This window comes from Brachyistius frenatus, unplaced genomic scaffold, assembly GCF_029030835.1.
Source record: "Brachyistius frenatus isolate BFR_SWC_R1_liver_20210118 unplaced genomic scaffold, ASM2903083v1 Contig_402, whole genome shotgun sequence".
Classification (NCBI taxonomy): Eukaryota; Metazoa; Chordata; class Actinopteri; family Embiotocidae; genus Brachyistius; species Brachyistius frenatus.
In genome coordinates this window covers 62,049-187,500 of record NW_027211001.1, presented here as the reverse complement: position 1 = coordinate 187,500, position 125,452 = coordinate 62,049, and the positions used below count along the sequence as shown (strand labels likewise).

The window sequence follows — 125,452 nt, the reverse complement described above, 5'->3', positions numbered from 1 at the left end:
TAGATAGATAGATAGATAGATAGATAGATAGATAGATAGATAGATAGATAGATAGATAGATAGATAGATAGATAGATAGATAGATAGATAGATAGATAGATAGATAGATAGATAGATAGATAGATAGATAGATAGATAGATAGATAGATAGATAGATAGATAGATAGATAGATAGATAGATAGATAGATAGATAGATAGATAGATAGATAGATAGATAGATAGATAGATAGATAGATAGATAGATAGATAGATAGATAGATAGATAGATAGATAGATAGATAGATAGATAGATAGATAGATAGATAGATAGATAGATAGATAGATAGATAGATAGATAGATAGATAGATAGATAGATAGATAGATAGATAGATAGATAGATAGATAGATAGATAGATAGATAGATAGATAGATAGATAGATAGATAGATAGATAGATAGATAGATAGATAGATAGATAGATAGATAGATAGATAGATAGATAGATAGATAGATAGATAGATAGATAGATAGATAGATAGATAGATAGATAGATAGATAGATAGATAGATAGATAGATAGATAGATAGATAGATAGATAGATAGATAGATAGATAGATAGATAGATAGATAGATAGATAGATAGATAGATAGATAGATAGATAGATAGATAGATAGATAGATAGATAGATAGATAGATAGATAGATAGATAGATAGATAGATAGATAGATAGATAGATAGATAGATAGATAGATAGATAGATAGATAGATAGATAGATAGATAGATAGATAGATAGATAGATAGATAGATAGATAGATAGATAGATAGATAGATAGATAGATAGATAGATAGATAGATAGATAGATAGATAGATAGATAGATAGATAGATAGATAGATAGATAGATAGATAGATAGATAGATAGATAGATAGATAGATAGATAGATAGATAGATAGATAGATAGATAGATAGATAGATAGATAGATAGATAGATAGATAGATAGATAGATAGATAGATAGATAGATAGATAGATAGATAGATAGATAGATAGATAGATAGATAGATAGATAGATAGATAGATAGATAGATAGATAGATAGATAGATAGATAGATAGATAGATAGATAGATAGATAGATAGATAGATAGATAGATAGATAGATAGATAGATAGATAGATAGATAGATAGATAGATAGATAGATAGATAGATAGATAGATAGATAGATAGATAGATAGATAGATAGATAGATAGATAGATAGATAGATAGATAGATAGATAGATAGATAGATAGATAGATAGATAGATAGATAGATAGATAGATAGATAGATAGATAGATAGATAGATAGATAGATAGATAGATAGATAGATAGATAGATAGATAGATAGATAGATAGATAGATAGATAGATAGATAGATAGATAGATAGATAGATAGATAGATAGAGGTAGAGAGGGATGGATGGATGGAGTTTGAGGAACTGTTCTTTTTGAACTGTGCTTCAGGCTGATTAACTGTCGTGTGTTTGTGCTGCGGTCGGTCTGATGTGTGTACGACTGTAAACTGACACCAGCAGCTGGAAGCTACAGATTGAAGTATCCTTCACATTTAAAAGATGTTTGTCACAATTCATCCACTTTACAAACATTATAAATAAACATCTGCAGCACTAATGCACAGTATAGTTTCAACATGTATTAGAACACTCAACTTTGTAAAAGTTAAAGACCTCAGTGTCTCTCTTTATATTTTAAATAATATCTTTAAAACAAATTAATTTACTGAAGGCCACAACATTTTTTCAAATTAAATTGCCATAACAAAACGGGAAAAGCAGAAATGCTGAGACTCAAAGAGACAAACAGAGTCAAAGCACGAAGAACAACAACAGTAGGAGGGGCATGAACACAGCTAGATGTGTGGATAACATGGTCCAACCAGGATCCACCGTTACTGTTTATTGGGACTGAACAGGACACACTCTCCTCGCGGGACCTTGGACTGTCCGGCTCACGGTGGAGCTCCGCCCTCCTAATGACATCATCATAAAGTCAGCTGATGGTGCAAATAATGCCTGCAAGAAGTGTCAGGTTGTTGAGAGAAGAACCAACTTGTGGTTTGATGTTCTGACTTCAGCCTTTTTTCTGAATGTGAACAAAACAACCTTCTGTTACACTCTGAGTATCAGATGAGTTACTAACACATCCATTCTCACATCCTCAATAAACTCACACTTTCTAAGACATTTGATGGAGGTGAAGCTTTCAAGGGCAGCTGAAGAGATGAAAATACAAAACAGAAAAATAAATGCACTGTGCAGAACTTCAGATTATTACACTGCATAATCAAGGAGCTTCTAAACTCTGGACTTTCAAAGAACAATTAAGGACAGAGAAACAGTGACATCTTCAGACTTTTACAGCTTATCTAGCACCTTTAAACAAAATCATTTCAAACAATTCAGCAAATCAATTACATGAAATCCAGTGATTTAGGAATAAACTGGAAAGAAAATCTGAATCAGAAAAAATGTAAAAGTGAAATAACAGAAGATATTTTTTCAGTGAGCTCCACAGCTAACCACAGCTAACCACAGCTAACCACGCTAACCACAGCTAACCACAGCTAACCACAGCTAACCACAGCTAACCACAGCGCACCAGTCCCCTGCAGGCTGCTGCCAGGTGTAAAAGCCACCAGTGTTTATGAGTTCATTTGAATTTCATGAATATTAATAATTTAATTTCTGATTCGTGCTCATTGTTCATAGTTATGAAAAATATATTGACAGAAAAGTTAACGTACAATTAATGTTAACAATTGACGCTCCCTTTAAATTTGTGATTAAATGACGCCGTGACAGCAGCAGGTGACAAACAAAGAGCTGACGTGATCTACTGGACCACAATCTGAGCATCCCAGTAGCCTCTGAAGCTGCAGCCTTGTTATCTGGGACACAAAGTCCATGCCCCTAGTTCATAACATGCTCATCTCACGCCCAGACCTAGATAATGTGCTATTCTGTGCTAGGCTATGTTTACAATAATACAACATATATGTATGCCATATCATATTACTTATATATCAAGTCGTATTATCAACTATTAACCCTAAGGTGCAGACAAAAGGCTGTGTTTGTGAATGAGAGTGATACTGCTGGGCCAAACCAAAAGGTCACAGGGGGGGGGTCTGTGACCTTTGGGGTCACATACTGTTGTTCTTTGAGTCATAAACATGAACAGACTGTCTGGAGGACTCCAGGGTGTGAAGGAAGACAACCACCACCTCCACCAACCAACAAAGGACACCTCAATACACATGACTTTTTGGTGTCTGGACTATAAGAAGACGGTCAGGGAGAGTCAGGAGTCAGACTTCGTGAACTGACACATACTCTGTTGCGGTCAGGGAAACATAGTCTGGACCCAGAGCTCTGTAAACTGATTATTCTGGTGCTGTTAAATAAATATCTTGAAGCCTGACATCTTCTCCTATTGCCTCATTAAAGAACACGCAGGACTGGGGGCTGACACATGTTGGCTTTGTACTAGCAGGAGTCCGAGTCCAACAATAACAACCCTGATGACATCAATAACACTGTAGTTTGTCCTCTATATGTATACGTACCATACTCAGCACACTGAGGTACCAGCTGTTGGTGCAATCTAACTCCCTGTAATGCACCCTGCTGGTCAGTACTGTATAAAGGCTACAGTACCACATAACTGCAGCCGTCATGGCCCTCCCATTGTTTTTCATTTGCTTCAATCATCTGTTCAATAAATAAGTGATCTCAGTTCGTCCACCTATCAGAGCAGGAGCTCCCATGAAACAAAGGTTTTAACCACAGATGTATTTCACACATCTTTGCTGACTTTAAAAACCTGCAGAAAAAGTGAGATGAACCGCTGAGACGCCTTTCACAAAACACACAAGTTGTTTTTTCTTGTATTTTCACACAGTCACAGAACGGGTTCAATAGTGTGTGTGTGTGTGTGTGTGTGTGTGTGTGTGTGTGTGTGTGTGTGTGTGTGTGTGTGTGTGTGTGTGTGTGTGTGTGTGTGTGTGTGTGTGTGTGTGTGTGTGTGTGTGTGTGTGTGTGTAAACCTTTAATTACAAAAGACATCCAATGTGTCTCATGGCTTTGCTAAGAATGCTGGTTCTGTTTCCGTCCACTAGAGGGTGTCAAATCTAAGCATAGATCCTGCTGCCATGCAAGATGTATGTTTCTGTACAGGCTATAATATACTGTATGTTTTCATCTCTAGGAAAAGTGAATTTGATTTACAAAATATGCCACGCTGTCATCATTCAGATTCACCCAGAGGGTATTCCAGCTGTTCATTTTTTTTTTGTCAGACTACTTTTAGACTAACCCTGTGTTTCAAGTGTAATCTGTGTTAAGATGTCAAATTTTCAAAAGCATTAATAGAATAGGCCTATTTTTAAACAAACTTTAATGCATGTCTCAGTCGTATAAGTACGATAATACATATGAAAATTTCAAAAAAAATATTTTACAATAACATACTAGAGGTAAATAAAAAATAATACATATATATATATATATAATAAATAAAAAGTTCAGCGGTTCAGACAATTAAAAAGTTTATACATTGAGAGTATTTCGGGCTTTTGGGTTGTTAGGGTGTTGAATAGTTTGTGTTTTTTGTAACATTTGATATATAAAAAAATCTGAATAGAAGTTTTCTGTTAGAAAATGATCAAAAGATTGATGATGTGGTTCTTCATTTTCTTCGGCCAGCTGACATCATTAAAGCCAAAAAGTACATCTTTGTACGGCGAAAGAAAAAATAACAGAAATGTTCCAATAAATATAACATTGATATACCCAAATATAACCGTATCAGGACCGATCCGGATCTCGTAATTATGAGTCAAGATATCAGTTTCTGTGGCTGCGGGACTTTCTATGTGCTTTTATTTTTGTTTTCAGCTTTTTGCATGATTACAGCCACTCAAAGTCCACTTTACTCACAAAGAACTACTTTCTTATCCGACTTCTAACCACTTTAAGTTTGATAGCGGAGCTTGTGAATAAGCGGTTTACAGAGTCGCCATCTTGCCCCCCTCCCCACCTCCAACATCATCTCGGGACATTTAAAGCATATAGTAGTAAATATCATGTTAAATGACGTCATATAAACCATACGTAATACAACACACATGTTACTTTCATGTTCAACGTTACCCAGAATGCATTTGGATCATGTTTTTAATGGAAACTACAGTCTTTCTCAGGATGTGGAGATTTGGATATACTTTGCATTTATTATTCAAAATATCTTTAACAGTGACAAAAACATGTGTTATTGTTTGTGTTAATTTCTTAGATAATACGTCTAAGCAGGTCTCAAAGCGTCGTTAGACGGACTAACCCGCGCGGCGGAAGGAAGGTGTTCGGCGGCCTCCGCGGCCTGCAGCCTATAAACCCGGACCCGGAACTACCTGTCAGCATTGTTTGGGTCGGCGGTGCGGCACGAGGACCTGCCGGCAGCGGTGACGTCACAGCTGATCTGTAATCTAAAACTGCTCCGTTTCCACCAGCAGGTGAAGCAGGTGAAGCAGGTGAACGTGTGGCGGATCAACGCGGAAGGAGACGCGGTGGAGGAGGTCGTTCGTCGGCTGTCCTGTCGGACCGGACGACGGAGGAAACAACGGAGGGTGTTTTTTATTTCTCACGGATGAGATTGACGCTCACCGGGGAGACATCTGTGTTTCCAGCAGGACAGAGACGTCTGGTGGACAGGAAGAGGACACAGGAAACGGACCAACGTCTTCAGATAAACAACAACAAACAACCCTGTGTTGACATTTGTGCTGCATCCTTCAGACGTGTGAAGCTAACGCTGACGAGCTCGCGGATGTTTGCTGGATTTCCACCGGCTGCCTCTCCGACCGGTTAACCGACCGGCTGCCTCTCCGACCGGTTAACCGACCGGCTGCCTCTCCGACCGGTTAACCGACCGGCTGTCTCTCCGACCGGTTAACCGACCGGCTGCCTCTCCGACCGGTTAACCGACCGGCTGTCTCTCCGACCGGTTAACCGACGGCCGGTGGTTCGTGGCATGTTTGCAGGGACTCAGGATGGGCAGCAGCTGTGAGCTCCGTGCGGCCGCTGGGTTCGGTCACTGTCGGGCTAACAGATAGCTCGGTGTCTGCAGCTACTCCAGTCTTTGGTGGTCATGTCCACCCGGCTCGGCATCATGTAGACTGTCCCTCGGAACCGGTTCGGAGACTGGGGACGCACTCTGTGTTAGTGGACTGCAGCTATCCAACTGGGTCACAGACCGACAGCTCAGGATTGTTGGGAGCCATGCTCCGACCCGTCTGCTCTGTGTGACAACACAAACATCCTGACCCGCTCGGAGGGCACGTGAATGCATCATGTCCTGGCTGCATCTCTTATTTATGCAACAAGGCACCGAGCAGCCTGTCAAGACCTAATCCTGCAGACTGAGAGGCATCGGGACCAATTGGGTTCTTGTTTTTTATAAAGAGGACAGCAGCATTTAAAGGCTGTCCATCACCTGGACCAGCAGCTGTCCATCACCTGGACCAGCAGCTGTCCATCACTATGGAGACGGTGGGAGACTTTGAGTACAGCAGGAAAGACCTGGTTGGACACGGAGCCTTTGCTGTGGTGTTCAAAGGAAGACACAGGAAGGTAAATACACGGCCTGCAATCACCCCCCCCCCTCAGCTTCATTTATAAATCTGGGTCAGTCAGTGGAGAAAGCACTGGTGCTGCAGCATATGTGGGCCGTCACAGTTAATATTTCTACTCTTATGTGACAGCACATCTGTATCCTAACTGATGTAATGCATCGTCATGCACCGGCAGGTGGTTTCAGGGTCGTTTCATCAGCCTGAGGTCAGTTATATAAGTGTGTTTGTGTCGTTTAGTTCATTGATGAAACGGATGAGTCAGGTAGTGAATGATTTGCTGACGTACTGAGGTGGGAGGGAAGAGGATGATGGGGTGCAGTGTTTTTCCTCAGCCATTTTTAAGGATACAAGCCCTCCTTATGCAAGAGCTGCACAGGGTTCCCTCTCACCGAGGCCCGGAGACACTTAGATTCACAATGTAGGGCTCAGACATGGAGTTAAATCCTTTACATTTGACCCGGTTGTGGTTTTTCTATCACAGAAGGAGGACAGGACGGAGGGGGGGGGTTGGTGTTGTACATGTGACAGAGATGCAGGAGATGACATCATGTTTATCCCGTTGCTGCTGGTGTGAAACAGACAGTCCTTAATTCCTCAATGAGAGCTGCCTGAGAGCATCCGGCCGGCCCGGGCCGGGCCCAGAGAGTCCATAGACAGCTCAGAGCCTCAAACTGAAATTAATGGAGAGACCTACAAACTATCACCTGCTCATCACTGGAAACTCTGTGTGTGTGTGTGTGTGTGTGTGTGTGTGTGTGTGTGTGTGTGTGTGTGTGTGTGTGTGTGTGTGTGTGTGTGTGTGTGTGTGTGTGTGTGTGTGTGTGTGTGTGTGTGTGTGTAGCCCTCCACTGCTCACATGCCTCCCTGTCATGTTAAAACAGAGCATGCATGTGATCTGTGTATTTTCAGTTTAAGGCCTATTTAAAGGATCGGACTGGAAGGTTACAGCTGATGGACTGCAGCAGTGTTGCATGCTACATCTTTAATATGCAGTTATACAACGGCTCTTCACACACAACATCGTCAGCTAATTTGTTTTGCCATAATGTTTGACTTTAAGTAATTTACTAAAATGCAACAAATGTCAAATAAGATGTAATTTTATGTCCAATCACTTCTACTGTGTGTCCCAAAAATCTGTTTTCATACATTACAGTCTGTAAAAACATATTTAACTTTACGACTTTGGGAAAGACGAGTTTCAGCAGTGACGTTCTGGTCGTTCTCATTTTCCAGTGACTGCAACATGTTCAGTGTGAATAACCCGGGACAAAATAAGTTCTGTCCCAACTGAAAGTTTAAGGCTGTTGAAGCCCGACGTCCTGCTCAGCTTCATAGTCAGACACCATCAGTTCAAACATGCTGATTGGTCACAACGCCTGAACACTTCTTCAATCTGGTTTAAAGTTCCTCTCCAGTGAAAGTTTTGAACTCGTGGTGTTGTTTTTTTATCTGCTTAAAGACGACCATTTGTGTTGTGGACCTGCAGTGAGAGTCTGACGGTGTAAAAACAGATTCCGGGCTTCATACATCAAAACCTGCCAAAGTTTAGAGTTACATCTCAGTCACATTAAAGCAACGAGGACATTATTTTGCGTGAAATAACTTGTGTGTCACCGTGGTGAACAAAAACCAGTTGTTAAGGTTCAATTTAATACCAGGAGAGGAACTTTACATACTTTTATTTAGATATGTGATAGTGAAATATGCTGATACAGACATGTTAAACACATAGAAATCAGATGTTGGTTGTTGACATGGTTATCTTGTCCCATGATCACATGACTGCAAATATGAAGCACTTTGTGAAATAAGAATGATTGAGGTCATAACGATGAAGTACAGAATAGATTATCTCCAGATAAGAGAAAAGTTTGGTTCTTTGTGCTGACCTTCATGTTTGAAGGTGTGTTTGGTCCCAGAAACAAATCTTTCCACACGTACAGGTTAAAAATAATGTGAAATAATGAGATAAACTAAATGAATTTGTGTCGGGCACATCATCAGATCTCATATTTTCAACCTACTTTCTTAAAATAAAAATGTGAGCGACTGAATCAGATGGAAAGATGTACATCCACTCTAACATGTTTTGAGCACACTACACAATACCTGATCTTTTTAAATGACCTTAATCTATGCTCGTCCCTCTGTTGCTTACACGTCTATAATCAGCTGTGATTCATAAGTGAGATCAGGCGTTATTGTGGAAAATGACAGCATGCTGCTGTCCTTTGCAGCGTGACTCTGTTACTGCTGACTCAGCATTATGTGACACAAGACGTCACCTTCTCCACCTGCAGATAACAATTATATTCATGAGCTGTTTGGTCTTTGAAAAGTCCGAAAATGTAAAAAAATGTTGAGCATGTTTCCCAAACAACCGAGCTGCTAACTCAAATGTCTCGTTGTGTCCCGATCAATCATGGATGGACAGAAAATATTCACATTTAAGAAGTGTGTAATCTCATTCAATAAAAAATGACTCCCGATGATGCCTTGAACAGAGAAACAGCTGATTAGTGCTCTGTCGGTCATCCGATTGATGAATTGAGTAATTTGCTGCAGCTCTCTCCTCCGGCATCCCTCGACGGGGCAGCGGGCCACGGTTTGTTCCTCCTGGGTGAGCGTAGTCACACTCGGCTGGGCAGGCTGTCTGTGAGCCGGGATGCATGCAGCTCAGTTGGCTGTGTATTGCTGCGTATTAAACACACACACGGACTCCTGTCACACATCAGTGTCACCAGTGTGCTGGATCCTCTGGCAGGCTGCACCGCGGACCAGGAACATCTCCTATTAACCTACATTCACATGGAAAGCACGTCTTTTTGCCCACAGAGTGGACTTCCTCGGCTTCCTGTCTGTCTTGAGCGTGCATATTTCATTGGTTCATGCTGTCAGTGTGTTTTTTTTTCTTCTTCTCAAGAGCCCAGAAACAGTCCGGTTCTGTCCGGGGTTTTTTCCGTGTGCTCAGCTGGGTGTTTGTGTGTGCAGCACATGTCCTGAGAGCCTTGGAGTCTTTTTATACTCGCTCCAGGAGCTCATCTGGAAACATAATCTCAGACCGGGGGGAGAAAATAGGTCCCTCTCCTCTCTATTAGCGTGAGTAGGCTGGCGCTGGTTCTAGTTGTCATCTGAGTGCCTCGTCATTCAGCGGGTCACTCAGCGCACCGGGCCGTCGGGAACCCGAGTGACCCGGTGTCATTGGGGCGGATAAACTTTCCTCCGTCCTTTTCGCCAGCTCTTCTCAGAGATGTCGACAATGCAGTTTAGTTTTAAATCTATATTCTGTTTGGTTTAATTTTAATGTCACATTGTGCACAAGTATCACTACAGTAGGATCAAAATCTTATTTTATGATATTGATTTGCATCATTTCTCTGGTTTCAGCTCCTCTAGTGGGAGTGAGCATGATGAAGCTTTCTGTTTGAATGTGAACATGTCACCTGGGAACATGATTATTAAACTGCAGCCCAGTTCCAAACAAAGACCACCTCTGCTAACATGAGCTCATACTGAAAACACCACATATACCAGTTCACTGAACACGAGATGAGACCAGGATGTGGGTGGGCAGCTCACCATGTCTCCTGAGAGAAAGCAGCCTGTCTGCTCTCCTTGAACTGACTGCAGCCCCTCCAGTGGCGGTTGAATGTCAGCGGAGAAAATGAAGTAAAGCAGCACCTTCACAGGAAATAGATGGAGTCTGATTCAGAAAGCTTTTACAGGAACATCCTGATTTAATTGTCATGTAATGTGTTCTCTTGTTGTGCAGAAGACAGATTGGGAGGTGGCCATTAAGAGCATTAATAAGAAGAACCTGTCCAAGTCCCAGATCCTTCTTGGCAAAGAAATCAAAATCCTGAAGGTAAGTATGCGACTTGATGGCCTCCAGCTGATCCTCTCAGTGTACTTAAAGAATGATGAGACGTTGTGAATCAGAGACGAGCCCCGATGTCCCTGATAGAAATATCAATGACAGCGATCCCGTTAACCTTCCTGCTAACGCCTCTTGTTTTTCTGCTGCTTTTCACGCAGGAGCTGCAGCATGAAAACATCGTGGCGCTTTACGATGTCCAGGTAAGACGTGAATCTTTTTCTAGGATTGTACTTTGTGTCTCTGGCTGTTGTTTGCTGTCTGGTTCTTGTGGTGTTCGACAGGACGACCCCGTCTATCGATCAGTGTTAGAAAAACTTCATCCACAAATCTCTTGCCTCTGCCAGGAGGATCAATACAGCTCTTTGGTTGGTGCTTTAAATCTATCGCTGAGTAAGAATACCTTGTGTCTGATTCAGGGTCAAACTACATCCCATGTTTCATCAGCTGTGCAGCTTCTACACACCTGCTCAGTCCAGATGTTCAACCTGGCTGTGCAGCAGCAGCAGTTGGACCCCTTGAAGTGTTAAATTGTCCATCAATAAAAGCTTTGTGAGCGCAGTGACCCCCCCCCCCCCAAAAAAAAAAAAAAATAAAAAAAAAATCCACAACACCACAGCAGTAGTTCATCACTTTATTTTAGATTTGGGGCCAATATCAGGAAGTGAAAAACATCTTGTTCTGATGCCTCAGCAGATATTCTTCATATTTATACTACATATAAAGTATATATAAACACACATTGTTTGCAATAATCCCTCAAGTGTGGCTATCAGACACCCAGGCATCATTTTCTGCTTTATATTTTGTAAACACATTTTATTTTTAATATCAGCCAACGTATAGGCTGATACCGACATGTGAGTGGCAGGTCGTTATGGGCTGATTGATTGCCATGTTTGATGGGCTCTGATTGGAGCAGAGCAGCAGTCTGGTAAACATCAGCTGTCTGGATGTTTTCTCCTCAACGGGTATCCGAGTTGTTTCGATCAATTTAGAAAACATCAGATATGGTCTGCTCTACTTGTAGCGTGCCAGATGTTTGCCTTCATATTCATACATAGAGTAAGGATGTGTATATATATCAGTTATTACTTTCATTGTGTGCTGCAGGAAGTTGGTCTGGGTTATTACACACAGATGAAGTTCTTTGAAGCTGATTTCAAGCAGAACAGCTGGTGGTTAAAATACAGGAAGTTTCATCTCTGCAGGCATCGACAGGACGGCTGAACTCATCTCAGCTCAGCTGGACGGATTTAAGAAGATTCACAGGTTTTATTTACAGAAAGAGAAACATCAACGTTACAGTGGATACGGTGCAGCCGTTAACTGCTGTTTATATTCACTAACTCTGAGTCTAGCATACTGACACACAGTACTCCATCAGTTCTCTGTAATACTCTGTCAGTACTTTGTAAATACTTCGTCAGTACTCCGCCAGTACTCCATCAGTTCTCTGTAAGTACTCCGTCAGTGCTCTTTAATTCTCCATCAGTTCTCTGTAATACTCCATCAGTTCTCTGTAATACTCCATCAGTGCTCTGTCAGTGCTCTGTAATACTCTGTCAGTGCTCTGTCAGTACTCTGTCAGTACTCTGTCAGTACTCTGTCAGTAGTCTGTCAGTGCTCTGTCAGTACTCTGTCAGTAGTCTGTCAGTACTCCGTTGGTTCTCTTTAATACTCTGTCAGTACTCCGTCAGTAGTTGCTGGTGTTCGGAGGTTTCCACACAGCGATGCTCCTTCCTGACTCCTGGTGGGCGTTGTGAGAGGTTGTGAGAGGTTCTGACTGTTTATGCGGTGGCTCTCATCCACACAGCTTAAACACATGTTTGTAGGCTTTTAAATAAAACCTGTACAGCACAGAGAATCTTTGAATAGCTGCTACCATGAATACATGATTGGATTTACATCGTCTCTTATAGCGAGAAAATAGCAGCTATTAATAATCTGAATAAGTGTCTTTTTTAAATTGCTCTTGGCTTCAGTTACAGAAGTCCATCACAGTAAATATGTCCTCATGTCCAGAACAGCAGCGTGGATGTGAGGCAGCTTCCAGTGAGGCGAGAAGAAGAGAGCGAGGCAGAAGCATGTGAAGTGATGATGAAGCACTTCCCACATGGTAGCGCTACTTCCTGTGTTTGCGTAAGCCTCCCTCTGGGACCCGGCCGATCGGCCCGGCTACCCTTCCCCTCCTCCACTCCTCCATCGGCCCGGCTGATGCAAGAACCTCTTCCACAAGCAAACGGCTGCAGAGCCCCGGCTGCAGAGCCAGGAGGCAGGAGGCAGGAGGCAGGAGGCAGCATCCAGCAGGACAGGAAACTTCAGGCAGTGACGAGACGTAAAGCCACATCCTGGATGTTATAATGGTTATCATAAGAACGGTTTCATGAGCTCCATGTTTAATAACATCAACGGTTGTGAATGCTGCATTGAGGTCAGGAGGATAAGAGAAAAAATAACCTTTAAGAAGATGCTTATTTAAGCAATATTACACTCAAGGGTGCGTTTTAACGTCAGTATTGGTACGACAGTTCACTGGTGGGTGTAAGCATCACTGAAGAGCCAGTCATCACGTTAAAACACACCCTCCAGTGTAATATAGAGATCATACAACATTATACAGCCAACTACATAAAATATATAATCTACATGTGTTCATACTGTGGAACAATTCATTCAAATTATAAAACTTTTTGTTAGTGCGATCTCCGTTTCCATGGCAACACATGGAGTATGACTAACAACTGGAAAAACAATCAGTCGTGTCAGTAGACTCTTATGTAACGTACTCCATGTTTACTACTCCAGGAAGTAGTCGGACCCTTAGCAACCACCCTAGCAACAGAGAGGATTTCTAGTCTCCAACTGAATAAATACAGAACATAGAAACACTAAACTGATCAGCTAGCTCAGTCTGGTTGGAACAAAGATATCTGATGAACAAAGATATCTGGTGAACACCGATATCTGATGAACAAAGATATCTGAAGGACAAAGATATCTGGTGAACAAAGATATCTGATGATGAACAAAGATATCTGGTGAACAAAGATATCTGATGAACAAAGATATCTGATGAACAAAGATATCTGATGAACAAAGATATCCATGTTCTCATGTGTTTTTAACATTTTAGCTCCGTGTCATGTGTTCAAACCAAACCGGTCCAGCTAGCCTCCACTAGGACTGTAAGTGTGTGACTATCCGTGGTGTTACGGTACGGGTGCTCGGAGCGACCAAAAAGGACCAAAAGAGACCCGACTTCACCAAATGGGTCATTTAATAGAACTATAACAAGTAGAAACTACATTATATTACATATTATATGAAACTCAGTTCTAATTCTATGTTCCCATTGAGGAGGTGGAGGGATATTTGTAGTGATGAGCAGGATGTGATGTCATGATGATATGTTCCAGATGTTCAGTTGACCAATCAGATCTCTGGGGCGGAGCTACTGGTTGAATAATGTTAGTTATTTCTACACCTAACAAAACCTGAGTTAACTGGCTTTATAAGAAAAGCTGGACTGAATCAGGCCGTGATTTGTTTAAGGTGATGCAGATTGTAATGAACCTATATGACGTCCTGCCACTGGAAGGAAACTGAACTGAGTTTCCAAATAGTTTATGTTATCATGCTGAAACGGACCGTTTAAATTAACAATTTGACATTTGCTTTTTTTTTTTTTTGGGGGGGGGGGGGGGGGCTGAGAGATAGATTAATGTCACTGTTATATTTCTTCATTCAATCACCAAAAACGAGGGAAACGGTGAGCCGGCTCCACTCAGACACTGTAACAAAACCCGCCTGCCAGCACGTCTGAAGCTCACTGACTGAAAGGTAATAGATCAGCTGATCTACAGCTGATTCACTGTTTACTGCTCGTTGGCTGCAGGAAGAAGCTTCATGTTGGAAAGAAAAGCATTGATCTTTTGTCCGACTCTGAAGGACAGCGAGTTCGTGTGAATCTTCCTTTAATGCATAAAGACACAAATAAAAGCCTCGTCATCAGGGTTGTATTATATCTGTAATCTATTGAAGCTGTTTTGATGTTTATTAGACTCCAGGTTGATTATTTGCTCTGAATGCTTTTGTTGGTCAACTTTTACATCAACACTCTGTACTCTGGGACAAATGATGCAGAGAAATGTAGGAATCAGCAGTGGACTTCGTGTTGGTCCTGTCGGCCAACCTTCAGCGGAGGAGCATTGCGACAGAGAGCCTGCTGCTGTGTTTGTCTCCAGGCTTTTTCAGTCCCACTTGGTCGGTTGTGTGGTTTGATTCGGTGGTTCGTCTCTCGTCTGCTTCCCGTCACCGCTGCCTCTTTTGTCTGTGACGCTCGCTGAGCTGAGCACACTGTCGCTGTGTCTCCTCCTCCCAGCTGCCTCCTCTCCCCTCCCGGCAGCGTTGGGCTGTGTTGGTAGTCAGTGTTATGGTGTCCATTTCCTGTGTTGGTGACTATCAATAGAGTCTGGGTGTTGCAGCCTTTGGTAACACGGCTGACATTTTTATTTTCCTCTTTGACCGTTTCTGGGTTTTTATTCGTTCGTTGTACGTAGCTCACTTTATCATTCTTCTTGCTTCTGGCTGCATCCCAGCTTCATCAGCTGTTGTTGTTGGAAGCACGTGTTGTATGAATGGCTTCACCGAACAGAACAGGAAGTGTAACCGGAGCTCTCTTGTGCAACTGTAGAGTCACGCTGGAGCCTGCAGCGTGCATCACTGCCTGCTGCTGTCACTTTTAGACGTTTCCTGTGTAGATAACTGGCCATTAAACATATCCAACATTTGAACAGACATGAAACTCTGTTTTTATTCAGAAAAAGTGAGTAGTGAAATTTAAGACCCAGATTTACCAGAAGTCAGCCGGCATTCAGATGTGATGATGGTGACCCACAGACCTGGTCCTCCTGACCTGTGTACTGTAGACGCCTTCGGTGGTTCCTGATGGACCCGCTGACAGGTGACGATCTCTGAGTGATAGGAGCCTCATTAAAGGTGGTGATGGTGACCTTCAGATAAGCACAGCGCTGCAGTGGTTCACATCTGATTCAAATATTACTAAACATAAATAATACTGCAGCATAGTCCTGTTTGGACATAAACATAATTCTACTTTTTTTTCTTTTTTTTCCTTGATTTATTATGATAAAGTACAGTTATAATTTAGATCTTGTAGGCTCTGGTCACACCCGTCACCTCACATCCAACACATACAGAACATTTATAGCCCAACTAGTAGTCCTGGTCAGTAATATCTCAACAAATTTAAGATGATAACTTGGTACAGACGTTCTCATGAATGTGCCCTCGGAATGAGTTGTAATTAATTTGATCCCCTGACCTCATCTAAAGCCATGATCAGGACTAAATGTCATCACAATGTCATGACCAACCACCTGTAACCCTCACAGAAAAATCATGAGTTTTCCATGTTTTCCCGATGGGATGCATGTGATCACAAGTATGACGCATGTTTACCACATGTTGCAACCACAGACTGGATAGAAAAGAGTTCGTAGCTTCAGGTCTGAAAAATGAGGCAGAAGTGTCTTCAGCTGCAATACCAGCGAGTGCCACTAGAGGTCGGCTCCAAAAAGCCTCCGGCTCCATAGACTCCCATTCAACTTCTCTCATCAAATCCAAAGTGAATAAAATGTGTCCATCAGTTCTCTCGGTGTTGTTAGCTAAAGTCACTCCTTCTTCTTAGTTTTCTGGAGGTCCATCTGAAAATAATCCCTCATTCATTAGAAAAGAAGATTCAAGAAGACCTGTTTTTGGGGGCGTGTCTGTTTGATTGACAGGCCTGTGGTGCAGTCAGGTTACAGCTATCGGTGGGTGGGACGTAGCATCGTCAGGTTTCCGATCAGATCGGTCAGATCCACCGCTGGCTCCTCCCCCAGCTCGTCCAAATATGGTCACTTTCTGCTCCAAAAATATGTGGAAAACTTTTCACATGGGAATCTACATGGACTTCTCACATTACACCATGAAATGTTCCAAAACCAAATGTTTCCCATACAGGTTTCACATGTGCACAATCACGTGTCATGTGCTCACATGTGATCACAAGTTTTTGCACATGGCTTTTCTGTGAGGGAAAACTAATCTCATCCTGTCAGTCAGAATTTTCACAGATTTGTTATTTATAATGATTAAATGTCCAAGTGAAGTTTACTGTTTCCCTGTAGACATCAGCTGTGAAATGTCCTGCCTTCATAACATGTCTCTTTCGTAACAGCGATAGCCACACATGAGGCATCATTCATATATAAAGAATATCAGCCATTATATCAATATGGGAATATTTGGACTCCCTCATACTGATATCTGTGTCGGGCCTTTCCACAGTAGCTGGCTGTGTTTGTGTCTATAGCAGCACCATATAGACTAACACCATTGTGCTGCTCTGAATAAACACGGAGCAGAAGTGCTTATGTCCCTTTGTATGTTTGATTTGGGTTCACAATGAAGGTGTTCATTCACCCTGCCACTCTCCTGCCATACTACTTCAGCACTTCTCCTGTTAGAGCTGAATGCTCAAAAGGAAACGGTCAGAAAAGATTTTCACTCGACGTAGACTTTCAAATCTGTCCTGTTGAATGGAGCTGGACTTCAAACAAAAGGCAAAATAGTAATGATAATCAGTGTCGCTGTGCATTGACTGAAGACTGCAGGACTGGATGTGGGAGTCGGTGCAGCCCTGCCATGCGCTGTAGTTTGGGCTGCTGGGTGTAAGCCGGCTGCTTTTAGTGACGGCCTGAAGCCTCCAGCTGAGCCGTCCTTCTTCATGGAGCTGTTGCTGTTAAGCAAGTTGCAGCCGTGAGGGAGACGGCTCTAATTATACGGTGTCCCGTGTCAGGGCTCCCCTCCAGCACTGATGCTGCACAGCACACAGTCACAATCTTGACCCACTGCAAAGTATGTTTTCACAGGTTTCTGTTTAGATTCTTTGTGAACCGGCGACACCAACAGGAGCTGATCCAAAAATCACAAACATTACATTCGTGTGAGGTATAAATTCCCTCCGACCGACCGTCTCCCTTTAAATCCTCATCAGTCAGCTCACACTGCTGATACTAAGGCTGCTGGGACTTCTTATATTCAGCATTTACAGTTGGTAAGGTTACTTTCAACTCTCACACACGCTCCACTAAAGGTCCACATACCAGCCTTTTCTGGGTTTTCCTACCATAGCTCTTGGCTGTCAGCAGTCTTGGGAAGACACTCTGTGACTACGATGCAAATTTAAGGACAGTGAGATGTGGTTGAAAGCTAGTAAGTATGTGAAATGTTCCCAGGAGTCATAACGTAAGTAGATGAAATAATCCAAAAACGTCATTTTGATTTTAATTAAAGTTTTTGACGGGACACAGTTATTTGAGAAATTTATTTTCAACTCGAGGCGCCTTTGGATCGTCTTCTAGATCGCTTTGTGATCTCCACCAGCATATTAACTTCTTCTGGAGCTTTTAGCTGCATCTCATGGTCTTCATCAGCTAGTTACAGTCATGTCTGTCCACTGAGGAAGATGATGGTGATGATGCAGCTGAAAGCTTCAGAGAGTAGATGTTTAAAGGAAGGGGCACTTTGAAGGTGATGTACAGTATGAAGCATAATTCACTCTTATCAACCATAGAAAAAAAAGATCCATAGAGAGTGTGGTGAGCAGGAACGTTGGTGGAAAGGTAAACAGGAAGAGAGGAAGGAGGTTTGTTTATGAAGTGTTCTGGTTTGTGAGCCAATCTTCACAAAGGCCGACGCTGCTGCTAAAGAACATTGTGTTCTGGGCTGGAGAGGGGCCCCATCCTTGTGTGTGTGTGTGTGTGCGCGTCCTAATTACACGAGGTAGTGAGGCGGACCACCATGAGGAGGATTAAAGAGAAAAAGACTGATGTTAAATGTTCCTGGATAGTTTGTTGGGGTATTTTTGACAACCTATTGTCTACATTCCTTTCCAGAGCTTTGCTTTCCAGACATTTAATTTAGAAGAATAAAACTGTTGCTGCTCACTGAGGCGCATGCACGCACACAAAACATGTGTGTGTGTGTGTGTGCGTGCAACATGCTTGCAAACACACATGATTTTCAGCACACACACTCTTACATAATTCCACAGCGGCCTTTAGTAAATGTTAAATACGTTTCCTGTGTTGTTCCTTTCTGTGAAACGTAGTTGTTGTTGTTGTCTGTCGACCTGTTGTCAGTGTGAGATGAACTCAGCCACACAACCACGACTGTCATCAGCAAATTACACAGATCGCACAATAACACACCAACAGTCAACAAGTGCTGGCGACCTTTTGTCCTCGCCACATAACCGCTGTGTTCCTCTGCTGTGACTGACAGCCGTTAACCATTACAGACTTTACTAACACTCCGGATCACGCTGCCCCCCCCCCCCCCCGCTCCCACCGGTACATACACACACACACACTCCACCCCCTTCACTTGGGCCGCCCCCCATCCCCCCAGGTTGTTGCATATCGCTGCACTCCTGGAGTTGGAGTGTGACACAATAACAGAGCAGCTCACCGACTCGCTTGTTTTGGTTCTCGCTGACTTTCTGCAGTTCAGAGAATGTTTTCAGTGCTTGTGTGTGTCGTGTTGTCAGTTTTTGAGATCCCGGGATGATAAACTCCTCCGAGCCCTCCGGGTGGATTTGGTTGCTTGTGAAAGAGCTTCTGAATGTTACATGAGTGCTGATGACAGAGAGGCTATTTATACCGCTGTTGTTTTGGAATATTTCGTGCTGGAAGGGAGTGTTTTGGAGCTCCGCCCTCACGTGGCCATCGACGTCCAGAGTCCACCGTTTGCTCGGCCCGTGTGTGAACAGTAGCCGTTAGGAAAACATTTGTTCACGCAAACAGTCGGAGCGGACACGCAACAAAGACACCCCACACTGAACCGACACGCCACGCCACGGTGACACGCCGAACCAACACCCCACACCAAACCGCCATGCCACGCAACAAAGACACGCCACACCGAACCGACACACCACGCCACGGTGACACGCCGAACCGCCACGCCACACCGACACAACATGCAGCAAAGACACACCACACCGAACTGCCACGCCACACCGACACAACATGCAGCAAAGACACACCACACCGAGTCACACCGCCACGCCACGCAACAAAGACACACCACACTGAACTGAAACTCCACACCGACACGACGCGCAACAAAGACACCCCACACCGAACCGACACGCCATGCCACGGTGACACGCCGAACCAACACCCCACACCGAACCGCCACGACACGCAACAAAGACACCCCACACTGAACCGACAAACCACGCCACGGTGACACGCCGAACCGCCACACCACACCGAACCGCCACGCCACACCGACACAACACGCAGCAAAGACACACCATACCGAACTGAAACGACACGCTATGCCACGGTGACACGCCGAACCAACACCCCGCACCGAACCGCCACGACACGCAACAAAGACACGCCACACCGAACCAACCCGCCACACCAACACACCACACCGACACGACACGCAACAAAGACACCCCACACTGAACCGACACGCCACGGTGACACGCTGAACCGACACCCCACACCGAACCACCACGCCACACCGCCACGACACGCAATAAAGACACGCCACACCGAACCGACACGCAACAAAGACACGCCACACCGAACCGACACGCCACACCGCCACGACACGCAACAAAGACACGCCACACCGAACCAACACGCCACACCGCCACAACATGCAACAAAGACACGCCACACCAAACCGACACGCCACACCGAACTGACACGCCACACTGAGCCGACACGCCACATCGAACCGACACACCACACCATCACGACACGCAACAAAGACACCCCACACCGAACCGCCACGCCACGGTGACACGCCGAACCGACACCCCACCACGACATGCAACAAAGACACGCCACACCGAACCGACACTCCACACCGAACCGACACCCAACACCGAACCGACACGCCACCACGACATGCAACAAAGACACGCCACACCGAACCGACACTCCACACCGAACCGACACGCCACCACGACATGCAACAAAGACACGCCACACCGACACTCCACACCGAACCGACACCCAACACCGAACCGACACACCACAATGAACCGACACCGAACCGACACCCAACACCGAACCGACACCCTACACCGAACCGACACTCCACACCGAACCGACACTCCACACCGAACCGACACCCAACACCGACACGACACACCGAACCTTTTCTCAGAAGTCACCTGACTCCTGGCGACCTGCTGACCTCTCCAGCTTGTGACGTAAGAATATTGTTTTTCTGTGACGCCGGCTGTCTGTCCTGACATCCGCATCAGTGTGTGTGTGTGGTTTGCGATGGGACGGTAGATGTTTTCAGACCAAACAGTTGTCAGGACTTTCTTCAGAGGAACTTCCCCTCAGAGAGTTTCCTCCAGAACTAAACAGGTTCTGAGAACGTTTTCTGTTTGTCTTCACACCTCCAACAGTTAGATTAAAACAGAGGAGATTAAAAAAAAAAAGTCCCACAAAACAGAGTAACAGGAACTTGAAAGGTTCTAAATTGTGAACTGTGAAATGGTTCCTGCGGTTACGTAGCATATCGGTTCCCCCGGCCTCATGGTGACCCCCCCCCCCTCCAGATTGCACTGCAGAATATATCCTCATTATGTAATCCCTCCCAAACCCCCTCCACCACCACCACACATACAGTCAGAGACCGGTGGCCCCTCCCCCACCACCAGCTGCCCCAGCTGGAGGAGTAACTGTATGGGGTTGGAAGAACTGAGCTACTTACAAACCGCATGAACAGGCCCATGAGGCTGGGGTCAAAGGTCAGCTGACTCCATTATGTCACAGTGCTGCAGCCAGCTATAAGGCTGCAGGAATGGGTTGAAGGCCGTGAGAGAGTCTGGACCACTTTCTGTTGTTGTGGTAAATATCTGTGTATTGTTTACCCTAAACAGTATTTTATTTAACCTTTGGTAGATTTTAATGAAGAGTTTTGCATTTACACCACTTTACACCACCCAGCATATGTTGGAGGATATAAGGCCAGAACTTCCAGATCGATATTAATTATTTTGCAAGTTTGATACTTACTATTAAATACTACAGTACTATGGCAGCTTTGCAGGATTATTCAGATGAATTATATACAACTCTGTTTCTGAAAAAGTTGGGACGCTGTGTAAACTGTAAATAAAAACACTTCGCAAAAGTCATTAACCCATATTTAATTACAAATAGACCAAAGACAACATATCAAGTGTTGAAATGGAGAAACTTTTATTGCTTTATGAAAAATATGGTGCTTATTTTGAATTTGATGTCAGCAACACACCTCAAAATAGTTGAGACAGGGTCAAGAAAAGACTGGAAAAGTTGTGGAAAGCTGATAAAAACAAACACCCGGAAAACTGTCCTGAGGTCTGATGGATCACAATCTGAGATTCTGTTTGGAAATCATGGACGCTGCATCCTCCAGGTTAAAGAGGAGAGGGACCATCCAGCTTGTTATCAGCTCAGTTCTAAAGCCAGCATGGTACAGGATGCATTAGTGCACATGGCATGGGTAGCTTGAACATCTGGAAGGAAGCATTAATGCTGAATGATACAGTGGGTACGGAAAGTATTCAGACCCCTTTAAATTTTTCACTCTTTGTTTCATTGCAGCCATTTGCTAAAATCAAAAAAGTTCATTTTATTTCTCATTAATGTACACTCAGCACCCCATCTTGACAGGAAAAAAACAGAAATGTAGAAATTTGTGTAAATTTATTAAAAAAGAAAACCTGAAATATCACATGGTCATAAGTATTCAGACCCTTTGCTCAGTATTGAGTAGAAGCACCCTTTTGAGCTCGTACAGCCATGAGTCTTCTTGGGAATGATGCAACAAGCTTTTCACACCTGGATTTGGGGATCCTCTGCCATTCTTCCTTGCAGATCCTCTCCAGTTCCGTCACGTTGGATGGTGAACGTTGGTGGACAGCCATTTTCAGGTCTCTCCAGAGATGCTCAATTGGGTTTAGGTCAGGGCTCTGGCTGGGCCAGTCAAGAATGGTCACAGAGTTGTTCCGAAGCCACTCCTTTGTTATTTTAGCTGTGTGCTTCGGGTCATTGTCTTGTTGGAAGGTGAACCTTCGGCCCAGTCTGAGGTCCAGAGCACTCTGGAAGAGGTTTTCTTCCAGGATATCTCTGTACTTGGCCGCATTCATCTTTCCTTCAATTGCAACCGGTCGTCCTGTCCCTGCAGCTGAAAAACACCCCCATAGCATGATGCTGCCACCACCATGTTTCACTGTTGGGATTGTATTGGGCAGGTGATGAGCAGTGCCTGGTTTTCTCCACACATACCGCTTAGAATTAACGCCAAAAAGTTCAATCTTGGTCTCATCAGACCAGAGAATCTTATTTCTCATAGTCTGGGAGTCCTTCATGTGTTTTTTGTCAAACTCTATGAGGGCTTTCATATGTCTTGCACTGAGGAGAGGCTTCCGTCGGGCCACTCTGCCATAAAGCCCCGACTGGTGGAGGGCTGCAGTGATAGTTGACTTTGTGGAACTTTCTCCCATCTCCCTACTGCATCTCTGGAGCTCAGCCACAGTGATCTTTGGGTTCTTCTTTACCTCTCTCACCAAGGCTCTTCTCCCACGATTGCTCAGTTTGGCTGGACGGCCAGGTCTAGGAAGAGTTCTGGTCGTCCCAAACTTCTTCCATTTAAGGATTATGGAGGCCACTGTGCTCTTAGGAACCTTGAGTGCTGCAGAAATTATTTTGTAACCTTGGCCAGATCTGTGCCTTGCCACAATTCTGTCTCTGAGCTCCTTGGACAGTTCCTTCGACCTCATGATTCTCATTTGCTCTGACATGCACTGTGAGCTGTAAGGTCTTATATAGACAGGTGTGTGCCTTTCCTAATCAAGTCCAATCAGTTTAATTAAACACAGCTGGACTCCAATGAAGGAGTAGAACCATCTCAAGGAGGATCAGAAGAAATGGACAGCATGTGAGTTAAATATGAGTGTCACAGCAAAGGGTCTGAATACTTATGACCATGTGATATTTCAGTTTTTCTTTTTTAATAAATTTGCACAAATTTCTACATTTCTGTTTTTTTCTGTCAAGATGGGGTGCTGAGTGTACATTAATGAGAAATAAAATGAACTTTTTTGATTTTAGCAAATGGCTGCAATGAAACAAAGAGTGAAAAATTTAAAGGGGTCTGAATACTTTCCGTATCCACTGTATATTCAGGTTTTGGAGCAACATATGCTGCCATCCAGACAACGTCTCTTTCAGGGAAGGTCTTGTTTATTTCAGCAGAACAACGTCCAACCACATTCTGCACGTATTCCAACAGCATGGTTCTCTAGTAGAAGAGTCCGCTGATAAACTGGCCTCCTGCAGTTCAGACCTGTCAATCATTGAAAACATCTGGAGCAAAAATCTTGGTGCGCTCCTCATGCTGTGATCCAGCTTCGCTGTTTCAGGAAAATATGATTAAAATAACATATCCTCAAACGTTATGAGTTTACACTCATTACTTTTCAAATCCCAACCTTCCTTATGCTTCTGTTGCTGGCATTTCAGTATCTCTACAGTGTTTTCCGCAGACTTTGTGTTATTTCCCTGTAACGTGGAGTTAACTCCCTCTAAGATAGAAGTGATAAAAATATCTATTCAGAAAAAGCCGTGGTCGTCATTAATAGGAAGTTGTGGTGTTGTGTACTTTGGATCTGATCCAGGGTGTGTTTTGTGTGCTGGCGCTGACAGCTGCTGCAGGATAAAAGACTTCTCCAACTGATTGTGTGTCTCTTCTCTTCCAGGAAACACCCAACTCTGTTTTCCTGGTCATGGAGGTGAGTACAGGAACGTGACTGTCAGTATACTCGTCTCGTGTTGTTTCTCGTGTTGAGAAAAATGTGTTGTCAGTGCAGTAGTACTCCAGGCCTTCATTAGAGTACTGGTTCACCCCCAGCACCGGCTCTCAGCATGTGGTCTTCCCCTGATGTAGACTTCAACTGCTGTCCTGCTGCCAGGCCTCTCTCTGTCTCCTCATTGTGTCCAAATGTTCTCCACTTTCTGTACTCGTTGCGCAACCTTCTCAGCTGGCTGCAGGGTAGAAAACAAACCATGACTGCACCTCAAGTTACTCCCTAAAAATACGCCCCTCTGTTTTCTAGGAATCACATTCCCTGGAAGCTTCTGCTTCCAGTCTTCTTTTGGTCAAAGCTTCGACAGCTCTGCAGCACATGCCAGCAGTTCTGAGTAGGACGAGGTTACAGTCATCTGGGGGTGTAGACACTGTTTGTGCATGATGTTGTTTTCAGAGTGAAAACGGGTGAAGACACGACAAGCAGCTGGTTGTTAGATAAATGACTTTTCACAGATATATTTCAGATATCAGGAGTTGCCATGTCCTTCCTGCAGGAGGAAGCATGGACCTCACTCTGGCTGAACCGGTGCTGAAGCCTCATGTTTTGCTTAGCTGAAAAAAGGCTTGTCTTACTTAAACATTGGTGGAAGTATCAAATAAAAGTGGTATAAAAAGATGAGCGTGCTGAGCAGGGTGTAATTCCAGAAAAAGAGTCCCGTGAACCTCTGAACACGGAAGAAAAAACCTCAGTTCAGGTGTCGGACCAGCGAGTGCCTGAAACAGAGATGTTCAGTGCAGCAGTTAGTCATACAGACACAGACGTTTGAATCGGGCTCAGATACTTCCTGTTAAACTATAAGCAACCAAACAGAGGGGGCAACAGGTTCAAATTCTTAAAGTGGATCGATGCCTCCGCCGTCACTGACAAATCCAGAATCTCTGAACGTATAAATACTTTACATGTCAGTGGTTTCACTGAAACTACACCACTGAAAGGCCGTTCTCTGTTTGTGACATGGAGGCTTTAAGTTTCCACATCACATTTAGGAAGTTGTAAATCCAGGATTGGCGTCCAAACTAGTTATTAAATTATGTTGCAGGCTGGAGAGAAGCTTTCCACTTTGAGCAGAACAGTTTAAAAACAGCCTTTTAATGTCAAATATCATCGTGTCCAGGGAAGGTCAAACGTCCAAGAAAAGGAACAACAGTGTTCAGTGGACAGAGATTAGAAATGTTGAAAATCTATAGATAGTGGACACATGATGTGAATCATATGCTGTGGTGTTCACAGTCACATCTTAACCCAACTAAACACCTAGGGGACATTTTGTCTTGGAGCAAAGTCAGCCTCCGTTTGTTTTCTAAGGGACACGAGTGAGATCCCAGGAAACACCTGGTGCCGCTACAGGTCGGCTCCAAAAAGCCTCCGGCTCCATAGACTCCCATTCAACTTCTCTCATCAAATCCAAAGTGAATAAAATGTGTCCATCAGTTATCTCGGTGTTGTTAGCTAAAGTCACTCCTTCTTCTTAGTTTTCTGGAGGTCCATCTGAAAATAATCCCTCATTCATTAGAAAAGAAGATTCAAGAAGACCTGTTTTTGGGGGCGTGTCTGTTTGATTGACAGGCCTGTGGTACAGTCAGGTTACAGCTATCGGTGGGCGGGACGTAGTATCGTCAGGTTTCCGATCAGATCGGTCAGATCCACCGCTGGCTCCGCCCCCAGCTCGTCCAAATATGGTCACTTCCTGCTCCGAACTAGCAAAGATGGCGACGGACAGAATCTGAACTGGAGGATTCATAACGTTCACAAACCAACGATGACATCACTGATGGACGATGACATCACTGATGGATGATGGTTGAACTGACAACAAGAAGGCGATGCAGTGATCGGTCAACACAATCATTGGTGTGGCTTCACTTTTTGTATGTCTCCTGCCTCCTTAACATCTGAGGGTGACTATGTGGAGGATTGGAACGCTGACTGGCCTGCAGCAGTGGGTCAAAGACGTGATGTCACAGGGTTTGTTGACGTCTTCACTTTTAGACAGAGCATCAAACCACTGAAGAAGGTCATATCAGAGATCAGAGAACAGGAACTCACTGTTACCTCGTGTTGCTCTTCGTCTGATAACCGTACAGGAAGCTCTGTATAAGATCCCTGTTCCATCATGCTTCTTACACACAAACCACACATCATGCACAGACGCACTAGAACACATGCACAACACCAACATGTTGTATTTACTGCTGATGGTGACTGTTTGTCTCCCCACACATAGTACTGTAACGGAGGGGATCTGGCTGACTATCTGCAAGGTAAGCATCACACTAATCTGTCTGCCTCTCTCACACACACACACACACACACACACACACAGACAGACAGAGACACAGATTATTGTTCATCAACACAAAAGTTGTTAATGCTGCAGAGGAGGAAGAGCCATGTGACTGCAGTCACTATGAGTGTAGGCAGAGGAGAGGGTGCAGTCATCATCTGGAGTAATGGAAGCTTGTATCTTGTTGGGAAGTGAAGGAATGTGTGTGTGTGTGTGTGTGTGTGTGTGTGTGTGTGCGTGCTTTCTATGTGGGGGGGAATGAGTGTGTGTGGGAATCACTGCAGCTCTGTACAAAGCCTCCCCGCCCCCTTTCCGGCAGCACACTGTTCATGTCATTGTGATGGTTTCTAATAAAAGGTCAGCATTTCAGGCCGTAGAGTAGCAAGTCAGATTAAGATGCTGTGATTCACACGGGACATTCAAAGCGAGGTTTAGACTAATTTCCATGACTCAGATACTAAACAGTAAACATGCGGGAACATCACAAATCAAGCCAGAGACCAACTCATCCAGTTTCAGCCAGTAGTTCGGTGTTACCGCCGGGGTGTAGTCCTCCTTATGTTGTCAGTGACGACAGACGGGATCTGAGGCTGCAAGCAAGAAAAACAGAATGTCAAGTTTCATGTTTATGTTTTTGCAGTTTAGACGACAGAGATTCCTGTTTGAGTCGGCAGTCTGGGAAAAGACAAAACGTCCAACACGTGGAGCAGATGAACTAAAATATAACAAGTTACTTTCATCCTGATGCATATCAATGCTTTTTAATTATCTTCGCCTGAAGGAACTTTCATGAGCTTTAAAATAAAAACACATTTGTGAACTGAGGAGGATCTCTGGAGCTCTTACAGCTAAATCACATGTGGTGACTCGGATGAAAACCTTCATTGAAGAGTTTTTGGTGAGATCTGATAAACACACTCTGCCAATATGTTTTTCAGTGCACATTAATGTAACATACATGTCAGGTGTCCATAAAGAGGTGAAAGCTCCCCTGGACACTCAGTGTTGTTGCAGTAGCCGCGAATACAGTTCCAGCTTCACAGTTCAAATCAGGCCGAGTGGCAGCTGGCCAAAACCTCTCTTAGATAACCACACGTGTTTACACTCAGCTACATAAAGCACTGATTGTGTTACTGGAGCTGCGTTCTTATCGCTGTACCTTTGCATGCTGTAACTGCCCCACATGTCTACTGTAGCAGTGGGATCAGACCCTCCGGGGGTCCGGGAGCCTCTGCTTGAGTAACAGCAGTAGTTGTGAAATGAAGGCTGAGGGTCCTAGAGCCCTGGGCAGCGTTGTGTTGGCCTCTGTGTTGCTGTGAACACTGCGTAGGTAACAACCTTCCTAATTATACAAGAGGATCTCTCTCGTGAATGATTCAACTACTTGCACAACTTTTCCATGTTACAAGTTGGTCCGCTGTGGTGGGCAAAGAGCAGCTCACCCCCCAAATCCCAGATTAATGTCGATAAGCTTCCTGGTTTGATGTATGCCTGCACTGTAATCACAATGGCCTGATAGAGAGGCAGAGAACGAGTGAGAGAGAGAGCGAGAGAGAGAGAGGAATCCTCTTAGTCTCACATCGGATTAGATTTATTTCACTACCACGGGGAGGAGGACCTTCACTGTTTACCCCAGGATTATTACTGTAACATGCTAATTATTAGCTTTGATCAAGTGAGGCTAGAGAGCACTTTTTGGGGAATGATCTGTACTTGTGATGTCAAAGCAGCTGCAGTGCAAAAAAACGGTCTTTACTCTGCAGCCTGAGTTCAGACCAATTACACTCATTAAGGTGCTTCATTAATGGCAGGAAGCACCTGAATGCGATCAATAAGACACATATCTGGGGACACAATGGACAAGAAGAGGTCTCTTTATATCTTAATGAGCATCAGCATCCTCAGCAGCATTTTAAACATCAGTCCTCTGTGTCTCTTCCTCTTGTCCAGCTAAGGGGACGCTGAGAGAGGACACGCTGCGTGTCTTCCTGATGCAGATCGCGGCCGCCATGCGCATCCTCAACAGCAAAGGGATCATCCACCGCGACCTCAAGCCGCAGAACATCCTGCTGTCGTACTTGGGTCGCAAGAAGTCTAACATCAGCGGCATCCGCATCAAAATAGGTAACAGAAGAAGAAACCACTTGTTGGTTTCTGTCGGTGTGGAGCACATGACTGCTGATGGATTATTGTTATTTTGTCATGACTATATCATACAATACAGTAGGATTTCATTTACCAGTGTCTGGCGAAAAGAGAATAATCTGTATATTACTTCTAAAAGTAATGTGCCCTGCTGTCGCTCTGACTTTTGAAGGTCCTGGGAGGTGATTTTATTTGCCCATCAGAAGAATATCTACTTTGCTGTTCACACTCTTGTAATTAAAATATCCTGCCACCTCTGGAGGTGTTCTCCACCTCCATCTCAGCGTTGGGTTATTGTTCCCAGTGTTTGTCTCCTAGGCGTTCTCCACTAACCCAACAACAGTGGTTTGTGTCAGCAGTAATAACGACACCTTTCATGCTTGTGTCCTGCAGCTGACTTCGGCTTTGCACGGTACCTCCAGAGCAACATGATGGCAGCCACGCTATGTGGGTCACCCATGTACATGGTCAGTGGGTTTTACTCTACATGTTCTGTGTGTGTCTCCAGTTTCAGCTTTTAAACAAATGCCCGCCTGCTCTTTCAGCAGCTTGTTATATAACTCTCCCTGTTGTGGCTCTTTTCCGGTGACCTCTCGACCTCTCCTCCTCTCTCAGGCCCCAGAGGTCATCATGTCCCAGAACTACGATGCCAAGGCTGACCTGTGGAGCATTGGGACAGTCATCTACCAGTGTCTGGTCGGCAAGCCACCGTTCCAGGTGAGTTAACGCACAATAAATTGATAACAAACAGGTGTGTTGATGCGTCTGTCAGCGCATCTCATTTTTAATATTCATATTTTCAGGCCAACAGTCCCCAAGACCTGAGGATGTTTTATGAGAAGAACAAGAATCTTCAGCCCATGTAAGTCCTCCACCTTAAAACAGTCCCTTCAGGAAATAATAATAATAATTAACGCAACTTCAAGCAAACGCCACAATATTTGTGGGAGCTTGCAATTTTTTTTTGTGCTGAAAATATTAATGACATAAAATAAAAATTTTCAAACAAAACTCACTTTGTTAACAAAAATAACGCCTCATTTACAATCAGAAAGACTCTGCTCCTGTTTTAATATAATAGTTTTCTCCACACGTCCAGTTGTCAGAGACGTCTCTTTGTTTGTTTCATCCAGCAGGTCTATGTGTTGAATGAACATGAATTAAACAGCATCTAAAGCTCTTATTTTGAAAGGCTGATGCAGTCCTTGTTTCTATATTCCAGTCACAGACGGTCTGTTCTGGAAACATACGCAGCTTTTAGGACCTTTTATCGCCACGGTTTTCTAAGTTTAATAAATACATAAAAAAGATCAGAACTAAAATATTTCTGTGAAGTGCAGCAGGATTATTATCACAGGAAGTGATTACAGATTTATTATTTTATTAGGTAGTAATTAAAAAAAAAAAAACATTTTTCTTTCTCAATTTGACATTTTTTCTAATTCCTGCAATTTTAAAAAGTCAGTTAAACCTCCACAAATTACATTGACATTTTTGAGAAAATCTGCCCCAAAATCAAACATTTCTGATCCCATTTTTAATTTTTTTTTTTTTATTGTACTCTATTAATCCCCGAGTGGAAATTCTTGCTACAGCAGCATCCCGAGGGGAGCTGCTGCAACAGGCTGCCACGACCGCGGCGCCAACTAACCTGAGGTGCATGTTTTTGGGTTTCTTACCCAGCATCCCGAGGGAGACTTCACCACAACTTGGTGACCTTTTGCTGGGGCTGCTGCAGAGGAACCAGAAGGACCGGATGGATTTCGGTGAGTGCTGACAGTAAAGTAACAGGAAACAATAACTGGATTGCGTGTTGGTATTTGTTAAAACCGTCTCTCTCTGCAGACACGTTTTTCAGCCATCCTTTCCTGGAGCCTTCGTCCACCATTAAGAAATGTAAGAATGTCCTCAGCAGCAGTATTTGTGTTTGTGTTGGTCCCACCTGAAGCAGGACTAACTGTGTCCGTCCCCCTCAGCGTGTCCGGTGCCGGTCCCCAGCGCCTCCAACGCTGTGACGGACAGTTCCTGCGGCAGCTCGCCGTGCATCCGCTACAACTCTCCTCCTGTGAGTCTGATGTGATATTATGAAGCCTCATTCAGAGGGGATTACACTCTCACTGCTGGGAGCTGATCAAATATTAACCACGCCTCCTATTGGGTCTGTTCACTGCTTCTAGTACAAACACTACCCGGATGTCTAAACCTGCTGTCCAAAAATGGAAAACCAACAGAGCCTTCATAAATAAGAGTAAATTGAGTCTCCTCCGACAGCAGCGGTGGGAATGCAGAGCAGTCAGTTACCAGGATGTCAGAGCTCTCTGGAACAATGTGATTACATTAGTCTGACAGTCAGCACTGCCTGGAAGCTTAAAGTGCATCATTCAGGAGACACACTACAACTCAATCCTCTTCTCCTTCTCTCTTCTTTCTCTCCTCCTCCTTCTCTCCTTCTCTCCTCCTCTCCTTCTCTCCTCCTCATCCTCTCATCCTCCTTCTCCTCCTCCTCCTCTCCGTCTGTGAACACTCAGTCTCTCCCAGACATGCAGACTCTAGCAGAAGACGGCCTGTCGTCTCCTCCCCTCGGCCCGCCCAACTTCCTGCAGCTGTCCAAGGAGTCTGCCGGGAGCACGAGCAGTAAGAACTCCTCCTGTGACACTGATGACTTCGTCCTGGTGCCTCACATCGCTACCGACAGCTGTAAGCAGCAACAGTCACTCTCACACCTCCACTTTCTACTCCTGGAGCTCAGGAGCTGTGCTCCAATGTCTCCGAGCAGATGACTGTTTCTATGGAGAGCGTAGGGCTGAGCAGTGTCAATGAATTTATTTCTATATCAGCTGATACTGAGGTCTGCTGTGTCACACGGTCTCACACGGTGCCAGACAGCAGCTGCTACGCAAACTCAGAGCCACAGACTCTCAGCAGCAACCCACATTAGCTCTGCTGCTAAGGTGTCCTCCTCATGTAGCTCTCAACGTAACGGCTTGAACTCACCACCAAACAAACAGTCAGAGAGGAAAAGAGCACTGCTAGTATGGATCTGTAGACGTCAACTGATCAGCTGCGTGCGGCACATTAAAGTGCATGCAGACATGCAGGTGACCATCCAGCCTTCCTCTCTAGCAGCAGGAACAACAGACCGTCACATGCAGCCACGGCTGCTTCACTGTCTTTCACTGGCTGCAGTGTAACTGTAATACAAATAATACAAATGTGATGTGAAGAGATGGCTGACTGGGTTTCACCTTCAGGTTAAGACTCCTGTGGTTCAGGTAAACATGACCAACAATCATACAAGCTGCAACCGGAATGAATTAAGTAAACAAAAGTAGATAAAGGTCTTTAATCTTGAGTGTTAAACCTCCTCAAACCCACTCGGTGAAATGTTCAGACAGCTCAGGACTCGTGTCAGACTCAGTCTCAGTTTGGATTTTAAGTGTTGAGCTCTGAACATTAATCTGCTGTGACTAATTCACCAAAACAACAGCAGGGTGTCTTTATCTAATGCTGCTGTGTGTGAGCGTGTGTGTATGTGTGTGTGAGAGAGAGAGTGTGTGTGTAGAGGGAATCTATTTATTTTTATCACACTCATACTGTACATGTGTCACATACAGTACATTCGTAGAGTGCCAGACTGTCTGGGAACTATTATGTAGAGCAATAAATGAGCGACCTACAGCAGGTCACCTCCCCACAGTTACTGTTTCCATGTGTCCACACTTGGACAGCTGTGGAGGGAAAATTTTCAAAATAAAAGTGTGTTTTGTGCAGAGAAAAAAAAATATATTAAAAGATGAGTTATTTAGAGTAAATATGTGAAGGGAGAGTCGTATCAATAAACCTCATATAGGACGTTTACATGATCTTCAGTAGCTCAGAGGACATCGTTTAAATTCTGACTTTTGCTCACAGACATAAACATGTTCATCTCCACACACGAACATGTTCTAACATCTGCTCTGCAGGAGCACGCAGACACACACACACACACACACACACACGCAGACACACACACACACACACACACTGTCACCAAATCTGCAGATAGTAAATTAGACAGCTGCGAACCATCTATGCTGTAACCGTAGACAACGGGCCACAAACAATAGACACACACACACACACACACACACACTGGTAAAACAAACCCTCATGCACCGCACCTGCTGCAACACACACACACACGCACGCTTACACACACGCGCACACATACACACACACACACACAGCCTCACACGCACACTCTCACACACAGCCACACACTCACATCCACACTCACACACACTCTCTCACTCTCACACACACACACAGCCTCACACGCACACACACAGCCACACACTCACATACACTCACACTCACTCACTCACTCACTCACACACTCACACACACACACTCACTCTCTCTCTCACACGCACACACACACACACTCACTCTCTCTCTCACACGCACACGCACACACAGCCACCTGCTCGCCCTCCGCTACAATAATGAAAAGGAGACAGAAACAGGAGCAGCAGTGGGAGTGTCAGCTGGTATTTAAAGAGGCATTTAACCAGCTGATAATTCTGATTTATACATCATCCTTTCTTTTCTTTCCTCCTCCTCAGACGACCAGCCGATGGGAGGAGTCCGCCGGACGTCCAGCGAGTTCCTCATGTGTGGAGGGTGAGTTCGAGGCTCCTCACATATTCAACGCCAATCCTAAAGAACTCTGAAAGAAAAGAGTTGGAAGCAAAGAAATTAATTTGAGAGATAAAATAAAACTGATTCTAGGAACAATAAATCGAGAATTAAAGGAAAAGCTGACATTTAGTGAAATATGCTTATCAGCTTGCTATGAGTGTTAGCTTCCCATAAAGACTGGGAATGGGGGAGAGAGGGGAGGGGGACTCTGTCCACCTGTCCCTCTGAAGCTCCCTAATTAACCTGTCGGCTCTCATTTGTTTAACCTGTATAAAACACAGCAGGGTGTGGTGTCCTGGGGGAATGTGTCAGACTGTTCACAAATGGTACAGAACATAAATCTTCAGTTAGTCTGGTGTTTCCCACCGGATGAGCGCGTTTGGGGGGGGGGGGGGTCTGTGCATGCAGAGACTCGTACAGTGTAGACGGGGAGAGTGTAAAACGCTACCATTCACATGCAGATCAGGAGGTGGATGCTTCAGTTTACCGATTGTTCCCTAAACGCCTCACGAGCTCGGCAGCTGCCCAGAGAAGTTTCTTGTCTCCACACATGCAGCTCATGTTTCAAATCCAACATGATGTAGTTTGAAATAAGGTTTTGTAATGTGTTGAAACTGAGTGATTGAATCTACCTGGGCAGGTGTTCATTCTTGACGCCTCATTCTAAGATCCCCCGCTAGCAGGACTAGGTGGCGCCGTGCTAGTGGCAGCCTGTTACAGCAGCTCCCCCCCTCCAGTGTGTTTGAAGTATTTTTCTTTCTTTCTTCTCTCTTCTGAGTTGTTTTTTTTTCTTCACGTGTGTTAAGGGACGGTCAGACAATGGACTGTAACTTTTCCTCTTTTCTGGTGGCTCTTCTCTGTGAACGAGAGGTGGTGTAATCCCGACCACGTGTGTGAAGGAACGTTTCTGTAGCCCGGACATTGAACTTCTAGCCGTGGGGATGCGTCCTTATTATTTGCCGAGGGAGTTCACGTCCGCCATTGTTATCGCTGTGGACGTTCCTCCATCAGCTGACATAGAGACAGCAGTGGACACCATCCACTCCACTGTGTCCAAACTGCAGACTCAGCATCCCGGTGCATTTTTGTTAGTTACTGGAGACTTTAACCAGTCTGGATAAAGTCCTGCCAACTTTTCACCAGTATGTTAACTGCCCCACTCAGAACAATAAAACTCTGGACTTACTGTATGCTAATGCCATGGATGCATACAGTACTACTGCCCTTCCCCCCCTTGGTAGATCAGACCACAACCTGGTCCTGCTGACTCCCAAGTATGTTCCTCTGGTGCAGAGGCAGCCTGTGACCACCAGGACTGTGAGGAGGTGGACACAGGAGGCTAAATACGCCCTGCAGGACTGCTTTGAGTCCACAGACTGGGACGTGCTGTGTGGACCACATGGGGAGGACATCAACAGCAGGACAGACTGTATCACAGAATACATCAAATTCTGTGAACACACCACCGTACCATCCCGGACTGTACACTGCTTCCCCAACAACAAGCCGTGGATCACCAGTGACCTGAAGGTGCTTCTTAATAAGAAGAAAGCAGCCTTCAGGTCTGGGGACAGGGAGGAGCTCAGGAGAGTGCAGCGCCACCTGAAGGAGAAGATGAGGGAGTGCAAGGACTCCTACAGGAGGAAGCTGGAGGCCAAACTCCAGCAGAACAACGTGAGGAGGTGATGACCGGTATGAAGGAGATTACTGGGTTCAAGGGGAGAGAGAGACAACCAGGGGGAACCTGGAGAGGAACAACCAGGGGGAACCTGGAGAGGAACAACCAGGGGGAACCTGGAGAGGAACAACCAGGGGGAACCTGGAGAGGACCAATGAGCTAAACTGTTTCTTCAACAGGTTTAGTTCACCACCCTCATCTGTCTCCTCCACACCTCACACCTCTGCTGCCTCCCCCCCCCCCGTCCCACCTGGTGAGCTGCATGGACATAGAGCCCTCAACTTCAAAGGGCTCTTCCTCCATTGACGCCATGACCCCTCTCCCCTCCCTCCCCTCTCTGTGACGACTGGCCAGGTTAGGAGACAGCTGGAGAGACTCCACCAGCGCAAGGCTGCAGGACCTGATGGCATCAGCCCTGGGGTCCTGAAGACCTGCGCCATCCAGCTGGCTGAGGTCCTACAACACCTCTTCAACCTGAGCCTGAAACAGGAGGAAGTCCCGGTACTGTGGAAGACGTCCTGTCTGGTCCCAGTCCCTAAGAAGACGACTCCATCTGGCCTCAACGACTACCGACCGGTTGCCCTCACATCTCATGTGATGAAGGTGCTGGAGAGGCTGGTCTTGGCCCACCTCAGGCCGCTGGTGAAATCTTCTCTGGACCCTCTACAATTTGCGTACCAGCCTCGTGTGGGAGTGGACGATGACATCATCTACCTGCTGCAACGAGCTCAGTCTCACCTGGATGGAACCGGTGACTCTGTGAGGATCACTTTCTTTGATTTCTCCAGTGCATTCAACACCATCCAACCACTGCTGCTGAGTGAGAAGCTGCGGGTGGTGGGGGGGTGGTGGGGGTGGACACGTCCACCGTCTCCTGGATCAATGACTACCTGACAGGCAGACCACAGTTTGTCCGTCTGGGCAGTGTGCTGTCTGATACGGTGGTCAGTGGTACTGGAGCTCCACAGGGAACTGTTCTGTCTCCTTCCTGTTCACCTTATACACCACTGACTTCCAGAACAACTCAGAGTCCTGCCATCTGCAGAAGTTCTCTGATGACTCTGCAGTGGTCGGGTGTATAAGGGATGGACGGGAGGAGGAGTCAGTGGTCGGTGTATAAGGGATGGGCGGGAGGAGGAGTACAGGGCAGTAGTGGAGGACTTTGTGGAGTGGGCTGGTAGAAATCACCTCCTCCTGAATGTGGCCAAGACCAGAGAGATGGTGGTCGACTTCAGGAGGAAGACGACGGCTCCACAACCGCTGAGAGTTCTGGGAGAGGAGGTGGACATGGTTGAGGAGTACAAGTACCTGGGTGTCTCCATCGACAACAGACTGAACTGGAAGACCAACATCGACGCTGTCTACAAGAAGGTGATGAGTCGACTCTTTTTCTTGAGGAAACTTCGATCCTTCAATGTGTGCAGCAAGATGTTGGAGATGTTCTACCAGTCTGTTGTGGCCAGTGCTTTGTACTTCACTGTGGTCTGCTGGGGGAGCAGCATTGGAGCCGGTGACACCAACAGACTTAACAAGCTGGTTAAGAAGGCCGGCTCCATCATCGGCTACAAACTGGACAGCCTGGAAAAGGTGGTGGAGAGGAGGACGCTGAACAAACTATTATCCATATTGGATAATCCTGTCCACCCTCTCCACCACCTGCTGCAGGGACAGAGGAGGACGTTCTCCAAAAGACTCCTCCAGCTGCTGTCACAAGGACAGATACAGGAGATCATTCCTGATGCAGGAGATCATTCCTGATACAGGAGATCATTCCTGATACAGGAGATCATTCCTGCCCACTGCAATAAGACTGTACAATAACTCACCTCCTGGCAAAATCCATCACACAACAATAACACTGTTGTCTGTGTTTCTTGTTTGTTTAAATATAAAAAAAATTATATATATAGTGTATATACTGTGCATTTTTATATTTAATATTTTTTACTGTTATTTTATTTTTTTCCTGTATCTATAAATGCTGCTGTAGCGAAAACATTTCCCCTTGGGGATTAATAAAGTAACTACCTACCTACCTTATTGAAGTGAGTGAGTTGTAAGCTGTGGTTGAATCAGGTGTGTTTCCTGGAACCTGCAGCTCAGTGCCCCTCAACGGTTAACTTTTCCTGGCTGTGATTAACGTGCTGAGTGAGCAAACATTACTAGATTTACTGCGTTAATCTCCCAGAGAGCATCATCAGGGTGTGAGCAGGCCTCTGTGAAGGCTGCACATACTGTTGTGATGTGAATGTGGCTCGTGGAGTCTGAACCGTCAGGGCTGTGGGAGCGTGGCGTGATGCTGAGTCAGCATCCGTTTCACACACGGCCTTCACTTCACATGCCTGTGAAGCTCATATTACCCTCCCGACATGTCTTTGTGTCAGCGAGGCTCTCTTCGTGTCACTATTTCTGGTTTGAAAAACAAACCTCCTTTCAGCTTTACGCTAAATAGCACACACGCCATGTCCGTCGGTCACGAGTCCAACACTCCTCCAGATCTGCATGATTAGCGAGTTACAGTCAGACTGTGAGCCAACCAACAGGGTGGAGCTAAAACCAGCTGCTGACCCACAGAGGGCTGCTGGAGGAGAAGAGCCTCACAGTCATCACTGCAGTTTAAACTGTTGGTATCCCAGAGCTCATCCTCCTCTGAACTCCAACTACCTACATCTCATCATGGAGGCTGTGGTTCTTAATACACAGGTACAACGGAAAAAAAACAATGCTCCAGTTTTGCTCTATGAAACATGAATCGTCAGATGATCTTGTTTGACCTTGTTCATGTTATATTATATGAAGGATGAAACTCCTGTTTGATGCTCAGTAGCAACACTTCACATGAACAGAGTATCCAGTGTCTGGGAGGCGTTCAGGTCCCTGTCTCTGTCTCTGTCCCCGTCCCTGTCTCCGTCTTGCTCTCTGTCCCCGTCCCTGTCTCCATCTCTCTGACTGCTGATTCACTCCCTCCGTCTGTCTCTGTCTTTCCTCTCCACCACACCTATCACTCTTTCATAAATTAGTGAACCATTGACATTGAAGAGTTCATTTCTTCTTCCTTCATTACAGCAGTCGTTTTTACTATTTAGTCCAAGCGTCTCTCGGTGAGCTCCTCAATCACAGCCCTGTTTATTCCTCAGGTTGGAGTGGAGGGAGGAGAGGGAGGGTGGAGGAGGGAGACTATCACTGCAAACAAAGTCAGATAAGAAAAGGGACAAGAGAGACAAAGGAAGTAAATGGAGCAGGAGGAGCAGACGTGGCCTGATCCCATCCCCCTCTGCTTGGTGAAACCAGGTCAGCAGAGAGCCACGGAGCCTCTCTCCTCTTTTCAGCCTCAGCTCTTGTTAAAAAGCAGCTGTTCACTGACCTACAAATGTTTATTTCTCTCTTTTCATTGAGGGAACAACAGCACACAGCGTCCTTCTCCTCATTAGATGGAATCGATAAAGCTTTTAGCAGCCTGGAGGACACTCAGCCGCCTCCTCCTGGGTTTCTGAGATGAGTTCTCCATCAGTGTTCCTGTGTGGTCGGGTTTACATCTCAGAATTGCAGAAATCCCACAAAGCATCTGCTCTCTGGTTCTTTGTCTGGACTCGTCTTTGGCTCACGTGTCCTCCTCCTCCTTCTCCTCCTCCCCCCAGCCTTCACATCATTACATAATACTGGTTTCCAACTGGTGCTGCTGTCTCCACCCCTCCTGCTGTTTTCTACCTCCTGTATGTAGGGACAGCCCTCTGCGGGTGACTGGTCATGACTTTATGTTCAGAACATTTTGTCTCCTCTGGAATAACAAAAGAATGCAAATGAGCTGAATCTCTCTGCACTTCCCCTGCTGCTCTGCTCAACACACAGGCCATTGGCTGCCCCCTTCCTGTTGCTCCACCCCCACATGAAGCTGATTGGTCTTCCCTCTGTGTTTACATGGAGGCCTGGCCCACTTCATTTTGTTTTCACCCAGTGGCTCTGCCCCTCACGATCAACCAGGCTAAACTTTAGTTTCACAACCTGCCTCCACACTGCAGTCAACAAAGAACTGGAGGCTGCAGACAGTTTTCTTGTTTTAGATCTTCACATTTCAGTCATTATGGGAGCGGAGAAGCGAGAAGACGTCCTGCAGCAGCAGCTTGGAGCGGCCTGGCTAACTGCCCTCTTCTCCCCGTTCTTCCCCTCCAGGCAGCCCCAGCCCACCCCGGGTCAGACCCCCATGGTGTCCCCACGGGCCGAGACCACCCCCATCCCTGTGCCCACCCAGGTCCGCAACTACCAGCGCATCAAGCAGAACCTCTCCAGCAGCCCGACCACGACGCTCTACGGCTCCCCCAGGTAAGAGCTCTGAGTGGAGGAAGCCGTCCTCCTACTGGCTGAGAATCTCACTACTGAATTACACATTTTGTAATTAATGCTCAACTTTAACGTGACGAGCTGAGATTTCATCAGCCATAAAGTTTCAGTGAAATTACATCAGCTGAGTGTTCGTGGCCTCCTCCTCCAGTGGTTGATGGGTGGAGCTTTTGAATGTGAAGACACAGTTGGGGGTCATTGGAATAGAGCCGGGTGGCACCTTGTTTCACAGGAAGATTATCTCTGTGGTTCCTGTTCAGAGTGGGTTGTCACCGGCTGCATTGTGTTACTAACGTCTTCATCATGAGCAGGTGGTCTGCTCATTAAATTAATCGATCTGAAGATTAGAACCTGGATAATGTTTGGCAGTTGAGTTGAATTCTATGGGCACCGACGGGTGGGAGATCTTCAGAGTGGGACAGCTGAGCCTCCCTGTGGATACCAGGCATGAAGTCTGAAGCAGGGTGATTCATGGGGAGCACTTTGATCGAACATTTGGAGGTGCACAGATCACCAAGGAGTTGTGACTTTCTTCCTTCAAAATTTTACGAATCCATCAGTTTACCTGAATGATGTCTGAATATTCATCTCAAGTTAAAAAGACTGTTACCTTAATTTTACATTTGTTTTATTTTGAAGGGACAACTTAAAGGCACCCCGTGTGGATGTCGACCCATCTGTATCACTATAGAGTGACATGATGCGTAGTGCTGCAGCGGTTTGTGGTGTTCATGCGTCAAGAAACTGAACTGTACCACCATAAGCAGGGAGGAAGACCACTAGTTAGCAGACTGGAATGGAAATGTGCCAGATTTATATTTAACATATTTTTTTTTTTAAATCGATAGTGAACAGTGAGATTTGGTGAGAAATGCTGAGTGCAGATGTAACTTGTGTCAGGACCACGTAGGATTCACAGACCTCGCAGGATGTCGGGTGTCTCTGTGATTACCTACAAAACACTGCTTCTCTGCAAATGTAACCGTTTTTTATGTTAAATTTGTGATCTGCATTACAACTGCTCCCACACATGCTCTGGATGTGTGACTCAGACGTGCTCGCAGCTGTAACTGGTTGTTTCAGCAGCCAGACGAGTTTTTACTGACCGGCAGAACTGGAGGAGAAATTCGTCCCCAGGGAGGGCGCAGCTGAAAACCTGAATCCTTAACGAAGCCAAATGTCGTATTGATTTATTTATTTTAGCATTCGACTCTTCGGATTCGTTCAGTTTTGAATAATCTTTACAAACTGAAAGATTGTGGGGAGTCTCGGTGCATCCTTTAACTGTGATTTATGTTTGGTAGGTCGGGCACAGTGAGGCGCTCCAACACCAGTCCGATGGGGTTTCCCAAGGTGGGCTCAGGGTCTCCCAGCGCCGCAGACGTCCCTCAGACGGTGGGCCGGCGCCTCTCCACAGGCAGCTCCCGGCCCTACTCCCCCTCGCCTCTCGGTAAGGACTTGTCTCCGTGCACGGCAGCCTTTTAATGACACGAAGTGGACATCTCTGACAGTGAAACCTGTGTGTGTCTGTGTTTGCAGTGGGCACCATCCCCGAGCAGCTGGGTCACTGCTGCTGTCACCTGCAGAACCAGGAGCCCCGCAGCCGCAGCTCCTCGGGAGGTCAGTTCACAGGAAGGGCTGCCCTCTGCACCGCCTCACTCACCTATCACACATCTACCTGTCAGCTCGGCCACTTCCATAAGATTCATCATCGGGGGTCCTGAGAGGAATGTTGAGACATCCAACATAAGATGAACGTGTCAGAGCAGGAGGGTTTTAGATGTACTGACACAAAGAAGACACGTGTGGGTTTTATTTATGAAATAAGTTTAATTGAACACTGACAGGAAAAAACATCTTCACCAAAATGCCAGACTAAAAATCCACACTGGATAATATTTTAGTTTTTGTCATTTACATAAAGAAGAACTGTCTTCTTGCGCCGAGTCTCTCCTCTGAGTCATGACTATTTTTGACTGAGTGTGAGTCGGCATGAGTCAAGGCCTTTTTAAAAGTCTCTGATGCTGCTGTTATATTCACACTGCGGACGTCTTACAACTTCTGCCTTGTTTGTGTCGAGAGGTTTGTTGTCATGGTGACCGTGTTTTAAGTCAGGAGGTCAGTCACACACAGACAGACAGCCGGGTTTCATGACCAACGCAGAGAGTCTGGGAGGTTTCAGGTCTATTTTTATTTTGCTGATCGGTAGAAACAGAATGAAGCAGAGCTCATGAACGTGTACCATCACTGCAGGCTTCATTTCTGTCTGCAGAACAAAATGTCGAGCCAAAGAGAGACAAATGAGACATGTAGTTTGGTGACCTGCCAGAAGTCTGTGATGTATAAATCTGTAAACTTGTAGAATTAATACTAATTCCAGTTTTTTTTTTAAATTTTTTTTAAATTTTTTTAAATATGGAAGGCTAATATCTTGAGATGATTGTAATCTAGTCCCTCCACCTCCTCCAGGTTCCCCCGTCCCGTCCTCTCAGCTCCTGGGAGCTCGGCTCCAGAGCGCCCCCACGCTGACCGAGGTCTACCAGACCAGGCAGAAGCTCCACAAGCAGCTGTCCGACCCCGTGCAGTCTTCGTCCTCCTCCTCCTGCAGTCACTCCCCTCAGCTCGGCCGACCCGCCAACCTCGGCTCCTCCCCCACCAAGCTGCTTGGCTCCTCCCCTCGCACGTCTGACTGGCTGCAGAAGTGCCCGCTGCCCACCATCATCGGGTCGCCCACCAAGGTGGGAGCAGTTATCAGCAAGTGTGTTTAATATCAAATCAGCTTAAATATCAGCTGTTCAAAGTTCTCCTCATTCAATGGTTTCCTTTCAGACCATTTCAGCACCGTTCAAGATCCCCAAAACTCAGGCGTCCTGCAACCTGATGGCGCTGGCCGACAGCCCGCTGCCCGCCAAGACGGTGGCGGACGCCCGGGACATCTGCGCCCACCACTGCAGCCCGTACCTCGCTGGACGGGCTGCTGCCCCGGAGGCCAGCCGCACCTTCGGCAGGTAAGAAAAAAACCCGACACATCCTCAGCCTGTTTTACAGTTTCAACAACCATCTCCACCGTAACTGGTGTTAGACTGGTAAATACATGTCCAGTCATCAGGATCCACATCTGACATGATGTTTACATGCATACGTTGATCAGTAGTATACATGGTAGCTCGATAACCTGCGTGCATTGGGAGGTGTGAACTCTGTCAGAGTGATGTCATGTTGATGATGATGGAGTGAAGGCGTGTCCGCCGTCGCACGCCTGCTGACGTTATGCGTGTTTCCCTCTCAGGTCCGTCAGCACGGGTCGTCTGTCTGAGCAGCCAATCAGAATCACTCTGGGTGGACAGCCCTATCAGGGCAGCACAGACAGCCTGAACACGGAGCGGCCCATGGACACAGGTACACAGCATCACTGCTGTCCTGCCCACACAGGACATACCTGCTTTAATTATACACTACGTATTTATTCAGTGTATGACAGAAGTAAATGAGTGAACGTCTCCTCCCCCCACAGCCCCTCCAGGTCCCAGTGGGCTGGCTCAGGGTGGCTCAGTGAGTCCCCGTACTGTCCTCTTCACTGTGGGGTCGCCGCCCAACAGTAGCACTCCTCCCACCTGCAGCCACCTGGGCACCCGACCGCGCACCACGTCAGGTGAGGAGGCTGCCGTGCAGGTAGACCAGCTGCGAGCTCTTCCTCCTGAAGGTGTTCCTCAACATCCGTCTCTGCTCTGTCCGTCTCTAAGTGGGGTCCAACAGCTCGGCCGGCTCCCTGTGCTCCACCAGCGGTCGGGTCTACGTCGGGTCTCCTCCCGGCATGGCCATGGGCTCCTCACCTCCGGGAGGTTTTGGGGGCGGGCAGATGGTCCTCGGGGCCGAGGGGGCTCCCAGCAGCCTGCGCTACGTCCCCTATGGGACGTCTCCACCTAGCCTGGAGGGGTTCATCACCTTCGAAGCCCCCGAGCTGCCGGAGGAGACGCTGATGGAGGTGAGAGCGCTGACGTGGTTCTCGTCTCTGTTTCCCATCACTGATTTATTCCTTTTTCCGCTCCTTCCTCATTTAAATGTAATCTCTCTGCTTCTCGGCTCAGCGGGAGCACACGGACACCCTGATGCACCTTCGCATGATGCTTTCATTCACCGACTGCGTCCTGGAGATGGCAGCAGTCCGAGCCGGGGGGGTGGAGCTCGGCGTGTCGGCCGCCTCCCTCTACCCCCCCCAGGACAGCGTGGTGGTGGACCAGATCAGCCAGCTCAGCAAAGAGTGGGGGTGAGGAGACGGAGACGGGCTGATTATCTCATGATAATGATAAAATCCTGTTTGTTGTGTGCTGCTGCTGCAGTGCTCCAGAATCTCCACTTGTCTCATGAACTGTGGTTGTGCTGCCCCCTACAGGCAGGTGGAGCAGCTGGTGCTCTACATGAAGGCAGCTCAGCTCCTGGCCTCCTCCCTCCATCTGGCCAAGGCTCAGATTAAATCTGCCAAACTCAATCCTTCCACGGCCGTCAAACAGGGTGAGGACTCGTCCGTCTCCCTTTATATGACTCAGACTGTCCAACGAGCTTCATCAGCAGGAGGAAGACTTCTGTGAAACCTGTGTCTGTTTACTGTTTGTTTACTTGATAAAAGTCTCCCTGTCTTCCCTCAGTGGTGAAGAGTCTGAATGACCGCTACAAAAGCTGCATCTCCCTCTGCCGGCGGCTCACCGACAAACTCAACCACTTCTTCTCCGATAAGCAGCGATTTGTGGATGAGATCAACAGCGTCACGGCGGAGAAGCTCATCTACAACCACGCCGTGGAGATGGTGAGTCTCACAGCATCTTCCAAGGATCACATCTCAGTCAGTATCATGCAGATATGGTGGGTGCTGGTCTGCCTCCTGATGGTGTGTGTGTGTGTGTGTGTGTGTGTGTGTGTGTGTGTGTGTGTGTGTGTGTGTGTGTGTGTGTGTGTGTGTCAGGTTCAGTCTGCAGCTCTGGATGAGATGTTCAAGCAAACGGAGGACATCGCCTACCGCTACAGCAAAGCTGCCATGCTGCTGGACGGTCTGTCCAAGATCCTGCAGGACCCCACGGACATCGAGAACGTGGTGAAATGTGAGTACACACTGAGACGCACACAGGCTCTCGCACATCTGTGCTGAAGCGGCACACTCAAATCATTTAAGGGAACTTTCTACTTTTCTTTTGGGTAAAAAGCAAAATTCCAGACGTGCACGAGTCAAACATACAAACATACGGTGTGACACGGATAAACACTTTAATGACTTAATAATTCTCCAGCATCAAGCTGCAGTGCATGAGACAGTGGAGCATCATGTATGTAGTATTATCTCATTCATCCCACGCACTGCTAAAGATTATACAGCAGGACAGAGTGAAATCTGTCATTTTACTCTAATTTTTCAGAATAAAAGTTCCATAATTTGACAGGAAAACTTGGCATTTAGAACAATTTGGGGGCTTCATTTGTGCCTCATGACCACCATCAGTCTCCAGCCTCCAAACCAGCAGGCCGGTGGTCTGATGAATGAACTTGACTTATCTAACAGTCTGTTTTGAATGACTTCTGTTAACACGCTGGTGTTCTCTGTGTTCCCTGCAGATAAAGCCAGTGTGGACCGCAGGATCTCCGCTCTGTGCTACTGTACTGTCACGCTGTATGAGTAGCATCACACACACACACACACACACACACACACACACACACACACACACACACAGAGGGACCACGTCCTCAGACTGTTGACTACCATCCCTCCATCCTGTAGCAGTTCAAGCACTTTTTTTGGTTCGGTTACATCTGTATTTATCAGTTTGTTTTACTGGCTGCATCAAACTGTGACTGATGCACAAATTTACAACCAAAGATGACAAAGGATCCAGAAACAGGAAGCTGATGGTGGATGTGGACAAAGTGCCCTGTGAGGTGCAGTTTCTACGTGGTGGTGGTGGAACACCATCGGATCAACACATATTCTGGATATCTTTTGTTTGGATTCACAGGATGATGAGACGCTGCTGTGGGCTTCAAACGGACTCCAGCTCCACATGAAGCAGTTCTTCTTTTTAAAATCCATCAGCGGATATATTTTCTCTGTGTTTGAGTTGTTCTTGTTCTTATTTATTGGTTTGGATGAACATGGAGTCTCCTGCCAGTCTTGAAAACCTTGAGTATTGGAGCGGAAGGACACGGGAGAATATAGCAAGAGGCTGATTCACTGTAACAGGTCCAGGCGACCCGGACGTCCACATTAAACACAAACTCCTGTTACAGAAAGCAGACGGCCGCAAGAGCAAAGGAACCTGTACATTTGTAACTGCTTTGTTTTTATTTCTCTTGTGTTGTTAGCTCAAGCACTTTATTGTGGATTGAGAGGAGACAGACGTGTGAAGGTAGAAATGTGAAGGCAGGAGGGCGACGGTTTTCGAATCACTCCTGCTTCCACCCTCAAAACACACCCGCTCTGTGCACATGATCAACAAGTCTGCAGAGGTGCATACATTTCCCATAAGGCAGTGCAGCCGGGGGCACTGTGCTGTCAGGCTGCAGCTCCACTTTTTGAGGCCAGGACATCACAGATTGACTATATGTGTGACAGAACCTCTGACCACCAGTTCACTGATCTAAAGTCGTACAGTTGAAGAGACATGCCTCGGGTTCTACACAAAACTATCAGTTTACTTGAACCTTTTTAAAGTCTTGAGATTTACCTGACTGGAGCATGAAAGATGTGGAGTTTCCAAGAAATGTGCATTTTCCATGCATAGAGGCTCTTAATTACAGGGAAATGCACTCAAGTCATCCCCCAGTCTGACTTCTTTCTTTAATCTCTTGGAGGTTTTTTAACTTTCTGGAAGTGTTTCGTTAAATCGGTGGAATATCCCTTTAATTCCAGATGCACTAGTTGTGTCTAGCATGCGATAAAATAAACTGCAATGTGAATGCAGCCATTTTAAGGCCTCTGTGCTCTCTTAGGATCTCATACATCATACTGCTACTTACAAAAATACTCCGTTTCATCAGTTCCATAAGAAATAAATGTCCTCGCAGCTCTGGTTGGCTCACATCAATTTGCAAGAAGTTGAATTGATAGGAAAGCAGGACTTGCAGTGACTTGTTGATCATGCTGCTGCAGGACGGAGGGGTGGAGGTGGATTCAGGGTGAAAGAGGCTCGGATACTCCGAAGAAACGCAGACGTTGAGTCTGGACAAGCAGCCCGCCGCCACCGCAGCGCTGAACAGCCAATCAGGGCTCCACTTCAAACCCCTGACAAAGTGAAACTGAACGGTCAAAATACTTGACAAGTTACCTTAATAATAAGTTTTATTTTACAAAAAAAAAAAAAACTACAGCTTTTTATTTCCATCAGAATCTGTAGCTAATTTTTTTTAAACAAAACTTGATGTTTGCAAACTTGTATATATTTGAATGTGGTGCATGTGATGATTCCTTTCCCCTATTTTGGGAGGTGTGTGTGTGTGTGTGTGTGTGTGTGTGTGTGTGTGTGTGTGTGTGTGTGTGTGTGTGTGTGTGTGTGTGTGTGTGTGTGTGTGTGTGTGAGAGATGGCAGTTTGAGGGGTGTGGGTGTTGCTGTCAGACACCTGCCTGTCAGTCTAAGAGCACAAATCTTTATATGTAGATAGATGAATTTGTATTGATTTTATTCATGTCTGCCAAGGGTTTGATAAGGAAAACCTATTTTGGCACAACAGGAGTGTGCCAAAGACTATAATAAAACTCGTGGCAGCTCCAAACCTTTCCAGAGAGTTCTTTCTACCAGGACTGTTCGTTGTCCAGATCACATTTTATTCCTTTATTATTGTTTGGTCCCTCCGAAACGTTGAGAAACAAGTTGTCAGATTTCATACTCGTGTCCACGAACCTTGTGAGACTTAATTTGTCACAATCTGCACTGCCCCAGCGTCCACCCATCCCCCCCCCCCCGTCTGCTGTGCTCCCAACAGTGTATGTACTGTATGTATGAGTGTATATATACACGTGCACTTGCCAGGTTTGCATTAAGGCCAGTAGTATCCAGTTAAGGAGGTGCCTTCTTGTGAAAGCAGGCCTACTCCTCTGTACAGGTGTGAATACATTCTTTCTGTGTACAAATGTGTATAAAAGCATTCGCAGGTGGTCTCTGGGACTGTTCCTCTCATGTACTGTTCTTTTTTCTAGACATATCTGGGTTTCAGTTTTCCCTCCTTGCCCTTGACATGAGCACTCTGAACCACATGAAGCCTTTTACTGCACACAGAGTGAAGAGGGACAAATAAAGCTGATGGAAACCCGCCTGAAATTTTGCCCTGTAACTGAAGATGGACTGTTTTAGATAACGCATGGGTACTGAGTCTGCATTTTACCCCGTAGAACCTCTAGAGCGTTGAATGTATGTACCCTGTTGTTGTGCGCCTCTCCAGCTTTGATCTGAATGCATTTTGAAGATACCGCCGTCAGTCACGACCCTGAAGATGCAACACTTTCCAAGCACCGATTTTTCAAAGGGAAATGTTAATGTTATAGTTGTGTCTCTCACTGAGGGGTGTCTCTCTGTTCTTTATGGAACTCAAATATGGTCTTTGTTATTAAAAAGAGAAAGAAATAGAGCTGTGTGGCTGTGCTTTGTTTTGTCATACATTTTTGAGCAGATTCCCCAGATGATGAGTTTGGATGAAAAGATCTCAACTGTAAAAGTTAATATACGATGATATGAAATCTGTCCAGAGCTAGACGGGCTCATATAGAAGGTATGTTGGCATTTTTCCAGAATTTTTTTTATTTGTCCTGCAAGCTTTCAGGGATCCAAAGTATGTTATGAAGCAATGACTCCTGCAAAGTAACAACACGTCTTGATTACAGATGAAGTGCTCTACCAGTTACATCACGTATACATTCAACAACCTGCTTTTACAATTAGTGGCTTCAGATATTCCTAAAAACAATTGATTTTTGTGCCCTTTCTTTCCATGCTTCTAACATAATTATCTGGAACCCACGTTTGTACAGCCAACTTCGTTTACCAGTCAGATTTTTTTCAGCAGGCGTTGTCTGCAGCTGATAAAGTGAAATGAATGAATCATTTTAGTGGTGTTCCACTTCTTTGTGCAGTATTTGTCACGAGGAAACGGCCTGTGGGTGGCGCTGTGCGTCTGCTGGGGTTTCCTGTTTGGAAAATAATTATTGCACTATGTAGGTTAAACCCCACTGGCTCTTGGTGTCACCTTAATAATTCACAGTCTCCTGTTATTCAAGCTGTCAGTGGTGCATGTGTTGTCTGTCCGCTGATGGAACACCTGCAGTTATTTGACTAGTTGACAGTTCACTGGCAGAACATCCACTTTTCTATCTTTACAACCACAAACCAAAAACAACCAAAACTTCTGCAATTCAGGGTGAAGTCCAGGTCACACCCGGACCGCTGGCAGGCCTGTGAACCGGCTCCTTTAACTGCAGCCTGCCTTGTTCTTGTTGTTGTTGGTGTTGTTGTTGTTGAGGAGGACGGCCCCTCGGTTGACTGTGCGTTGTGCTGATTGGTGCTTTCCTTGATTGACACATCTAAGGGACCAATCGATGGCGCCGTCACTGCTGGGCTGTGGCTAACAGCAAAACATTATAACTTTGTAAACTGATTCGTTAGCAGCTGTTAACAGAGCGGAAGAGGAGCTTTGAAAGGTAAAACTTATTTATTATATACATACAAAGCGCTTTATTAACACTACACAGCTTTGAGCACGAGCACATCTGGTTCAAAGGGTGTACAGCTACGTTGTACCGCTGTTAGCAAACAAGCTAAGTCAAACTGATCCGCGAGTTATTTCAGTGTTCAGAGTGAAACAGCTGATCGATAGAACACCTGCTGGGAGAACACGTGACCACGGGTTTTATTAGTGTTGAGAGTGAAACAGCTGATCGATAGAACACCTGCTGGGAGAACACGTGACCACGGGTTTTATTAGTGTTGAGAGTGAAACAGCTGATCGATAGAACACCTGCTGGGAGAACACGTGACCACGGGTTTTATTAGTGTTGAGAGTGAAACAGCTGATCGATAGAACACCTGCTGGGAGAACACGTGACCACGGGTTTTATTAGTGTTCAGAGTGAAACAGCTGATCGATAGAACACCTGCTGGGAGAACACGTGACCACGGGTTTTCTCAGTGCTCAGAGGGCTTGATGTTGTCTTCGTGCCTCTCCAGGGAGGATGTCCCGCGAACAGCTGGTGGTGGAGCGGGTCCGGAAGGCCTTCCAGACGGGGAGGAGCAGACCTCTGGAGCACCGCGTCCTCCAGCTGACCGGCCTGCTGCGCTTCGTGTCCGAGAGACGGACGGAGATCACGGAGGCGGCGAAGAGAGACCTGGGCAAGGTGGGTGGAAATCATAGTTCTTACTAACACAAGAATCTGGAGGATCTCAATGAACACACATATTTTTACTTCTGTAGTCAGACAAACCAAATCAAACTATTCCTCAAATATAGAAAGGGCGGCACGGTGGTGCAGTGGTTAGCACTGTCACCTCACAGCAAAAAGGTTCCTGGTTCGAATCCGGTCCTGGGCCTTTCTGTGCGGAGTTTGCATGTTCTCCCTGTGCTTGCGTGGGTTCTCTCCAGGTTCTCCGGCTTCCTCCCATCATCCAAAAACATGCACCTCAGGTCAGGTTACCTGGCGCAGCGCTAGTGGCAGCCTGCTGCAGCATCTCCCCCCTGAGAGCCCCCCTGCTGTAGTGAAGACATTTCCCCTCGGGGATTAATAAAGTGTATAAAATCAAAAATCACCTTTGCTCATCAGTTAACTGAGAGAACAACCTGTGTTCAACCTGAATAATCTACAGTTTTATTAGAAAGTTCATCAGCGAACCAGGAAATGGAACTGAGGACACAGAACATTACACATCTCTATGATGCTCGTGGTTTTGTATTTGTTTCTAAAGTTGCTGATCCAGTTGGCTTCGTTGCAGTATTTCCATCAAATACTGCCAGTAAACACGTCTAAAGCACGACCACAAACCCCGACAGGCAAGCCTGCATGAGATCAGCTTCCAGCTGTGCACCATAGAGCGGGACGACATGTCACTAGAACAGAAGAGAATCTCAGTGTTTTATCAACTTTAATGAAATGTCTTTCAGAAGAACACTATTGCACCTGTGCAGCATTTCTTTGACAGATTTAAACAGGTTGAGATACAAATTTAGAGCGTTGAGCTGTTTGGAAGAAGAGCGTGCTTCAAATATCCATCACTGAAATCCTCCAAATAGGTTATTATTGATGAGATTGTGGTTCTCCTGTTCCTTCAAGAAGACGTACGGTGACAATGATACTGTAAACTAAAGCAGGAGCAGATCGTCTACATCATGACGGCACCACATTGTGTGTTTTGTTCTTCATTATGAGGACTAATGTCACAGACAGCGCTCGTGTCTGTGTGAGAGTGTGAAACAGTTGAATTATTAGTGGATTATGTTATGTACTGATGAGTAGAAATGACCCGTGAGGAACAGTGTGGATGTGCTGCAGGGAGCCGGACCGCTTTGACCTCTGAACAAACTGATGGTCGACACACGGTAACGTGTTCGCTGTAAATACCATTTATTTCCATGATGCAGCACATGATTAAACTCTGAAGCACATTTACAATCACGGTGATTAATGTGCTTCTGCTGAACAAATCAATATAGAAGTCGTATGTAAACTATGACTCGTATATCAACACACAACCAATGATCATGGTTTTGTTTTTTTGTGCTTTCAGAGCGAACATGGGACGGAGCTGTTTGAGACTCTGGGCCTGGAGGGAGAGATCAAACTGGCCGTGGAGAAGCTGGCGGAGTGGGCGGCTCCCCGGCCGGTGGAGAAGAACCTGCTCACCATCTCAGACGAGGTGTACGTGCAGCCGGAGCCTCTGGGAGTGGTGCTCATCATCGGGGCCTGGAACTACCCCTGGGCCGTCACGCTGCAGCCGCTGGTCGCTGCTATCGCTGCAGGTGCCGTATGGACACATCTATTGATGCACTCGTGTGTGTTTCGGGCACAGCCGGTGGCGGAGCAGCACAGACTTATTTTATTTTCACACAGTCACACAGAGACACTTCCATCACAGAGGAAGGAGGCATTTTAAAGCAATAGTTGAGCATTTAATATACTTCACCAGTTTCTTGCTGAGAGTTATGAACATTGATAACTTGAAATAAAAACGTATCTCAGCTTAACATACTAGAAAAGGAGGAAACCACCGAGCTCCACTGAGCGGAAACAAAATCTGCTCAGACCTGAGATCGTCCGGCACAGTAACATCATAAAAAAAGAAATAAACCATGGTGATTTTTTTTTTATACTTTGACGGCTGAAACAAACAAAACATAATGTGTGAATTAGTAAGTTTTGCAGGTCTCGACCGAGCCATTATAAGACTGCTGGGTTGACCTGTTCATTATTTTATTCACGCATTCTGCACACATCAATAATATGATTTTATAGATTCCTACATGAGAAGAATCTGAAAGAAGTGGCCTGGTTTATTATGTTGGTTTTTTTTCTATAAGTTTCATGAAGTGAACATTTATTGTCGGACTACAGTGTTCTTGGAAAAGCATTTTATTTCCTACATTTCTTTTCATCTGCGACAGCTGGACTCCAGACGACCTGTTTTTATTGGTTGTACAGGTGTGCCAAACTTTTTCCCTTAGTCGCACCAGCTCACTCACATTTTGTAACTTTATTTGTCAGTTGCGATGAACGTTGGCTATTTAAATATCTGAAGGTTTAAACAATGTCCTGTTTCATCCTCTACAGCTGGTGACAAATATCTGAGATTTATTTCACTGCAATCAAAATAATCCTAAACTCTACTTTCCTTCAAAAACTGTGTAATTTAGTTTTTAATCACAAAATGCGGGTCATGATATACGAGTTCATCTACAGTCCCAGTGTCTCCTGCTCAACCAGCTCTGACCTGATCACGTCCATCTAGCAGCTGCACAGCCGCTGCCTCGCTCTTCCTCTTCCTCTTCCTCTTCCTCTCCCTCACACTCACACACTTGCACTCACAAACACTAATGAAACTTTGTTGTTAACTTACATTTGGACTTTAGATAATAAAAGGCACCATAACGCTGAAGTGTGTGTTGCTTCACTTCTGTCAAACAATGCTGCGTTCAGGGACGGTCAGACATCGTGGTTATGATATTTGGTCTGAGCTACATTTCAGGTGTGACCAGTGAAAATGTTTCGTTACGTGACAGATATTTGACGTGATTTCCACTGTGCCGCCACGGTGTCTGTCTTCTATCTGTCAGGTAATGCAGCGGTGATAAAACCGTCTGAGATCAGCTCTCACTCCGCCCGGGTCATGGAGGAACTCCTCTCTCAGTATCTGGACGAGGTGAGCCTCCTGCCGCGTTGCATTATGACGTGTTTACACGTCTCTGTGCATGCAGGGAGTGTTAATGATGATGCGCTCCCTGTAGGATCTGTACCCGGTGGTGACCGGCGGCGTGTCGGAGACCCAGGAGCTGCTGAAGCAGAGATTCGACCACATCTTCTACACCGGCAGCAGCACGGTGGGCAAGCTGGTGATGGAGGCCGCAGCCCGCCACCTCACCCCGGTGACCCTGGAGCTGGGCGGCAAGAGCCCCTGCTACATCGACAAGGACTGCGACATCACTGTAGCATGTCGGTCAGTCTCGTGTGTAAAAATAGCAGAAAAATGAACTCCGCTGAAACGTCAAGAAAACAAACCGACACACAGCAGAGGTCCTGGCTGAGTTTCAAAACTTCCCTCTTTCTCCAAATCCAGTCGCATCACGTGGGGGAAGTTTGTCAACTGTGGTCAGACGTGCATCGCTCCGGACTACATCCTGTGTGAACCCTGCATCCAGAACATGGTGCTGGAAGAAATCAAGAAGAGCATCAAGGTTGGTCTGAAATCCAAAAAACACATCTTTTATTTATTTATATTTATATATATATATATATATATATATATATATAGCTGGAGATGCTGATCGAGTATATATGATATATACTCGATCAGTATCTCCAGCAGGTGACAACAAGCAGGTGAAAGCTGGAGAACTCGTGCTGCATCGCCACAGTTCTGCTGGTTTGGACCGAATGTTTTCAGCTCAGAGTCTCCGAAGGTCCCGGTGGAACTCGGTGTTGACAGTCTGACTCTGGGGGACGAACTCACGGTGACACAAAGAAAACATCTCGCCCCGCTCATCTCCTCGTTGCTTCTGACTTTCTGAAGCATTTCAAAGGTCTCCATAGTCCAGTATGACTCAACATTAATGTGTACGCTCTGCTAGAATTCACTGTGTCATCATAAATGAGTGAAACTCAGGTGCTGATGGAGATCAACTGAACTGCTGTGTAACAGGAACGCTCTCTGAACTGTTAGACCGACCTTCCTATTTCCATTTATGAATCCCAGTAAATGCTATTCAGTCGAACACCATGAGAAAGTTATTAGGACAAAGCTTCCATAACTTTTCTTTCTCGAGGTCTCTTATTGTGATCGAATCTCTCGTCGTGTGACACTTTGCAGGAGTTTTACACCGATAATCCGAAGACCTTCGAGGACTACGGACGCATCGTCAACCAGCGCCACTTCAAGAGGGTGATGGCGCTGATGGAGGGCAGCACGGTGGCTGTGGGTGGAGATGCGGATGAATCCCAGTGTTACATCGGTACGTGGTGTGTTGGAGCCGGCAGTCCGACACTCCCGAATGGGCCTTCATCTTCCGGGTCGGCTGTGGTTGAGTCTTTTAGAGGATGGAGTCACAACCTGTGAGCTTGAAATGTGTCTCTGAACAGGTTGTACTTTTCATGTTGTTGGTGGAGTCTGACTGGATCACTCGGTGGTCAGTTGGTGACCAGCAGGATGATGAGCCAACATGTCAGCGAGTGTATCAGTGACGTCCTCAGACCGGCTGAGCTGAAGGAAACACGTTAACAACACAGCTGCAAGACATCCAACCAGTTATTCAATGTACCGTCTGTCTGTGAAGGTTCTCCGTCATCAGGTCACTATATTTCAATGGGTTTTTTGCAGACAACTGAATTTTCTTGAGGACGGTGTTTTTAGGAGTCTTTCTGCTCTGAGGTTAAACATCTCGAAGCAGCAGATACCACTTAGAAAGGCTTCACTTACTTTTCCCACCAGCGCTGGAAACCTTTAACGAGGTTTCAATGAAGACACGAAACATTCAGATGCTTTATTACCTTCAGCTCAGTGTGTGTGTGTGTGTGTGTGTGTGTACTTGTGTGTATTTGTTTCACTGTTTATCTGAAAACATGATGGAGGCAGCCGTCAGTGGTCCAGGTGTCCCAGTCCCTCCCACCTCCCCCTCTCCAGGAGAGAGTGAACACAGTATAACCCCCCGTGTCCTTCCTGAAGGAGCCTCCAGGGGGCGTCCTGGTCACCTCAGCCGGCTCTTCCATTCAACCTTCTTTAACTGTATATCCAACAGTTTAATGAGGTCATGTCTCGTCTCCTTCAGCTCCCACGGTGTTGAAGGATGTGACCGGTGACTCCAACGTGATGCAGGAGGAGATCTTCGGCCCTCTGCTGCCCATCATCACTGTGACCGGTGTGGACGAGGCCATCCGCTTCATCAACGAGAGAGAGAAGCCGCTGGTGGTCTACGTCTTCTCTCACAACAACAAGGTGCAGCGGCTGTTTATTTCCTGTTTCTGGGGTTTAAACTCTGGATGATCTGGGCTCTGTTTGACTTCCCGTCTCTCCTCCTGGTTGACCAACAGCTGATTAAAAGAGTGATAGCCGAGACGTCCAGTGGAGCTCTGCTGGCCAACGACTGTTTGGTCCATTTTACCGTCAGCGCTCTCCCCTTCGGAGGAGTCGGTGAGTGTTTCTCTGTCGTCTCACCAGCTGGTGGTTCTGACTCTGTGGTTCTGACGGACCTCTTCCTCCTCAGGTAACAGCGGGATGGGCTGCTACCACAGCCGCCACGGCTTCGACCGGCTCAGCCACCTGCGCAGCTGCCTGATCAAGCAGCTGAAGATGGAGGGCATTAACAGCATGCGGTACCCCCCCCACACCGCCAAGAAACTGGGCTGGGCTCGCTTCTTCCTGCTCAAGCAGGTCAATGTGGGCCGGCTGCGCCGCATGGCGCTGCTGGCTGCCGCGGTCGGCCTGGCGGCGTTTGTGGTTCAGGTAAAGAAACTCAACTTTACCGGTCCGGTCCAAACAGGGAGACCAGGTTTGGTTGTGTTGTCAGAGATGTTGTGGTTCTGAAGTTTCCTGAAAGGAAATTAGTGACAATCGTGTTTATTGATAAATGATCTTTGAAGGAGATTCATTAACAGAATTACTGCATTCAAATCTTATTATTGGACACTGAACTCTCCGTGTTTCTTTCCTCTCTGATTATTATTAGTATTATTTTTACAGTTACGCTTTAGAAGCTGAATCTCCGTGTCCCAGTACCAAATGACAAAATACATAACCAGCACCACCATCATTTCTTTTTACATGCAGGGGAGAGTTTGAAAAAAGCTAAATGAACTTTACTGGAACTCTCTTGTGTCACATGACTTAAAACGTGTGAGCAACAATATGAAAGTCTTGGAGGGAAAATGTCTCTCCGTGTTAGTGATCAGTTCAACATAACTTCTCTACGTGTTCACAGCTCTCATGAAGCGGCTCACTGGATGATAATGTTTAGTCTTCAGTTCCCCACCATGCAACAAACAGTATCACAGGATTCATTTACATTTTTCTAAGTACTTCAACTGAATATTCAATAAATGCTGGATATTTTTTATTTTTTATTTCCAGCCACAGAAGCATCACAGTTTGTGATATTCTGTTACAGATTTTCAGCTACTTCAGCTTCTTTAGAGGTTGAATGAGACGCAGCCTCCATCAGAGGTCTGGAGAGGAAGATCAGCGTCTGGGGCACTTTTCTTTATGACAATATGTGCCTGCAACATATTCATCTAAATACCTATCTTTTCTTTCTGTTTTTAAAGAACCAGTTACTTAAAGGGTAACATCCTTGCAACAGCGCCCCCTGTAGTCACGTTCTGTAGGTGTAAACGCCTGTAAATGTAGTCTGTGCTCGTCCATCAATTTAACTTCACATTCTTCTGGTTAAAACTGCGTCACCAGATTGTGACTGACACGTTTTTTTTAAGTCTGTTTAATGTCTGATGTAGAAGTTATTATTTTCTGTTACAGAGCCATAACATGCTCAGTATGTTCACGTGTTTGACCCTAACGCCACCTTCAGTCTTATTGCCCAACAAAGCCACGTGTTGGCCGACAGCTGTCAGATGTCAGTAATGATTTGTCTTCCAGAAGCAGATGTTGTTCTGGAATTTCTGATTGTCTGTTAATGATTGACGCTCCAGATGAAATCATGTTAAAACTAAAGTGGAGTCGTGTTGGGAGCAGGATAGGAAACGAGTGACGGGACCGCGTTCACCTTCACACCGGTTCTGTTTCTGATTCATGTTTTTCAACCCGTGGATTATTTGTGTTGTGGCTGTTTACAACTTTGTAAATAATAACACGCATGTTCCCAAGATAATTGGCTCCGTGCCCCCCACCCCCACCCCACATACCCACCGTCCCACAGGCCCGTCCCCTCACACAACAATGGCTTTGTCTCCTGCACACAATGTTTGGTGTTGTGCAGGAAATCTATCCACATAAAGCCCCCTCATCTACCCTCCCTTCAATTACCCAGCATGCTTCACTCTCCATGTCTAAATGGCCTCCTTTGTTTGGGTCCACCCCACCACCTTTGTTGACATCCACCCTTGTTGTGCTCCTGTGAACGGCTCCTATCTGCCATCTCTGTTCAAACAGCCTCCTGTCTCCTGTTTCTTGCAGAGGTTCCTGCGGTGAGGCTGAGCAGCAGAGACCTGGGGGGGGGCTGAACTTTGACCCTCAGCTGGTGCAGGTGATGGTGGGACCGCCTCGCAGCGAACGTCCTACAGTGAAACATTTACCTTCACTGGTCCATATTGTCCCATTCATGTAGATAGTTTTACTCATTTAAAAATGTTTTTTCAACTAATTTTTTTTTTAGGCTGCTGTTGAAGTTTTAATCATTTTACATCCATTTTATAGAAATGTCTTTTGTAAAAATCTATAAATATTCTATAAATTCACATTATACAAATCTCAGAATGTAACTGCTTTAACATGGTGATCCATCATTGCATATTCTGTCTGACTTTAATGGTGCCGGTTCTTTATAACGTTTCATTGTCGTCCAAACTGTCTGCAATTAAACGTCAAGAAAAAAGTTCACAATACATAAATCATTGGGTGACTTTTGATCTTTGTTGTTTGCCTCGTATAAAGTTGATTATTTATTTACTCATGAGCATGTTATTGAGATCCCAAGGTTCATGTAATTTATGATGCTGTGACTGATTGGATGTTATGAAGAGACATGAAGTCAAAAATTAGTTCAACTCGGCTGTAAAGAAGAAACAAACAGGAGCAGGCAGATGATGATGATGATGACGTCATGAAGTAGCCCAGTGTTTGGAGGCGGTCTGAACAACGCTGCAGGTCACAGCCAGTAAACTGATCCCGGAGCAGCGGGAGCGCTGAGCGGTGCACAGAGAGCCTGGTGGCCGGTCGGTGAGTCGGAACCGCTGCGGGATCAGATCAGCGATTCGGATAATATTGGATCCAGAACCTGCTGGATGTGTTTTTGAGCCGAGCTCCTCCGGACTGTGGTGAGTTTTTAATACGTCTACATTCATTTACATCCATTCAATGAACAAAGGTCGCAGGTTAAATATAAAATACACATTTACAGCTTCCAGCAGCCGCTGTGTTTTCTGAATGATCACTTTTAACATCATGTCTCCAAATTAAGATATCGGCTTGAAGAGCTGTTTAATCTCCGGTAAACAGATGTTTCTATTGGTTAAGGCACGCGCCAATGTGAGCTTTATATGGACTTCTTTATCTGTAAAACAAGACTTCATAAGATTAAAAAAAAAACAACAACAACTAGTTAAAAGCCAGTTATTTTGTCTACAGGCTGCTGGACATGAACCGAGCAAAGGGAGAAAACAAGGAGTGGAAATAAGAGTCATTAATTCAGATGATATTTAAATCACGTTTTAGGACACAGTATTCCCCTTTCGTTTCGTCAGTTTATGTTTTATCAGGCAACACGGTCTCACTCCGTTCACCTGTTTAATGGCAGCTGTCCTGAACTTTAAATGAAAAGTTTAAAATTGCACAAAAAAACACGCTTCCTTCAGTTTTCAGTCCAACAGAACCTCGAACCAGTTTGTGTTGTCTGTGTGAAATCTGACCGTGTTGATTTGAAATGTTTTCTTCTCGGGTTTTAAAGCTTTTGCTTGGGACGGTCTCGCTGAGAGATGAGGTTGATTTTTGCAGATGAAGTATATGATTGAAGGGGATGATGGATTGTGCGTGTCGGGGGTGCAGGTGTGTGCAGGTGTGTGCATGGAGAGGCAGGCGGTGCAGCGGGCCAGAGAGGCCTTCCTCAGCGGCAGGACTCGGCCGCTGGAGTTCAGGCTGCAGCAGCTTCACGCCCTGCAGACGATGCTCACGGAGAAGGAGACGGAGATCTCCACTGCCCTCAAACAGGACATCAACAGGGTGAGTGGTCACAGGACACACGTGGAGAAGCTCTTTCCATGCTTTCTCCTGAACTGACAGGTGTGCTGGGTTCCTCACAGAGCCAGTACGACACGCCGCTCCTGGAGCTCATCGGCATCGAGAATGAGATCAAACTGGCCGTGGAGAAGCTGGCGGAGTGGGCGGCTCCCCGGCCGGTGGAGAAGAACCTGCTCACCATCTCAGACGAGGTGTACGTGCAGCCGGAGCCTCTGGGAGTGGTGCTCATCATCGGGGCCTGGAACTACCCCTGGGCCCTCACCCTGCTGCCGCTGGTCGGAGCCATCGCTGCAGGTAGGCAGCCTTCCTGTCTCCAGTCGCTCAAAACATCTTCATCCACATCCCCTGCTTCAGTCCCACCGGCAGTGACGCAAAGCCTCTGCACGGCCACACATGATTAGTTATCAGACCTCAGGTCAGCTGTAGATAAACACAAGACGTCCATGTATTCATCAAAAAGGTGTAGTCAAAAACTATCATTCTTGTTCAATTCTGCGGTTCCTTCAGCTCTGTGGAGTTTTCTTATATGTTTCCGCTCATTGTTTAGATTTTTCTGTTTGGGTTCACTTCAACCACCTTCATCAGTGGAGCATCCTGATGCTCATTTTAGGTTAAAAAAAAAAAGCTTTAATAAAAAGCTGCTGTACATTAACCTCTCAGCAGTTGGACATGTTGGAGCCTCACACTCCCTCAGGAGTTAGTGGAGGACAAACCGAACAGTGTCTCTGTTCCAGTCACTAATGACTTCCAGATAAACATCTTCAGGAATGTGGTCTAATGATCAGAATAAATGTTGGATAATTAATGTGCCATTTCTTAGCTAACTCAACTCATGGGGACAGAATGTGTTTCTACATCATCATAACCTTTATTCAGATTAATGTAACATTAGGGTAAAAAAACAATCCCATTTTATTCTGAAGTTTGTTGCTTCTGCTTCTGAACAGTTTTTGGCTCCTGAGTGAATTTCAGATCGACCTGTCCTCTAAGTTGACAACAGAAAGGACGTTATATCAGACAATTTAAGGGATTTATGTGAAGAGATTATTGCGCATGTTCACTCTCTTCTGAGTACGTAATATAATTTGTATTTAAGGTGTAATTAGATATATTGAGATATTTACATATTCTTTCATGGATCCATGGTTACAGCTGCAGAGACAGTTAGAGTTACCCTTTGCTGAGTTTGAACTAAAATCACTTAATGATTCCTTCTTAAACGAAAAATACACATTTTGATTTACTGATTGATTTATTGCAGGTTTTTTTGGTCTTTAAAGAGCAGGTTTACATTTTTGAGTTGATTTATTATATAGACTTTAGTACCGGACCTCTTCAGTCTGCCTTCCACTTTGAATACTGCTCTCTCTCTCTTTATGAGCTACTACAAATCTCAGTAAATATGCATGTAGGTGAAACTTCCCAGCTTTGAGAAGACTCGTTGGAGAAACTGTTGAGACTTCATCTGGCTGCCCCCCCATCTCTGCATTCTCGTCCTCCTACTGCTCCGCTCTGCGTCACTCGCTGATCTCATCCCATTCACACAAACCTGTGTTCTCTCCTCTGCAGGCGACGCAGCTGTGGTGAAGCCGTCGGAGCTCAGCGAGTACTCGTCCCTCCTCCTCCGGGCGCTGCTGCCTCGCTATCTGGACAAGGTCTGAACACCGGCTGCTATTGTTGGTGGAATCACGTTGTACCGTTGAAGCCTCGCACCAACACGGTGCATCACAGATGCTTCTGACTTCCATCATCCTCAGTGTGTCGGGAATGCGCCTCATTTTCAAGCATGCTTGATATTTTTGGCAGTTGTCCCGTGTTTCTTTTATACCTGTAGGGACAGAGAGATCAAATAATGAACGTTGTTCTGTTTATTTCCAGGATCTGTACCCGGTGGTGACCGGCGGCGTGTCGGAGGCCCAGGAGCTGCTGCGGCTCCGCTTCGACCACATCTTCTACACCGGCAGCAGCACGGTGGGCAAGCTGGTGATGGAGGCCGCAGCCCGCCACCTCACCCCGGTGACCCTGGAGCTGGGCGGCAAGAGCCCCTGCTACATCGACAAGGACTGCGACATCAGGGTCGCCTGCCGGTAAACATCACTTCTCCGAACTGAATGGCAGGCTGCAGCTGTGAGGATGTGTAACCATGGCGATGGGCGGCAGCAGATTTACCTGCTGTAGCTGCTACGCCTGCAGCATGCAGCAAATCATCACTACATATGATGATTTATGAAATACTGACGCAAATGATCCTTTAGGAATTAAATTATATTGGTTCTATGGGTTGCAGGTTTTCAGTTAATTTTATAAGCCAAAGAACTGGACTTTCCTCCACTTTACTCAGTTTTCAAAAGTGTTCCATTGTTTTAAGATAGATTTCCTACATTAGCAGCAGTCATCAGCTTTCATTCATTTCAGAATGGGACAAAAAAAATGATAGAGGAGAAATAAAACCTGCTTCAGAATTTGTAGCCATTATTTTTTTACACTTTAGTTTGTTAGCTCTCATTTAGAAGACAGCTGCTGAACACTGACCTTTTTTTTTTGTTAGCTAATGATTCCGGTTTTCAGACGTCTGAGTGCCACTGAACGCGTCACCAGTCCATGTTAATGTGAGAATAACCGCTCTGCCTGGAAAGCAGACAAATCACAAGAACAGGAAACAATGCAAATGTGTTCACGTTTGCAGCTTCATCACCCCGTTGTGAACGGCTTCGAACCGTTCTGAATCCAAATAGACAAAGTTTACATTGTTTGAAAGCACAAAGCCTCCCAGTTCAACCGCTAAAAAACATTTTAAGACTCCAACAACAGCAGTGTGCACACCTTTTCTATCAACTACACAGGAAAACACTGTGCTGCACACGGTCTTCTCTGTAAGAGTCCAACACACAAAACCTTTCCAGGTTTTGAGTCTTTTTTCTTACAGAAGTGGAGATTGTTCAGGGACCAACACAAACCTTCAGCTGTGGTTGGATTTGCTGGTTGTGGTTTTTGCTTTGTGTTCGTAAATGTACCTGCATGTGATGTCTTTCAAGCCTGTAAACTCTGGAACATTGAAGTGTAAATGAACACGGTGTAAATTGTGTGTGCAGTCGCATCACCTGGGGAAAGTTCGTGAACTGCGGCCAGACGTGCATCGCTCCGGACTACATCCTGTGTGAACCCTGCATCCAGGGCCGGGTGGTGGAGTGCGTCCGGCAAACTCTCCTGGTAACAGTTCACCTCACCTGACATCACGTACGCACAGTGCCGAGCTTTTATCGACACCTTTTTCACGCAGGAATTTTACGGCGCCGATCCCAAATGCTCGCCTGACTACGGCCGCATAGTCAACCAGCGTCACTTCAACAGAGTCGTGGGTCTGATGGAGGGATACACGCCGGTGGTGGGAGGACAGAGCGACTCCTCGCTGCGCTACATCGGTAGGAAGATCCTCCTCGTTCATGGGGATCATGGTTTGTATTTCTGTTTAATGCCCGCCCATGTTGCCCTTAAAGCCCCGACGGTGCTGAAGGACGTGCCGCCCCACTCCAGGCTGATGCAGGAGGAGATCTTCGGCCCTCTGCTGCCCATCGTGACTGTGAGTGACATGGACGACGCCATCCACTTCATCAACGAGAGAGAGAAGCCGCTGGCGCTCTACATCTTCTGTTCCGACAAGAAGGTGAGCTGCGGCTGCAGGAGACGTCCTGGAGCAGCTTTTAATGTGTCCAGCTCTTCTTCACGTGTTATCTCGGTTTGCCCCCCCACCCCTTCCTCCTCCTCCTCCTCCTCCAAGGCGATAAAGAGGATGATTGAAGAGACCACGAGTGGAGGAGTCACAGTCAACGATGTGATGATGCACTACACACTCAGCTCTCTGCCGTTTGGTGGTGTTGGTAAGAATGCTTTAAACTCTTATTGTGTGAAGTGTATAATCATCATCACTTGCTCTTTTCTAAGTTTGATGGAATTATTTTGGGTGTTTGACTGTTGAGTCGAACAGAACAAGCTAATCAATAATGCCAGTAATGCTGTTGGAGCTGTTTGCACTTAGTTTCCATCTTGGTGACATTGATGCAACCAGTCGCTGCGTAAAGGCCCCCGAAATGGACAACGGTATTGGCAGCATACGAGATCGATACATGTTATTTTTGGACAGAGGAAACACGTTCAGTAATGGCACTAAATGGCTTTTGGTGGGAAACAATAGCAGATTGTTGCGATGTGATTCCTGTTTACTGTTTAGAAATTCATTTAAGTCCAGACGGTCAGTCTTCGTACAGACGGTCAGTCTTCGTCCTGACGTTCAGTCTTCGTACAGACGGTCAGTCTTCGTCCTGACGTTCAGTCTTCGTCCTGACGGTCAGTCTCCGTCCTGACGGTCAGTCTCCGTACAGACGGTCAGTCTCCGTCCTGACGTTCAGTCTTCGTACAGACGGTCAGTCTTCGTCCTGACGGTCAGTCTTCGTACAGACGTTCAGTCTTCGTACAGACGGTCAGTCTTCGTCCTGACGGTCAGTCTCCGTCCTGACGGTCAGTCTCCGTACAGACGTTCAGTTTTCGTACAGACGGTCAGTCTTCGTCCTGACGGTCAGTCTTTGTCCAGATGTTCGTCCTGTCAACATGTTTTTTTTTTCGGAGGTTGTTGCTCTCGTTCACCCTCCTGTCCTCATATTTATCGACAGGAATTATAATTATATGCGCATCACATGTTAAGCGTCAAATCTCTTCTCGTAGCAGCATTAATTGTTGCTGCCGCAAAGAATTGTGGGACAGCGTTGTCTCCTATCTGGTGTATCCTCCGGTAAAGGAGATGAGAAAAGAAGCACTGAAGCTCCTTTCCTCAGCATTTGAAGAATTCAAACAGCTCTTACTATGGCTGACACGTATGTACTTCCAGGTCACGTCACTCACTGAGGAACGTTCCTCAGCAAAGTTGACTAGTCGAACGCAGCTTTTATTTTGGTCCGGACCATCATCAGCTGCAGCCTGCTTTTTTTCTTTGTGAAGTTTACATTTCAAAGTCTTCGTTCGGATGTGGATGTCTGACATCCCACATTTTGTGGTGTTTTTTCTTACATGAACCATGTGAGAAGCATCCTGACGTTCACCTGTGTCGCCCCTCCAGGTCAGAGCGGTATGGGCCGCTACCACGGCAAACACACCTTCGACCAGCTGAGCCACCAGAGGGCGTGTCTGGTCCGCTCGCTGGGCATGGAGAGCGTCAACCTGGCCCGGTACCCTCCTCAGAACCGGCGGCGGGCGCAGCGGGTGCGGATGGCCCTGAAGTCGCCTCTGATCGACATGTCCAAGAGGACGCTGGTGTGGGCCGTCATCGCCACCGTCATCGGCTGCGGCCTCTTCATCACCCTGCTGGTCATCCTGCTCATCGCTGCAGGCCTCAACTGCACCTGCTGGTACTGGAGAGGCTTCTACAACTAGAGACAGTCCAACTCTAACTTCCTGTACAAAGACCAAACTAAGTGCCTGCTGCAATGATCTTCGTGTCCACAACACACATTAAATCCTGTTTCATATTCAGATGTTTTAAAGATAAAGAGGAAGATAACCTTTATTAGATAGATATAGATAACTTTATTTGCTGTCTTATTTTGTATCGGATGTCCTTCGGTGAGAGTTAAACACTCCTCCCTCATCCTTCTTTTTTAAAAGTTAACATTTACATTTTTAGGAAAACATTAGTGTATTTTGCTTTTGTTCCAAAATTAAAAGATTTGTTCATACAGTATATGATGATTTCACATTTTATTTCAGCACTGAAAACAAAGTTTAAAGATCCTTTTTTTTTCCAAGCAATGTTTAACTTGAATGGATTCCTTCATGGATATTATGAACTGTTATCTAGTCAAATCTGGGGACAAATACACAGAATATCTTTAATAACTTGCACTAAATACGACTCTTCTGCCTCCTGACTTTTACAGTCTATCACTGTTATGGCCACCAGAGGTCACTATTTGTATTTAATTCACTTCATTAAGCTGACTGTGATTAATTAGATGATGAATCATTTGCTTCAATGTTTGTGAACCCTTTGATATTTCTGCATCAATATGACCTGAAACATCATCAGATCTTCACACAAGTCCTCAAAGTAGATTAAAAAACAAACAATGAATTAACTGAGACCAAAATATTACACTTAGTCTTTTATTTATTGAGAAAAATATACAAATATTTCATATCTGAGTGGCAAGTCTTTAAGATTATTAGCTAATTTGAAGGTGAAATCAGAGTCGGGTGTTTTCAATTAGCGGAATGATCATCAGGTGTTTTTTGTTTTATTCCAAGGAAGATGCATCAGACTCTGGGCTGCTTGTGTTTGTGGAAGTGAGTCGGAGTTTGTACAAATGAACCAGCGTTACTCTCCACAGGAGAGGACAACAACAGTCAGCATGTCATGTAATATTCCACAAGAAAGGCTTCTCACACTGCTTCATGTTGATGTTCATGAGTCCACCATCAGGAGAACACAGTTTGATAAAGATCACATGACCAACCAGAGGGCTGTTAGATAAATGTTTTGTGGATGGATGCGACCAAAGAGAACAAGAAACGTGTCAGGATCATATTTACGTTTGCATTGTTATCGTGTCTGAATAAACAGCTTAAAGTGATGCAGTCAAATTCAAAACTCTGGCAATAAATCCTCCTTTAACACTTTCAACACAAACTAAACTTCATGAAGTGAGTGTTTACTGCAGGACTCTGGAAAGGTTTAAACTACACTACACACTAGTACATACAATCATTGCTGCATTGTAATGTGTTTTTGTGGTCATGTGTGTTACACCTATCACATGTCTGAACAAAGAGTTCAGGGTTTGTCTGGGAAGTGAAGCTGCATGTGGATGCAGATGTCTCTTGGTGATATGACGTGTTTCTGTCCAAGTCGTTGGCTCTGCAGCCGCACTACAATGGAGGCATACTGTGAGTAGCCGCCAGGTGGCGGCAGAGAGCTGTGGTAGTGCACAGAGAGCTGACAACACTACAGTCAATTCATGTTTATCTTTATTGGCTTTTATATGAAGTTATAAAGCTGCTCCATCACTTTCATCTTTTCAGGGTTGATTCTCTTACTTCTCTACGAATCAGACAAGAGAAGAGAGAAGGTGATAAAAATGCTGATATTCATCTGAGTCATGTTCAGTTTTTATGATGCCGTCAAAGCGCGTGCTCTGGAGCAGCAGTAAAGGATGCAGAGGGATCTGTAGGCCATCAGGCAACAGTGTCATCCACCTCCATTATATGTTAAAGGCTACTGTAGGCTGTGATATTTTATTGTACATGTGATGAGTGTGGATTCCTGTCAGGAGGAGCTCTGTAGCCACCGAGTTGGTTTCTCTGCTGCTTTCTTTGTTTTCTTATCTCATGTTGAGTGCTTGTCTTCATTTGATTTCCTGGACCATTTAAATAGCTGCCCTTCTTGATTATTAATTTATATTTATATATCTTGTGTGTGTGTGTGTGTGTGTATATATATATCTTGTCTGATATATATGTTTTTTTTCTCCCTTAATAATAAAAACCTTCATTTAAAAACGGCATTTTGTGTTTACTTGTGTTATCTTTGACTAATATTTAAATGTGTTTGATGATCTGAAACATTTAAGTGTGACAGATATGCACAAAAAAAAAAGAAATCATGAAGGGGGCAAACACTTTTTCACACCACTGTATGTATCATATTTATGATAGATAGATATATATATATATGATATATATATATATTTTATTCTACAGTAGCAGTCAAAGGTTTGGACACACCTTCTCATTCAATGTTTTTTCTTAATTTTTATTTTTTTCTACATGGTAGATTTATATTGAAGACATCCAAACTATGAAGGAACACATGGAATTATGTGGTAAACAAAAAAATGCTCAACAAACCAGAATGTTTTATATTTTAGATTCTTCCACCTTTTTCCTGGAATGGTTTTCCAACAGTCTTGAAGGAGTTCCCAGAGGTGCTGAGCTCTCGTTGGCTGCTTTGCCTTCACTCTGCGGTCCAACTCATCCCAGAGCGTCTCATTGGGTTTAGGTCGGTGATGGTGGAGGCCAGGTCATCTGACGCAGCACTCATCACTCTCCTTCTTGGTCAAACAGCCCTTCCACAGCCTGGAGGTGTGTTTGGGGTCGTCGACCTGTTGAAACACAAATGCTGGTCCCACTAAGCTCAAACCAGATGGGATGGCATGTCGCTGCAGAATGCTGTGGGAGCCATGCTGGTTAATATGACTTGAATTCTGAATAAATCACCAACAGTGTCACCAGTAACCCCCCCCCCCACACACACACACCATCACACCTCCTCCTCCATGCTTCATGGTGGGAACCACATGTAGAAACCATCCGCTCAGCTTTTCTGTGTCTTACAAAGACACGGTGGGAGGAACCAAAAATCTCAGATCTGGACTCCTCAGACCAAAGTCCAGATTTCCACTGGTTTAATGTCCATTCCTTGTGTTTCTTGGCCCAATCAAATCTCTTCTTCTTCTTCTTCCTCAGTAGCAGCTTCTTTGCAGCAATTGGACCCTGAAGGCCTGATTCACGCAGTCTCCTCTGAACAGTTGATGTTGAGATGTGTCTGCTACTTGAACTCTGTGAAGCATTTATGAGGGATCTAATCTGAGGTGCTGTTAATTTGCGGTTTCTGAGGCTGGTAACTCTAATGAATTTATCCTCAGCAGCAGAGGTAACTCTTGGTCTTCCTGTCCTGGGCGGTCCTCATGAGAGACAGTTTCATCAGAGCGTTTGATGGTTTTCGCGACTGCACTTGAGGATACATTCAAAGTTCTCTAAATGTTCTGGATTGACTGACCTTCCTGTCTTAAAGTAATGACGGACTGTCGTTTCTCTTTACTTGGTTGAGTGTTTCTTACCACAATATGACAGAACTGTAGTCCAATAGGCCGATTCACTGTAGAGAGCTGTGCACCAACCCTGCCTCTGCACAACACAACTGATGCTCTCAAACACATTAAGAAGGCAAGAAATTCCACAAATGAACTCTTGACAAGGCTCACCTGTTAACTGAAAACTATTCCAGGTGAACACCTCATGGAGCTGATTGAAAGAATCCCAACAGTGTGCAAAGCTGTTATCAAAGCAAAAGGTGGTTACTTTGAAGAATGTAAAATATAGGTAGGTAGGTAGGTAGGTAGGTATATACTTTATTAATCCCAGAGGGGAAATTTTTTCGCCACAGCAGCATACATACAGGAGCAATAATAGAAACAATAGAATAAAATAATAATAGAATAGAATAATATAATAGAAAAGCAATAAAATAAAATAGCAGTAAATAGCAGTAAAAAATATAAATATAAAATATAAAATGCACAGTATATACAGTATATATACACAGTACATTATATATCTATATATATTATATACAACAAACCAATAAACACAGCCAACATATATATATATATATATATATATACATATACATACAGTACAGTATATATCTATATATATTATATACAAGCAACCAAGAAACACAGTCAACAGTGTTATTGTTGTGTGATGGATTTTGCCAGAGGTGAGTTATTGTACAGTCTTATTGCGGTCGGCAGGAATGATCTCCTGTATCTGGAATGATCTCCTGTATCTGGAATGATCTCCTGTATCAGGAATGATCTCCTGTATCAGGAATGATCTCCTGTATCTGGAATGATCTCCTGTATCTGGAATGATCTCCTGTATCAGGAATGATCTCCTGTATCAGGAACCATCTCCTGTATCTGGAATGATCTCCTGTATCTGGAAGGATCTCCTGTATCTGGAATGATCTCCTGTATCTGGAATGATCTCCTGTATCAGGAATGATCTCCTGTATCTGGAATGATCTCCTGTATCTGGAATGATCTCCTGTATCAGGAATGATCTCCTGTATCTGGAATGATCTCCTGTATCTGGAATGATCTCCTGTATCAGGAATGATCTCCTGTATCTGGAATGATCTCCTGTATCTGGAATGATCTCCTGTATCAGGAATGATCTCCTGTATCAGGAATGATCTCCTGTATCAGGAACCATCTCCTGTATCTGGAAGGATCTCCTGTATCTGGAATGATCTCCTGTATCTGGAATGATCTCCTGTATCAGGAATGATCTCCTGTATCTGGAATGATCTCCTGTATCTGGAAGGATCTCCTGTATCTGGAATGATCTCCTGTATCTGGAATGATCTCATGTATCTCCTGAATGATCTCCTGTATCTGGAATGATCTCCTGTATCTGGAATGATCTCCTGTATCAGGAATGATCTCCTGTATCTGGAATGATCTCCTGTATCTGGAATGATCTCCTGTATCAGGAATGATCTCCTGTATCTGGAATGATCTCCTGTATCTGGAATGATCTCCTGTATCAGGAATGATCTCCTGTATCAGGAATGATCTCCTGTATCTGGAATGATCTCCTGTATCTGGAATGATCTCCTGTATCTGGAATGATCTCCTGTATCTGCAATGATCTCCTGTATCAGGAATGATCTCCTGTATCTGGAATGATCTCCTGTATCTGGAATGATCTCCTGTATCAGGAATGATCTCCTGTATCTGGAATGATCTCCTGTATCTGGAATGATCTCCAGTATCAGGAATGATCTCCTGTATCTGGAATGATCTCATGTATCTGGAATGATCTCCTGTATCAGGAATGATCTCCTGTATCTGGAATGATCTCCTGTATCAGGAATGATCTCCTGTATCTGGAATGATCTCCTGTATCAGGAATGATCTCCTGTATCTGGAATGATCTCCTGTATCAGGAACCATCTCCTGTATCTGGAAGGATCTCCTGTATCTGGAATGATCTCCTGTATCTGGAATGATCTCCTGTATCTGGAATGATCTCATGTATCTGGAATGATCTCCTGTATCTGGAATGATCTCCTGTATCTGGAATGATCTCCTGTATCTGGAATGATCTCCTGTATCTGGAATGATCTCCTGTATCAGGAATGATCTCCTGTATCTGGAATGATCTCCTGTATCTGGAATGATCTCCTGTATCTGGAATGATCTCCTGTATCAGGAATGATCTCCTGTATCTGGAATGATCTCCTGTATTTGGAATGATCTCCTGTATCTGGAATGATCTCCTGTATCTGGAATGATCTCCTGTATCAGGAATGATCTCCTGTATCTGGAATGATCTCCTGTATCTGGAATGATCTCCTGTATCAGGAATGATCTCCTGTATCTGGAATGATCTCCTGTATCTGGAATGATCTCCTGTATCTGGAATGATCTCCTGTATCAGGAATGATCTCCTGTATCTGGAATGATCTCCTGTATCAGGAATGATCTCCTGTATCTGGAATGATCTCCTGTATCAGGAATGATCTCCTGTATCTGGAATGATCTCCTGTATCAGGAATGATCTCCTGTATCTGGAATGATCTCCTGTATCAGGAATGATCTCCTGTATCTGGAATGATCTCCTGTATCAGGAATGATCTCCTGGAATGATCTCCTGTATCAGGAATGATCTCCTGTATCAGGAATGATCTCCTGTATCAGGAATGATCTCCTGTATCTGGAATGATCTCCTGTATTTGGAATGATCTCCTGTATCTGGAATGATCTCCTGTATCAGGAATGATCTCCTGTATCAGGAATGATCTCCTGTATCCTTTTTTTAAAGGACCCATTAGCATGAGGATGCCCTGCTCCTGTCAGACGCTCCGCTAAGCTCCGCACTGACAGCTTTATCACTTAATAGCTCCACAGATTCAGGCTTCTGCTTATAAACCTAAGAAAAGGAAACTGCCGTCCTCGTTCCTCCCGTCGTTTAGTTAATAAAGTCTGGACACGACACAAGTTCATGACTTTCACAGGAAACCACTTTAGTTTCGAGTTGTTCTGCTGCCGGTGACTTTACTGGTTTGGTCAGGGAAGATTTTCTACCACAGAATGACTTTAATAAATCTGAGGCTCTTCTAGTCAGGACTCTGATCCAGGAGAGATTCAGGAACTCTGATCCAGGAAAGGACAGAAACCCTGATCTCAGCGAGGAGGTGTGGTCCACCCCGTTGCTAGGTGACGCATCCTTTTAAACGATGTGATTGGTTGATTGAAAAAAATGCCCTCTTGGTGATAAAGGGACAGAATGGACAGTGACCTCCAGTGGAAGTTAAATGAAGTGCAGCAAACATCTTCTTCACTTTCATGTGTTGTTGGTGGGAGAAGAGACGTCTCTGATCCTCCACAAACATCCTGCAGACAATCTGGACACGTTCCTCAACCTCATTCAGTCTCAACTATATGTCTCTGAGCTCGCTGGACGTCAGCAGTTTTCTGCTCTGATGAAGAAACTCTTCTTCCTCTTAAAGTCTTCCTCTCTGATCCGCCCCCTTTATCTCATTCGGAGCTCTGTGAACATGTTTATGAAGAACTTTTATCTTTACAAGGATCTACTCTCAACTTCTTGGAAAACGTCTCAAGAATTTTCCTATAATTTCTAATCCGAGGACTCGTTGTGAAGACGGTCTGGTGAATTCCTGCCAACAGGAAGCTGCTGCTCCACATTTCACCTCTGGAGGCTGAAATCGAAGCCGTCAGTGCTTCGTATGTTTGTCCAGCAGTGATTCATTCCTCCCTGACTTCACCTGCTCCAATCAACTCTGTCTCACTTCATTAGTGTCAACAGGAGCTGGACTCAGATCAGCTGTCAGAGACCTGAGAGCTGGCAGAACGCCACAGGTTGTGGAATGTCCCTTTAATGTGCCGTCCCTCTGTTTGACTCTCCAACCTCTGGTCACCTGCATCGGGACCGTTGGTCCCTGAAGAGGACGTCCATCAGAACCGTAAGTCCCTGCAGAGGACGTCCATCAGGACCGTTAGTCCCTGCACAGGACATCCATCAGGACCGTTAGTCCCTGCACAGGACATCCATCAGGACCATTAGTCACTACAGCGGACGTCCATCAAGACCGTTAGTCCATGCAGAGGACGTCCTGCTGTCAGACTGAAGACAAACTGTCTGCTCACCCATTTAAATATGAACTGATTTCTCTCATCTTGGATTTCTTCCAGATATTTGAACATTTATTGAAAAAGAACCAGGTGAGAAGATTAAAGGGAAAAATCCCTCCGTCCATCATCCCTCCGTCCATCATCCCTCCGTCCAACATCCCTCCGTCCATCTTCCCTCCGTCCATCATCCCTCCGTCCAACATCCCTCCGTCCATCATCCCTCCGTCCATCATCCCTCCGTCCATCTTCCCTCCGTCCATCTTCCCTCCGTCCATCATCCCTCCGTCCATCATCCCTCCGTCCATCTTCCCTCCGTCCATCTTCCCTCCGTCCATCATCCCTCCGTCCAACATCCCTCCGTCCATCATCCCTCCGTCCATCATCCCTCCGTCCATCTTCCCTCCGTCCAACATCCCTCCGTCCATCATCCCTCCGTCCATCATCCCTCCGTCCATCATCCCTCCGTCCATCTTCCCTCCGTCCATCTTCCCTCCGTCCATCATCCCTCCGTCCAACATCCCTCCGTCCATCATCCCTCCGTCCATCATCCCTCCGTCCATCATCCCTCCGTCCATCTTCCCTCCGTCCAACATCCCTCCGTCCATCATCCCTCCGTCCATCATCCCTCCGTCCAACATCCCTCCGTCCATCATCCCTCCGTCCATCATCCCTCCGTCCATCATCCCTCCGTCCATCATCCCTCCGTCCATCCATCATCCCTTTGTCCATCTTCCCTCCGTCCATCATCCCTCCGTCCATCATCCCTCCGTCCATCATCCCTCCGTCCATCTTCCCTCCGTCCATCTTCCCTCCGTCCATCATCCCTCCGTCCAACATCCCTCCGTCCATCATCCCTCCGTCCATCATCCCTCCGTCCATCCGTCCATCATCCCTCCGTCCATCATCCCTCCGTCCATCATCCCTCCGTCCGTCCATCATCCCTCCGTCCATCATCCCTCCGTCCATCATCCCTCCCTCCATCCCTCTGTCCATCATCCCTCCGTCCATCCATCATCCCTCTGTCCATCTTCCCTCCGTCCATCATCCCTCCGTCCATCATCCCTCAGTCCACCTTCCATCCATCCATCATCCCTCCGTCCATCATCCCTCCGCCCAACATCCCTCCGTCCATCATCCCTCCGTCCATCTTCCCTCCGTCCATCATCCCTCCGTCCATCATCCCTCAGTCCACCTTCCATCCATCCATCATCCCTCCGTCCATCACCCCTCCGCCCAACATCCCTCCGTCCAACATCCCTCCGTCCATCATCCCTCCGTCCAACATCCCTCCGTCCATCCATCATCCCTCCGTCCATCCATCATCCCTCCGTCCATCATCCCTCCGTCCATCTTCCCTCCGTCCATCATCCCTCCGTCCATCATCCCTCCGTCCACCTTCCATCCATCCATCATCCCTCCGTCCATCATCCCTCCGCCCAACATCCCTCCGTCCAACATCCCTCCGTCCATCATCCCTCCGTCCAACATCCCTCCATCCATCCATCATCCCTCCGTCCATCTTCCCTCCGTCCATCATCCCTCCGTCCATCATCCCTCCGTCCACCTTCCATCCATCCATCATCCCTCCGTCCATCATCCCTCCGCCCAACATCCCTCCGTCCAACATCCCTCCGTCCATCATCCCTCCGTCCAACATCCCTCCGTCCATCCATCATCCCTCCGTCCATCTTCCCTCCGTCCATCATCCCTCCGTCCCCTCCGTCCATCCCTCCGTCCATCATCCCTCCGTCCAACATCCCTCCGTCCATCATCCCTCCGTCCATCATCCCTCCGTCCAACATCCCTCCGTCCATCATCCCTCCGTCCAACATCCCTCCGTCCATCTTCCCTCCGTCCATCATCCCTCCGTCCAACATCCCTCCGTCCATCATCCCTCCGTCCATCATCCCTCCGTCCATCATCCCTCCGTCCAACATCCCTCCTCCCTCCGTCCATCATCCCTCCGTCCATCATCCCTCCGTCCATCATCCCTCCGTCCAACATCCCTCCGTCCATCATCGTCCATCATCCCTCCGTCCATCCCTCCGTCCATCCCTCCGTCCATCCAACATCCCTCCGTCCATCATCCCTCCGTCCATCATCCCTCCGTCCATCCAACATCCCTCCGTCCATCATCCCTCCGTCCAACATCCCTCCGTCCAACCGTCCCTTCCCCATCATCCCTCTGTCCAAACACCCCTCCGTCCATCATCCCTTCCAACCATCCAACATCCCTCCGTCCATCATCCCTCCGTCCATCCAACATCCCTCCGTCCAACATCCCTCCGTCCATCTTCCCTCCGTCCAACATCCCTCCGTCCATCATCCCTCTGTCCGTCATCCCTCCATCCATCATCCCTCCGTCCATCATCCCTCCGTCCAACATCCCTCCGTCCATCATCCCTCCGTCCATCATCCCTCCGTCCAACATCCCTCCGTCCATCCAACATCCCTCCGTCCATCATCCCTCCGTCCATCTTCCCTCTGTCCGTCATCCCTCCGTCCATCATCCCTCCGTCCAACATCCCTCCGTCCATCATCCCTCCGTCCATCATCCCTCCCTCCAACACCCCTCCGTCCATCATCCCTTCGTCCATCCAACATCCCTCCGCCCATCATCCCTCCGTCCAACATCCCTCCGTCCAACATCCCTCCGTCCATCATCCCTCCGTCCATCCAACATCCCTCCGCCCATCATCCCTCTGTCCAACATCCCTCCGTCCATCATCCCTCCGTCCATCCAACATCCCTCCGCCCATCATCCCTCCGTCCAACATCCCTCCGTCCAACATCCCTCCGTCCATCATCCCTCCGTCCATCTTCCCTCTGTCCGTCATCCCTCCGTCCAACATCCCTCCGTCCATTATCCCTCCATCCATCATCCCTCCATCGAACATCCCTCCGTCCATCCAACATCCCTCCATCCATCATCCCTCCGTCCATCTTCCCTCTGTCCGTCATCCCTCCGTCCATCATCCCTCCGTCCAACATCCCTCCGTCCATCATCCCTCCATCCATCATTCCACCGTCCATCATCCCTCCCTCCAACACCCCTCCGTCCATCATCCCTTCGTCCATCCAACATCCCTCCGCCCATCATCCCTCCATCCAACATCCCTCCGTTCAACATCCCTCCGTCCATCTTCCCTCCGTCCAACATCCCTCCGTCCATCATCCCTCCGTCCAACATCCCTCCGTCCATCATCCCTCTGTCCAACATCCCTCCATCCATCATCCCTCCATACATCATCCCTCCGTCCAACATCCCTACGTCCATCATCCCTCCGTCCATCCAACATCCCTCCGTCCATCTTCCCTCTGTCCATCATCCCTCCGTCCATCATCCCTCCGTCCACCATCCCTCCGTCCATTATCCCTCCGTCCATCATCCCTCCATCGAACATCCCTCCGTCCATCCAACATCCCTCCATCCATCATCCCTCCGTCCATCTTCCCTCTGTCCGTCATCCCTCCGTCCATCATCCCTCCGTCCAACATCCCTCCGTCCATCATCCCTCCGTCCATCATTCCACCGTCCATCATCCCTCCCTCCAACACCCCTCCGTCCATCATCCCTTCGTCCATCCAACATCCCTCTGCCCATCATCCCTCCATCCAACATCCCTCCGTCCAACATCCCTCCGTCCATCATCCCTCCGTCCATCCAACATCCCTCCTTCCATCTTCCCTCTGTCCGTCATCCCTCCGTCCATCATCCCTCCGTCCATCATCCCTCCGTCCAACATCCCTCCGTCCATCATCCCTCCGTCCATCATCCCTCCGTCCAACATCCCTCTGTCCATCCAACATCCCTCCGTCCATCATCCCTCTGTCCAACATCCCTCCGCCCATCATCCCTCCGTCCAACATCCCTCCGTCCAACATCCCTCCGTCCATCATCCCTCCGTCCATCCAACATCCCTCCGCCCATCATCCCTCCGTCCATCATCCCTCCGTCCATCCAACATCCCTCCGTCCATCATCCCTCCGTCCAACATCCCTCCGTCCAACATCCCTTCGCCCATCATCCCTCTGTCCAAACATCCCTCCGTCCATCTTCCCTCCGTCCATCATTCCTCCGTCCAACATCCCTCCGTCCAACATCCCTCCGTCCAACATCCCTCCGTCCAACATCCCTTCGCCCATCATCCCTCTGTCCAAACATCCCTCCGTCCATCTTCCCTCCATCCAACATCCCTCCGTCCATCATTCCTCCGTCCAACATCCCTCCGTCCATCATCCCTCTGTCCAACATCCCTCCATCCATCCAACATCCCTCCGTCTGTCCATCATGAAGGATTTCCTTCCAGGATTTAAAACACTAAATTAAGTTTATAGCAGGAGTTGAATCAGTTAGTAAAACATACGGATTAAAATGTGGATTATTGTGATTAAGGAATCTGGGATTTGTTTCAAAATTTTCTGCAATTTGTGAAGAAGGTTTGAACACAGAAAAATGGAACCAGACGACAGCTGCAACACTAGGAAGCTATTAAAATCTGTCTGAGGATGTCAGAAGACAAAAATACAGCCTGCCTGGGAAATAGTGGAAGGTGAGAAACTGAATAAAACACATATTTCACCTTTAATCAAGAGAAAACCATTCAAAGAAGATGTAAACACATGAATGCTGACTTCCTGCTGTTTGTAGTGTAACTCTGCTCACTGTGACATTCAATCCATTCATGACTGGCACGCTGCAGGGCATGTTAATTCACGTTTGGCTGTAGTGGACGGGCGAGTTTATTTCACGTATAGCTGTACTGGACGCGCGTGTTTATTTCATGTTTAGTTGTAGTGGACGGGAGTGTTTATTTCACGTTTAGCTGTAGTGGACGCGCGTGTTTATTTCACGTTTAGCTGTGGAGGACGGGCGTGTTTATTTCACGTTTAGTTGTAGTGGACGAGCGTGTTTATTTCACGTTAAGCTGTAGTGGACGGGCGTGTTTATTTCACGTTTAGTTGTAGTGGGATGGCGTGTTTATTTCACGTTTAGTTTTAGTAGACGGGCGTGTTTATTTCACGTTTAGCTGTAGTGGACGGGCGTGTTTATTTCATGTTTAGTTGTAGTGGGAGGGCGTGTTTATTTCACGTTTAGCTGTAGTGGACGGGCGTGTTTATTTCACGTTTGGCTGTAGTGGACGGGCGTGTTTATTTCACGTTTGGCTGTAGTGGAGGGGCGTGTTTATTTCATGTTTAGTTGTAGTGGGATGGCGTGTTTATTTCACGTTTAGCTGTAGTGGACGGGCGTGTTTATTTCACGTTTAGCTGTAGTGGACGGTCGTGTTTATTTCACATTTGGTTGTAGTGGACGGTCGTGTTTATTTCACATTTGGTTGTAGTGGACGGTCGTGTTTATTTCACGTTTAGCTGTAGTGGACGGGCGTGTTTATTTCACGTTTGGCTGTAGTGGGATGGCGTGTTTATTTCACGTTTAGCTGTAGTGGACGGTCGTGTTTATTTCACATTTGGTTGTAGTGGACGGTTGTGTTTATTTCACATTTGGTTGTAGTGGACGGTCGTGTTTATTTCACGTTTGGCTGTAGTGGACGGGCGTGTTTATTTCACGTTTGGCTGTAGTGGACGGGCGTGTTTATTTCACGTTTAGCTGTAGTGGACGGGCGTGTTTATTTCATGTTTAGCTGCAGTGGACGGGCGTGTTTATTTCATGTTTAGCTGCAATGGACGGGCGTGTTTATTTCACGTTTAGCTGTAGTGGACGGGCGTGTTTATTTCACGTTTAGCTGCAGTGGACGGGCGTGTTTATTTCACGTTTAGCTGTTGTGGACGGGCGTGTTTATTTCATGTTTAGCTGCACTGGACGGGCGTGTTTATTTCACGCTTAGCTGTAGTAGACGGGCGTGTTTATTTCACGTTTAGCTGCAGTGGACGGGCGTGTTTATTTCACGTTTAGCTGTAGTGGACGGGCGTGTTTATTTCATGTTTAGCTGCAGTGGACGGGCGTGTTTATTTCACGTTTAGCTGTTGTGGACGGGCGTGTTTATTTCATGTTTAGCTGCACTGGACGGGCGTGTTTATTTCATGTTTAGCTGCAGTGGACGGGCGTGTTTATTTCACGTTTAGCTGTAGTGGACGGGTGTGTTTATTTCATGTTTAGCTGCAGTGGACGGGCGTGTTTATTTCACGTTTAGCTGTTGTGGACGGGCGTGTTTATTTCATGTTTAGCTGCACTGGACGGGCGTGTTTATTTCATGCTTAGCTGTAGTAGACGGGCGTGTTTATTTCACGTTTAGCTGTAGTGGACGGGCGTGTTTATTTCATGTTTAGCTGCAGTGGACGGGCGTGTTTATTTCACATTTACCTGTAGTGGACGGGCGTGTTTATTTCATGTTTAGCTGTAGTGGACGGGCGTGTTTATTTCACGTTTAGCTGCAGTGGACGGGCGTGTTTATTTCACGTTTAGCTGTAGTGGACGGGCGTGTTTATTTCATGTTTAGCTGCAGTGGACGGGCGTGTTTATTTCACGTTTAGCTGTTGTGGACGGGCGTGTTTATTTCATGTTTAGCTGCACTGGACGGGCGTGTTTATTTCATGCTTAGCTGTAGTAGACGGGCGTGTTTATTTCACGTTTAGCTGTAGTGGACGGGCGTGTTTATTTCACGTTTAGCTGTAGTAGACGGGCGTGTTTATTTCACGTTTAGCTGTAGTGGACGGGCGTGTTTATTTCACATTTAGCTGTAGTGGACGGGCGTGTTTATTTCACGTTTAGCTGCAGTGGACGGGCGTGTTTATTTCACGTTTAGCTGTAGTGGACGGGCGTGTTTATTTCATGTTTAGCTGCAGTGGACGGGCGTTTTTATTTCACGTTTAGCTGTTGTGGACGGGCGTGTTTATTTCATGTTTAGCTGCACTGGACGGGCGTGTTTATTTCATGTTTAGCTGCAGTGGACGGGCGTGTTTATTTCATGTTTAGCTGCAGTGGACGGGCGTGTTTATTTCACGTTTAGCTGTTGTGGACGGGCGTGTTTATTTCATGTTTAGCTGCACTGGACGGGCGTGTTTATTTCATGCTTAGCTGTAGTAGACGGGCGTGTTATTTCACGTTTAGCTGTAGTGGACGGGCGTGTTTATTTCACATTTACCTGTAGTGGACGGGCGTGTTTATTTCATGTTTAGCTGTAGTGGACGGGCGTGTTTATTTCACATTTACCTGTAGTGGACGGGCGTGTTTATTTCATGTTTAGCTGTAGTGGACGGGCGTGTTTATTTCACATTTACCTGTAGTGGACGGGCGTGTTTATTTCACATTTAGCTGTAGTGGACGGTCGTGTTTATTTCACGTTTAGCTTTAGTGGACGGGCGTGTTTATTTCATGTTTATTTGCAGTGGACGGGCGTGTTTATTTCATGTTTATTTGCAGTGGACGGGCGTGTTTATTTCATGTTTATTTGCAGTGGACGGGCGTGTTTATTTCATGTTTAGCTGCAGTGGACGGGCGTGTTTATTTCATGTTTAGCTGCAGTGGACGGGCGTGTTTATTTCACGTTTAGCTGTTGTGGACGGGCGTGTTTATTTCATGTTTAGCTGCACTGGACGGGCGTGTTTATTTCATGCTTAGCTGTAGTAGACGGGCGTGTTATTTCACGTTTAGCTGTAGTGGACGGGCGTGTTTATTTCACATTTACCTGTAGTGGACGGGCGTGTTTATTTCATGTTTAGCTGTAGTGGACGGGCGTGTTTATTTCACGTTTACCTGCAGTGGACGGGCGTGTTTATTTCATGTTTAGCTGTAGTGGACGGGCGTGTTTATTTCACATTTAGCTGCAGTGGACGGGCGTGTTTATTTCATGTTTAGCTGTAGTGGACGGTCGTGTTTATTTCATGTTTAGCTTTAGTGGACGGGCGTGTTTATTTCATGTTTATTTGTAGTGGACGGGCGTGTTTATTTCATGTTTATTTGCAGTGGACGGGTGTGTTTATTTCATGTTTATTTGCAGTGGACGGGCGTGTTTATTTCACGTTTAGCTTTAGTGGACGGGCGTGTTTATTTCACGTTTAGTTGTAGTGGACGGGCGTGTTTATTTCACGTTTAGCTTTAGTGGACGGGCGTGTTTATTTCACGTTTAGTTGTAGTGGACGGGCGTGTTTATTTCACGTTTAGCTTTAGTGGACGGGCGTGTTTATTTCATGTTTATTTGCAGTGGACGGGCGTGTTTATTTCACGTTTAGCTTTAGTGGACGGGCGTGTTTATTTCATGTTTATTTGCAGTGGACGGGCGTGTTTATTTCACGTTTAGCTTTAGTGGACGGGCGTGTTTATTTCATGTTTATTTGCAGTGGACGGGCGTGTCTATTTCACGTTTTGCTGTGATACCAGGTTGTATATTTCAATTCAACATATTGCCATGACAACTTCATGTGCAACTGATCACTGTGCAGTACTGAGCATTTAGAGATCATGTATGTTACTGTACTGTCCACAGGTTCTCTTACAAATACAACGGGACTGAATGGGCCTCCATAAACTTGAATGCATTACGTAGAGCAACAGCGAAGAGCTTGGACACACCCACTCATTCATTCAGGATTTTACTGTATTTTTACTATTTTATTAATTCTAAGAACGTACGTAAGAACGACACATCAAAACGGTTTCTGTACACTAAATACATTACAAGCAGCCATACAGGTCAAATATTCAGCTCACATTCTTGAGATCAACCTCATGTTTTTGCATCATTTTTTGTTAAATACAATCTCTGTTTGCACACTTGAAAATCAGATTATTTAGGAATATTTCAAAGTGAAAAAGAATGCATTTTTCTTTTGAAAACTTTGGATATACAGTGTAAAATTATTGAGACATTAGTGTGAACAGAGTCATAGTTACTATGTGATCAGTGTGAATTCATAAACCTTTGTTGCATAGAAAATATTCAGGCATTATGGAAACTCAATCTGTTATTGACTAATGAGCTTTGGAGTTTATTTTTATTGATAATTAAAATAATAAAAACCAAAAAAGATTTAAAAACAACTACCAACAATCAGTACAATATATTTAATGTGGGTCATGTTGGAGTTCCACAATGTCAAAACAAACAAACAATAAGATGATATTTGTGTCAGTAAAAGTGAAAATGATGAAGGTTATGAAAAAGTATTGACTCTGCTTTCGGACCTTCTCATAATACATTTCACCCTCTACTGAATCTGCAAGCTGTGAGTGACAGACGTTTTTTATTGCTTACTGTTGCTATGGTAACCCCCACCCCAACCTCCGAGATGTGCTGTTATTTCAGGAGGCCTGCTCAAACATGCCGTTTTGTAAAGATAAATGAGCAACAGGAGGACGTCATGACGACAAGATGAGATGAACCAACACATATTCGTGAAGTGTTTACAAACTTTTGTTTATCTGGTTATTGTAGCATTTTTTTTTTTTTTTTTTTTTTTTTTTTTTTTAACCCGACAGCTTCGACTCTCCTGTGATAACAAGTCACAGAAATGTGCTCACAAACACAGAGTCAGATCAGTGAACCGTGTTGCAGCTGGATGTTTCTGCAGCGTTCACATTCTGCTTTACTGCAATGTAACGGGACATTTCAACATTACTGCAGCAAACAAGGAGCTCTTCATCAGTAAGTCTTCCTCTGCTTAGCTTTTGAATATTACATTGGATCATGTTAAACTGGAGATTATCTTCTTTACATAACATGTCCCCAGAGTTATTCAGCAGTGGAAGAATGATTTACATCTCTCACTTGAACAGTAAAATGCAATGATAATAAAAAATGACTGCATGACTGATGTTTGAGTCAGAGCTGTTCGTTTGCAGCTAAATTCAGACATTAAACAGACATTTCTTCTGGCAGAAATCAAACATTTGTTCCAGCGTATCAACATCAGCATGTTTTTATTTCCCTTTTATTGGAAGCATTTGAGTTGTCTGTTCAGACAAACAACTGAAGATGATCTGATTAGAGTTCTGCTGTAAAGACTTTAATGTGTTACGTGCCATGAAATAACCTGTGTTGTGATTTGGCGCTATATAAATAAAGTTGAATTGAATTGAAGGGTGGCACAGTGGTTCAGCGGTTAGCATGGTCACCTCACAGCAAAAAGGTTCCGGGTTCAAATCCAGGCCTTTCTGTGCAGAGTCTGCATGTCCTCCGTGTGCCTGCGTGGGTTCTCTCTGGGTACTCCAGCTTCCTCCCACTGTCCAAAAACATGCACCTCAGGTTAATTGGTGGTTCTACAAATGTCCCTGAGATGTGAATGTCTTTGTCTGTGTTGGCCCTGTGATAGGCTGGTGATCTGTCCAGGTGAACCCTGCCTTTGCCCCATGTGAGCAGGGATAGGCTCCCCCCCCCCCCCCTCCATAACCCTGTTCAGGATAAAGCAGGTATATATAATGGATGGATGGATGGATGAGAGGTGGTGAGTATTTCTTCACTTTCTTCACAACTGAGTAAAAACTGACTGTCAGATTAATCATCATCAAAATCCACACACCTCTGCCTCATAAAGTCCTCTTATGTTTGTGTATAAAATAATAATCTATAAAGTTGATTTCTGTCAGATGAGTGTGACCACCTGCCAAAAAAATTCACAAATATGTTAAAGTTGTATCTCCTCACCGCCATTATGAAGTTCTGTGCAATCTTTTATTTTCCTGTTCATGACTGTAGAGCCAGATGTTCCTGAATAAATACAGATGTGAATAACTGAGTGTCCTTTAAACACATCTCTCTGAATCTGCGTCTGTGTGGAGCACCTGAGGATGAAAACTGGATTTCAAACAGCTTCTGTTAGTGAAACACAAATATGACTTTTACCGCACTACATTACTGAAGAAAATACTTTTTACTGCACTACAATCTATTTCACAGCTGCAACTATTTAACAAATTAAGATTATAAATACAAAAGACACAAAGAGTGTAGAAAATACAAGACTTTATTACAGACGCTTTGATCTCAAACCATCAGCTGACTATTGATTTATCTATTGAAAGACAAATTCATCATTTTTTTCATGCCACACATTTCACGGTTTGCTGCATTGTCCTTGTGATTGTTTCCATGGTTACGATTACAAAACGTGTGTTTCAAACACATTTGAAAGTGTCTCTGAGCTCTGGGTGAATATGATGAGCATTTATTTGATTGTTTTCTGACGTTTTACACAAAAAAAAAATCAGATTAGTGGAAAATGGCAGGCAGATATATAAAATAACAAAAAAGTGTCTCCATGAGTCCATGAATAATAATAATAATAATCTAATGATGCAGTGTATAATAGTGGAACACTAACAGAGTACTTTTACTTTTGATTCTTTGAGTACATTTTCCGAGTACAGACGTTTACTTTAAAATGCAGTATTTGTACTTTTCCTTGAGTACATGCTCCTCTGGCTGCTGTGCAGATTGAGACTGAGTAATTAGTAAAGCATGTGCAGCTGTGACATCCTCACCTGTGGAGAGGGATTGAGCTGATGAGGCAGTGGGAGGAGTCACGCTGCTTAATAAGGCTGCACAGGAGCACATCTGTTACCAACCATGGGGTCCAGACAGGTTCTTGTGTTTAGCGTTGTGCTCGCGTGCGTCAGGCTCGGCGATGCTCGGCGATGCTCGGCTCCACAGGGTGAGGGCGCCAGCTCCCCGGGGGGTCGAGGCTCAGAGGCCTGCAGGGGTGGAGGCTGAGCCGGCTACAGAACCTGAGCGAGAGCACTCCAGTCAGTCTGCCTGGCGCGCCGCAGGACTCCAGTCCCAGCAGGTCCAGCCAGCAGCCGAGCTCCTCACCTGGAGCTTCCCAGAAGACCCCGTGGATCCTGTGAACGAGCCTCCTTCTGAGTTCACGCTGCGGCCGAACGTGGCGACCGAGCGTCTGGCTGTGAGGTGCTGGGAGAGTAAGGTCCAGGTGGAGGTGAGCCAGGACCTGCTGGGCCTCAGCAAGCTCATAAAGCCGGAGGACATCACGCTCGGTGGTTGTTCAGCCACCGAGGTGGACCACCTGTCTCGTGGTGATCTTTGAATCTGAGCTGCACGGCTGCGACAGCACTCTAGTGGTGAGACTTTAATTGAAATAATTCATCAATATTCCCTCTTTTGTTAAGTCAGACTTTTTAAATGCTTCTCTTTTTGTCCTCAGATGACACCGACTGCCTTCATCTACGCCTTCACGCTGGTCTACAACCCCAAAGTGCCGGCAGAAGGGAAATCATCCGGAGCCAGAGCAACGTCATTGGAGTGGAGTGCCACTACCTGAGGTGAATTTAAACCTGCAACAACCTTTGTTTTTAGTTCGGGACACTATAGAAATCAGATTTATGTTTAATAACAAATTACAATAAAAGGTTAAACATCACAAACTGGTTTGAACATCCAGCCTGAAGGGTCTGTGAAGCACTGACCCAGATCTCTCACTTTGTTTCCACCATAAAACTACAACTTTTTTTTTTTTTGGACCTGTGTTTAGTTGACTCTTCAAAGTTCAGCAGACAGGAAGTGTCTCTGTCCACCTGGTGACTGTTTCAGCTCCACACTGTTGACCAGCGTGTGTGCGGCTGCCGCTCGGTGCCGGGCCGGTGCTGTCGGAGCACACGTCATTTGATCCAATGGTGTTAACCTGAACCCAACGAGCCTCGGCTCTATCGGTCTGTTCAGTGACACCTCCTCATGGTTGAACTGGAGCAGGAGACGGACTACGATCCGGTGCGGTGGTTCTGTCGTACACACCTCTGGTCCTGCCATTAAAGGCACCGCCACAAGCTGAATGTTGGCTGTCAGGTCACACTGGGCTTCGACCTAGAAGTGATCTCGTCGTTCTTAGTTTATCTAGGGATTATTTTAAATTTCTGATGGACGAACTCCTGCAGTACGAAGTGACGCCTTCAGAGGCTCCACTTTCTCGGAGGCTCTCTGTACTGTTGGTAGGGTCAGTGAGTCGGGCCGTGCCGTCCCCAGAGCTGGCTGTAACTTGAGAACAGAACATCCTCTGCTTTGATGAAGCCAGGCCAAAACCACATGCAGAGTTATTACAGGAGAAGTCTGCTGATTTTCTACATTTTTCTTTTTGTCAACAAATCAAAGAAAAACCAAAACCAACAGTTCAGCCGACAGAGTTCTAATCTCCTTCATCTGTTCCGCCGACCTCAGTGTTCAGAAACGATTACACTCTGATTTGTTCCGTCAGCAGGATGAATGTCAGCATGGGTTAATTTTGACTTGATATTAAGTACAAGCGGAGATGAGAAAGTTCAGACTGGTCCTGCTGTGTGTGAGCGGGGCTCAGCAGCAGGGGAAGTTTAACCTTCACGCTTGATCTGAATCTGCACCGGAGTTGCACACTTTTTTGTCAGCAGGGGTCTGTGCGCTTTGTGCCGTCACCGTGGACTTGAGCAGAGTGCACATCAACCTGTCTCCGATAACAGGAACCCTTGAAATGCTTCAGAAATCCTGCAGCAACGAGCCGGGCGAGGTGTTCTCAGAAGGGCAGAACGTCACCGTCCGAGACCGAAGACGCTTCCGGTCAGGAGACACCAGCCAGTTTTTTTTTTTTGGTGGTGCGCTGTGAATTCGTCCCCGAGAGTCTGACCATCAACACAGACCTACTGTGACCTTCTGACGGAAAACATTTACTGCGAACCACCTGAACTGTGGTGCCATGGAAACAAGCTTCTCCAACACAGCAACAGGTTGACGCTTCTCACCCCCAACAACACAATCGTTGCTCCTCATCAGATCGGACTTCCTGCAGCTTCCCACCGTTTGCCAACAATTACAAAGTTTAATGTTTCTCGGTTCCTGTTTCAATACCCCCCCTCCTCCCCATCAATGCAAAGCTGAAAATGTTCTCTAAAAATGCCCTTCATACTTCTGTTTGATTTAAAAACTAGTGCCCAGACAGTTAAGTAAATTACTGAGCCTTCTTAAAAAAATCTAAATGTACATTTATATATTTGTCTTCAGAAGGACTGAATGGACCTCAGAGCTGGAGACTGTGAAGCATTAAAAGAACTGACAGGTTTTAATATAATCTAAACTACTTTAGTTGCCCTCTTAAGTTTTAATTAAAAAACAATGAATAAATAACACCAAACTGCATGAGCTGAACAAGATAAAGCAACACATGCCTCTTTATTTTCTACAAGTTTAGACTCGCAACTTTAAAACTGATTGAGTTAAATGAAACTTTCCATACAGCGTTGATCCATTTCCATCCAAGTGAGTTTTCTATTTGGATTTATGGCCTTTTTCGAAGTGTGATCAGTTTAAGAAACAAATGACCTCAGTTAGACTTTTCCTCTTTCAGGCAGCAGAGTGTGACCAGAAGCTCTCCTCATTTTGACTGGATGTCCTCCAGAGAGCAGCAGCAGTACTTCTCCCTGCAGCTCCTGACTGGTGAGTTCAGTGACTCACTGCTGCCTGCAGGTGGTTAATGTGACGCTGCAAAGCATTGATATTGGTGTTTTGCTTTAGATGACTGGAGTTTTGGCTGACCGTCCAGCCAGTACGAGGTGAGCGAAGTCATCAACATCCAGGTGTCGTTCCTGCAGCCGACTCGGAGGCCCTTCAGGGTGCTGGTGGAGCGCTGCGTCGCCACCACCAGGCCCGACTCCTCCTCTGAACCCAGACGAGATTTCATAAAGAACAGCGGGTGGGTTGAGGATGCACACGTGTAGGAATGTAAATGTTTGTCAGGATGTTAATGTAGATGTTCCAACTCAGGTGTCTGGGAGGTCGACACACCGGGTCCAGGTTCATGCCTCAGTCTCGGCCGGACCAGCTCCAGTTTCAGATCCCGGCCCTCAGTCTTCGTCTACAGAGGACGGTACGTAACATAAAATGTGTCGTCTGTCGGAGTCTTGGTCTGAAATGAGCTTGTGATCGGCGCAGATCTACATTTCCTGCCAGCTGAAGGCCATCCCAGCTTCCTCCCCCGTCACCATAGAGAACAAGGTGTGCTACTTTGATGAAGGGTATGACAACATCTTTCAAAGGCTCTGATTCTTTGTATAATTCTCAAGATGGCTCCCGTGACGCCAACTTCTTCCTCAGCAGGTGGAGGGCTCATCGTCCATGAGGCAGCTTGTGGTTTCTCAATGTTTCAGTAGGCACCGACACTGATGGTGCAAGTTAGAAAGGTTGGTGGTGCACGCCAGAGAAACTCTACACAAGGTGAGCAAAACGGATTTTATTTGTCACTTGGAGAAAAACCAGAGCAATAATGTGACAGTAGGGATCATTACAAAGGAAGATGTACAGGACTCTTGTCTGCACTGGTTTAAGTTCAGGGATTCTTTGAAATGTGTCAAAATGCATGAAAGAGGAAGTGAGTTCATGTTGCAAAGAAACGAGCCCCAGATTAAGAGAAAGCTGTTTTAGCCTGGTGGGAACCAGAACCCAATTTCACTGCATGAATATATGGGTCTCGGGATGCTCCATAGAGATGTCTGCAGTCGTTCCTTCCTACTGGGCGTAGACCTCGGGTTGATTTGAACCAATCAGCGCTCGCCAAAACCAGCCGACACTGCCATCGCTACAATGACCTACCGTGTCCACCAAAGTGTTTTTCCTGAGTACAGTGTGTTTTTAAGTGTCAAAAAAGTTGGGATGCTGTGTTGAATAAAAATGGAATGCAATGATTTGAAAACCACAAACCAATATTTAATCAAGAATATTTCAAATAAAACATCAAATGTTGAAACTGAGAAATTTGAATTTGATGTCAGCAACAAGTCTATAAAGTCGGGACAGGATCATGTTCACCACTGAGCTGCGTCACAGTTCAGGTTTTTTTCCAGTCCTGATGTTCCAGATGTTTCCAATGATTGACAGGTCTGGACTGCAGGAGGCCAGTTTATCAGCGGACTCTTCTACTAGAGAACCATGCTGTTGGAATACGTGCAGAATGTGGTTGGACGTTGTTCTGCTGAAATAAACAAGACCTTCCCTGAAAGAGATGTTGTCTGGATGGCAGCATATGTTGCTCCAAAACCTGAATATATCATTCAGCATTAATGCTTCCTTCCAGATGTTCAAGCTACCCATGCCATGTGCACTAATGCATCCCTGTACCATCACAGATGCTGGCTTCAGAACTGAGCTGATAACAAGCTGGATGGTCCCTCTCCTCTTTAACCTGGAGGATGCAGCGTCCATGATTTTCAAACAGAATCTCAGATTGTGATCCATCAGACCTCAGGACAGTTGTCCACTTCACCTCAGTCCATCTTCAATGATCTCGGTCCAGAGAAGGCGGCGGTGTTTCTGGATCATGTTTCTATCTGGTTTCTTCTTTGGAGAGTTTTAACAGCATTTGTGGATGCAGCGATGAACTGTGTTCACAGACGATGGTTTTCACAAGTGTTCCTGAGCCCATGCAGTGATTTCCACTCCAGAATAGTGTGTTTTTAATGCAGTGCTGCCTGAGGGCCCGAAGATCACCACCATCCAATATTGGTTTCCAGCCTTGTCCCTTGTGTTCAGAGATTTCTCCAGATTCTCTGAAAATGTAACAATAGATTAAAAGTTGAAATAACAGTAGTTAAATAGAGTGAAATAAGAACTAGATTAAGAAACTAAAAAACTAAGACAAGAATAAAAGAATGAAATGCAAAAAAGATAAGAGCTATATTAATGAAAATAAGTCGGCATTAAATAGGAGCTAGGATAAAAGATGGAAAAGGTACAAATCTAAAGTATGTAAAAGTAATTTAATAGAATGATGGAATAAGGGTGAAGATCCCAAAGTTTCCTCAGAAGGCACATGTCAGACATTTTGAGGGAAATGTAACTAAAATGATAAAAAAATATTTTCAAAAGTATTTCAAGTCATTGCAATGAAATTTACACAAAATTGTTACAGAGAATGTCACAGATTTTACAGTCTCATTTCCAGGTGTTTCAACATTAGTATGACTGAATATGTGAGTATTTGGATGAAGTCCCAGATGTTCTCAGGTGTGGCTGTCAGTGTCGCTTTTACCTGAAGATGGTTTGAAAATGAAAAGAAAAATGTGGGTGAGACAGAAGTGAGCTGACCCGACCTGCGAAGCTAAAATGCTCATCTCTGCTCCCGGTTATGTTGGCTGCCACTTGTATTACGCAACCAAAATGTCAGCAGTTACGTTGCATTGTGGGTAATGTGGATGTCAGGTTTTGATGAGAAGAATTTGTAGGATAAGAAGCACACTCTCTACTTTTGCTAAAAGTGGGAACTATTCTTTTATGATTTACAGTGGTTACGGAAAGTATTCAGACCCCTTTAAATTTTTCACTCTTTGTTTCATTGCAGCCATTTGCTAAAATCAAAAAAGTTCATTTTATTCCTCATTAATGTACACTCAGCACCCCATCTTGACAGAAAAAAACAGAAATGTAGAAATTTGTGCAAATTTATTAAAAAAGAAAACCTGAAATATCACATGGTCATAAGTATTCAGACCCTTTGCTCAGTATTGAGCAGAAGCACCCTTTTGAGCTCGTACAGCCATGAGTCTTCTTGGGAATGATGCAACAAGCTTTTCACACCTGGATTTGGGGATCCTCTGCCATTCTTCCTTGCAGATCCTCTCCAGTTCCGTCAGGTTGGATGGTGAACGTTGGTGGACAGCCATTTTCAGGTCTCTCCAGAGATGCTCCATTGGGTTTAGGTCAGGGCTCTGGCTGGGCCAGTCAAGAATGGTCACAGAGTTGTTCCGAAGCCACTCCTTTGTTATTTTAGCTGTGTGCTTAGGGTCATTGTCTTGTTGGAAGGTGAACCTTCGGCCCAGTCTGAGGTCCAGAGCACTCTGGAAGAGGTTTTCTTCCAGGATATCTCTGTACTTGGCCGCATTCATCTTTCCTTCAATTGCAACCGGTCGTCTTGTCCCTGCAGCTGAAAAACACCCCCATAGCATGATGCTGCCACCACCATGTTTCACTGTTGGGATTGTATTGGGCAGGTGATGAGCAGTGCCTGGTTTTCTCCACACATACCGCTTAGAATTAACGCCAAAAAGTTCAATCTTGGTCTCATCAGACCAGAGAATCTTATTTCTCATAGTCTGGGAGTCCTTCATGTGTTTTTTGGCAAACTCTATGCGGGCTTTCATATGTCTTGCACTGAGGAGAGGCTTCCGTCGGGCCACTCTGCCATAAAGCCCCGACTGGTGGAGGGCTGCAGTGATAGTTGACTTTGTGGAACTTTCTCCCATCTCCCTACTGCATCTCTGGAGCTCAGCCACAGTGATCTTTGGGTTCTTCTTTACCTCTCTCACCAAGGCTCTTCTCCCACGATTGCTCAGTTTGGCTGGACGGCCAGGTCTAGGAAGAGTTCTGGTCGTCCCAAACTTCTTCCATTTAAGGATTATGGAGGCCACTGTGCTCTTAGGAACCTTGAGTGCTGCAGAAATTATTTTGTAACCTTGGCCAGATCTGTGCCTTGTCACAATTCTGTCTCTGAGCTCCTTGGACAGTTCCTTCGACCTCATGATTCTCATTTGCTCTGACATGCACTGTGAGCTGTAAGGTCTTATATAGACAGGTGTGTGCCTTTCCTAATCAAGTCCAATCAGTTTAATTAAACACAGCTGGACTCCAATGAAGGAGTAGAACCATCTCAAGGAGGATCAGAAGAAATGGACAGCATGTGAGTTAAATATGAGTGTCACAGCAAAGGGTCTGAATACTTATGACCATGTGATATTTCAGTTTTTCTTTTTTAATAAATTTGCACAAATTTCTACATTTCTGTTTTTTTCTGTCAAGATGGGGTGCTGAGTGTACATTAATGAGAAATAAAATGAACTTTTTTGATTTTAGCAAATGGCTGCAATGAAACACAGTGAAAAAATTTAAAGGGGTCTGAATACTTTCCGTACCCACTGTATATTCAATTGTCCGATTGATGAATTTAAAACTTTGACTTGTTCTTCTGCGTAGGCCACATCGTTGGTCTGATGTTGTGCATATCGATGGCTGTTTGAAGGAGGAGTCGACCAATCAGAACTTCACGATTAAGAATGCTGTGCATTATTTCTTTCCTGCATCGTTAACACGTTACATCGATGAAATGTGGTGACAAAATAATACCCTAAAGAATAAGACACAGCATAGGAATGAAGCTCTTTGGAGAATTTCAGAGTATCTCTGTTTGTCTGCCCTCTTTGTGTTTCCATGACAACAGCACTCAAGCTGCCCTGACTCCACCTGTTCGTCTAAAACGTGATGACCCATGTTGTCTTGTCAGGACAGTGTCTCTCTGAGTGTTCTCCATAAAGGTTGTTTGGGGTCAAAGGTCAGGTGAGTGTGGAGGAGAGTCCACGACAGTCAGCCCTCCTCGGCCTCCTTCCAGAGGGTGGAGCGTCTCTGGAGGACGGAGCACTGCTTCTCCTCGCTGAGGGTGGAGTCCATTCAGCTCCAGAGCAGTAAAACAGCTCCATGCATGAATATTTCCCTCACTGGGTTTTATCTCACTTCAAAGCACCTGGTTGTGTATCTGAGGCAGTTTGGATTCAAATCTGAAGAAGGGTGTGAGCACACAAAACTTTTATTTATGCTTGTTTGAAATGTTTGTCAGTAAATACTCAGATCCAGCTGGAGTGAATGAAAGCGTGTTTTTTGTTTTAAGCTGTGATTTATGTGATTTATCCCTCCATTCTTGCCAGTTCGTTCCCCTCCGCTGTCCACCGATGCTCTCATTGTTGTCTGAGGTCAAACTGTGTCATGATTTAAGAAACATCTGTAATCTCATGTTGTTGAGGAGACTTGTCATGACAACATGTTTACAGTGTTTCATTCAAGGTTTTTTCCTGGAAAACCTGGGCTATAAATCATCCTGCAGATGTTTTGTTTTTCTGATGAGTATCACTTTCACTTCAACCATAATATTGGAAGCTCTGCAGTCATCTGAGCTGCAGCTTCCAGTGACCTCACAGTTACTTTTCTCTTCAACATTTCCCTCCTCGTGGTTCATCGTGTGCTTCAGTTTTCCAAGGAAAGGGAGTTAATAGATTTTAACTTGAAGACTGGGTTAAATATTCATTTCATGATGATATAAACATGTGTTTGCAACATCTGGTGCGCGTGTGTGTGCGTCCTCTCTTTCATCTCACCCATGGTTTTCATTATGCGTGTGCAGATTTGACATGAAAGCCTGCCAGGTGGAGGTGGCTGTTTGCATCCTGTCGCCACGGAAACACCTCCAAGATGATCGGCCTGCTGGTGTGTTGATATTGATGTGATTGATGTGCAACGATGCAAACATCAAATCATTCTTCTGATATCTGAGTGATTGATGTAGTGAAACATGTGTAGGTGGTGTTTGCACTCATTTGCAAGGATGCACAATTATGAATTAATTAATTTATACTTTTAGTATATTTTCCTTCTGATACACACTTTTACATCAGTAACACAACTTTAGTATTTTTACATTACTGTGCAGTATTGGTGCTTTTACTATCTCCTCTATCGGCCGTCCCATCATGCACTGGGTGGAAGTCAGACAGACAGGTTGTTTGGTCAAACACAGTGATACCTCTGCTGCCCTGCACACAGACGTAACTATGGCAACAGTGCAAATAAACACCTGAAGGCTGCTTGGCTGAATTGTAACATGAAACTATGATTTCACCAGAATGATTATTTCTCTGAAGGAAAAAAATAACTACTCGGTATATAAAATGAAATATTGTACACTGAATGTTACTTTTCTCCGTTTTCATTATGTTCAATGCCATTTCCTATCTCTGAGATGTTGGAGCAGCAGAACTGTTGGTTTTGAATACTAAATAAATGATGTGTTGCTGTGACTGGCTTTAATCAGCTGAAGCTTTGATTTGTAGCTTTTTGGTTACACAACATTTTTTATAATTAGAGTTTTTCAAAAAATGACACATTTCTGATGACTGAATTATGACAATAATATAACCATTAAAATGTAAAACGCTCATTGCAGAGTGTCACTCTTGTCTGAACTTTGGACTGCAGCATGTGGACGTGGAGATTCCACGCAGATAGAACTGGGAATCAAACCCACAACCTTCTGCTGGTGCTGTGCAGCCTCAGGTCTGATCTCTGAGACTCCTGAGGTCCAACAGTGATGCTGAAGGATCGGAGCTCTGGGTACGAGCTAGTTTCTCTGGCTGGGATGTAAACGTGCAGCTGCCTGTTCTATGAAAGAAATCATGCGGATGTAATTAACCATTGATTTATTGGGAGGTGATGTCATCATCAGATGTTTGCACATCTGCTCTGCTGCGCTGCGTCTGATTGGATGTCGTGGAGACATTGGGACAGTAAAGCTGTGGGTTCACTGTGATGACGTGAGTCACGGCCCGACCAGGTGTCACAGTAAAGTTTTCGGAGCTGTTTAGTGATTGAAACTTTGTGATGCTCAAAGCATTAAAAATGACATAAAAAAAAAATCCTAAAAAAACCCAAAACATGCTTTTTCAAATGTCACTTTTTGATGCTTTGAGCATCACAAACAAAATGTCATTCATCTGCGCTACTCTGCAGCACGCCGTGAGTCCCAGCGGTGAGTCTGCAGAGACACTTTCAGCTGAGTCGAGACCAAAAGGTGGATTTCTGTGGACAGTTTTGTCACCATTGTTTGTTGCTGTGGTGTCATCAACGATTACCTGCCAATAAAACGACGTGACACCACTCCAATGCCTCTCATGTGATCCGTTTAGCATTTTGATGGCCGTGTGTCTTTGTTGTCGGCCTTCACACTGCGATCATTTGTCAGGTGCCTGTTCAAACACACCATGTGTGTGTTGGACATGAATTTCATCCAGGAGTATTGATTGTTTCTGAAGTTCACCGTTGTTTACCATCTGTCAGGCCTGTAAATGATTAGAAGCCGTGCAGATGGATGGAGCCGCTGTTCGTCATCTGCTCCCATTAGTGCTTCGATCTGCTCAGATTTGGGTTGTGAGGTAAACACAGTAACAGCCACAGTTTCCTGGGGCAGGATTTTTCCTGCTTCCAGTAGCTGCTCTGATGTCACAGCATCTCTATAAATACAGTGGATGTGTCATTTTGTTTTTGATATGTTTATTTAGCAGCTCTTTACACCCTGTAATCACTTTCAGTGTCACATCATTCAGCATCAGTGGACTCAAAATTCATTCTTGAACCTGGAAACTGCAAAACTTTCAATGATCTTAATCAGTGAGTCTGTCCAAACATCGACCTCCGTTGCCATGACGACAAAAGTCGTATACCTTTAAGTAGTTGGAAAAAATAGAAATCTGAACATCTGGAATTTCATCACAACTCGTTAAACTGCGTCTGCCGATGAAGACTGTGTGACGGGGTCAAAAGGTCCTGCTGCTGAGATCACTCAAATGTCGTTGCTATTTGTGATTGTTTACGTGAGGAACAATTGACCCTCCCTCACATCTACCACCGCTGACGAGACCTCCAGCTACCACTTGTTTAGTCTAATAATAATAATAATAATAATAATAATAATAATAAACATTATTTGTATAGTACGGAGCCGGGGAATGGCCACAGAGAGAAAAAAATTATTAAATTGTGCGCACAAAATACTAAATCAAGGCCACGATTTAGTATTTTGTGTGCTCGAGGTCAGTTAACAAGGCTAACAACAACAACTCCTTCAACGAAGGACAGCTGGAATAAAGAGATATGAAGGATTATTGTTAGTAAAAGACAATAACGATGATATTGAGAGTTTGTGGATTATATTGTTAGCAACATGCTAACTGTGAGGATGCTATCGACTTGATAGTCGGTCAGCTGACAGCAGGTGAACTTCATGCTGAGAGGAGGAACACCGTTGGGCTGTGTTGTCTCTTTTTATATAAACTTATCTCGTGAATTATTTAATTAAAACGTGGGAATGAGATGCTTTTCTCACATGATTAAAAATGTTTTCTCTCTATTGCAGCTTTCAAACGGGAAATGCAGCTCAAAGTGTTTTACAGCAAGAAAATGACCTGCAGTGTTTCACATATAAAGAAACATTTAAAAATATTGAAAAGAAATAAAATGCATAAGCTTAAACGCAAATAGAATAAAAATATCAAATAAAGCAATATGCATGTTAAAGGTGCGGTAGTTCAAAGTGAAGGAGATCTTCAGGAGCAGCTAGTTAAAGGCTGAAGTAAAGAGATGTGTTTTTATCTTTCTTTTAAAAGTATGAACTGAGCAGCTTCTCTGATATCTAACAGATAGTTTGTTCCACAGTTCTGGAGCGTCGCTGACAGAAGCTGCTGAACCTCCAATAAACCAGCAGATGATCTCAGTGATCCTGAAGGCTCGGAGTTAACCAGACAGTTAGTGATGTAACTCAGTCCCGTTAAGATCTTTATATGAGAGGAGGAGGAGCTTAAAGTCCATCCTGTGTGTTACAGTGCAGACAGCTGGAACTGGACCGATGGTTCTGGTTACCAGCCGAGCTGCAGAGTTCTCTGAATTGAAGGCGTTGATCCGCCTCTCTTCCCTCTGCAGGATGAAGTCTGTGCTGCATCCTATTGCCGTACACTTCCCTTTAAATCTCTAAACTTCCATCTCCTCGAAGACTTTCATCCCCAGCTCCCTGTTTTGTGCCTCAACCTAACTCCACCTCCACCACTGCACTTCAGGGAACGCTCCATGAATCAGTTATCTGCTGTTTATATTCTTTTAGTCTGTGATTACAGCTGTAGGAATAGAGGTTTTAGTCATGCTCCTGTTTTTAGGTTGAACGGCGGACACATTTCAAGAAAAATGTCTGTTTCCAAGGAAACACGGCCGTGCAGTCGTTGAACTCCTCAACTGTTGTGGAGGGAAGGTTTTGACCTGAAGTTACCCTTTGGCTGAACATCGAGGACTCCAAGAAACAGGAAGTGAACGAGATTGATGGAGAGTTTTACAGTCCATTTTTTAGTAGAACTGAACTGATAATCTAGTGCCAGCAAAACATGCACATGTTCTTATTCCAAGGAACGAGGCGGGTATAGATGTGTGTGTGTGTGTGTGTGTGGGGGGGGGTGTGATAGAGGCCTGTTGGCTCCTTCCGGCCCCGGGGGAGGGGGGAGAGGGGAGGGGGGCTCTCCTTGCTCCTTGCAGGCCGTTCCAGCTGTGCAGGCGTCACAAGTGATGAAGGTAAGTCACAGCTGGGACGTTGCTCTGCTGCGTCATGGAATTGTGTTTTTATAATTTGCCAAATATCTTCACAGTTTGACTTCTTGTGCAACTTAGTTGCTCTTTCCCACTTCAGCTCTTTGGTAAATGGAAGTTTGAAGCGTGTGTGGATTTCTTAATGTTTCTAATCAGTAAGAAATAAACCAGACGCCAGCGGAGCCACACTGACTGAAACGCAGGCATTTAGTTGCTCGTGACAACCGGGCCTTTCATTCAGGCGCTTACTGATACTCCACCGCTCTGTGATTGACACCAGCAACTGCTGCAGGCAACGGCAACGCAGCAACGTTCACAGCTGCCTCGTTGTCACGGCAACCGGCTCAACATGTTCAAACTGTCAGCTTTACGAGCTCGTAGCTGCTGTGATTTCTGTGCGTGGGCCGGGCTGTGTGGGACACATTTAGAGCTGCGACGGGTTTCTGGACCACTTTGTGTTCTGCTGACAATCAGGACGGCTCGTTAACCTGCAGTATGCTTTACACACTTCCTGGTGCATGCAACATGAGATCATAACCCGGTCAGTGTCCATTCATGGGCCAATAAAACAACCAATCACCTTCCTGCATGACAAATAAGATGAAAGAAAAGTTGGACAAAGATTTGCAAGTATTTAAATGTGTTTTTAAGCACAACAAAAACCAGCCAAATGAAATATGGGTCGCTTTTGAGAAAAACTGTAATTTACAGCGATTTATCACAAATACATTTGTGTTGAAAATCACAGATGGAGGATTTCTAAGAGTTTAAGAGGGTTTGGTTTTCTTTTAAATCAAATCAGCTACAATGAAAGTTAATAAAACACAATCTTCCCCGCTGGCTGTACATTTACTGTATCCCCCAGGTTTAGGATAACACGACCTTTATTTGATTTATGGACAAGCATGAGCATAATTTGATTTGCAGAATACGTGTAGATGCAAATGATCAAATCTGTCTTCAGTTCTTCTTTAAAACATTTAAAAAACTTCACACTGTCAGAAGTTTAGAACAGGATTCAAGAAAAAGAAACCAAACAAACATCTAAGATAAAAAAAAGAAACAGGTCAGTGAAGACAAAGCACCATTAGTTATATCATTTTCTATGGAACCAACGTGTATCTGCAGACGAGAACGTCAGCGAAGGATGATTAACGTCCAGAATCCTGGCTTACGTTCAGCGATCCGCTTTGACGATCTCTGCTGAAGTCAGCTCGATATCATGTGGCAAATAAACTGACAGCTGGGAAACATCTGTCCAATGTTCATAAATGAATAAAAAAATAATTAACTTAACTCTTCTGAGTGTTAATGTGGCGTACTAATCACCTGTCCACCACCCCGACCTCCACCTGGCTTCTAACCGACACTCATTATCAGTTCCAGCAACATAAATGTTGCTCTTTAACCTGGAAAGCTGCAGAAGTGTTGATACGTCTCAGTAATGTTTATTCATTTATTTAATGTTTATTTTGACCTGAAGGGACTGAAGCATGATTTCATGATTACGTTGATGCACTCACAGCACTGAAGGAGAGATTATGGTCTGGTTTTTATTTGGTATTTATTTACATATAATCAAAACCTGAACCTGAACCAAAGTACTTTTGCACTTTTCATAAACCACAGAGTTTAGATCTGAACCCCAGTCTGATGTCATCCACCGTTAAAACTCCTGCTGCCTCGGATGCAGCTTCAATATGTGGTACTTGATTTAAAAAAACAATCCAGACTGTAATTATGCTGCACTTAGAGAAAATAATTTTGTTTCAGAGAACTTAATTTCTTGGAGACCTGTTTGGCTCGGACAGCAGAACTTTTTATGGTCATGTTTAGACTCAGTGAGCAGTCGGTTCGGTAAAGACTCATTTCACATGATAATTTCAGTTTAAAAATCTGAATCTGTGAAAAATGTCCATAAAGTTCACATTTCTTTGTATTTGTTTTCCCCTCTTTTGCTTTCAACACTTGAGCTGCGCAGACTCCACAAGTTTCTCTCAAACCTGATGATCCCAGCTCGACCCAACGGTGATCCAAACAACTGATCCGGTTCTTCTTCCCACTATCTCAGGGCTACTTAGCCATTAATGTTCTAATCAACATCAATGAAATACTTTGTTTTACGTGTCAGAACTTCACGAGTTTTTCACTGTTAATAAATCTTCCAACGTTCTCATTATTTCCAGGTTTAAGTGGAAATGTGACTGTCGCCTGTATGTTGGATACGACCGCTGATCCGACAAAATGTGCTTTGAATTTGAATGTTCTTTTGAATTTTCCACCTGCTGCTCACTGATGTGTGTAGAACATCCTGCAGCTAAATAGCAGGACGAGCAGCCTCAGAGATGTTGTGATGACGGTGGAGCGAATACTCTGAATATTTCTGTCTTCTCTGACTATATGTGGCAGCAGAGGATATTTTTGTACCTCAAGCTGTTCCTCATCTGCTATCGCTGCCCGCCCACAGGCGCTGACTCACAGCAACATTACGCACTTTATTAATTTCTTTGTTTACCGTACTCTGGATGTTTGACAGCCTGCAGAGGGTTTGTGAATCGGCCGGCCCGCTCTGAGTCACTCTGTTGTCATATCTCACCAGCTCTCTGTCTGTCCTCTCGCCTCGCTGGTTTCCTGGAGGGGAAACAGTTATGACAGTTAACAAAGCCTCCGTGCTGGTTGAATCCCTCGCTCCTTCTCTTTCTCAACAGGAGTTCAGTCAGAGTTGAGGTGAGTGGAGGACTGAAACGCTCCTCTCTCCTGATGCTGGGAAACTCCCTGCAGTTTAAACACTGGCGTCTTACGGTGTTCACCAGCTCTGGTGTGTGATTGCAGTTGGTCCCGCCAGCTTCGTGTCAATCAGAGCATGTTCGCTGCAACAAAAACATGCAGTATTTATCACTCAGGTTAGAGAGTGCACTCGTGTGTTTGCATTAGTTTGCACACAGTGTTGCGTAACATTTCGACGTGCTGGTTCCTGTGCACCAGTGTGTGTGTGCTCTGCTGCAGGGCAGGGCGATGGGCCTCCCTCTTCACAGCTCATAGTAGTTTTGTTCTTTTTTGAGCTTCCCCAAAGTTAATTTTGAAGGATTTAGAGGAAGTAGAAGAGCAGAAGAATCATCGTGCTGGGCGTAGTCCACGGCAGAGTTTTTGTTATCTAGCTGACTGGGAGGATAACCGGGCAGTGACCCTGAACCAGCCCTCAGTCATGCTGCTATAGACCGCTGAGGGATCTCCCATGATGCACTGAGAAACTCTCTTCTCCTCCACTCTCTCCTTCATTGTCCATGCACTCAAATGCAAAACAGCTCCAGCTTGAGATCCAACAACAGGTCGGGCTTATATGTGCAGACTGGACTGGACTGACTTCTCTCTTCTCTCTGAGCAGTTCTAAACAAAAACCAGTGACAGTTTTTACAACCAAATGTCCTTACTATGATTTATTATTAACTTGGTAACAAAAAGTTATTTCTCTGTACAGTGAACCCTCGCTATAACGCGGTTCACCTTTCACGGTCTCGCTGCTTCACGGATTTGCATCGTGCATTGAAATCACATTACGACTATATGTAACGTAGATATATTTAATGTCCAGTTCTATCTATTTCAATTGTAAAATAAAGGTTACTACTTCACGGATTTCGCCTATCACAGTTTCTATTTGGAACGTAACCCCCGCGAAAAACGAGGGTTCACTGTACTTGTAATCTAGTTTCTACTTGTTGTAGGTCTATTAAATGACCCATTTGGTGAAGTCGGGTCTCTTTTGGTCCTTTTTGGTCGCTCTGAGCACCCGTACCGTAACACCACGGATAGTCATGCACTTACAGTCCTAGAGGAGGCTAGCTGGACCGGTTTGGTTTGAACACATGACACGGAGCTAAAATGTTAAAAACACATGAGAACATGGATATCTTTGTTCTTCAGATATCTTTGTTCATCAGATATCTTTGTTTACCAGATATCTTTGTTCACCAGATATCTTTGTTCATCAGATATCTTTGTTCATCACATATCTTTGTTCATCAGATATCTTTGTTCATCATCGGATATCTTTGTTCATCAGATATCTTTGTTCACCAGATATCTTTGTTCACCAGATATCTTTGTTCATCATCGGATATCTTTGTTCATCGGATATCTTTGTTCACCACATATCTTTGTTCATCAGATATCTTTGTTCATCACATATCTTTGTTCATCAGATATCTTTGTTCATCAGATATCTTTGTTCATCAGATATCTTTGTTCATCGGATATCTTTGTTCACCAGATATCTTTGTTCACCAGATATCTTTGTTCACCAGATATCTTTGTTACAACCAGACTGAGCTAGCTGATCAGTTTAGTGTTTCTATGTTCTGTATTTATTCAGTTGGAGACTAGAAATCCTCTCTGTTGCTAGGGTGGTTGCTAAGGGTCCGACTACTTCCTTTGAAGTAAACATGGAGTACGTTACATAAGAGTCTACTGACACGACTGATTGTTTTCCAGTTGTTAGTCATACCCCATTGCCATGGAAACAAAGATTGTACAAACTAAAGTTGTTTTATTTGAATTAAATGAATATATTCTGATTCTATGTTATATTTAGTTGTTAACTTGTTGTGTAAAATCAGCCAACATGTACCTCGCTAATGTTACCGAAACTCAATTATTCCTTCACGTCTTATTCACATATGAAAGTCTTCCAGCTTTCTTTTCCATTTATCAGAAACTCAGCAGAAAGTGTTGGATTTCATTGATGAAACATGAAAACGTCAAAGTGGAGTGAACTTAGTGAGAGCAAATCAGTGAGTGAGTGAATTAGTATTTAAGGCATCAGTTCAGTGGAGTGAACATTGTGCTGAATTCAGTATGAGTCTTCAGAACATGTAATTCCTCTCCGACTCGATGCTTTTATAGCATTCCTTCATCAGTCACTACCTTCATCTTGTTTTGTTCCAATTTTCAGATTCACAGCAGCAACCTGAACTTCCATTTCTTTACTAAATTAGCTTCCTGGCTAGTTAGCAGGCTAACAGACGAACAGCTGATGAGCTGATGGTCAAGCAGCAGTTTAAAGTGTTTAAAGGGAAAATGTCACTGACGACTCTGATTGTGTCACAGATGAATGAAGAGAAACAGTCCAAAGTGTTTCCCCATTCATTCCAACAGAAGCTGCTCCTCATAAATTACCAGGCTTTTCTCCGACTTCTTCTGTTTTCCGTCCTCCTCTGGCTGAGCTGCATCACTTCCTGCTGGCTCCCTGCTGTGCTTGTAACAAAAATCTATTATTTAGAGCTGCTCAGGACTTTCCAAGATATGTTGGGCCAAGTGTCTCACTTTGTGAATTTGAAGTCATTTAGAGCTGTTTGTGATATCAGTAAACATTTTAACAGCTTCTGTATTGAAGGTGTTCAAAACATTTCTATCAATTCATTTTGAAACTGAACTGATTGAATCAGTAGCTTTTGGCAGTAGGGCTCCTCACTGGGCTCAGTCGTTACACATGTACATGATGTTCAAAGTCACAGAAACAATCTTATAATTCTGTCAAATAAAAGGCTGCTGAGCTTTTAACCCTCTGTGTGTGTGAACGTGGCAGCTTGGACTAAATGTTGTGTTGTGTTCCAGATGACAAATTTCCCTCAGTATACTAATAAATAGTGCTCTTATATGTCAGGACTCTTACTGTGTAGAGTAGTGTTGTTTCAGATGGCACACTGCTGTTCTGCACTGACAGGAAATGACCTCATCATGTGAACACGTCACCCTCCAAAATATCTGCATCTTTAATTATTTTACCCAGAATTCAGTGTGTTTTTGTGTCCTCTGTTTAACACTCAATAAACACACTGATTCTTCTGTCCAGCAGCAGCAGTGGAAAAGAAACATGTTGTGTTCAGGAACAGCTGCAGCTTCCTCACACGCTTTTAATCTGAAAATCCTTTAAATCGGTGGCCCCGCCCCTTCCTCTATGGAGCCAAAGTGTCAAGAGTTTCACACTTCTGTTTTGGAGCGTTCTGAGTGATTCATTCTGGAAAACTAGTACAACATCTGGAACACTAGTACAACATCTGGAACACTAGTACAACATCTGGAACACAAGTACAACATCTGGAACACTAGTACAACATCTGGAACACAAGTACAACATCTGGAACACTAGTACAACATCTGGAACACAAGTACAACATCTGGAACGCTAGTACAACATCTGGAACACTAGTACAACATCTGGAACGCTAGTACAACATCTGGAACACTAGTACAACATCTGGAACACAAGTACAACATCTGGAACACTAGTACAACATCTGGAACACAAGTACAACATCTGGAACACAGCATTGGGTTGTATGAAGAATGATGCGTTCAAGGACTGCTGCACATACTGTCGTTCATGTGAAGTCTGCAGACCTAAAGTATATGTTAGAAAAACTCATTTTAGACATCAGCTGCTTCTATAACATATTAATATGTGAAGAAAGCCTGCCGTGAGTTGGTTGTTTGCAGATATTCAGACATCAGTGAGTCTAGAAACACAGTATAAAGGAGTTCTGAGGAAAATGTCCCGGCAGCAGTGAAATCTTCAGCTCCGACTTCCATCGGCCGGCTATCAGTTACTGCAGCGTCAACCGGAAACGTGATTAGTGGTGGCCAGTCAGGCATAATGAGCACGTTTGGACGACATATTCAACTTTCTAAAGCACACACACACACACACACACACACACACACACACACACACACACACACACACACACACACTGTGAAATTCGACTTGGAGGCAGAATCTCTGACACGGCACAATCAGGAGGTCCTTATTGGAGGAGTCCATCGTCTTGATTGAGCTCAAGTTTCACCAATGAGGCACCAGCCGAGGACAGAGCTCCCAAGGGCTTCAGCAAAGTGGGAAGGAAATACAATAAAGTGTCAGGGCCAATTAAACTATAAATGCATTACATCCAGCTTGCTCATTGCTCCCTCAGCAAAAGGATTTCAGGAACATTGCTGCCACTCAATAAAAATACTGTTGGAACTTAGGCATAAATTGTGGTGCAGCAGACTCCTCATTGGTCGTCATGGCAATTAATTCAGCTCTCAGTTCATTTATTTACCACTCATTAACTATTTTTAACACCAGTAATCACAGACCTTGGAAGTGGCAAGCAAATGAAGTGAACATTAATGTGAACTGCTGGCTCCTGACATCACTCTGGAATGACAGCTGATCACTGATTGGCTGTGTGAAAGCCTCAGAGTGAAGTCGTATTTGTCTGACACTCTGATTTATTCGCAGTTTAAGAATATGAGACTGATCAGTGTTTTTTATTTGATTATTAACAACCAGGTATCACGGGAAAGCATGAAATAGACACGTCCGTCCAGGAAAACGTGAGATAGCCTCGCTTTGAGCTGTCCAGGTGTGAAAGTGACACGGTTTCCTGTAGTGGATTAAAATTAAACCTACTGCAAGCATAGAGCCAAGGGATTTATGGGAAAATGAAACTTTTATGTTTACATTTGTTTTCTGAATAAGCACACAGCTGAAGTGAGGATAAGGAACGTGGTTGGGTTGAGCATGAAGAACATGGTTGGGCTGAGGATGAAAAAAGTGGTTGGGGTGAGGATGAAGGACACGGTTGGGGTGAGGATGAAGAACACGGTTGGGGTGAGGATGAAGAACATGGTTTGGGTGAGGATGAAGAACACGGTTGGGGTGATGTTGAAGAACATGGTTGGGGTGAGGATGAAGAACACGGTTGGGGTGAGGATGAAGAACACGGTTGGGGTGAGGATGAAAAACACGGTTGGGATGATGTTGAAGAACATGGTTGGGGTGATGTTGAATAACATGGTTGGGGTGAGGATGAAGAACACGGTTGGGGTGAGGATGAAGAACACGGTTGGGATGATGTTGAAGAACACGGTTGGGGTGAGGATGAAGAGCACGGTTGGGGTGAGGATGAAGAACACGGTTGGGGTGAGAATGAAGAACACGGTTGGGGTGAGGATGAAGAACACGGTTGGGGTGAGGATGAAAAACGCGGTTGGGGTGATGTTGAAGAACATGGTTGGGGTGATGTTGAATAACATGGTTGGGGTGAGGATGAAGAACACGGTTGGGGTGAGGATGAAGAACACGGTTGGGATGATGTTGAAGAACACGGTTGGGGTGAGGATGAAGAGCACGGTTGGGGTGAGGATGAAGAACACGGTTGGGGTGAGGATGAAGAACACGGTTGGGGTGAGGATGAAAAACACGGTTGGGGTGATGTTGAAGAACATGGTTGGGGTGATGTTGAATAACATGGTTGGGGTGAGGATGAAGAACACGGTTGGGGTGAGGATGAAGAACACGGTTGGGATGATGTTGAAGAACACGGTTGGGGTGAGGATGAAGAACACGGTTGGGATGATGTTGAAGAACACGGTTGGGGTGAGGATGAAGAGCACGGTTGGGGTGAGGATGAAGAACACGGTTGGGATGATGTTGAAGAACACGGTTGGGGTGAGGATGAAGAGCACGGTTGGGGTGAGGATGAAGAACACGGTTGGGGTGAGAATGAAGAACACGGTTGGGGTGAGGATGAAGAACACGGTTGGGGTGAGGATGAAAAACGCGGTTGGGGTGAGGATGAAAAACGCGGTTGGGGTGAGGATGAAGAACACTGTTGGGGTGAGGATGAAGAACACGGTTGGGGTGAGGATGAAGAACACGGTTGGGATGATGTTGAAGAACACGGTTGGGGTGAGGATGAAGAGCACGGTTGGGGTGAGGATGAAGAACACGGTTGGGGTGAGAATGAAGAACACGGTTGGGGTGAGGATGAAGAACACGGTTGGGGTGAGGATGAAGAACACGGTTGGGGTGAGGATGAAGAACACGGTTGGGGTGAGGATGAAGAACACGGTTGGGGTGAGGATGAAGAACACGGTTGGGATGATGTTGAAGAACACGGTTGGGGTGATGAAGAACAGGATGAAGAACACGGTTGGGGTGAGAATGAAGAACACGGTTGGGGTGAGGATGAAGAACACGGTTGGGGTGAGGATGAAGAACACGGTTGGGGTGAGGATGAAGAACACGGTTGGGGTGAGGATGAAGAACACGGTTGGGGTGAGGATGAAGAACACGGTTGGGGTGATGATGTAGAACATGTCTGGAGTGAGGATGAAGAATACAGATAAAACATTGTCACCTTCTGAATTTCACCCTCATTGTCTTTGATTGATGCCACCCAAAAATATATTTGATTGTCTTTTGCTGCGGGACCTCTGTGACATGATCCTGTGTCACATGACATTAACGCGTGTATAGGTTTCACACTTTCAAAACGTGTAACTTTCACACCTAGACAGCCCAAAGCGTGGCTATGTCACATTGTGCTGTAATGGACTGGTGTGTTTATTTCATGCTTTGCCAAGATACCGGTTTGGATTATTGATTAGGTAGAAGCACCATCAGCTTGGTGCTTCGCTGATGACTGAGCTGATCTGTGATGATCTGATGATCTGACTGCACCTCATCTTCATTTATGGTTTGAAGTAGTTTCAAACTGAATTTTCTGTCGGCTGCAGTTGTTTTTGCATGTTTCTGCTTTTTACAGTTTTACCTGCAAAGCTCTGTTTTACCTGTTCTTCTTCTCCTCATGTTGTTTAATGGCGACTGGCAGGCAGCTTTTAGGTTCATTACAGCCACCTATTGATGGGAGTAATGCATTACAACCAGATGCCAGCCAAAAAACCGGGGAATGAGGAAGGATGTAACTATTCAAATATTTAAAAATCATCACCCATTCCTTGTCAGAATGCACTTTTCTTTATAATATCGTCCCTGAAACGTTGAACACTTTTAAAATGTTGCCCAGCTGATGTAACTGTGAGAGTCAGACTGTAATTCGTAATAACAAAGTAGGAACTCTGCTAAGAAGCAGTGATCAGCTATATCACATTTTTATGTATTGATGTTAATGCAGTGCTTTCATGGCTCTGCTGCTCCCAAGGATCACATTTTTATAACTTTCCAACACATGGCCCCTTTATTCATCTACATTTCCTTTAATATTGGCATGCTGAGGCATTAAATCTGCATGAATTGTTTTTTTGCCCACTTTGGGGCAGCACATCGAGCTGTAAATACATCTCTGACATATTATCACCCTATTATATCAAAATGTGAAGCTGATCGCTAAATGTTAAGCCCGGTCAACCATCTGGTAGACACAAATAATTAACAGTCATTTTTGTATTTCTATCCATCCAACATAAAAAAAAGTCCAGAATTCACTCTTTTGTAGCTCTGTGAGTATCAAGAAAAACTTGCTCCTCCAGAGGACAAAAACAGCCAAAGAATCTCCCACAATAAACAGGAATGGCAGACCTTCTTAAAAATGAAATAGATGTGCATCAGTGAGAAGAAGGGGGACCATGGTTGGTCCAGAGCATCCTCCGAGGTGTTTGGGTCTGAGTTTTCACCGCCTGCAGGTTGGTGTCAGGATCATTTTACCGAACACTACCCAAACAATGAGCAGTCAGACGCTAAAAAGCTCCGTGGAGCTGAGTGATCATTCTTTGTGGGTCCGTTACGATTAGGGAGTCCCGCCACATTACATGTGGTCACAGGCAGCCTTAGCTATGTTTTACCTGTTTCATCTGAAATGAGCCCGGCGCCACCAGGAACCTCTCACTCACATGCAAGATTTAAAAACTCCACCCACTTTTTACCGCAAGGTTACTTCATTTAAAGATGACTGTACACCGTTTCATCCTCCAGGGGGCGCTTGGCTGATGTGAGAGCGTGTGGTGCCAGTAGGATTGCACTGCATTGAGTCCACGCGTGCACATTTTTTACTTGTCTTATACTGCCATCATTTATTTAATTTATTGGGTTTCGGTGGTAAATGCTTCCCGTTACAGCGTCAGAGTAACTCGCGTGGTCTTGTGCACGTGACTCGACAGGTTGGCCAATATATTTACTGTTCCACCTTGTACATTTATGGATTTGAGTCACAGCTTATTGTATGTCGGCTATCTGAATTAGTCTTTGTTGAAATTTTCCAACATGGCATGTTTTCTCAAAAATAGCATGACTTCTATTCATTGGCAGGATTCTTATAGGTTACGAAGGATGAGGGTATGTTGGGAAATGAGACGGGAGGAGTCTGAGAAAAATATTTGCTTTGGCACCAAAAACAGTTATGTTACTCTGCAGCAGATCTGTCTAAAAAGAGTGAGTGAGAGACCAGGAGACACCCCCATAAAACTCAGTTCAGCATATTGTGGTGTGTTTCCCAGCATGCCTGGAGTGTTTGGTTTATTTGTTCTCAGGTGTTTCTAGAGTTGTTTGTTTTTCAGAAAACACAGCACTTTGCACCACGAGGAAAGTTAGTTGAGCATTCATTTGAGCTCCGTTACATACCTGAAGCAGGCTTTTTGAAAAGATCATCATAATTTGCTGCTATTGGCAACATGCTGTGGGTGTGGGGGAGAGAGCACAACGTCATAATCTCTAACATGCATGTTGGGCTGAGAATGAGGAGCACGGCCTTCTGCCAGTGCTTCTAACAAACCCCCAGATGTCTCAGGCCAGCGCTGGATTTGGTCATATGATCCATTGTTTATATAAAATGGTTGATTAGAGCAGCTTTAAAACTCTGATTTAATGTTTATTTGACAGTTGGACTGAAAATCATAAACCTAAAGACATTAAAGCATCACTGGTTACTGACAGATGAAAATGTATTTGTTGTCTGTTTCCTGAACCTTTTACACATTCACAGAAACTTTAGGTTTGATTTTGGAAATAATTCAGTCTGATGTTATAACTTCTTGCAGGATAGATGATTGTTCCTGTTATTTCACCCTCCCCTGTCTGATTTAAAGACAGCAGGAAATATTGGCTGTGCAGTGATTCTCTTTCCTTGGAATATGAACATGTGCATCATTATGATATTATTTGCTGGCACTGGACAGCCGGTTCAATCTAATTTATTCAGAGAATGGATTAAGTACCTCCATCAATCGCATTGTTTCCTGGAGTCCCTGCTACACAGCCAAAGGGAACGTTAGATCGAAACGCTTCTCACAGAACAAGAAAATGAGTTTGGACCATGATTAAAAATGCTCCATGTTCCTTTAGAAAGAAAGAACTTTTCCCAGATCTTATCCCTGCTAGCGACTACAGCAGTAGTGTGACTAAAAGTTAATTGATGCTTCTTTGATGATTCACAGAGCAAAAAACAAAAGAATAAACAGGACCGGGCTCTTAACTTCTACCAAAACATGTTCGTCTTCTAGAACCATTCTGTTGTATTTGAAATTAAAGTGTCAAATGTAAATTTAGTTCAGAGGACGTTTAGCTTTCCCAGACAATAAAACTGGACCAACAACATTTTTCAGTGCTATTAGTTTATTTTGTTGACTGTCGATGCAGCCAATAAATAAAGAGAAACACATGCTTCAACAAGGGGAAACGTGGATATCAGAAGGAAACCTATTATACTTGAAAGTTAATTTACAACATTTTGACAGGCTTTAAATTCAATATGTTGCTAAATCCATGGTAGGACTATAGCTGTGGTTGGGGAAAAAAAACTGATTGTTGATTTGAGACAGGCAAACTCATCCTCTGTCTTGAAAATTGATGCAGCACACGTCCGTCCGCCACCCCGACATCCACCCTCACTTTTCTACATGAAGAGCTGCTTGTGGAACTGCTGATGTAATGCATCCTCATCCAGTATGATCAGCCTCCTGGAGAGACTGGGCTGCTTCACATACAGACTTACTTATTCTGACATCAAGTAGTGTGTCTAATGCGTTAATTAAGTCTGGTGGTGTATTTTAATTTGAGTTTTGCCTTTTCAGATGTGGTCGAGCTTTGAAGTCAGGCAGGTTTCCACTTTACCACATCACCCAAAAAGCTGTAAACTGACTAAAACAGCACAAAAGCAGGATCCACATCTGCAAAGGGGCGGGGCAATGTTTGATCCAGAACTTTTAAAAGCTTTGAGGAGGTGCACGGCTGCTCGATGCCCGAGCTTCTGTGTGACAAAGGGTTAATGTGTGACAGATCCATTAGAGGAAATTGCACTCTTATCACAGTTATTGGCAGAGAGAGGAGTATCACCAGCGTGAGCCGACAGGCTAATGAGAGGGAGCATTAGGGTGCTTTCTGCAGTGACGGTCGGTCAGGCTGAAAGGAGGCTAGAAGCTCCTCTAACAGCATCAAGCAAGAAGCAGAGCAACTCTCCAGAGTTTTCTTTCATTAAGAAGACATGCTATTTAGCAGAGGATCAAACAGAACCTGGACTCATTCAAAGTCTGTGAAGTGTTTGAAGTTGACTGAAGTCAATGTACAGTGATTATGTGAAGCCCTGCCTGAACAGTTTATACTGGGCTGAAGGCTTCAGGGACTGCAGGGAGGAAAGTGCTGCTGTAACTGAATGCATCAGCCTCCTTGAGTTATATTACATCCTTCATTAAAGATGCATCACGGGAGGCTGATTCACACCCATTTCTGACAGCAAGTGGACAGTCAGGTCCGTGAGTGGTGGTCAGAAACACATGCTTATTGGATGGGTGAGGGGGGTGGATGGTATATTTGACCATCAAATGATGACATAGTGACAAATAATGTGTGGGACAAGAAGCTAAATGGATCATTTGTTTTAATATTTACACTGTACACTATCACTCAAAAGTCCTGGAAATATTAAATGTTTTGTTTAGTTATGAGAACCAATCAGCTCTGGCCTATTTAATGTGGGTCTACCCTTCAAAAAGACATGTTACAGAAGGATATAATGATGTCTGCTATAAGCAAAGACATTTTAGAATTATCACAAGACACATATCACTCAATTTATTTAATTTATAATAACAATTATTATTATTAATGATAATAATGATAATATAATAAATATTTTATTTGATGTATTTTTAGACCATGGACAGTTATATAAGAAGTGTAACAGAATCATTGCAGAAATCATGTCCAGGTGTTTTCTGGTGTTTTCCACCTGTTGTGACATCATGGATTGGGGGCGTGGCCACAAAGTTTACACTCAGTGAAAATGTATTCATAAGTGATACCTCGATGTAGAAATTGAACCTGTCACTTTTTCACGTTGAGTTTGTTGTCCGAATGTATTTCAGTGTGATTGTTGCATGAAAGTGAGGTCAAAGGTCACTGCTTCTGATAACTGTGTCAGCTGTAACATATAGGAGATGTATGGATTTAATAACTGGGATATTGCTAGCTTAGGGATAATACAGTCATTATTCATCACTCATCCATGTCTTTTCCTACTGTGGTCTCATAGTCCTACCCCCAAGCCCTCTCACCCCCCCACCCCCACCCCCCACCCCCCCACACACACACCACCATCTGCCCAAACAACAGACAGACCCCTGATGATCAGCTTACTGAGGGATAAAACCTGACCAGACTCACAAGCCTCGCACTTAACCCACCAAGACAGCCTGCTAATTCACCCTCTGTGTGTGTGTGTGTGTGTGTGTGTGTGTGTGTGTGTGTGTGTGTGTGTGTGTGTGTGTGTGTGTGTGTGTGTGTGTGTGTGTGTGTGTGTGTGTGTGTGCTGAGACTGAGAAAAACACTATTTTGCTTCACTCATGGCAATTACAGATTACAGTCTTAGCTCTAAAGGAGATTAGTATTAATTGTCTTTATTACTGTGATAGTTATTCAGAAGATCAGCAGGTGTGTGACTGACAGTCAGCAGTAACTCTGTACTGCATCATTAACTAACAACCAGTCACCGTTCTGTTGCTGCAAGAGTCCTGACAACTGTGTGTATATGAGTTGTCAGGTTTTTTCACATCAATTCTATCATGTTGAAGGTTGAAACATCGTTCAGTAAATACATAAAATGTGCAGTTTACTTTAGCTTAGTTTAGCATGAAGGCCCAGCCAAGTGTAACCCCTGTAAAACCACAATATGTTCTGATTTCTGTACATTAAACAAACAAAGATGTTCAGTGACATGAACACCAGCAACAGTACAGGTGATGTGTTGTTCTTTTCTTTTTTTGATTTTTACTTTGAATGAGTTTGCTTTTCTGTTTCCTCAGCTGGTTCAGCTAAACTGAACACGCTCGGCTCGCAGTGATGACAGACGTTAGATAATCACACCTTTTACTTAAGCAAATAAAAAAAACTCTGTAACAAGTCTATTAAATAATCAATTCTTCATTTGAATCATTCTTGTAACCTAAATTGTGAAATCCAGCTGGATGCAGCTCCCCAAATGTTGGTGCCCTGCTTTGTGACATCTTACAACCCTGTTTCTAAAAAAGTTGGGACGCTGTGTAAAATGTAAATTAAAAACAGAATGCCATGATTTGCAAATTACATAAATCAATATTTTATTGCAAATAGACCAAAGACAACATAGTAAATGTTGAAACTGAGAAATGTTATTGTTTTATTAAATATCTTCTCATTTTGAATGTGATGTCAGCAACACGTCTCTATAAAGTTGTTCCAGGATTACGTTCACCACTGAGCTGCATCAACTCTTCTTTTAACAACACTCTGGAAACTTTGGGGAACTGAGGAGACCAGTTTCTGGAGTTTAGAAAGTGAAATGTGGTCCCATTCTGGCCTGATAGAGGATTTCAGCTGCTCAACAGTTCAGGGTCTCCTTTGTTGGATGTTTTGTTTCATGATGTTCCAGATGTTTTCAATGGATGACAGATTAAACTTGTTTTTTTTTGTACATACAACAAGCTGTTTGAATACATCACTTTATGATTATGTGACATTTTACTGACACGACAAGAATAAAACAACAGACTAAACAATAAAGGAAATAATCTATGATATCCCATAATAATATTTTGTAAGAGTATCGTATGCAGAGAAGTGGTTGAAATGTATTAAGTACCTTACGAGTGTTATTTCAGTACAATGCTGGAGTAAAGTGTTACTGTGTGATCTTTAAAGATGACTTATCAACATCATATTTGGTGTAAACTATGCAGACAGAGAATAAATGTAAGAATTTAAAGTTTTAGACACGTCAGAGTTTTGAAGTTTCACGCCGATGTGACCAACAACGAGACAGGCTGTGTTTTATTCCCATTTAAGACACGACTGCTCGAAAGTGAACAAAACATTTCAATGTTCTCTGTCAGGTTTGGTAGCGTTTGCGTGTACAGAGGCTGAACTGAACCTTCAGGAACAGACATGATATTTATTTTAATCTTTTAACCTCCTGTTTAAAAAGAAAACTGAAAACTTTAAGCACATTTTTCAGATTGTTGAACTCTGTCTTTCAATAATACGTCCATTTAACATGAGCCCAGTGACAGCTCTTCTTCTGGTGTAATATTCATACATGCTGGAAATCACACCAGATGAATGTGTCGTGTCAGAATTCAGTCCTTTCAGCTGAATGAGATGCAGACTGAATCTCTTTGTCTTCCTCCGTCGCCCCTTGGAAGGCGAACAGCTTGGCAACATGGGCGACTCTCGCCTTTGTTTTGTATGCATGCCACTTCAACTTGTTAGACTTTGAATAGTTGGGTATCTAGGCCAAGAGCTCCTTCTCTAATTTTCTGGCTTCCTTTGCTGGCAGGGGTTGAAAAGCTGCGGAGTAATCGGCACAGATGCAGCGCTACTAATTGGGAAGCGGCCGGAGGGAGCAGCTTGTTTTTGGGCCGGAGAGCCTCGGGGGGAGCCCCCAATGAAGGTTCAGACACGCTGCTTCGGTCAGACGGCTGCATCTCTTCACGGCCTCCCCTCATGTGTTCACATCGCCTCCCGTTGATTCAGGTCAGATACATTCTCAGGACTTTGTCCTTTTCTACCTACCAAAAAAAATAAAAAATAAAATTCCCCTCGGGGATTAATAAAGTAAATACCTACCTACCTACCTTTTCTATGCATCAGAAAATAAGAGAGAACAATTCAAAGGCAGCAAAATATCTGAGTGAGTCAGGAACTTTCACAGTTGAGGGAGAAGTGAAACCATCGCAGGAACATGGCATCTGTTGGGCATTATGGGAAATAGACAGAAGTTTTACACACATCAAACTTTATTTCATGGGAGGAAGTCTGAACAACGTTTCTTCACTCATTCATCCTCTGAATTGAAACTGGTTTGATTTAGTGATAAAACATCTGTGTATTCACAGCCATGTTCATATTAAACTATTCAGCTCTCTCACGGATCAACTGAACATCTGGGGGTGGATGGTGGGGTGGATGGTGGGTGTATGAAGCACTTGGATCCATCACAGATAAACATAGTTAATGTAAACAAACCTTCTAGCTTTAACAGTGTTGAATGGAGGTGAGTAGTGATATTTAGCACCAGCTGCTAATGATAGTAACGTCTGCAACATGATGCTTCTTCAGCACATTGGTGTCTCTATGGACGTTTTGTTGTTCATGAAGGCGTTATAAGTTAGAGGCGCCAGATCCCTCCAATATGGGTCTATTTCAATTCAGTCAATAGAAAAGCAGTACTGAGATCTGCAGCTCTGGTTCAGTTGGGTCTGTGCAGCTTGCATGTGAGAGCAAGGATACCACTGACACAGAGGAGGGAGGGGATCAAAGGCTTTGGCCATGCTGGAGTCTCTCCTACTGTTAAACCCCATCTTGTTTTTCTTCTGTGGAATTTGTAGTAATCCATCCAGGAAACGTTCAGCGGAGACATTTCCCTCCAGTTTCTGGTTTCTAATGCTTTCGTGTCTTCCAGCTTCCTTTTAGTTTTTTTCCCAAATATTTTCCGAATCTCTTGTCGGTCAAATTCATTCAACTTTTAAAGTGACAACTACTTATTACTCATGCTATGGATTTAAAACTTTTTACGCATAAGTGTGATGAAGTGGACAAAAGTCAAGTTAAGCTGTAATAATACGAACAACCAAAACAAGTGTGCATAGACAACATATGAAACGTTTTAACCACTGACTGTGTATCAAAGAGTTCGTAGCCTCCAGGTCTGTAAAATGGTTCAGATACGGAAGTGTTCAGCTGCAATACCAGCGAGTGCCACTAGAGGTCGGCTCCAAAAAGCCTCCGGCTCCATAGACTCCCATTCAACTTCTCTCATCAAATCCAAAGTGAATAAAATGTGTCCATCAGTTCTCTCGGTGTTGTTAGCTAAAGTCACTCCTTCTTATTAGTTTTCTGGAGGTCCATCTGAAAATAATCCCTCATTCATTAGAAAAGAAGATTCAAGAAGACCTGTTTTGGGGGGGCGTGTCTGTTTGATTGACAGGCCTGCGGTGCAGTCAGGTTACAGCTATCGGTGGGCGGGACGTAGTATCGTCAGGTTTCCGATCAGATCGGTCAGATCCACCTCTGGCTCCTCCCCCAGCTCATCCAAATATGGTCACTTCCTGCTCCAAACCACTCCGAACAAGCAAAGATGGTGACGGACAGAATCTGAACTGGAGGATTCATAACGTTCACAAACCAACGATGACATCACTGATGGTTGATGACATCATTGATGGTTGAGGTTTGGTTTTAACAGGAAAAACATGAGAAATCCTTTGATCCTGTAGAAGATCAGCGATGTCAAATACAGTATTAGTAGTAACTCTGTTGCCACATGATCACGTCTGTACTTTCACTCAGCTCATCAGTACGTCTCTATGATGCTGATATCATAATGTTAACATCATGTGTGGTTAAGCTGTTGGAATCGCTCATACTTGCAAGTAAAAATAGAGATTTTATTTGCTCAGCTCACGTAACATTAATATGTACCGTTAGATGGAGATGAAAATGTGGAAAACTGTTACTTGATGTCTGAAAGCAGAATAAAACCTGTCGTACACCACCAGACTCCACACATCTCTTTAATCTGCCTTTTCTATTACTGCTGCTGTCTGGAAAGCTGTTTACAGGACGTTTGATTTCAGCCGTCCTTTGAAGCACAAAATGACAGACAAGAATATTTACAAGGATGAAAGGCACCGTTCTAAAAATGTTCATGTAGTTCATTTGATCTTATTTTTATCAGTGCAAATACTGGTTTAATGCAAATGTGTCTGCTCCAGCTTTCTGTGGTTTTCAAGTGAGACAAAAGAAGTTATTTGAATCCGGTACGAATTTTTCCCCAGCGTCAGAGTTTATCTGTAGAACATTGACAGCGGATGTTTCTGTCACTGCAGATGTTTATCGCTCCCACAACGTTCACTCTGTAAGTGTGACTTTTCTCTAGTGGCCACCATCAGATGCAGATTTGTGCTTATTTCATTGTAAACCTGTAGTGCAGGACGGTTACAAGTCATTTCAATGGTGTTGTGACTGTTTATCCTCCGTCTTACAGCTGTAGAGATCATGGTGCAGCATGTGATATTTAAATTACTCCTACTGGTAGAAGGGCGAGACACAGGTCCGGCCCTGCAGGGGCACAACCTGCAGACAGGTTTGCATGATAAAAATTGCAATTCTGCAATTGTTTGGATGCTAAATTCATAAATAAACAATGTAAATATTATACCTGCTAAACATCAGCATGTAATCATTGCTACTGTGAAAATGTCACTCTTGTGAATACAGTATATATAGTATGTACCGTATATTACAATGGATTCAGAGTGATTCACTTTTATTGTGTTGTAGATTGAACTTCATTTTTTACATTTTTTCAAAATTATTGCAAATCAAAACCTGAAATCCTTTTTTTTGGAAAAGTATTCAGACCCCAAACTCTGGTCAGGCTCACCTGTACGTTTTAGTTATCTTTGAATGTGTCTGACACATGATTGAAACTGAAAGGACTTGCAGGGCTTTGATTCCCAGAACAGAGGCCTCAGTGTTGTGAAAGAAAAATAAGCTTTTGATCCTCTGGACTCTTCTTAGAGCGATTAGGGCCTTCCTCAGGGAGGAGACCGAGAACCCGATGGTCCCTCTTCCAGAACCTCTGAGGTCCTCAGGGATGGAGAACCTGCTGGGAGGACAACATCTCAGCAGCACCCTATCAGTCAGAGCTCTGTGGTGGAGCTGATACGTTGTAGATGGAAGTAAAAAGCATGACCGACATTTAAAAGACTGAGAGCGATGAGGAAAAAGATGAGACAGGACATGAACCCGACGGACAGAACTCCAACTCTGCTCATCCGTGGTAGCATCATGCTAATGCTGGTCAGAGCAGAAGGAAACAAACACAGAGAGGTCCTCGAAGAAAAACCTGCTCCAGAGACCGAAACAACGGACAGTGAACCAAGACAACAGGAGCGACTTCAGAACAAGTCTCTGACTGTGGCCTTGTTGAAGCCCCGCAAACATCAGATGACATGGAACAGATGCCTGTTTAATGGTCAGTCAGGACCGTGAACTCATTTGTTAAAGTCCAACACTGTGTTATCAGAAATGAGAGAAGGCGCCTGAAGCACCGATATCGGCACTGCAGGACTTCAGTCAGTGTGAAACGGATTATACTCACAATAATGATAGTGGAGAAATGCTGAAGATGCATTACACTGATTGGACCGCCTTTGAAGTCTGGATCAGAACTTCATCCAGTTACTTCCCACCTTCAGGTCCCAGTTATAGCCAACCTGTCTCAGACACGGTGGGTGTCGGTGACGGGAATGAGGAGGAGGTTGGTGGCTGCTTCCTGGATACAGACTGGGACCAGAGTTTACACAATACTACTGACAGATTACAGGCTGCATTCAGTTCTGTGGTGACACTGTAGTGCCAAAAGAAAAGACAGTTACAAGTATAAAATATTCCAGAACAACAATACATCAAATATCGCATCAGATAAAAAAAGCCGTCTGGAACAATAAGAGTGAGAGTAGGACAACATGAACTAAAGGAGAGAAAAGACTTTTCAATGAACCCTAAAAGCAATTTGTAGACTCCATGCAAGAAATGACCAACTTCTGATGAGAAGAAAACACATGAACATGAAGGAAAAAGCAAACAAACTCTGAAAGGAGCGATATAGATATAGATATATAGAAACTCTGACCAGGATGTTTAAAAAGCTGTACAGTCACTGAGGAGTGGGTATGATGAGTTGACCCTAGACTGCAGCCCTTTGTTGCAGCTCTCAGTTCATATATGTTTCATTGTTCCTGTTAGAAAAAATATGCCCACAGAAAAACAGTCCGATGGTGATGAAATCTGAATCCTACGAAGTGAAGAACGACATCTCTTCGGCCCTGTTGTCTTGTAAAGATGGTGACGGCAGTGATGATGCTCCTTAAAAATGTGCATGTCACAGAAACTTTGTCTGTCATGGTTCTGGTCAGTTTGTCTTCTTATCATTCGTCATGTCAACCCAGCAGAGGTCTCCAGGTCTTTCTTCTTCTTCTTCTTCTTCTTCTTCTTCTTCTTCTTCTCCTTCTTCTCCTTCTCCTTCTCCTTCTCCTTCTCCTTCTTCTTCTTCTCCTTCTTCTCCTCCTTCTTCTCCTTCTTCTCCTTCTCCTTCTTCTCCTTCTCCTTCTTCTCCTTCTCCTTCTCCTTCTCCTTCTCCTTCTCCTTCTTCTCCTTCTTCTTCTCCTTCTCCTTCTTCTTCTCTTTCTTCTTCTCCTTCTTCTTCTCCTTCTTCTTTTTCTTCGTTAGCGCCACCAACTGTCTGTGCTGCTCAGTCGATGTGACGCATCTCCCGCTGCAAAGGATTGTGGGTCAGAACATCCAGAGTATCATGCTGACCTGCAGAATATGACCAGATGTAGTAGAACATCCTGGTACTTTTGGCGTCCTACCTTTAACATACTATGTAATTGGACATATGCAGAGGTGTGAAGACTCTGTGAAGCGACTGTCTGTCCATCTGCATGCTGCGGTTTTCTGAGGAGAACTGAAAGCAGCTGGTGGTTAATATCTGTAGCAACGTGTATTATTGTGTCTGTCAGCAAGACTTTTACTGTCTGCAACAACCGTCTGAAACAACAGCAACAGTCCCTGATGCTCCATCGTCTGCTCTCATCTTCAGGAATGTGTGAATAGCCTGATGGAAGCGTACAATCCTTCTACACAGTTTATGACATAAAAATACTTTTATAAGTAATCGACATGAAAGGAATGAATAAAAATGTGAGTTATTACATCCGATCTGTCCCAGATAGAAAGAACAAAAGACTTTTATCATCTCAATGTCCTTCTCTGGCCGGACAGAACCCTGAAAGGATCCGTCCTTATCACAAGATAACATTATTCTTTATTTAATCTTGATGATATTTGGGTCTAAAAGGAATAATATGGTGAAATTGTTGAAGAATTATTGAAGTACACTTGCATTTCTGATGTCTGATTTCTGTCTCTCCTGTGTGAGCATGCTGTCATTGTGCGTAGCTACTCACGCAGTGATTCTTGATTCCAGGCTGCAGACATAAAATGAACTTGATTCGTCGAGCTGTTGCAGAAACGAATCATGCTGTGAAGCGAGATCATTTGAACAGAGTGTTTGAGGAGAAACTCTGTGGCTGCAGTGAAGTCTGTTTGTTTTTACGTAGATCCTGAGAGTTACATTTGGACATGTGCAGTGTTGCGTGCTCTTTGTTGGGACGTCTCTGCCAAGAGACATTTGTGCTGTAAAACAACAAACACGGACACAGACAGACTCGGGGTGAAGCCGGGAAATCGTTCTGTCAATCGTGAATACATTCTTTGTAGAAAACAGCCCGATCCTCCTCAGAGGTGAATGAATGACTGACTGCACACCATCCAGACCGCTCGTCACAAAGTTCACAGACATGCAGATCATTTCAGAGCTGAACATTTCTCCGAGTTCCTCCTGAATTCTGGAAAATAACACACTTGTACTGTGAAGCTGGTTTTGATCAGTCAGCCTTTAAAATACAAAAATGAGAAGATGATTGTTGCGAAACAGGCAGCTGGAAATAAAAGTCAGACATGTTTGAAGTCCTATTCTGTTGTCCAAACTAGAGATGGGGACAAGAACTATATTCATTTCATGGCGAGAATATTTTACTTTAGTAAAAATAGAAATATCGTAATCATAAGATTACCGTGTTAAAACAAAAAAAATCCTGCTTTCAAAACCTTACTTCAATAAAGTATGCTGGTATGAGCAAAACTCTACTTACAATATAAAACTAAAGGTAATGATGTTGTATTCATATATCCTGCTGCATTGCATGTTGGGACAGGACACCGTTTTGTGAGGAGGGCGCTGTGATTGTACTGTCAGAGTCCTTTGGCAACAAATGTAAACGGTTAAAAGGGTTGAAGCTGACGGAGAAGAGAGCAGAGAGAGAAAAAGGAGTCTGCTGGAGATACAGAATGAACAACACAGATCCATCACAGACCTCCTGCACTCACACACCGGCACACTAAATGATCTCATCATTGGACTGCAAACACTCAGTTTGAAAGTCACAAATCCCTAGAAGCTCATGAAAGGTTTGCAGCTAATGTACAAAATCTGCTCATTCACAGGCAGATATTTATGATTTGGTAGAAATGGAAGTGATTTTATAGATTAGTGTGAATAAACTGAAGATCCTGCAGGTTTATTTTCCTAAATCATGACAGCTTCCAGCTCACAGACAGAAAGGGAGCCGGAGCCTCTGAACATGCTGCATTATCCAGAACTCAACACGGTGTGATGTCAACTTCACATTATTGATACAATAATATGCATTTTATTCACTTTATATATCTTCATCTGAAGTAATGCATCTATTCTCCTCTGAAATGTAATGAGTTTATAAAGCAGCATCAGACAAAAGTACAAGTACCTCAGAATTGTTCAATACTCGTGAAAGTTTACTTTCTTATTTTGCACTATATTGTTTATTTAATCCTCTTCTCGCTGTCCTGTACTACAAAATACAAACTCTAGTTTCTGTAGTTTCTATGAGTAATTGGTGACCTCAACACCTCGACCTCCGCTCCTCCCCCCTGAGGAGATTGGCATTGTTGGACGCCACACATTTCCTCCCATTTCATCATGACTCCCATCCGGTCTCACACTCGTCAGGCCCCCCAGTAACAGTGTGTCCAGGGAGTGCACTGTGCCAGCAGCTGTTTCTGCCCTCGTCTCCCTCTGCAGCCCGTCGGTGGATGATGACCTTGACGGTGGAGAATCTCAGATCAAGATGAAGAAATAATCATACACGGTGCCTCGTTACTGCACAGCTGTAAATGAGTCTCGTGGGGAAATATGAGTGTTGGTCAAACCACATCGTATCAAACCTCTTGCTGTTGTTGCAATTAACACCGTATGACACTGGTTGTCTTATTTAGTGTCCGAAAGGTGTCAACTGTCCATCGACTGTCCATATGTTTGGCTGGGAGGTTGGATGGATCAATACACTGATTAAATATTTAAATAACTATCAGATATCCGGTCATCTGATATGAAGAAAGTTACTATCTGACCACAGATTCACAGACAAGAGATGATGCAGTTACATTCTTTGTTTCTTCACGTTTTATTCACCTTTTTATAATTTTGAACATTTTAAAGAACTTTGGTGTAAATTCAAAGACCTGAAATAAAAGTGTCTCGTGACAGAGTACATTTCCTTTGGGTATAAAATATAAAACAAATCAAATTCACAATGCTGAATATCTGCAACTTTATTTCAAAATCAGCCTCTAAACATCTCATATAGTTGCGAGCCGTATTGTTTGCTCTCAGTTTTCTCTGCTCGTATCGGTTAACGTGCACTTTTGAACCCTGCTGGAGATGCTGAGTGCTGGTCTCTGCTGATTGTTCACTGTGACTGAAACCAGAGCGTCCTCAATAATGGCATCATTGATCACTGGCCATCTTTTCTCTGTCGCTGCCTTCAAAGCTTTCACTGCCATGAGAAATATTTCCGAAACAGAAAAGCAATCTGTGTCTGTGAGGCTTGATGTGCCCTTCCGATTACCCTCTGAGGCCTGATGTGCTTTCAGTCCCGCTGCCGCGCTCCGTCTCCGACCTTCAGGCAAAGATAACTGCGTTTGCTCACTGAGGGATTTCCGTCTCCTTTATGGGATACAGCCTGCCAACGTGAATGAAAAGAGACATCAGCTCATGTAATGTACAGGCACCATTCCTACACCAGGATGAAAACATTACTCTTATTCTGTCTCTGCCTCACCTGGATTTCCAGATGAATAATTATCCTCATTGAATGCAGAGAAAAGGCAAATGAAACACTGAAAAACCAGGAAGCTGCCCCGTGGCCCTTTAAGCCGTTGTTTTGCACCTCTAAAGCACAGTATCAGTTTAGAATACTAATTTTACTTTCCAGTATGTTACACAGTTTGCAGTATGATTCACACACAGGAATTTGACCTCTGCATTGACACACACACACACACACACACACACACACACACACACACACACACACACACACACACACACACACACACACACACACACACACACTCTGAGCAGTGGGGGAGGGGGGAGGGGGAGAGGGGGCGAGGGCCTTGCACAAGGACACGTCAGTCATGGATGTTTTTCTCTTGGTAGTTCGAGGAATAAAACCAGAAACCCTTTGGTTTCAAACCCTCCCTTAAAACTGGATCCTGTTCAAGACAGACTTAAATCTGTCAGGAGTCCTGTTTTCCTCTGTTTTGCCCCCCGATCTCCTCTCCTCCTGTGTCCCCTCAGTCCCCTGTCTGCTTGTTCTGTGTCCTCCTCTCCTCTCCTCTCCTCTCCTCTCCTCTCCTCTCCTCTCCTCTCCTCTCCTCTCCTCTCCTCTCCTCTCCTCTCCTCCTGTGTCCCCTCAGTCCCCTGTCTGCTTGTTCTGTGTCCTCCTCTCCTCTCCTCTCCTCTCCTCTCCTCCTGTGTCCCCTCAGTCCCCTGTCTGCTTGTTCTGTGTCCTCCTCTCCTCTCCTCTCCTCTCCTCTCCTCTCCTCTCCTCTCCTCTCCTCTCCTCTCCTCTCCTCTCCTCTCCTCTCCTCTCCTCTCGTGTCCCCCCAGTCCCCTGTCTGCTTGTTCTGTGTCCTCCTCTCCTCTCCTCTCCTCTCCTCTCCTCTCCTCTCCTCTCCTCTCCTCTCCTCTCCTCTCCTCTCCTCTCCTCTCCTCTCCTCTCCTCTCCTCTCCTCTCCTCCTGTGTCCCCTCAGTCCCCTGTCTGCTTGTTCTGTGTCCTCCTCTCCTCTCCTCCTGTGTCTCCTCAGTCCCCTGTCTGCTTGTTCTGTGTCCTCCTCTTCTCACCTCCCGTGGCCACGCCCCTCACCGGTCCCAGCAGCTGCAGCCACTCACCCTGGATCACCTCCTGCAGGTGTGCTGCATCTCCCTGATCACCTCCCCGGACTATATGTACCCTGCCCCTGCACTCTTCTGGTTGTCGGTTCATTTGTTAGTCACCCGTTTGTCCTCCGTTCACGTTTCGCCGGCTCCTGTTCCTCCTGCGGAGCTCCCTGTCGGAGTCACCAGTCGGTGGAGTTGCCCTCCCGACTCGGAGGATTATTGACTCCGTTTCTTCCAGCGGTCCTGTCCGCTGGTCTGCTGGCTGCCCTGCCAGCCGTGTCTCCCCGGATCTGTCAGTTTAGTTGCCCTCCCGACTGGGAAGCAGATTGACGTTGTAGGTACCGCCTTGTGTTTGTTTGTTTGTTTGTTTTAGTTTATTGGAATAAAGACTGTATTTTGGAACCGATACCTAAGTCTGTGAGCCTGCATTTGGGTCCTGGTAAACACCACCTCATAACAGAATCCTGTACTTATACTTAAGTCACTATTTTGAGTGCATAAGTCCGTTCACACTGTCAAGTATAGAAACTTGCTGTACTCTGATGGTGTCCTCAAAACTGGCATGAAACTGAGGACACTCGGGACACTTTTCACCCTCAGCAGTTGCCGTCATGATAACGCAGCTAAAAGAAAGACCACCAAGCTGTTTTCTAACTGCAGCCGCCGAGGAAGCTGCAGGTGTCGCTGAACGCAGCACTTTGTCTGTGTTTATTGTTCACTAAGCACCACTGTTCTGCTGTTGGATAGAAGGGATCAGTAGGTTTATTATTGTGTGCATAAAAACACGCTCATTTTCAAGTAAAATAATGACATCGAATGATGCATTCAAATGTTACGGTCTTTTTACACGTTTTATTTACATATTTACTAAAATAGCCACACAGCAAAAATTGGACCAAGTTAGCAACCATACTTTATGTACTCTACAAACTGCACCATGGGGGGCTCAATTAGCTGCTTTAGGTCCAATTTAGCTGTAGTTCAACCAAACCTGCAGCCTACCTGTGTTTTAAACCCCTTCCGGTTCGGTGTTGTGCTGGGCCCGACCTAAACTGAGGCTCAGCTCACGAGGTGCTGAGCGGCAGAGTAACAGTTCACATGAACTCTGGCTGTGGAGCTGAGATGTGGAGCAACACCTGAGGCCGACCACAGACATACAAAACTCACATGACTCCATTTTCATCATGTCTGACTTCAGCCTGCATTTTCTTTTTACTTTCAGTTTGAATACATACGTGTCAGTTTTATTCAGCAAATTGTTCCACCAACAATAACATCATCATGCATTTCTCACTTAAAAAAAAAACCAAAAAACTAGATAGATAGTTATAGTTAATAAATAAATAGATATAGATAGATAGATAATGGATGGATGGATCGATCTATCTATTGATTAATAGATAGATCGATAATAGATAGATAGAAATACTTCATTGATCCCATGAGGGGACATTTTTCCGTTACAGCAGCATAGAAAGATACAAGGCAAAAGCAACAAAAATTACAGAATAAAAATAGAGGTAGTTAAAGTACAAAATATAAAAAAAAATTAAAAAATGCAGTATATACAAATCAAATAGAATAAAGTTAAATTAAATTAAACAACAGCGCTCTGATACTACGGGAGGTATTTAATCACTGACTTCTTGCTCAGTCTGGACACCAAGTCCATATTGTACTGTGCTTTTAAATCTGCTGTTGTACCGCCCTACACCATATGGACCAATCAGGAGCTCTGACACGCAACCCTCTCTGAATTCTGGACCAATCAGAGCTCTTCTTTCGGCTCCGTTGCAGCAAGGCTGTTCGGTATCTCGCCTCCAGTCGACCAGCGGCGCAACAAGCCTGTCAACCGTGCGACTCACACGGTCTGTGTACACTGAAAATGCCCGGAAAGTGAGTCCAGAGGACGGCAGGGACTGGCCAGACATTGGACCTGGATTCGGTGGAGGTTTTGTGACCGACTAGCCCGGGTCTCCCGCGCCGTCTCCGCAGCATTAGGTATGTTTTTGGCGCCGTGGTGTTGTAATGTCCCCTCCTCTCCTCCCCTCCGCTCCGGAGCTGCGACCATTAAACTCAGTTTTGTCAGCGGCCGTTTGAATAATCGTAATACGTCGTTTTCTTGGCGTCAGCATAAGTGTTCCTCCTAAATTGTGGTTACATAATCGGAGGGTGTTTGGTAGTTCGCTGTAACGGCTGCAGAACCGACCCCGGCTGGTTGAACCACTCATTCAGCCCAATAAACACGTCGCGGGCTGCGTTGACGGACATATGTCCGGAACGTGCCGCGCTCGCGCACCGAACTGCATCACAAGTCTGCCTTGATGAGGGTACACACCTGGAGGGCACACACCTGGAGGGCACACACCAGGAGGGTACACACCTGGAGGGCACACACCAGGAGGGCACACACCTGGAGGGCACACACCAGGAGGGTACACACCTGGAGGGCACACACCTGGAGGGCACACACCAGGAGGGCACACACCTGGAGGGCACACACCAGGAGGGTACACACCTGGAGGGCACACACCAGGAGGGTACACACCTGGAGGGCACACACCAGGAGGGCACACACCTGGAGGGCACACACCTGGAGGGCACACACCTGGAGGGCACACACCAGGAGGGCACACACCTGGAGGGCACACACCAGGAGGGCACACACCTTGAAGCGCACCGGGGACATTTTCGAGGCAACCTCTTCCCTCGACACACGGCCGGGTCACCCGGCTGCACGGATCTCAGCAGAACCGTCTGCGAACACGTCCTCGGTGCTGGACTCACTGGCCCTGTCTGTTCAATGCAGACAGCTCGCTGCTGCTGGCGAGAACTGTGAAATATAAAGTTGACATTTGATGGGCATCTGTAGCCTCAGTGGTCCAGACAGGGATGCCGAATTAACCCGGCGACCAGAACATTAACGAAACCCGTCGTAGACTTTGAGTGAACTGTGCTCCTT

At 45.0% G+C, this 125,452-nt stretch overlaps 4 protein-coding genes across 6 annotated transcripts in view; all 4 read left to right on the top strand.

The window, feature by feature from the left end:
- Nucleotides 1-6,059: 6,059 nt before the first annotated feature.
- Nucleotides 6,060-45,330, top strand: ulk2 (unc-51 like autophagy activating kinase 2). Its single transcript, XM_069724946.1, has 27 exons — nucleotides 6,060-6,666; nucleotides 10,444-10,536; nucleotides 10,707-10,748; nucleotides 24,398-24,430; nucleotides 26,733-26,769; nucleotides 28,743-28,916; nucleotides 29,331-29,404; nucleotides 29,553-29,654; nucleotides 29,741-29,799; nucleotides 30,621-30,703; nucleotides 30,783-30,833; nucleotides 30,914-31,002; nucleotides 31,466-31,634; nucleotides 33,545-33,602; nucleotides 39,469-39,618; nucleotides 40,941-41,086; nucleotides 41,176-41,256; nucleotides 42,106-42,374; nucleotides 42,466-42,644; nucleotides 42,926-43,035; nucleotides 43,151-43,288; nucleotides 43,380-43,621; nucleotides 43,725-43,903; nucleotides 44,030-44,148; nucleotides 44,283-44,440; nucleotides 44,597-44,732; nucleotides 45,241-45,330. Exons 1-27 carry the CDS (start codon nucleotides 6,577-6,579, stop codon nucleotides 45,303-45,305), a joined length of 3,126 nt encoding a protein of 1,041 aa, XP_069581047.1. The 5' UTR covers nucleotides 6,060-6,576; the 3' UTR covers nucleotides 45,306-45,330.
- Nucleotides 45,331-49,209: 3,879 nt separating this feature from the next.
- LOC138636740 (aldehyde dehydrogenase family 3 member A2-like) lies at nucleotides 49,210-57,928 on the top strand. The gene is made up of 11 exons (XM_069724949.1): nucleotides 49,210-49,312; nucleotides 49,839-50,005; nucleotides 51,390-51,621; nucleotides 52,933-53,018; nucleotides 53,104-53,312; nucleotides 53,433-53,550; nucleotides 54,183-54,324; nucleotides 55,138-55,304; nucleotides 55,400-55,499; nucleotides 55,573-55,811; nucleotides 57,495-57,928. Exons 2-11 carry the CDS (start codon nucleotides 49,844-49,846, stop codon nucleotides 57,507-57,509), a joined length of 1,470 nt encoding a protein of 489 aa, XP_069581050.1. The 5' UTR covers nucleotides 49,210-49,312; nucleotides 49,839-49,843; the 3' UTR covers nucleotides 57,510-57,928.
- An 80-nt stretch (nucleotides 57,929-58,008) lies between these two features.
- LOC138636739 (aldehyde dehydrogenase, dimeric NADP-preferring-like) lies at nucleotides 58,009-65,004 on the top strand. 2 transcript variants are annotated; one of them, XM_069724948.1, is made up of 10 exons: nucleotides 58,009-58,354; nucleotides 59,082-59,255; nucleotides 59,336-59,567; nucleotides 60,843-60,928; nucleotides 61,152-61,360; nucleotides 62,366-62,483; nucleotides 62,554-62,695; nucleotides 62,771-62,937; nucleotides 63,052-63,151; nucleotides 64,384-65,004. In XM_069724948.1, exons 2-10 carry the CDS (start codon nucleotides 59,100-59,102, stop codon nucleotides 64,695-64,697), a joined length of 1,524 nt encoding a protein of 507 aa, XP_069581049.1. In that variant the 5' UTR covers nucleotides 58,009-58,354; nucleotides 59,082-59,099; the 3' UTR covers nucleotides 64,698-65,004. The 2 variants fall into 2 exon arrangements, with proteins under 2 accessions (XP_069581049.1, XP_069581048.1); XM_069724947.1 differs by lacking the exon at nucleotides 58,009-58,354 and having other exon boundaries at nucleotides 58,957-59,255.
- A 59,299-nt stretch (nucleotides 65,005-124,303) lies between these two features.
- The window catches only part of tpst1 (tyrosylprotein sulfotransferase 1), a 44,961-nt gene continuing 43,812 nt past the window's right edge, over nucleotides 124,304-125,452 (top strand). For both annotated transcript variants that reach the window (XM_069724939.1, XM_069724938.1), the window contains exon 1: nucleotides 124,304-124,491. The gene's annotated coding sequence lies outside the window, so the exon portion shown is untranslated. The remainder of the gene's footprint in view (nucleotides 124,492-125,452) is intronic.

Excerpts from the sequence above, each read along its gene's own strand:
- ulk2 (XM_069724946.1), top strand. The coding sequence starts at position 6,577 with ATGGAGACGGTGGGAGACTTTGAGTACAGCAGGAAAGACCTGGTTGGA. Across the intron at positions 30,834-30,913 it reads TTCGTCCACCATTAAGAAAT|CGTGTCCGGTGCCGGTCCCC; the intron begins GTAAGAATGTCC and ends CGTCCCCCTCAG. Across the intron at positions 44,149-44,282 it reads TTCCACGGCCGTCAAACAGG|TGGTGAAGAGTCTGAATGAC; the intron begins GTGAGGACTCGT and ends GTCTTCCCTCAG.
- LOC138636740 (XM_069724949.1), top strand. The coding sequence starts at position 49,844 with ATGTCCCGCGAACAGCTGGTGGTGGAGCGGGTCCGGAAGGCCTTCCAG. Across the intron at positions 54,325-55,137 it reads TGAATCCCAGTGTTACATCG|CTCCCACGGTGTTGAAGGAT; the intron begins GTACGTGGTGTG and ends CGTCTCCTTCAG. Across the intron at positions 55,500-55,572 it reads TCTCCCCTTCGGAGGAGTCG|GTAACAGCGGGATGGGCTGC; the intron begins GTGAGTGTTTCT and ends CTTCCTCCTCAG.
- LOC138636739 (XM_069724947.1), top strand. The coding sequence starts at position 59,031 with ATGAAGTATATGATTGAAGGGGATGATGGATTGTGCGTGTCGGGGGTG. Across the intron at positions 59,256-59,335 it reads TCAAACAGGACATCAACAGG|AGCCAGTACGACACGCCGCT; the intron begins GTGAGTGGTCAC and ends GGTTCCTCACAG. Across the intron at positions 62,696-62,770 it reads CTCCTCGCTGCGCTACATCG|CCCCGACGGTGCTGAAGGAC; the intron begins GTAGGAAGATCC and ends TTGCCCTTAAAG.